The sequence below is a fragment of the Pseudorca crassidens genome, chromosome 10 (assembly GCF_039906515.1).
Source record: "Pseudorca crassidens isolate mPseCra1 chromosome 10, mPseCra1.hap1, whole genome shotgun sequence".
Lineage (NCBI taxonomy): Eukaryota > Metazoa > Chordata > Mammalia > Artiodactyla > Delphinidae > Pseudorca > Pseudorca crassidens.
In genome coordinates, this window is record NC_090305.1 from 68,083,370 (window position 1) to 68,201,258 (window position 117,889).

At 52.6% G+C, this 117,889-nt stretch overlaps 6 protein-coding genes across 38 annotated transcripts; all 6 read right to left on the reverse strand.

Moving 5' to 3' along the window:
• Positions 1-486: 486 nt before the first annotated feature.
• UQCRC1 (ubiquinol-cytochrome c reductase core protein 1) lies at positions 487-9,439 on the reverse strand. 6 transcript variants are annotated; one of them, XM_067754296.1, is made up of 13 exons: positions 9,030-9,439; positions 8,618-8,781; positions 6,979-7,065; positions 5,743-5,872; positions 5,353-5,551; positions 4,692-4,771; positions 3,005-3,120; positions 2,623-2,766; positions 2,322-2,482; positions 2,114-2,199; positions 1,542-1,630; positions 1,120-1,195; positions 487-679 (listed from the first exon to the last, which is right to left on the reverse strand). In XM_067754296.1, the coding sequence occupies exons 1-13, from the start codon at positions 9,262-9,264 to the stop codon at positions 615-617; spliced, it is 1,632 nt and encodes a 543-aa protein (XP_067610397.1). In that variant the 5' UTR covers positions 9,265-9,439; the 3' UTR covers positions 487-614. The 6 variants fall into 6 exon arrangements, with proteins under 6 accessions (XP_067610397.1, XP_067610396.1, XP_067610400.1 ...); XM_067754295.1 differs by having other exon boundaries at positions 9,012-9,439; XM_067754299.1 differs by having other exon boundaries at positions 8,618-8,761; positions 9,030-9,435.
• A 4,970-nt stretch (positions 9,440-14,409) lies between these two features.
• Positions 14,410-18,784, reverse strand: TMEM89 (transmembrane protein 89). Of its 3 annotated transcripts, none has more exons than XM_067754329.1 (4): positions 16,432-18,784; positions 15,887-16,068; positions 15,163-15,302; positions 14,410-14,693 (listed from the first exon to the last, which is right to left on the reverse strand). In XM_067754329.1, the coding sequence occupies exons 1-3, from the start codon at positions 16,723-16,725 to the stop codon at positions 15,182-15,184; spliced, it is 597 nt and encodes a 198-aa protein (XP_067610430.1). In that variant the 5' UTR covers positions 16,726-18,784; the 3' UTR covers positions 14,410-14,693; positions 15,163-15,181. The 3 variants fall into 3 exon arrangements, with proteins under 3 accessions (XP_067610430.1, XP_067610429.1, XP_067610431.1); XM_067754328.1 differs by having other exon boundaries at positions 15,135-15,302; XM_067754330.1 differs by lacking the exons at positions 14,410-14,693; positions 15,163-15,302 and having other exon boundaries at positions 15,873-16,068.
• A 370-nt stretch (positions 18,785-19,154) lies between these two features.
• Positions 19,155-29,134, reverse strand: SLC26A6 (solute carrier family 26 member 6). Of its 22 annotated transcripts, none has more exons than XM_067754266.1 (23): positions 29,027-29,112; positions 28,703-28,851; positions 28,237-28,273; positions 27,038-27,196; positions 26,816-26,955; positions 26,465-26,575; positions 25,753-25,916; positions 25,391-25,555; positions 25,161-25,313; positions 24,763-24,845; positions 24,531-24,678; positions 24,145-24,258; positions 23,896-23,973; positions 23,468-23,563; positions 23,270-23,376; positions 23,032-23,101; positions 21,962-22,054; positions 21,772-21,876; positions 21,339-21,431; positions 20,349-20,525; positions 20,086-20,140; positions 19,694-19,830; positions 19,212-19,470 (listed from the first exon to the last, which is right to left on the reverse strand). In XM_067754266.1, the coding sequence occupies exons 1-23, from the start codon at positions 29,047-29,049 to the stop codon at positions 19,456-19,458; spliced, it is 2,472 nt and encodes an 823-aa protein (XP_067610367.1). In that variant the 5' UTR covers positions 29,050-29,112; the 3' UTR covers positions 19,212-19,455. The 22 variants fall into 22 exon arrangements, with proteins under 22 accessions (XP_067610358.1, XP_067610357.1, XP_067610356.1 ...); XM_067754265.1 differs by having other exon boundaries at positions 20,349-20,528; XM_067754260.1 differs by having other exon boundaries at positions 19,981-20,140; positions 20,349-20,528.
• A 986-nt stretch (positions 29,135-30,120) lies between these two features.
• On the reverse strand, positions 30,121-65,947 carry CELSR3 (cadherin EGF LAG seven-pass G-type receptor 3). 2 transcript variants are annotated; one of them, XM_067754234.1, is made up of 37 exons: positions 65,827-65,947; positions 53,117-59,252; positions 50,908-51,558; positions 50,254-50,479; positions 49,917-50,032; positions 49,488-49,576; positions 49,223-49,380; positions 48,511-48,674; positions 48,132-48,257; positions 47,872-48,041; positions 47,245-47,430; positions 46,575-46,691; positions 46,020-46,191; positions 45,725-45,866; positions 45,506-45,626; positions 45,005-45,188; positions 44,593-44,694; positions 44,359-44,373; positions 43,160-43,254; positions 42,730-42,939; positions 42,301-42,496; positions 41,878-42,033; positions 41,380-41,554; positions 40,612-40,779; positions 40,261-40,387; positions 39,967-40,173; positions 39,593-39,767; positions 39,248-39,360; positions 38,170-38,249; positions 37,509-37,632; positions 36,957-37,073; positions 36,704-36,852; positions 36,337-36,452; positions 35,875-36,033; positions 35,128-35,328; positions 33,447-34,335; positions 30,121-31,888 (listed from the first exon to the last, which is right to left on the reverse strand). In XM_067754234.1, the coding sequence occupies exons 2-37, from the start codon at positions 56,856-56,858 to the stop codon at positions 31,861-31,863; spliced, it is 9,966 nt and encodes a 3,321-aa protein (XP_067610335.1). In that variant the 5' UTR covers positions 56,859-59,252; positions 65,827-65,947; the 3' UTR covers positions 30,121-31,860. The 2 variants fall into 2 exon arrangements, with proteins under 2 accessions (XP_067610335.1, XP_067610336.1); XM_067754235.1 differs by lacking the exon at positions 44,359-44,373.
• On the reverse strand, positions 62,335-77,685 carry NCKIPSD (NCK interacting protein with SH3 domain). Its single transcript, XM_067754283.1, has 13 exons — positions 77,394-77,685; positions 74,720-74,829; positions 74,289-74,493; positions 74,026-74,116; positions 73,282-73,772; positions 71,856-72,026; positions 71,626-71,712; positions 71,399-71,537; positions 71,236-71,316; positions 70,905-71,033; positions 70,706-70,798; positions 70,406-70,578; positions 62,335-67,790 (listed from the first exon to the last, which is right to left on the reverse strand). The coding sequence occupies exons 1-13, from the start codon at positions 77,562-77,564 to the stop codon at positions 67,587-67,589; spliced, it is 2,145 nt and encodes a 714-aa protein (XP_067610384.1). The 5' UTR covers positions 77,565-77,685; the 3' UTR covers positions 62,335-67,586.
• Positions 77,686-79,590: 1,905 nt separating this feature from the next.
• IP6K2 (inositol hexakisphosphate kinase 2) lies at positions 79,591-108,841 on the reverse strand. Of its 4 annotated transcripts, XM_067754335.1 has the most exons (7): positions 108,701-108,820; positions 107,026-107,240; positions 87,967-88,294; positions 85,840-86,062; positions 84,627-84,802; positions 80,809-80,984; positions 79,591-80,362 (listed from the first exon to the last, which is right to left on the reverse strand). In XM_067754335.1, exons 3-7 carry the CDS (start codon positions 88,166-88,168, stop codon positions 79,862-79,864), a joined length of 1,278 nt encoding a protein of 425 aa, XP_067610436.1. In that variant the 5' UTR covers positions 88,169-88,294; positions 107,026-107,240; positions 108,701-108,820; the 3' UTR covers positions 79,591-79,861. The 4 variants fall into 4 exon arrangements, with proteins under 4 accessions (XP_067610436.1, XP_067610435.1, XP_067610437.1 ...); XM_067754334.1 differs by lacking the exon at positions 107,026-107,240 and having other exon boundaries at positions 108,701-108,841; XM_067754336.1 differs by lacking the exon at positions 107,026-107,240 and having other exon boundaries at positions 108,619-108,736.
• Positions 108,842-117,889: the final 9,048 nt, after the last annotated feature.

Genomic DNA, 117,889 nt, shown 5'->3' on the forward strand with positions numbered 1-117,889 from the left:
TGGGAACACTATGCCCCAGGCTATCCTCCTCCCAGAATCCAGAGTAAACATATAAAGGAGGCTCCCTCAGGGACATTCCTTGGCCTCTCCTGGTCCGTCTAGGGTACGAGGGTCCACCGGAGGGAGACCGCACAGGACCCACAGCAAGGGGCTTCCCACCTGAGCCCCCTGAGTTCCCAGGCTGGGACCTCTACCAGGGCAAAGTCTGGGCCTGCAGTTCCCATGGCCTCCCACACCTCACTCTTGGGACAGATTGGCTAAGAGCATCGCCCATGTGGCTAAGTGGAAACAGCTGGCCTCAGCTCCCTGCAGGCATCAAAGGCTTCCGGCCTCTGTGCTGCAGCCCCACGCTTGCCCCTCGCTAAGGACACATCAGCCTGTGGGAAGGCAGAAGGATCTAGGAGATGCAGAACCGGGAGGAAGTCCCTGCTCCCCAGTCCACTGCCCAGTGGACCCCATGCCAATGCCAAGAGAGGGACGCAGCAGTTCTCAACACAGGACTTTATTAGTTGCTGGTTATCTGCAGCACAGGTTTGAAGGACTGAGGTGGTATGTTTGTGGTTGGGGGGACCACAGATCCTGGCCCCGCCCTTTTGCCTGCACAGGTTTCCTGCCTAGAAGCGCAGCCAGAACATGCCGCTACGGATCCGGTTATAATCTGGAAGCTGTTCAATGGGCCCTGTGGGGATAGGGTGGGGCGTCAGGGTGAGGTACCTGGCCTGTACAGGGACACCTGGCCCTGCGCCGCACCCCATCCAAAGCTGCCCAGAGCAGCACAAGACAGGCTTGGGGTGGAAAGAGGGAAGAGAACATTCCTCCAGGGGGTGCTGAGCCTGTCCCTTCATGCTCTGGCCTTTGGAGCTCCACCCCACACATGGAGGTGTCCATTACGTGGCAGGTGTGGGGTACTGATGGAGGCACCTTGGCAGGGAGTCAGGGAGCTGCTAGGACAGGTTTTCTGAGCAGGAACTCCCTGGCAGCCAGGTTATTGGGCAGAGCCTCTCAGGGGCCTCAACATGCTACTCCCCGTGAAAGCTGGGGGATGGGGGAGCAGAGGCAGAGGGGAGGCCAAGACAACAGACTGCGAAGGACAAAGAGCAGACTTTCTAGGCCACTCACCCAATCCAGCCACTGCTGGACACTGGTCATAGAAGTACTTGGAGCAGACCTCACGCAAGATACTGGCATCCACCTCCTGCAGGATGAAGCAGAGGGCACACTGAGTGACAGGCACCTGGGGACCACCTCTGCCAGTCAACATTATCCAGACGACCAAGATCTTCCACACGTACCATGGAGCTGCCCCTCAACCAAAAGGGGAAATGCAGCAGGGCTCTCCCTGCTGTAGACTTCCTCAGGCCCCACCCATCCCTACAGCCATCAGTGCCTCTGCCCTGCCCTCCAATTACACCACCGAGGCAGGTGACGCTGCCTAGGACACCAGGGTTGCCTACAGGAGCAGTCTGCACTGCCTCAACTCTCCACCCTCTGGGAGTCTGCCAGGCCAAGACTCCAGAACCTCTCCCAGGGGCCCTTGTTACCGCAATCCGGCTTTCCCACTCAGCCAGGGGGATGCGGCGGCCATACGTCAGAAGACTACGTCCAATGTCCTCACAAACAGGAGTGGTGCCTGCAAGGGTTGGGGGAAGTTTACAGGTCCACATGGTCCAATCCACGTGGGTCCAAGCCATGCATGCGAGGGTGCCCCCAAGAAGCCACGGCTGAGAGCACTACCCCCACCCACCAAGCAGCCCACCTCGCTGCCGGTGAAGCGGCACGGAGTGAGAGTGGGCGCAGCGTCCTCGGCATATGTCCCAGAGAGGCTGCCGAAGTGCTTCACGGTACACACAGAACCTCCAGCGTTCTGGGCTGACCTGGACCTTGGTCTGACCTAGACCACAACCCTCACTTGTACAACCACCTGTCACTGTATCCATGGGCTGTTGGTCTAGCCTACCCACACCTGTACCTAAAACCCCAGGCGCCTGTGAGAGGGGTGGTGGTGGGGTATGGTGTGACCTTCGAAGTTTTCGTTTCCAATCTTGGTTAGGAACACTGGGACTGTCACTGCCAGTATGCACTCTACCCCTTGCCACAGGGCTGCAGGACTCACCGATCAGATGAGACACCAGAGCATTTCTGAGAATGTTTTTGCCCCGGACCACCTCGCTCTCTGTGGCACTGGTGCAAAGGCGCATCCTAGAGCAGGGGTGGGGTGGGATTCATCCTGAGAGACGGTGCTGTCTCTGAGCCTCCCACGGTCCTGCTCAAAGGGCCCTATTCCCTCCCCACCTCCCTGGCAGCGCTAGGCCGCCACTCACCACTGGCCCTGTAGAAAGAACATCATGTCGTCGATGCTCATGTGGTCGCAGACGAAGTGTGCGCCCAGCAACCCCGTCTCTGCATAGCAGATGTTGAAGGTCTGGAAACTCTGGCACAGCTTCTTGGTTGCAGCAACTGCAGCCAGTGGGCTGGACAAGTGCTACCAGGGATGAGGGTGGTCAGCACCCACCCCCCTGTCTGCAGTCCACACCCCAAACCCCACAGTACAAGCGCCCACAGCCCAGCTCCCTCTCTTCCCTGAAGACAAGGTCCCATCCCATGCCCACCCCTGGCACTCACCGCGCCACCACCGTAAGTGCAGTCATAGTGGCCAATGATGGCATTGGCCACCTGGAGGGCCACATTGTCCGGGTTGGCCCAGCCAGGCCCCTCCACTGCAATGGCCACATGGGCCAAAGGCAGGGCATCATCACGGTGGCGGATCTGAAACAGTACATGGCAAAGCTGAGGGACAGCCAGATTTCCCAGGCGACCAGCAAAGGTGCCAAGTGTGGGTGGAGAGTGTGCATCCAAGTGTGAACACGTGTGCCTGTGAGGCAGCAGCCACAGGACACCTGGCCAACTCGAGGCATCTCCGGAGTCATGAAGATAGCCATGCACGTGAGGGTGCCCCCAAGAGGTCCCGGCTGAGGACACTACCCCCGCCCACCAAGCAGCCCACCTCGCTGCCAGTGAAGCGGCAGGGAGTGAGAGTGGGCACAGCGTCTTCAGTGTATGTCCCAGAGAGGCTGCAGAAATGCTTCTGGGCGAGGTCTAGCAGCTGCCGGTGCTCCACCCCTGCCAAGACAGACAGCAGAGTTACTGGCCAGCCAGGGCCCAAGGCACAGGGTAGGGGAGATCACACACAAGCAGAGGACCCCATGTCCTGCCTTGGTGGGAAACACCAAAAGGAAGACATGACATCAGGACAAGGTGAGGAAAGAGGACCCTTCACAGACACACCCTATCTCATGGGCAGGGCAGGCACCTCAGGGTCAAACAGCTTCCATCACCTCAGCCACAGGGAAGCAGCAGCATGCTGAGCTTAAAAATGGGTTCCTATGTAACACATTCCCACCAGCACCAAGGACAAGACTGGTACTCCCTGGGCATAAGGCCACCTGCCCTGCCTTCTCCCTCTGGCCCTTCCTCAAGCAGATCCTATGGGGGCTGGCAGGTGAGAGGGCACAAAGAGGTGCTATGCAGGGCTGTGACTAGCTCCGGGGTCCCCTGAGAGCTGGGGACGTTTACCAGTAACGTTACAAACTCACGCCTCAGGACCCCTCCTGGACCTCACCTCTACAAGAGGAGGCCTTTGCTGCCATAGCGCCTTGACCAGTGGGCGCTGTGGTAGTAAGCAGCCTCCCCCAGGTACAGCCTTCTAGGTGCCTCTGCCTTTTATTCTTTCCTTCCCTGAGCTCAGATCCTGTTGGACTCAACAAAGTCTGATGTGTCAGTAGCTCAGACTGCTCTTGGTCCCGAGGCTCACTGGCCCCAAGGCCACCAATCATGTTCTTCCTATCAATTTTTCTTGCCCAGTCAGCTGTCACGACCTAAGCTGGGAAAGCACCCTGGCCCTGCTCCCGTCCCCTCCCCGCCACATCCCCTCCTCTGTCAGGTGTCTACCTAAAAAGCCACCCTGAGTCCCCGCACTTCTCTCCCAGCTCCTACCGTCCCCCACCAGGCACCTGCAGCAAGCACTCCCTGCGCCTGCCCACTTCCGCTCTGGCCCCTACATGGCAGCAGAGCAAGCCTCAAAACACACCAGCCCGTGACACTGCTCTTCCCCTCTGCACAGACCTCCCACTCCCCACTGAATTAAATCCCACCTCTCTTTAAGCCTCTGTTCAAATGACACATGCTTCAAAAGCACCTCCCAATTCAAACAAACAAACAAACCACCTCCCTACCCTCTAACTGAGTCCCCCATTAAAGTCCCCCAACCACTGTATGCTTTCCTTTCAAGGCACTTCCCACCTGTCATGCAATGTCTGGTTTGCCCACTGACAAGGCCAAGAGAAACAGGCCTGAGGGCTTGAATCTCCCACCAGCCTACAACCTGGATCTCCTACGACCAGGTGGGACTGAGAAAACCCTGAGGCCTGGAGAGGCCAACAGCCCAACTGAGGCCTGTACTGAAGAGCGGAGTAGCATCCCTGGGCGGCCAGTTTCAGTGGTGGTGGCAGAGAAGAATCCCACCCCACCTCTGAAAGCATGGAAGAGAAGTCACTCCCCTCAAGGACAGGGTGGGAACAGTGTCCCCAGGAGTGGAAGATCCCTATGGTCAGAACCAGGAGACTTGGCCCTGGTAACCAAGGCCACAGCCCACCCCCCTATTACCACAGGGCTTCAACGAGCCCATCGCTCACCTCCAGCTGCTGCTAAAACCATTCGAGAGGCCTTGTAATGCCGGCTGAGGTACTCAGTCAGGTCTGCCCGAGACAGCTTCCTGCAAGACATACAGCCAATTGGTCAACACCGCTCCCAAACCAGAATGATCTGGGTCACACAAAACGGGGCTGAGGAGACAGACCAGGAGACATGGCTTCTCTGGAAAGCAGGACCCCACACATCAATTGGTCCTTGCCCCATTTCTGCCACCCACCACTCTGGGGCCCAGAGGGCAGCCCTCATTGGGCCCCCCTCACATCCCACCTCAGGACAGGCTTGTAGTCCCCTCTGAGGAGGGTGAGAACTGACGGTGGGGGCTCTTGAGGGGCAACAGCAGCGCTCATCCCACCAGAGGACAAGAAGCCATGTGGAGGGATACCCAGAGCACCCTCCCTCAGGCTGGCAGGACACGCATGGAAACGTACCCTAAAGCAAAGCCCGAAATTCAAGTGAAAACCACACAGGTGTTAAAAAAGACTCACAGGGACCATGTGGCAACATAAAAAATGTCTCCAGTTGTGTGAATTAGGAAAATAAACAGCACAGACAGCAGATCAACTAAAAACAAACTCATGTGGACATGGCCTGGCCATGCCAGAATGAGGGGACGAATTCCACCCCAGACCAGCCAACACTCACCTGACGTTCTCATTGGACCCCTCCACGGCCTGGGCTAGAGGTGTGCCCTGGAATGCCGTGGCATGCAGGTAGTCAAAGACCACGTCCCGCATAGATGCATCATTCTCCTGCAGCTCCTGCAGGATCACATCACGCTCCTTCTCAACCTGGGAGTCTTCTAGGCTGCAGTTCTGCACAATGTCGGCCAGGAGCTCCACAGCTGGATGCAAGAAGGACAGGTTTGGTGACCAGTAACAGGACAAAACCCCAAGCCTGACACCACTGGTTGCTTTGTTGCAAGGCCATACTCTAAGGGTAACCCCATTCTTCAGCCAGGCCAGGGGCTCCTGAGTGCCTGTCCTCTGCACTCCTGGAGTCCTACTGGTGTCCCGGTCCCATCCTCCAGCGTACCTTTTGGCAGGTCCTTAGACAGTGCCTTGATGTAGTAAGCCGTATGTTCCCGGGTGCTGTAGGCATTAAGATGGGCCCCCATGCTCTCTACCTCCTTCTCCAAGGCAATGCCAGGTCGATTCTTTGTTCCCTGGAACCACACATCAACAGGACAAATCAGGAGCCACATGGGAGCCCAGGACCCCATCCTCACAGGCTAAAGTCCCAGCAGGACCACTGGTCCACAGATATCTCCCTCAGCAAAGACTCTGGGGTTATACAGCCCAGAGGCTGTGCTCACCAAGTGCTTAGCAGGCCTTAAGCCAATCAACGCCACAGCATCGAGGACCAAGAGAATGAAGGCATCCAGGGGCCAGGAAAGAAGGGCATGGACAAAGCAAGTGTTACCTGAAATCCAGAGCTCCCATACCAAGAGGGGGTATAGCATTTGACTGAGAGCTCCCATACCAGCCTGATCTTACCAGCACTCCCTCTCCTCTTACTAACAGTCATGGTCAGGTAAGCTCACACCTGTGCTCAGGTGATGCTACCACTACCCACTCTCCCTCATACCATTTATACGACTCTGTGTGTGTGCTATGGCCTCTGTAGGACTCAACCTTAGTCCAGTGTGTGTGTACGTATGTGTGCATGTGTATGGCAGTGCTGCTGTCCAATGACACACACACGTATCAATGTGTTGAGACTGACACACATAACTGTGATGCTGGACCTGGCTAGCTGCCCATTCCTGCTCCACAACACCACCTATCCCGTATCTTCTCCATTTTTTTCATTCATTTAAGAACTCAGTCTCCACTCCATGTGAACACGAGGTGGCTTAGGAGCTGTTCCCATCCTCAAGAAAGCTCCTACTCACTTCTATAAACAAGAGATGCACAGCGTTTTACAAAAACTAAATCTGTGGGTTTGTTACAATGCACGTGTACATCCACAATTCTATATCCGTGCATGCACACAACACAGGCCTGGCCTCTGGTGAAGAGCAGGGCTCCTATGGCTCCCTGGGGTTTTTCTGGCTCTGGGGGCCTTGTGCAGGGGTTCATCAGATAGGCGCTCACTCAGAAGAGGCCAAGTCCATGTGACTCCTCCCAGAAAAGCCATCCAGAGATCTCTTTCCTCCGCTACCCTGCTAAAACCCATAATTGAGGAGGCTGGCTTTTCTGACCTGCATCCTCAGGAGGGACAGCAGGAAGCCCTAAGCCCAGGGGAGATGCAGGACTTTAGGAGCCTCACCTTGAAAGCCAGATGCTCCACAAAGTAGCCTGCCCCGTTGTTCTTCTCAGTCTCATAACGGCTGCCAGCATCAATCCACACCCCCACCTGGACAAGAAACCACCAACAAAGGTAACAAACAAACCACCTCAGCCCCCCTTACACCCCACCCTGCATGACTCAGCACAAGCCCCAGACAGGGGCTCACAGTCCCACGCTGGGGAAAAGCTTCTCAGCAGGACCCCTGTGCTTAGAGGCACAGGGCACCAGCTGAATGACTGCAGTCACACTGCATCACCTCTCCTCCCTGCTCTATTTCCTGACTGGTTATCGAGACTCGCAGGGAAGCTTCAAACCAGGCATGTTCACCTGTCCCATCACCACAGGAAATTCTTAAATTCAACCTCACTTTTCAGTTGATTCTTTGTTTCTTCTAGGCAAGCAACTAATCATTTGAAAACAAGTTCTTTTCTCCTTCCTAAAAATTATACCCTGCCTTTGTTCTGGTGATTGTGTCCTTTCGCCATTAAAGGAGAGGCTATTGGCTTAAACACTGAACATTTTATCATAAGTAGCCTTCGTTCACACTTTAAAAAAAGTTTTAAACAGAACTCGACACCTAACACTGCCAAGTGTCTCCTTGGCACCCAACGAGAGAATCTTATAATTTTCTTAATAGCCTCCTGGTGTGCTGTGAAACACAAACCACACTACTCACCCCCATGGTGACATAGACCTAATCTTTTAATTTACTATTTGTTTCATAGCTGACTTAAAATGTTCACATTTACTTTCCTAAGAGATGTTGATACACGTACCATACTTCATAAATTCTTTACATGAACATCTATTACACATCTAACATCTTCGAAAGATACATTTTACAATCCATGGTATCCTTTGATTATAACTGGCAGCATTCTTTTCCTGCCCCTAGAGCACAGTGATGCTCCTTACAATCTAGAGCATCTTAGGGTCCACGAAATACAGCATTCTCCACCAAGGTTTCTTAACAGGCTGTGGGTAGGCTTATACAGGTGCCATGTAATAAGGAAGCTGCCCATCACCTTTTGTTGTGTTCAGTAACAACTTATATCACAGGACATTATTTGTTCCTGGAAAACTGAAAGAATTTACCAATAAAAGCACTTGAAGTTTGGGGTGGGGAGGAGACGGTTCGCTTCTTGAGAATCTTCTCTGTTTATCTAGCCAAGATTTCTATCTTTGAGTGAATTTTGAGGAAAATTATCCATTTAACGGGAATTTTCTAGTTGATTTCTTCTGCAGTACATTTCCAGTCTAGGCAAGGGATTATGACTTTGGGCCGTGAGGCTGGCAGTCACCTAATGTCTCTGAACCCCATTTTCCTCATTGAAGGATCACTTCTCTCATATGGGCTGCTGAAGAAAAAGCTGAAAAAAGACTTGGCCTCCTGATTGGCAAGCATCACACGCTAAGTAAGTGTTGGGTTCGGTGAGGATTGCCCCCAAGAAGTCAAGGCGTGGCTAGGGTAGGGATTGGGGTAGGAGGGTCAATCCTGAGGTGGCTGGGAGGAGTCTGATCCAAACCACAGAGCACTTGAGCCCAAGGTCACACCCCGACTTGGGAAAGGAGACCATGCCCAATATTGAGGTGCACTCCCGACACCGGACCCACTCACCGTGCAGGTAGGCTGGGAGGACTGCTCCGAGGCCACTCGCAGCCCGTTGTCCAGCTGGCTGACCTGCGTCTCCGGCACACTCTGCAGGGCCTGGGCGTAGGTGGCGATGCCCCACAAGACAGGCGACCTCAGCAGGGCCGGCTGCTGGAAAGGGGCGACCAGGACTGAGAATTAGATTGGAGGATCGCTCCTTAGCTCTCAGGCCTGCGGTGGGATCCCCATCCCCGCCCCCAGGCCAGCCGCGAGACTCCCATGCGTGCCCTCGGCCGTGACCTTCCCATGGCCCTGACCCCGTGACCTCCCCATTCTCGACCTGCCACCGCTAACAGCCCGCTCCCTGTCTGCGTTCCAAAGACCCGCTCCCCATAGCTCTGCGCTCTCGCTGACACCTCACCGAGCGGCGGCTGCGCACCAGCACTCGCGTCCCGGCGCTGGCCGCCCGGCAAACCGCGGAAGCCGCCATCTTCTGGCTCCAGTGGACGCTGGGCCGCGCCACGCATGCGTAGAGTGGACGCAGCGGCGCGCGAGGCGCAGGCGCAGTACCGCAGACTTGGCGCTCGGCTGCTCCCTGGCGGACGCCGCCGCGGATATTCATTCTCTGCTGGTCGTTGGTTCTTGTCTTCGCGTCCCTGGGTAACAGTGCGCATTAATCTATCTGGCTAGTCATCGTCTTGCGCGGGTCTGTTCTGGATCCAGTCCATCTTCCCTCTTCACCCGTGGTGGTGGCGTGGGGGGCAGAGTGCGCGATGTTTCTCGCGAACAGTGGGCGCCTCGACTGCACTGAGTGCTCAGAGCGGCCGGGCGGGCGGGGAGCGCAGCCACAGCATGTTTGCCAATCGCAACCCCAGGGCTAAACCACCAGGGTGGAACCTGGGACTACGAGGCTGCTGCTGAAAGTCACGGTTTTCTCTTTAAAGGAATGGAGAAAGTTCAGACGGTTGATGTGGAAAGAATTTAGCAATATATTGCTAAGAAAAAAGGAACAGTTTTAGAGACTAATTTGTGAAAAGGATTCCTTGTTTGGAAAACAAAACACACACAAAACAAAACGAAGTGCTTTTTCTAATAGGCTACATAGAAAAAAATCCAGAGGAACTCACTCTAAACTCTCATTCAGGTGACTTACAGAAAATGAATTCAGGGGAAGGGAAAAGAGGCTACCATTTTTACACTTCTGTATTATTTTAATACATAATTGAAAATTTTTAGGGAATTCCTTGGCGGTCCAGTGGTTAGGACTCTGCGCTTTCACTGCAGTGGCCCGGTTTCAATTCCTAGTTGGGGAACTAAGATCCTGCAAGCCGCGGGTCTCAGCCAAAAATAAAAAAGTAAAATAAAAATAAATTTTTTACAAAAAATGTTTGTTGCTTTTGAAATAATAGCATATTTCTGAACTGTACTTCCTTTTACAGGTATATGAGGTTTTCTGTGATCTTACAAAATATCACTCAAAACTTTCTTTTATAAAAATCAGACAGAAGATGCTTAAGTGTGCACTGATAAATATTTTGTGAACTAAAATTATGTTATGATCTTGACATGAAAAAATAAAGTGAAATAGAATCTCCTAATTAGTTTTTTAAAAACTAGTTTTTAGAACCGTCTTATATTTACAGAAGAGTTGAGCAGATGGTACAGAATTTCCCATATATCCCTGCCCACGTACAGGCATGCACAGTTATTCCTATTAATAGCTTACCTTATTGTGATACATTTGTTACAATTAATGAACCAATATTGACATGTTATTATTAACTGAAGTCCATAGTTTATTCAGATTCCCTTAGTTTTAGTTTTTACCTAATATCCTTTTTCGTTCTAGGATCCTATCCAGGATACCACATTCCATTTTGTTGTCATGTCTCCTTAGACTCCTCTTGCCTGTGACACAACCTCTTCCAGTGACCAGCGCATTGTGCACCTTCCTTCTAGCAGAGCTCCCCCAAAGAGCTCACTGCCTCCAATTCCTCTCCTCCCACTCTTTCCCAAACCCACTCCAATACCATCCCCAATTCATTCCTCCAAAACCACACCTGTAAAGGTAACCAATGAGCTCCATGTTGCTAAATCTAATGGCCAGTGCTCGGTCTTGTTTAAAGTGATTGGTCACTTTTTCCTCCTTAGAGCCTCATCCCTTCTCCACCTTTAGTTTCCCATGCTCTCCTGTTCTTGTCCTACCTCCCTGTACATCTCAATTAAACATGCTAAAGCTGGGACTTCCCTGGCGGTCCAGTGGTTTGCACTCCGCACTTCAACTGCAGGGGGCGCGGGTTCGATCCCTGGTTGGGGAACTAAGATACTGCATGCTGTGCAGCACGGCCGGGGTGGGGGGAAAAAATATGCTAAACTTGAACTCTTTACTTTTCCTCCCAAACCTGTTCCTCCCATAATTGTCTTCATCTCAGTAAATGACACTTCCGTTAACCAAATTGCTCAGGCTAGAAATCTAGGCGTCATCCTTGACTCTTCTCTCTCAAAATCCACACCCAATCTTTTAGCAAATCCAATAATTTCTAATCCAGTTACCTAACCCCCCCTTTCCCCACCCCACTGCTACCCTGGGGTGAGAAGGGAAGGACAATGAGACAACCAGGAAGTGTGATGTGGTAGATGCCCAGGGACGGATATGTTTCAAGAGATTGGTCAAAAAGGAAATGCTGCTAAAAGGTCAAGTACAAGCAGTGGTCATTGCAATGATTTGGCAAGAGTCTTTGATGACTCATTGATCTTCTGGAATTTACTTGGCCTATGGGGTGAGGTGAGACCAAAATACCCTTTTTCCCCCTAAATTGCAAACTGAATTTTGTAACAATTCTTGACCAGGCCTCATTTCTCTATCCATCTCTGAGACTCCCTTTATTCCCCCCAGAGAGTCTCAAAACTGTAAAAGCAGGTCCATGTGGGCTGCCTGAGAGGGCTCTGGCACTCACCTTACTCTCCTCACTCAATATTTGATATACACTTCAGCTTATTCTTCTAGATATTTTTTCTTTTCTTTTAATTTTAGTTTTTAAATTGTGCTAACATATACATGACATTTAGCACCTTAACCATTATTACATCTTAACATTATACAGTTCGGTGGTATTAATTACATTCAAAATGTCGTGCAGGGAATTCCCTGGCAGTCCAGTGGTTAGGACTCAGCACTTTCACTGCTGGAGCCCGGGTTCAATCCCTGGCCAGGGAACTAAGATCCCGCAAGCCTCATAGTGCAGCCAAAAAAAAAAAAAAAGTTGTGCAACCATTATCACTATCTAGTCTACTTTCAAAACTTTTTCCTCATCTCAAACAGAAATTCTATATCCATTAAGCAATAACTCGCCATTTCCCCCTTCCTCAAATCTCTGACAACCTCTATTCTACTTTCTGTCTCTATGAACTTGACTGTTCTAGGTACCTCATATAACTGGGATCATAGAGTTTTGTTGTTAAAAAAATAAAAGGCCCAAAATAGAGTTGCTTATGCTAAGCCCCATGCCACCAAACCAAGTCTTAATTTTAGTTGGGCTCTCCCAGAAATGGAATCTTAAACCAGTCTATCAGGAGTCTCCTGATCAACACTATTTGATCAGGTCATCTGCCTGTTATACTGTGACATCCCCTAAAGGAAAGTAACTTTGCAATAACCAACCTGCTTTTTTTTGCCTACTATAGTATCCTTGTTCCCACTCCCTTTTGCCTATCAAAATCTTTCTTTCTTTTTTTTTTTTTTTTTTGCGGTACGCGGGCCTCTCACTGCTGTGGCCTCTCCCGTTGTGGAGCACGGGCTCTGGACATGCAGGCTCAGCGGCCATGGCTCACGGGCCTAGCCGCTCCGCGGCATGTGGGATCTTCCCGGACCGGGGCACGAACCTGTGTCCTCTGCATCGGCAGGCGGACTCTCAACCACTGAGCCACCAGGGAAGCCCAAAATCTTTCATTTTTGTTCAGCACCTTGGAGTTCTTTTCTACCTGCTAGATTGGATGTGCCTGATTTGAATCAATTTTTGCTCAAATAACTTAAAATTTTTAAACATGCCTCAGTTTATCTTTCAACATTGTCCTTTTATCGTTGGTTTATTTCACTTAGCATGATGTTTATCTATTTATCTGTTGGTGGACATGGGCTGTTTCTACCTTTTGGCTATTGTGAATAATGCTACAATGAACACTCACTGGCATACAAGCATCTGTTTGAGATGCTGCTTTCAATTATTTTGGTATTTACCTAGGAGGGGAATTGCTGGATCATATGGTAATTATATTTTTAGCTTTTTGAGGAACCACCAAGCAGTTTTCTGTAGTGGCTGTACCATTTTACATTCCTGCCAGCAATGCAAAAGTGTTCTAATTTCTCTACATTCCCACCAATATTTGTTATTCTCCAATAGCCATCCTAATGGGGGTGACATGATATCTCGTGGTTTTGATTTGTATTTCCATAATGACTAGTGATGTTAAGCATATTTTCATGTGGTTATTGGCCATTTGTATATCTTCTTTAGACAATGTCTATTCAAGTCCTTTGCCCATTTTTGAATTTGTTTGTTTTTTTGTTGTTGAGTTGTAGGAATTCTTTAGGTATTCTGGATATTAGTCCCTCCTTAGATATATGATTTGCAAATATTTTCTTCCATTTTGTGAGCTGTCTTTTTACTCTCTTAATAGTGTTCTATGATGCACAAATTTTTTATTTTGATGAAGTACAATTTATCTATTTTTTCTTTTGTTACCTGTTCTTTTAATGTCATACTTAAGAAATCATTGCCTTCTCCAAGATTATGAAGATTTCCATCTATGTTTTCTTCTAAAAGTTTTATAGTTTTAACTTTCAAATTTAAATCTTTGATCCATTTTACTTAATTTTGTATATGATGTAAGGTAAGGGTCCAACTTCATTCTTTTGCATGTGGATATTCAGTTTTCTCAGCACCATTTTTTGAAAAGACTATCTTTTCCCCATTAAATGGTCTTTGCACTCTTATTGAAAATCAACTGAATATATATGGGAAGGTTTATTTCTGGGCTTTCTGTTCTATTTCATTGGTCTATATGTCTATTCCTATGCCAGCACCACACTGTTTTGATTACAGTGCCTTTGTAGTACATTTTGGAAATCAGAAAGTTTGAGTCCTCCAACTTTGTTCTTCTTTTGCAAGATCGTTTTGGCTATTCAGGGTCCCTTGAGATTCCAGATAAATTTTAGGATGGGTTTTTCTATTTCTCTTATAAAACACTATTGGGATTTTCACTGGGATTACACTGAATCTGTAGACCACTTTGGGTAGTATTGCCATTTTAACAGTATTAAGTCCTCCAATCAAAGAACATGGAATGTCTTTCTATTTATTTAGGTCTTTTAAAATTTCTTTCAGCAATGTTTTTCAGCAAGAAGAAATCAGGTGGCACCTTCAGCACTTCACTTGGAAATTTTTTCTGCTAAATATTAAAATTCATCATTTACAAGTTCTGCTTTCCATCCAAATACGGGTTATGATTCCACTAAGCTTCCTACAACTATTTAACAAAGATTCCTTTTACTCCTGGTTTCCAATAACATGTTCCTAATTTTCTTCTGAGCCCTCAATGGCAGCATTCTTAATGTCCAAATTTCTGCTAACAGTTGTTTGAAGGTAGTTTTGGCTTTTTCTGTTATGCTCCCTGACATTCTTCCAGACTTTGCTCACTGCCCAATTCCAAAGCCATTTCCACATTTTTAGGATTTGTTAACAGCAGTACCTCTCACTCTTGATACCAATACTTAGTAGTTTTCTATTGCTGCCATAACAAATCACCACAGACTTAATGGCTTAGAACAAAACAAATTTATTATCTCACAGTTCTGTAGGCCCAAAATCCAACATGGATGTCATTGGGCTAAAATCAAGACATTAGCAGGGCTGTGTTCCTTTCTGGAGGTTCTAGGGGAGAATGTGTCCTTGGTCATTCAGTTTATTGGCAGAAGTTAGATCATAGTGGTTGAAGGACTGAGGTTTCTGTTTTCTTGCTGGCTATCACCCAAGGGTCATTCCCAGCTTCTAGAGGCCATCTGAATTCCTTGGATCTTTGGGTGGTGGAAGATCTCTTCTACCACCTTCAAAGCCAGCAGCAGAGGATTATTAGTACCTCTCACACTTTGAATCCGACCAACTCTCCTGCCCTCCTCTTCCACTTTTAAGGGCTCATGAAATTACACTGGGCCCACCAAAATAATCCAGAATAATCTTCCCATTTTAATGTCTTTCACTTAATTCCATCTGCAAAATCCTCTTTGCCATGTACTGTAAAATATTCACAGACTCCAAGGACATCTTGAGGGCCATTATCCTGCCTACCACAGCCTCCCTAGGAGACACCAACTCCTGTCTCTTCCCAGCCTGCCCTCTCCTGTGTTCCAGAATTCCTTCTTTTCCCTGAAATCCTGACCATCTTATAGTTCATGGAACAGGTCAAGGTCTCTTTCCCCACCTGGCCCTTGTATGTGCATATCCTTCTGACTGGAGCACTCTCCCCCTCCTCTCATCACCCCACTCACCCTTCAGGTCCCAGCAGTCAGCCCACACCTGCCCTACTCCAACTGGCTCAGCACAACTCTCTGCAGAGGAATTGAGTTTTTGAGTCTGCTTCATCACCACCTCTACCCTCCCCTATTTGTGAGTGGGTGAGGGAGGAGCCTGTTCTGTTCATCAGCAGATCCTGATGCCTATGGTAGAAGGAAGGGAGGAAGCAGATGAGGGCCCCTTTGGGGAGGTTCAGCCCTCATCCCACTTCCAGGGGCTTTAGAGCAAGGGCCACTTAGGTGCCAAAGCATGTTTGAGATGTCACAAAGATGAAGGCAGCCAGGGCCCTCCCTCTACCCCCCAGCCCCAGCTCAGGCCCCGCAGGCTCAACCAGGAGCCCTAGCTCCTGACTCAGCCAGGTGGTCACCTCTGGGCTGCCCTCTCTGGACCACCCACATCTGCCCTGATGGCCAAGTCTTCTCCCACCACACTGGGGGCCCCTGAGGAGCCCCAGAGGAGCAGTTGTATTTATGAGTGGGATCCCTAGAGAGGAGGGGTCAGTTGGTGTGGGCAATGGAGCAGGGTGAGCCAGCGTGGGCCCCACCTGCCCAGCCATTGATGGGCACCGAGGCCTCGATGGGTGTGCTGGCTCTAAAAGTAGAAAAGGGGCACAGGGTCCAGACAGGCCTGGAGAGAATAAGACACACAGACCTGAGCCTGGCCCAGAGCCTCAGGCCATCCCCGCCCCAACAAGCCACCAGGCAAAGAGAGGAGTATGTTGGGTCACCCGCTCTGGGCAGGAGTCCCCTTTATTTGGGTTCGCTGCTGGGTGGCTAGACGCTGCAGATGGCCCTCAATATGGACCAGGAGGGCATCCAGCATATGCAGGACCCCACGGAGTAGGGCACGGTCTGAGATCGGGGCCCGTCGTTTCCAGGGTGCACAGGGGCTAGCCGTCACCTGCGGATGCTGAGGATAGGACAAAAAGGCAGGAGTGAGAACAGAGGAACAGGACAGAGGTGTGGTGGGAAAGGGGACTTAGGGTGATGGAGGATCGTGGAGGGTCTGTTGTGGCCTAGTATGGTCATGGGGCCCATGGAGGCTGGATGAGGAATAGGGATATTAAAGAGGGAGGATGGGGCAGGGTACTACCCATGGGAAATGCAGGGACTGTTGGGTGTGGACAGTTGTAGGGACCCTGGGGTGTGAGTGATGGGGGAGGGGCAGCAGGAGGCCCAGAAGACATGAGTGGGAGGATGGGTAGAGAATTATGAGCTCATTGGGTATGAACAGAAGTAGGAGGCTGTGGGGACAGAGCAGTGCCATGCTCACCTCACTCTTAGTGGCCTGTGAGCGCCGCCGTTGCATCACCGCACGGCTGAGCATCAGCATCATGGTAGTGGCGACGGTGACCCCAGCCACTGGGTAGATGCGGTTCACCCCCAGGCCCATCCAATGGCCAGGACACCCCAGGCTGCCCTTGCAACCCTCCAGGCTGTTTGGCTGGCACCCCCAGGGCTGTAAGTCCAGCCCCACCTGGTACCACACGGGCCGTGACCAGGTGTGGGTGCGGACAGGCATCGCTAGCAGAAGCAGCCATGGCAGGAAGGACTGTGCGTGCAGCATGGCTGCTGCCAGTACTAGGGGCCGGAACCTGGGCGCCTGGCAACGGGCAAACACTCCTCCCCCAGGGGCAGGTGAGGCAGTAGGTTCCAGCTGGGCCCATGGCTTTCAGGAGGGGTGGCCTGGCCAGAAAATATGGGGCGGGGTGGGTGGGGTGGGATTCCAGGGCAGGGAGGAGGGCAGGCTTGGGGCCCAGGAATGAAGGAATGCTTCCTTCCCCCTCTCCCTCCTCCTCATCTAATATACATCTAACATGCTCTCCACCAGTGGCAGCACCAACGCCAGGCCAACCAAGCTAAGCACACAGAGCTGCTCCCTGCTCCCCTATGCCCAGACTCAGCCCCGTGGTCCACATCGCAGCACAGGGAGCACTCAAAAATGTGGGTGCGCACTCTGAATAAAGCCTGAAGGCTCACCCTAGCCTGTGAGGTGCTCTGTGCTCTGGTCTCCCCTCCTGCCTCTTGTAGGCCTCCCTGGTGTTCCTTGAACACACCTGCTGTTCCCTACACTAGGAGCACTGTCCTAGAAAGAGAACTCTCACAGCTGCATTTCAGCTCAAGTGTCACCTGCTCCCTGAGTCTCCCTCCCATGACCATCCTGGGTAACACAGTCCCTTCTCTTTCACGTGACCCTGTTTTATTTATTTATTTGGCCGCATTGTGGCATGTGGGATCTTAGTTCCCCGGCCAGGGATTGAATCCGTGCGCCCTGCAATGGAAGTGCAGTCTTAACCACTGGACTGCCAGGGAATTCCTGACCCTGTTTCATTTTCTTCAAAGCATTTCCAAGTACAGGTATACCTTGGAGATACTGTGCTTCGGTTCTAGACCACCACAATAAAGCGAGTTGCACAAATTTTTCAGTTTCCCGGTGCATATAAAAGTTATGTTTACACTACACTGTAGTCTATTAAGCGTGCAGTAGCATTATGTCTAAAAAAAAGTACATACCTTAATTTAAAAAAACACTTTATTGCTAAAAATTGCTAACCATCATCTGAGCCTTCAGCGAGTCACAGTAGTAACATCAAAGATCACTGATCATAGATCCTAACAAATATAATAATAATGAAGTTTGAAATACTTTGAGAATTACCACAATGTGACAGTGACATGCAGTGAGCAAATGATGTTGGAAAAATGGCACCAAGACTTGATTGACTCAGGGTGGCCATAAACTTTCAATTTGTAAAAAACACAGTATCGGTGAAGTGCAATAAAACAAGGTCTGCCTGTATCTGCAAGTTCACGTTTGAGGTTTACCTTCCACTCCAGTACATAGGATCACTTAACCAGTATTTACCAAGCACTTCCTTGTGCCCGGCGCTGTTCCTGGTGTCTGGAGGCAGTGTGACAAAGGGCCCTGACTTCCTGGGCAAGGTTTTGGGGGTGGGGAAAGGACAGATGATTTGCGAACACAGAGCAGGGCAGTGACACAGGCCAGGACAGAAACAGCCAGGCAAGGGGTGCCTCTGTGACTTGCAGGGCAGGACAGCCTCTGTCCACTGGTCCAGCACAGAGCCCAGGACCTGGTCGGGACCTGCGAATGGCAGGCTCACTTGTTTTGGCAGGTGACACGAGCCCAGCACTGTTGCAAGCTGTTTGTGGCATTTATTCATTTAATATTCATTGAGGAACCCATGAAGTGGGTACTATTACCATTTCTGCTCTCCTGATGAGGATACGGAGGCCCAGAAAGGTTCGACCCCCCCACCCTGGCCTCCAGTCACTCAGTATTAGCTGGCCTGAAGGCCCATTGCTGCCCACTGGGCCACATGCCCAGATGTTGGTGTTTTATGGTAGAAATCAACACGTGGTTCTTGGCTGACGGTGACCTGCAAAGCCCAGGTGATCTAATTATACAAATAAGCATTTTCCCCAAGTAAATCAATCATGCACATTCTTTCCTTTCTTTTCTTTTCTTTTTTCTTCTGGCTGCACCGTGCTGCTTGTGGGATCTTAGTTCCCCAACCAGGGATCGATCGAACCCTCACCCTTGACAGTGAAAGCGTTGAGTCCTAACCACTAGACTGCCAGGGAATTCCCGTATTCTTACTTCTCAGTGCAGACCGGCAACACCTGTGAATACCCTGTGCTTCCTCAGCTGGTTGCTCAGGTGTTCACACCACACCCTCCAGGGGCTGCCCAGTAGCGCCAGGCCTGCCTGCACCTCATCAGGGGTCCCTGAGAACAGGTCATTCCTGAGAAACAGCTCTGATTCCAACCATTTTACAGCCGAGGACACAGGTGCCGAGGGCTGTGCCTGGCTGGGGAGGAACTTGGACCTGGGACGCCCCCCTCCCTGGGCCTAGCCCCGAAGCTCTCCCTCCTGCTCCACACTCCCCCTGCCTGACCCTGCCCTCCCCGAACTTTCCCCCCAGCTTCCAACCCCAGTTCCCACCTTGGGGCACAAGAAGGGTCAGGAGCCAGGGCTATGGACTATACCCTTGCCCCTGCCAAGGCCCCACCAAGCCACAGCAGAGCCTGGCATTGGGCAAACAAATCTTTATTCCTGAGACTAAAAACATGCATGCTCCTCCAACTTGGCCAGTGCCTTATCCCAGGCCTAGAGCACTGAACTTGGAGTCCCAGAACCTCCATCCCTGAGTTATGTGCGTGCGTACGGAGGGGACTCCTGGGTGACATCTGGAGGCAGCCCAGGGGTAGGGGGTCCTCACGGGTAACCAGTCGCAACCTCCAGAGGTGGGCAGTCTCAGGCAGGGTGGCAGCACGGTCAGAGTTTGGTAACCTGGGCAGGGAGAGGAGGAGAGGCTCCTGTCAGTTTCTGAAGGACACGTACTACCCCCTCCCCCAGGAGCAGCTTCCTCTAAAGGCAGGAGGGGAAGGCAGTGGATCTACTGGGGGCAGAGCTAATCAGAGCCATCCAGGAAGGGTGGACTTCCTGGAAATGGGGTCAGGATGGGACAAGCAGTAGATAAACAAACAGAGCTCAGCAACAGAGGTCAGCTCACCAAAACAGGGTTGACGGGGCTGGACCTTTGGTGTTGGAGTGCAAAGATGACAGCATCGTGGACAGAGGCAAAGAGATGCTGCTTGGTGATAGATGCATCGAAGAAGTGCCCCGCCTCAAGCTGCGTGACCACGGGAGCTGTAGACAAGGAGTTGGTCTCCCCTGACCCGCAGAACCCCCAGGAACACCCAGGCACTGGCGGAATGTCACCCTGACCACCACCCCTGAGGCTTATGGCTAAACCCCAACTCTTGACCCTTGACCCCTCCCTCCCAGGACACCTCTGACCTCCAGTTTCAGAGAAAGACTTTTTCCTTGTGCTGCCTGGCAGATTCCTTGGACAGAATCCCCACCCCCTCCCCGGACTGCTCTTGCTGTGTCCACCCCACGCACAGTGGCAGGCGGCCATGTACACCTCCACCTCGATCTCCCGGAAGTCACGGAAAATCTGCAGCAGAAAAGGGGGCCAGACTCAGAGGGAGGCTCAGGGGCTCCGAAGGGGCACTTGGGCAGGCTGGGGGGGAAGGGAGTTCAGAGGGGGAGCTCAGAGGGTTGGGGGTTAGGCTCAGAGGGCTCTTGGAGCTAGTTATGGGGTCAGGGCTGAAGGGCCTTGTCCTCCCCCAAGGCCCTTCTTAGGGGTGCCCCCAGCCCCTTACATTCTTCAAGCTCTTGAGACACACAGTGTCCACGAAGGAAAGGGAACTCAGGTCCAGGATGAGGCTGTGGAAATCTGGCTGAGGCAGGCCCAGGGTCTTCAGTGAGGACATGTCTGGGGCCTTGGCATCTTCTTGACCCCTGGCTGCTGTATCCTCTAGCTCAGTCCCTGCGCTCACCTGCTGGGAAACCAGACACACTGCAAGGGCCGCCCACGGTGGGTGAAGGCAGGGAACATACACAGACGTGCAGAGACACACAGGATCAGACGTGTAAACGGCCACGTATATGGGGCATGCAGTGGACACATGAGGATATGGAGACAGGGAGCCTGTATGTAAAGACAGGAGGGACACATGGGGACACACAGGGGAGGGTGCCCAGACTCCGGGAGCACACACAGACATGCATCTACTGCTCTGTTACTTCCTGGGCCCATACTTAAATAGGGACACTTAAGAAGGAAGGGCATCAGAGACCACACCCCATCCTCAGTCAGCCAGAGTGACTGACTGAGGATGGGGACAAACCAAAAGAGACACACGGACACACGCGCACACACAGATATCCTGGCACCCTGCCTGAGTCTTTTTTGTGGGGAGGGGGGCGCCGCACGGCATGTGAAACTTCCCTGACCAGGGATGGAACCCATGGCCCCTGCACTGGGAGCGTAGAGTCTTAACCACTGGCCTGCCAGGGAAGTCCTGCCTGAGACTCTAATTGAGATTCATGTCCCCTTTGATCCCAGATTTTTCCCACATGCCCAATCCCTTCCCTCTGCCCATGAATACAGACTGCAGGGTCTTGTAGAATTCACAAATTCAAGGTCTTTGGCTAGGCCTCAGATTACAGACCAGAGAGCCACAAGCAGAATTCTATGGCATATCACTAGAGATCTCCCTGTAGAGCACCTGATCCATCACTCCACTCCACACAGGGGCACTCTCATCCCTGCAGCTCATGGTTGGCCCCTCTCCCACCTCCAGCCTCACCTTGGCCTTGGAGCCCTCCACATCGTTGCTCTCAATGTCTGTGACACTGGTGTTGACATTGATGGAAATGGAAGTGCCCTTGGAGGCGGCAGCCTAGGCCAGGAAAGAGGTGTCCCAGCTGTCATATGACAACCAGGTCACGCAGGTCTGGTGTCGTCCCCTGGCTTTGGGCAGGCAGGTGGACTAGGAGCTGAAGCTTGGGACCCAGGGCAGCCAGGCTGAAGGCTGTGGGGTTCTGACCTACTTTGGAAAGAGGACTGTGATGGTTAACGCCACCATTGGCTTAGGAGGCAGGAGAAAAACAAGACTGCCCGCAGAATCCTGACCTGCAGGGTCACTGGGGGCATCAGGGAGAGAGGAGGAGGGATGAAGAATGAGGGTGAGAAGCCAGGAGGCTGGGAGAAAGGCCGGGTGGGGTCAGAAGGGCCCCTGCCTGTTTCGGGAGCTTATTCTCTTTCTGAAGTCGCTTCAGCTTTAGCTCCTGCTTCCTGAGCAGTTTCTTCTTCTGGGAGATGAGATGGTCCACGTTCACACCGCACTAGAGCAAAGGGCAGGGCAGGGGATGTGGACACTGGGGAGGTGAGAGACCCTCTGCCCCTCCCCCTGTGGACCCCAGGCCTCACCCTCTGCTTCAGCGTGTCACTGTAGAGCTCAGCGTTGGCAAAGTACATGGTGGCCGAGGAGCGGAAGACCTTCACGCCCGGGACCTCCCTGGCCTGGGGATAGGTCAGGTTGGGGGTGGCTGAGCCCTCGTCTCTCCTAGCTGCATCTTGCTCTCTTTCTTTCCTCCCCTGTGTACCCCGGTACCTGCCATCATCAACCCTCTGCTTCCCAGCCAACAGAGGCCCGGCCTGTAGGCCATGCCCTCCCAGGAGCTGGTGGGGTCATCCTGACCCCTCAGCTGGGCCTGTCAGAGCTGCTGCTTCTTCCTCCAGGGCATCCTGAACCTCTCCCACCCCATCTCCCCTGTCCTTCTGCCAATACCCAGGCCAGGTTTCAATGGCTCTTAGCTTCCCCTTGGGTCTCCAACCCCAGCACTGGGGTCTGTTTTCTGTATGTGGACAGAGAGACCGTCCTCAACTGCCAGCCCAGCCAAGCCTTCCCCGGCTCCCACCCCGCTCAGGACACTCCAGGTCTCTGCTCGGCCTTTGGGCCTGAACAATGTCCCTGCGCCACCCCCCACCTCCCCTTCCATCCAGCTGAGCTTCTCCACTCATGTCCTTCCCTCACTCTGCCTCATCATACTATGCTCAGCCTTCAAGGCTCCATCAGGGAAAATGAGCTCGTTTTATTCCAGAGCCCCCACTTTTGTTCCCAGGGCTTGACGTGAGACTTCTCAGGAGGTAAAGGACGGAGATTCAGTAACCCCACTGATCAGGTCAGCAAACAGCCTCCCCTACATCCTCGTGCCCCAGATCCTGCCCCTCTACATTCCTGACCCAGGGCTACTCTGCGGGATGGGGCTTGTACTGCTGCCTCTAAGACAGACTCCTCCCCCAGGCCCTAAGGCCCATACTCTGAGTATGGGGGTCAGAGACCCAAATTCCTCCCTTGAAATTCCAAGGACCAAAGCACCCTTAGCGCTCCACCCCCGTGTCCTTGCCCAGTACGCAAGGACCTGATAAGGGATGGCCCTGTCTGCCTCTGTCCTACCCCATCCACGCCATCCTCTGGCTTAGCCCCTGCCACTCACTTCTGAGTACTCTGCCACATCTCTGTAAATATCTGTGTCTGGCACCTGCCCCAGGACAGCGTAGTGGGGCCTGTGAAAGAGAGAGTGTGAGAAGAGGGGGGCATTAAGAGAGGGGGCAATAAGGGGGTTCTAAGGAGCCTTGGGTCACCCCCCAAGATGTGGGAAAGCTGGGGGAAACCAATGTGGACCTCACTCTCTCACCAGCTGGAATGAGGGGGGAACCAGAGGGGTGACTCACAGCTGTGTGCGGACCACCACGAGCAGCAGGGAGAAGACTACCGCAACTGCCAGGCCAAGGTCCAGGTTCAGCAGGATGGTGGCCACAAAGGTCACCAGCCAGATAAGCTAAAAACAGAAGGGTAGTAGTCAACAGGGTCTAGAAGGGTCACTGGGGCTGAAGGCCCTGACCCCACCCCTGGGCTCCCAGGCCTCTCACCAGATCCACTCGATTTGCCTTCCAGAGGGAGCATATGTCGGTGAACTGCATCAACATGCCCTTCAGGTTCACAATGATGACAGCAGCCAGGACTGCCTGGGGGAGGGGGAGGGTCACCAGGAGCGACTGAGAGGTGCAGGATGCTGACAGCCCTGACCACCTGGCATGAGCCAGACTGTCCTCAAGTACCTGGATATGACCCCGAGGGACACTAACCACCTCCTGCCCCCGAACCTAACAACTTGGGTCTGACTCTCAAAGGTTCTTACCCCTGACTGTCGACTCCAAATCTCAACCAGAGATCTCAAGCTTGAAAAACAGGGCATGACCCTGTATCCCTCCCCCTCACCCAGGCCCTGACTGACTGATCTGAGTCCCTGGCCTGGCCAAGGCCCTCAAGCCTGGCTGGGTACAGGATGGCAGCTCACCTTGGGCAGGTCTTGGAAGAGTTCTCCAAGTTTGACGATGATAATGAGGATGAAAAGGGAGGAGATGGCTCCAGCCACCTGTACAGTGGGAGTGAGCGGGCAGATGAGTGGGCTGGAGTGTAGGGGAGAAGAAGGCGAGAGCAGGGGGGAAGGGGGAGTAGGGGGGAGGGGGGAAAGCAGGGTGTAGGACCACCCAGGCAAAGCAGCGTGTGTGTAGATGCACACCTGCAGCCCACACATGCAGCCCACCTGTGTGTTGCCCCCGGTGCTCTCCTGTACCAGGCTCCGAGACATAGAGCAGCTCACAGGGAAGCACTGAAAGATGCCCCCGATGAGGTTACTGAGGCCAAGTGCCACCAGCTCCTGAGGGGGGTAGTGCAGGTGTCAGGACACATCACTAGCAGTGCGTGGTCACTGTGTCCAGGCCTATGCATCCCCAACCTCCATCCGCACTCAGTAGCCCCCAAAGACTTGGCCACTGTCCCGTGTGTCCTGCTCTCCCACCCTCAGTCCCCCATGTGGCCCCAGCACATCTGTTTGCTGTTTCCCTGTCTCCCACCTGATACTCCATCCCCCCAAGCCCTGGGGTCTCTGTACACCTGCCCGCTCCGTGTCCCACATCCCATTCCCCAGACCTGGTTGCTGTCCACCCGGTAGCCATGCCTCAGGGCGAAGATCTTCCCCAGCGAGATGGCAATGGCGAAACCAACAACAGCGATGGCGAAGGCATTTCCCACAAGCCTTGCGAACAGCTGGGGGCTGGGGGCCACTGGGGGCACCAGCCTGTGAGGGGCATCTGTGAGGCCAAAGGAATGTTGTGGCCCTGGCCACCCAACCCTCCCTGACCTGACAGGGGCCGGAGCTCACCCTGCAGGGATTTTGCCCACGACATCCACCCCAAATCTGTGCTGCAGTCCCACGCCGTAGGAGATGCCTGTGGCCCCGATGAGCTGCAGGGAGAGGACAGAGTCAGGGGAGGTAGGTGCTGGCACCACCATTAAGGGGGATGGAGAAATCACTTTGGGCGTAAAGAGAGAGGCCTGAAGCGAAACCTTCAGAGGGGTGGGCAGAAGTCAGCGATAGGGTAAAAGATGGACACCACCATTTTGGGGAAAGGGAGATGCTGTCAGGGGCTGTCAGCTGTGGTCCCCCCAGTCCTCAGTGCCCACACCAACTAGTCTTTAACTATCTGGGGGACGCCCACACGGCAGGGACTCCTCACTTGCCCTTCCCCCTGCCCCCCTCCCCCCCACCAGAATTCAAACCGTGAGCAGCTCCCCGGGGAGCGGCATGGGCAGTTGTCGCCGCAGCTTGTCATTGAACAGCTTCACCAGCACGAGAACCACCCCTGCCACAACTGCGGTGACCATGGTGCCGACCACAGTCTGGGGCAGCTTCCAGCAGACCTCCAGTACTGTCTGAGGGGAGGGGGGGTCACAGCCAGCACTCAAGGTCCTGGGCCCACCCACCCTTCCCTCCTCCCACCCTCACTCACATAGATGAGGGACAGTGGCCCAGAGCGGCTGCTCAGATGGAGGCCAAACACATACTTGAGCTGCGAGACGAAGACCTGCACAGACGCGGCTGTGGTATAGGCTCGGACCAGAGGCTCTGACAGATAGGTGACCACGAAGCCGAAATGGACCAGGCCCAGCCCCACCTGTGGGGTGCACAGGGCAGTCAGGGGAGGAGAGGGTCCTAGGGGTGGCCGGAGCAGAGCCCAGGGCAGGTGGGAGCAGAGGGGGATGAGTGATGATGATGAGGAAGATGGTGATGGCCAGACACTCAGGGGACCTGGCAAATGGGGTGAGGGGTGGGTCTGACAGTCAGGGGCCTGTACTCCTGACTGCTCCGCACCTGGAAGAGGCCAACAAGGACACTGAGTGTGGAGGCCACCTGCACCCGAGCAGCATCTCTGGCCGCCACATCAACAGTGGAGTTCGAGGCCTGCAGGAAGGCTTCATCTGGAGCCAGTGATTCTGTCACACTGCCCACCATCACGGACATGACAGCAAAGGTGCCTGCAGGGGCAGATCAGGGTGGTCTGAAGGGGAGGGGGCACTGCCCTGCCCTGGAGTCCTGGTCTTAAGGGAGAGGCCAGGAGACACCTAGTTCTAGACCAATATCCTTAGACTTGCTGTGCAAATAGAGGCAGCGCTGGCAGTCAGGTATGAACTCTAAGTTCAAAGTCTCTTGAGCGTGGCTAGAAATGTTGGCCCTGCATCATCTACCTTGTCCCACCTGTATCCACTGGCTCAGGACCACTCCCCCTGTGAAAAGTGGAATGGGGAAGGGGGCATGGCCTGTCTCAGGCTCTCAGGTCTGTGCCAAGTCTGGGCCCCTTGAGATGCTTCACCCACCCATATCCTCCTGGGTCAGGGCCTCTAGGTAACCTGAATCTGTCTCCACGGTCAGAGGCCCAGTCCTGCTTGGAATGACCCTTGGGCCAGTCTCCCACTGGCCCGGCATTGATGCCTCCCTCCCTGTTCCCTGCGTTTCCTTGCCCTGCTCAGCCCTCCCTCACCCTGTCCTCCGTGGGGAATGTGGGCATCCTCCTGGCTCCACTCACCCACGGAGATGTGCCGGGAAGTGCCGAACAGGAAATAGATAAAGACAGGATAGAAGGAGCTGTAGAGGCCAAACACGGGGGGCAGTCCAGCCAGGAGGGCATAGGCCAGGCCTGGAGGTGGAATGGTAGCAATGTAGACTTGGAGGCCAGGGTCTTGAAAGGATGAGGAAATCCCAGCCCTGGGTCATGGGCCATAGTTCCAGGGGCAGGGATCTTGTTTCTGGCTTTTGGCGGAGGGGTGGGGGGAGGCGGGGGCAGGCAGTGGTTCACAGATTACAGGCCAGGGCCTTGAAGGGTCGGGGTCATCATCCAAGGGTTGAGGGTACAGTCTCCAGGTCAAGGGTGGCTCACCCTGTGGTAGCTGCATAATGGCCACACTCAGGCCAGACAACAAGTCACCCAGAAGCCAGTCACGCACAGGATACTGGGGTAGCCAGGCCAAAACTGGGAAGTACTGGAGCAGAAGGGCTCGGGCCCGAGCATGGGAGCACCTGGGGACACAAGGGTAGGTATCACAGACAGGGGCTACCTGAGTCCTGCCAGTGCCCCCAGTCCCCCCGACCTCAGCCTTACCGAAACCAGGTTCGCCATTGGAGGGTCCCAGTTGCTGAGCTCCGGCTCCCCAGCTCCTCCAGCTGTTCTTGGTTCAGCAGTGGCCGCTCCACATGGTAATCTCGCCTCCTCAGCTCCATTGCCTGCGTTGTGGACAGCAGTGCCTGTGTGTCCCGCTGTCTGGGTGGTGAGGCCAGAGACACAGTGAGGGCACTCCTGGCCCAACCTCCCCTAGACCTCCACCTGGGACCACAGAGTCACCCAACTGACTTTTCTAGGTCCCAAGGTCTAGGTAGGTCCAACCCTCCAGCTGGCTCCTGCAGGCCCTATGCCCAGGCCCAGGCAGGGGCAGTACCTGAACTTTGGCTGGTGGAAGACTCTTGCTGGGCCAAAGTCTCCCACAAAGAGGCAGCAGGATGAACACAAGCCACACTTCAGTCCAGCCCTGAGTGTTCACCAATCTAGGTTCCAGGCTGACTGTCCCTCCCAGCCCCCTCCCCCCAGCCCCAACTCTTCTCCAGCCAATCCCAGTCCAGTCCGAGTCCTTATCCAGCTGCCCCACGAGCCCAGCGCATGCTGTCTGAGAGCACACGCAAGGAAGGAATCCAGCAAATCAGGCAAGTCTCTCTTCACATGAGAAGGCTCTATGAGAAGGAAAGTGTTGGGGCTAAGATTGCCCCCGGGCCTCCAGCCACAGGGTCCAGGTTGTAGACCTGGACAAGCTCAGGCCTAATCTGGGAAAGCCAGGGGATGGCTCTCACCGGGAGGGAGAGTTTTCCCCCTGCAAAGAGAAGCCCCCAATTCAAGGGGGGTCAATCTCACCTGGGAATAGATCTCCGGGAGGATCTCGCCTAAGGAGAAGCTCTCACCTGACAGGAAAGTTTTCACCAGCTAGGTAAGTTCTGTCCTGGGGAGAAACTCTGATCTGCCCAGTGGCTACCACCTGATTAAGGGAAAAGATCTCACTTGGGAATAGGAGATCTGGAGGGGAAGGGGGGAAGCTGTCCCAAAAATAGTTCTCACTTGGGCATAGGAGCTCTTGGAGGGGGAGCGCTTACCTGGGGGAAAGCTTTCACTAGCAGGGAAAGTTTTCACCTGCCAAGAAGGTTCTCTTCTCGAGAGTATTCTCACCTAAGGGAAGCTCTGACCTGGGGGAGGCTCCCACCCGTAATGGGAGAAAACTCTCACCTGGGAATGGATCGCAGAGGGGGGAATCTTACCTGGAGGGAAGCTCTCCCCTGCCGGGAAAGGCTTCACCTGTCAGGAAAGTTCTGATCTGTGAGAAGCTCTGACCTACGGTGAGGTTCCCACCCGAGGGGCAGGAGCTCACCTGGAAAGGGCCCCTAACCTGGATGTCCCCGTTGGAGGATGGAGTGGAGTGGGTGCAAGGACGATCCTCAGAGACTCTTGGCATTGCCAGCTCACAGAGATCTTTGAGCCCCGTGGCCCCTCCTCTGTGAGTCACTCGAGGTCTTTAAGGGCTCCCACTCCCGCCACCCCTCCCCCTCCCCCCCCGTGCTTGGAGGGAGGGGCTTAGATCCTTGACCCCTCCCTCTAGTAGGGCCTGCGGCCAGAAGGGCCGGAGCGCACTTTCCCGCACCAGTTGCATCCCTGGGTGGACCCAGGCCCTGGCTATGGACACTCTAGCAGCCACGTCCCGGGCCCCAACGCGCCGCACCGGCGCACCTCCTGGGCCGGGGCTCCTCTGCACACAGCCGCCGGGAGGCGGCCCCCGGCTAGCCCTCGGACGGCGCTCGAGCGGCTTTCCGCACAGCCCGCAGGGGCTGGAGTCGCGCCGGCTCCCGCCCCATCCCTCGCTACGGTTGGGCAGCCGCCTGCAGAAAATCGACAAAGCGGTAAACCGAGGCGCGGCAGGCGGGAAACGCCTGCTCGGGACTCGGCGGTACCCCTTCCGAGCTAACCCAAGCCGGTCGCCTGCTCGGGGGCCAAGGGGTGGCACGCGCCTCGCGGACTCGAACACTGGGAACCGGGGCCGCGCCCTGCACTCACCCCGGTGCTTCCCACAGCCCCATGGCGGGTGGGCAAACAGAGAGGCGATAGTCCTCACAGCTGGAGCGAGAGGCCGCGGCGGCCCGAAAGGCGGGGCCGGGACGGGGGCGAGGCCTGAGGCGCGCTCCCAGGGGCCAATCCCCGGGCAGGACGGGGAAGGCTTGGGCCAGTCAGCGTGCCGGGGCGGAGCCTAAGGGGCGGTCTCCCGGCGCTGAGAACCCTGAGGAGGGAGATTTAACCCCTTCCTCCCCCTGCGGCTTGGCTTGTGCTCCCCCTCGTGGCCCGCCTAGCTCTCCTGCCTGAGCCGGTTGTTATCGCAGAAGTGGGACTAAGGACCCGAGCTGGCCTGGCCGTAGCCACGGCCCCAGGTCCCTGAGTAGGGTGGGGCCGATACCACCAGGTCCCGGCTTCTTGCGGAGGGTCCCCGCGGGACGCGGAGCAGGATGTCTAGGGTTGTGGCTGGTGACCAGAGCCTTATCTCTCTGTGGGGTATCCGGGTCCATGGGGCCTCTCAAGCCTCCAATTGAGGGCGCCACCCTCACTCAGGCTTTCCCCCTGAGACCTGGCATGTCTCTGAGACCGAAGGGGCTCAAAGGCCTCCCTTCAACGCTAGGCACGCAGACCTTAAAGGCTGCGAGGTTCCCCTCCCCCGCACATAACACTGGCCCGGCAACAGGCCCGTTCTGCCTGAGTTCTTGAGGAAGCAGCTCCAAGTCTGAGAGGCTGGCGGGGGGTCAGTGCTGTCAACCGGCTGAGGGCAGTTCCTAGGGTCGGTTTGAAGGCCCTGGCAAATGCCAGGTCAGGGCTGCAGGCCTTGCGGACTGAGGAAGCCATCATGTTGCTGCCTTGACCAGACCTTACTCTCAGCACCTGTTCTCATACTTCAGGCCCAACCTCAAGGCGAAGGGACAGAATTCAGGATGAAAGAGATAGAAACCTGGTCCAAATCTCCAATGAAATGAGCTAAAAATAGCCGAATATTCTTGGGGAGGGGGGAAGGGGCAGTGCTCAGATTTCTCCCAAAGGTCAGCCCAGCCTGAATCATTCATAGCCACCCTCCTACCCCCCACCCCCAAACAGAATGAGGCAATAACCATTTTCTATAGAAGTTTATTCCCAAAACAGAGCGCGGCTTCACGGAACAATTTACACAGACAGGAAAAGGAGCCACTGGGCTGGAGTAGGGGGACGACCCCCAGAGAGGGGCATCTACAGAACCTAGGACATAGCAAGGACAGCCCCCTCTCCCCACAGCAGGCCCCTCAACCCTTCAAGGGCTGGGGTCTCTCTGGGTAAGGAGAGCTGGGGTCCTGGCTGGCGGGATTTGGCACCAGTCAGTAAAGTAGAACTTTTAATCTCCTTGGAAACTGCCCCCCAAGAGTATGCATGAAGGAGGTGGGTGTCTGCAGGGACCCTCCACAACCCTGCATGGCCACTGTTCCTAGTGGGAAGAGGATGCCTACTCTCCAGGCCTTCTAGGCCTGCTGCTCAGCAGGAGACTCAGGGCTGACCTTTGGCCTGGGGCTAGGGCTAGGGGTTAGAAACCCCTCAAGATGGCCAGGCTCAGGGTCCTCACAAGTGGGTCCTCCAAGCCCCTCTCCCACTTTCTCTACCTTCACTTGTAAACGAAGGGAAAAAAACATTCTCAACTGTAAACAAAGTGTAAAAGTTCAAAGTTTTAAATTGTAAACAAAGTTGAATGTTTTAAGTCTTGACCTGTAAACAAAGTAACAAAATTTAAAAGTCCCCAGTTCTGGACATCAGACAAAGTAATAATAGTGAGTTTGTGAACAGGGTCCTAACAGTCATTTTTCCTTTTACAAGGGAATAAAGGAGGGATGGAAGAGTCACTTCCTGCAGCCCGGGTGCCTAGGGCCAGGGAGGCTCCTGTAAACATGGGAGGCAGTGGCACCTACATTCTGAGTCTTTAATTCCCTTGTTTTTGCTCCCCTTGCTCCCCCTCCTACCCCACCCTTCAGAATAAATTCTAGCAGGGGGCAGTGTCAGGGAATTAAATGGCACCACACACAACGTTTGTTCACAGCAGGGGCAGGGGCTGTGACCCCTCCATCCACCCTCTGCAGGAATGTCTGAATAGAGGCCTGAGCCCCTCCCCACGGGAGAAAGGGAAGCCTTGATCTGTAAACATGACATCTGCTGCTCCACCAGCGATCCACAGCATCAGTCCTGGGTCATAAGGCAGTAAGTGGCAGGGACTCCACATAATAAACACACACATCCACGGGGAGGGGCGGCATGAGCGAGCCCCTGTGAGGAGGTCAGAGGACCCCTGTTTCCAAGACCAACCCCCAGTCCCAAAAGTTTGGCCAGTGGGACATCCAAGAAAAAGCAAAGACTAATTCTGCACTTTGGGCCCTGACAATATTCAGATCAACTGGGGAATGGGGTGGGGGGAGCATTTACCCCTCCTGTCTGAATCCACTCTAGTAAGATGAAAGAACAATTAAATTGCCAGGGACCCAAATGGGGCGAAACTCTGCACCTCTGCACCTCTGTCCCCCTCCCCCTCCCAGCCCAGCCTCAGAACCCCGGGAGACAGAAAAGCTGAAAAATAACATAAGCATATCTCTCTGGTTACAAAGGTACAAAACGTATAAAAGTCCTCCCTACAGCTCCCTCATTCCGTGCACCTGTTACACACTTGCTCACATGCTCACAGACGGGCATGGACAGTCAGCACTGCAGCAACAGAGAGAGCTGGGGGGCGGGGGTATAGGAGGGTGCCATGGGGTCAGCCCCCAACTCCTGGAGTCTCTTCTGTTAGCCCAAATCCTCCACCGCCCTCGGCTGGTCCTCATCTGCACGTCTGCCCCTCAGGAGTGACCCTCACTTCTGGGAACTCTGCAGAGATGAATGTGGAGATCGAAGGTGGTTGCTGAGAGTCAGGTGCCTCTGGACTCCCCCACCAAACCAGACCTGGGCCACCTCCCCCATCACCTTCGCCTCTCAGTCCCTAGCGTGCTTATGCCCATTCTGGGGTTCTCAGAGCCCTTCACCCATTGTGGACCCCCAGACTCACCAGCAAGGCCCCTTGGCTGGCCACCAATGTCTTTTCTCTAAGCACTTAGTGAGCACCTACTATGTAAAGACTCTGTTAAGCACCTAACAGATTTTGTCTCAAAAATCTCCACACCTCAAAGAGTTTGCTACCACAGACATACTTTGCAGATGAGGAAACTGAAGCTCAGAGAGGTCAAGTGTGAGTCCAGAGCCTGAACCCCTGCTCAGTTACCCCAGCCCTCCCCCAACAGTCGGACCCTAAGGCTGGGCTGCAGGAGGATCCAGGTGGTGCTCACAGCTCCCTCTCATCCCCACTTCAGCATCCTTCCAGAGCCCTGGGCACCAGGACCCCAAATCTGCCCCTCTCTCCTTCCTGTCTTCTCCCCCATCACTGCTCAGGTTTTTTGTTGGTCTCCTGCCCCAAACCCAGGGTCTCCTTCCCTCCACCTACAGAAAGTCTTCTCTCACCCTACAGACCTCCACAGAGCCTGACCTAGCTGTTCCTCCTTCTTAAAACTCAACTCTGGGGGCTTCCCTGGTGGCGCAGTGGTTGGGAGTCTGCCTGCCGATGCAGGGGACGCAGGTTCGTGCCCTGGTCCGGGAAGATCCCACATGCCGTGGAGCGGCTGGGCCCATGAGCCATGGCCGCTGAGCCTGCGCGTCCGGAGCCTGTGCTCCGCAACAGGAGAGGCCACAACAGTGAGAGGCCCCGTACCGCAAAAAAAAAAACAAACAAAAAAAACTCAACTCTGCTTTTGGCGTCCAAGACCCGGTAATTCCTGGTTCCTCCCCACTCCGTCTCTGACTCCTGTACCCAGCTGCTTCCCAGGTATGTCTGCCATCCCCTACTCTGAGATGCACCGGGTCCCAACTCAGTTCCTGTGTGTCCTACCCCACAGAGCCCATAGGCAGAAGGAACTTAACATTGACTGAAGGCGTAGGTGAATGAATGATTTCCTCTCAAAGTAAGTTCTTCAGCCTGGCATGTAAGGCACCTACATCCTGGCACTACTTCTGGCCCCTCCTTATCCCATACTACACCCTAAGCAAAGCCTCCTCGCCTCCCTGCCCCTTCCACATACCAGGCTACCTCCCGCTTCTAGGCCTTGGCTCCTGCCTTCCCCCCTCCACTAGCTCAAGCCCTTTGGAAGGCACCTCACTCTCCACCTTAGTCCAGGAGGTACAGGCCCCAGTCATACAGCCAGCAAGTTCTTGCTAATCACCCCATTCACTGCCAGATTTCTGCCCTCAGGCTGTGGCGCCCTGGCTGCGCAGCGCCTAGGGTAGCCCATGCTCTCTGCCAAACCCCACCCCATTCTGTGGCAGAATACAGGGCAGGGTGCGTGGGAGGTTGCCCTAAACTGATGGGGGTCTGAGCAGGTGGCCGGACCCTGCTTACTCTGAGTCGGGTGACAGCTCCGAGATGCTGTGGGATGTGGCAGAGCATGGCGTGGAGGGCCCAAGCGCAGAGGCTGTGGCAGAAGGTGTGGCAGTGGTGTGAGGGCCCGAGGGTGTGCTTGAGGACTGCACGGCAGAGGAGAGGGCTGAGGAGTTGAAGGAGGCGAGGATGGAGGAGAGAATGTCCAGCTGTTCTGTGGAGGGGCCGTGGCTAGGGCCACTGGCTGGGTCTCCCCTAACTCTGAGCAGCTGCGGGGGTGGCCCAAGGCCTTCTCGCGAGGGGTGCCGGCTAGGCACGTGGTCCAGCCGCTCCCCTGAGTTCGAGCTCTTGGACAGAGAGTCCAGGGGCCGGGACGGCAAGAGGGGGTCCCTTGAGAGTTGCCGCTGGGGAGACAGGGGCAGAGGTGGGGGCTGTGGGTCAAGGTCCCGGGCACCATGGGGCGGGGGCAATGTGCTCAACCACTCGCAGGGCGCCCCTAGATCCAGCGCATCCCGTGACCCAAAGCGGCCAGCCATGGCACCAGGGTAGTCCCTGGGTGGCTGCCTCCGTGGTAGGGTGCTGCCCCGATCCCTGGGCTCCAGACGGCCTGGCACAGCATCCAGGCGTTCCTGGGAACCTGGCCGACTCAGGGGACGCAAAACAGGGGCAGGGGCCTCCTCCAGTCGTTCACGGCTCAGCTGCCGCCTGAGGAGCAAGTCCAGTTGTTCTCGGGAGGAGTAGCGGCTGGCTGGCTGCGAAAGGCTGCCAGTGCCCCCTCCGGCATAGATGCGACCATAGGAGGCAGCTGGCACAGCACGGTGGCCCAAGGTGGCTGCACGGCACCAGGACAATTCAGGGGCGCCCCGGGTCTGTGGCACCAGCGGGTACTGCAATCGGTTCTTCAGGATGCCTGTGGGAGGAACAAACGGGGGACAGTGTGTGTATGGGGGCCAGGAACTTCCTAGGTCTAGGGATGCAGCAGCCTCTGGAATCCCTGTGACACAGGGTTGGGGGCAGAAACCCTTTGGGGAGCGGGTACAGAGGCCGTTCCTGGGAATCCCAGAGAGGCTGCAGGATAGGGGTAAGAGTGAGGCAGTAATCCCCGGGGTCAGGACAGAGGCAGTCCCCGTGGTGCAGGGGTAGGGGCAAACCTCTCCCCAAGGTCAGAGGAGGGGCAGCCCACAGGTCTGGTAATGCAGGCCAGGGTCAAAGAGGCAGGAATCCCCAGGGTTGGGGCAAGAGCAGTCCCTGGGGTCCCTGTGATGCAGGGGTGAAGGGAGAAACCCCTTGAGTTGGGACAGGGACAACCCCTTGGGGCCCCTGTAAAGCAGGATAAGGTGGCAGAAACCTTCCAGGTTAGAGCAAAAGTTCTGAGATCTGGGGCAGAGCAGCCCCTATGGTCCCTGCAAAGCAGACTGGGGTTGGGGGAGGGGGAGGAATCCCCCAGGTCGAGGCAGGAGTGGCCTCTGGGGTCTCTGTGGTGCAGGCCAGGGTATGCAGGGCAGTCAATTCCCAGGTCAGGATGAGGCAGTCCCCTGGGACTGTGAAGCAGCTCAGAGGAACAGAAACGCCCATATCAGAGCGAGAGAAGCTCTCAGGATCCCTGTGAGGCTATTTGGATTAGGAGGATGAAATCCCCTGGCTCAGGGCATGGGCAGTCCCCAGGGTCCTTGAGGCACAGGCCAAAATCAGGGATCCATACCTTTTCTCTGGCGCTGGGCCCGACCCAAGGAGGTTTCATCTCCACTGGTCAGGGCCAGGTCCGGCTGGTTGTTGTTGGCTGCGTCCTTGCTGGTGTCCAGTCCCAGGCGCCTTTCAGAGCCCCAGGTCTGCAGAACACAGGGAGCAGCCTCACATCCCCCCAGGGCTGGCCAGTAGGACAAGAGATCATTGCCATCCACATCTGTGGAGCCAGGGCAGATAATAGGAGTCACCCCAGTGACTCACAACCCCTGTGATCCAGACTCAGTGGCCCCCTAACCCTAATGACTCCTGAAATCTGGGTCTTTCTCATGAAGCAGAGGTAGGAATAGCAGAGTGTGTCTCAGAGATCAATGGAATCATCCAGCGCGGGGGATACTGATAAGCTCCCCCTACTCTTGACTGGAGGTGGATAGAGCCTGGAGGTGGGGGAGCCTGACAGCTGAGGGGTCAGGAAGACCAGGCTGAACCCCAGCCCTCAGGGAAGAGGAGGGGCTGGAGAGATGACATGTCACCCTATAACATCCCTGACCTTGTTCTTCTGTTGCCTGGGCCACTCCTGGGTCTCTAGCCAGCAGAACTCTGCTGGGAAGCTGGATGGGGAGAGGTATGTGGGGGACCAGTGATGACCCCAGGTTCCCAATAAGTCGGTCCCAGGAATCTTCAGGGGATAGCAGGCTTTCTGAGTCACACCAAATGGAATATGGGGTATCTCTTGGTCGCCCATGGGGTAAGAGGGCCCCATCACCTTTGGGGTGTGTAAGGAGCCTCTCACTCTGGGCTGCCCGGCGGAGTGGACGCTGGAAACGCCCCCGCGTCCGGCCATTGTCCTCACTTTCTGAGGATGGGATGGACAGACTTCTCTCCTCCTCCAAGGACAGGTCACTGTCAGAGTCAGAGTCTGCACCTGGAGTTGGGAGATCAGGAGGAAGACACAGTGGTGGCCAGGGGAGGTGAGGGACTTGGGGGTCTCGAGGAAGGCTATGGCAAGGGGGCTGGGGCCTTGGGGAGAGAGCTTGGAGTGGGGGTAGGGACAGAAGGGCTGGGACTTGCCAGGAGAACCAGGCCTGGGTGGGTAGATGCTTCCTGGGGCCGTGACCTCAGGGGAGCTCACCCCAGCATAGTCAGCTGCTGCTCCCAATTTGGGGCAGAAGAATGAGGAATGGGGGAGAGACCCTCTACCTCCCTCCTCCTTGGGCCAGGCTCCCACCTCCACCAGCATCTCGATGGAACATGGCCACATCCAGGTCAGTGGGGCCAGCGTGAGCCTGGAGGCCGTGGTCAGTGTGGTCGGCAGCCGAGCCATGTCGAACCAGGACGTTGTCCCTGGAAATGCAGGAGCCCCCCCATCAAAGAGGGATGGGATGGGGTTCTTTGGACACAGGTGTGTCCGTGAGTAAACAGGTGCATGTGGAATGGCTCTGAAGGCACCCCTGGGTGTGTGGCAGGAGGTATCTGGGGCAGAGGTAGCAGCAGAGGCCCAGATGGCTGAGATGGCTGGAGCCACCCCGAGGACCTGGTAAAGTGGGGCTGGTCTGAGATGTGTGCCCCCCTCACGAGGAGGCCCCTCCCCTCACCTGAGGTAGCTGCGGCCCCGCTGGCTGTCTTGGTCCTGGGTCCGGCCAGAGCGGGCACTGCTCACTGAGGAGATGGTGGAGGCGCCCAGAGTGATGCGGATGAGGCCGCTCTCCTCGAAGAGGGCCGTGTTGTTGTAGGCCCCGGGGCCCTGGGGAGGTGGTGAGGCCAGGAGTGTGAGCCAGCCTGGAGAAGCCTCAAACCCTGGCCTCCCAGGGCCCCCACCCTGACTCCCTGGCCTTGAGAGCCCCTCACCGTCCCAGGCGTTGGCCTGGCCTCCTCGGGCGCTGCCTTCCTGCCCAGACAGGCTGGTGTCCAGGCAGCCCGAGCATCTGCGTTCAGGACACAGAAGAGCAGCAGCACCGCCAGGCCCTGCGGGTCAGCAAGGATCATTGAGGGGATAGTAAAGGTCAGTGAGAGGTCAGAAACAAGGCAGAGGTCAGAGTAGGGCCACAAGGGGGTCAGCTAGGGCTGGTGTAAATCACTGTGGGTCAGCAAGTGGGATCGGTCATTGCAGATTAGAGTGAGGCAGTGAGAAGCCCAAGGGGGGACCCAGTAAGGGAATCAGGGAAAGTCAGCAGACGCAGTGAGAGGTCAGAGTGGCATGAGTGACCGGGGTCAGTGAAGGTCAATGTGGACTAGCAAGCGGCCAGGAGCCTCAGCACTGGTGAAGGTCAATCCAGGATCAGCAGTAGTCTGGTGTCAGTCATCAGGTGGGAGTCAGCTCTAGGCCTGGGGTCAAGGCCCTGGGCCCCACCCTACTGAAGCCCCATCTGGTCCAGGGTGAGGGAGGGGTGCCAGAGTTACCTGGAGCCCACAGAGTCCAGCGTGGAGGTAGTGGAAGGCCAGGATGCTGTGGTTGACCGCCAGGAGGCCAAAGAGCCAGGAGGCACTGACCAGTAGAAGGAGCAGAAATGAGCTGCGAAGGGTCCTGCCGCGGGAACGTGAAAGGACACAGGACATGTGAGGGTCACGCAGGGCTCACACGGGAGACATGGGAGGACACGCAGGGTCACAAAGAGGACACCCAGGGGACATGGAGGGAAAGAAACTCACACAGAAACATGGAGGTCTCAGGAGGGCACTAGGGGAGTCTGGAAGTCACAGAAAGAACCAGGAGAGTACTCAGGGAACCATGAGGGAACACGGGGAAAGCAGACTGAAAGCAGTGGGTGGGGCATAAGAGAAAGCATGGAAAGTAGGTGGAAATGCACGGGGCAAAGGGCAAAGTGAGCCACCCAGGCCTTGGGAGATACTGGAGAGACAGCAGGGCACAGACAGACCTGTGGGGCCAGAGTAAGGCAAGGGTGCCAGAGAGGGACTGCAGGCCAGGGCAGATGTGACTTCATCCCCCTACCCAGAATCTGGAGCCCAGCCTGCACCAGGGATGCTCTGGGAACCCCCAAACCCCACCCAGGAGAGGGCTGCCATTCTAAGATCCCCCACTTCCTCCAGCCAGCCAACTCACAACGCAGAGGTCTTCTTGGCCTCCCTCTGTCCAGAGGAGCAGGATGTTCGGGCAGCGAGGAGAAACATCGTCCCATTCATCTGGACCCGTGGCCAGACATGTGGAACAGGGGCAGGGCAGAGAGAGACAGAGATAGTGAGAGAGACAGGGACAGAGAGACACTAAGACTCAGAGAGAGAGGCAGAACCAGTGAGAAACATACGCAGACACACACACACACACACACACACACACACACACACAATACATAGATCAAAAACAAAGAGAAACAGAAGAGGGGGACTCCCTGGTGGCGCAGTTGTTAAGACTCCGTGCTCCCAATGCAGAGGGTCTGGGTTCGATTCTTTTTTTTTTTTTTTTTTTTTGCGGTACGCGGGCCTCTCACTGTTGTGGCCTCTCCTGTTGTGGAGCACAGTCTCCGGACGCGCAGGCTCAGCAGCCATGGCTCACGGGCCCAGCTGCTCCGCGGCACGTGGGATCTTCCCGGACCGGGACACGAACCCATGTCCCCTGCATCGGCAGGCGGACTCTCAACCACTGCGCCACCAGGGAAGCCCTGGGTTCGATTCTTGATCAGGGAACTAGATCCCACACGCATGCCGCAACTAAGAGTTAGCATGCCACAACTAAGGAGTCGGAGAGCCACAACGAAGGAGCCTGCAAGCTGCAACTAAGGAGCCCATGTGCCACAACTAAAGGAGCCAGCGAGCTGCAACTAAGGAGCCCGCCTGCTGCAACTAAACCCAGTACAACCAAATAAACAAATATATTAGAAAAAAAGAGAGAGAGAAACAGAGGAGCTTAGAATCAGAAAAAGTCAGAGATAGGGAACCAGAGAGGGACTGAAAGATGGAGGTGGAGAGAGAGACAGATGTGGGGAGAGGAAGCCGAGTCTCTGACCCCACACCTCCCACCTCCATGCCAGTTGGGCAGGAACAGAAATGGAGGCTAAGCCCAGGAAGCCTGCAGACTGCCACCTGGCACCCTTCAGCTGATACCACCACACCTGCTGCAGGGCCGCCTCCCGCGACCCCCCACCAAGGGGAGTGCAAGGTGGCACTGAGTGGAGGGCACTCACCATGATGACAAGGATGACAGGGCCTGCAAAACTCCAGATGAGGGGCTCGTGGATCGAGATCCAGCAGAAGTCAGGGTTCCCGTAGCCCTCAGGATCCAGGCCGACAGCCAGGCCTGTTGGGGAGAAGAGATAGGACAGAGGAGGTGTATTCTAGAGCTGCTGACTCTCTCACGTATGGGGAGAAGCTGGGGTGGGGGCAGAGCAGCCTCCTCCCTGAGCAAATGGCAAGGGAGATTGAGGTTGGGGTCATGATCAGGATTGGGGGCAGGGGCAGGGGTCAGGCCATGTGATGGATGGAGGTCAGGGGTCACAGGCCTGGTTGAGGCCAGTGAGCAGGGCCCTCACCCAGCAGCACAGCAGGGACGCCCCAGCCCAGGGCGTGGTAGAAGCGCATGGCGCCGCGGTCCACATTGCGCGCCTCGACCTGCATGCGGTAGAGGTGCAGCCCCTGCACGAGGAGCCACGCGAAGGTGCTGAGGAAGAAGTAGTGCAGGAGGATGGCAACCGCGGTGCACAGCAGCTGAAGGCAGGGTTGGGGGGCGTCAGGACCTTTCCTGCCACGCCCCACCTCTGACCCCTAAACCACTGCACATTACCCCAGGATCCTGCCCCAAACCCTGGCCCCAACCTGAGCACCTCTGACCCTGAACTCTGGCCCCAGGCCTTCCTGGGCCAGGTGAGGTCATCAGGACACAGGTCCCCTGGCCCTGACCCTGCACCTGGTTTTGGGTCCTGTGGATCCCCAGCAGGAAGAGAAGCTCTGCCACTCCCAGGGCAGCAGCCACATTGGCATGGATCCCACGCATGTTGGACTTGAGGCTGCGCAGGCTCAGCAAGATGGCTGCGGTCAGCAGCAGCGCGGCCACGGACACTGCTATGACCACATGCGTGAACACAGCCAGCAGCTCCAAGTCACCTTCCAGCCGCTGTGGGGACAGGGATGGTCACTGGGGTATTGGGCACTCCTGCCCTTTGACCCTCCCACTTCCTCAGGACTCTGAACACAGCCCCACCTCACGGGGAGAGGCATCCATGAGGACCCCGAAGGTGCCCGTCCGGCTGCAGCGACACCGTGCGTGGGACCCGTTCCTGTGCACCAGCTCACAATCCCGTGCTGTCCACATGCCATGCTGGTCCGCCCTGTGGCCACAGGGCAGTCAGACCTACCATCCCCTCTGGGGAGTGCCCCATCGCCAGGCAGGGGTTTGTGAGAGGCAGTGGGAGGGGCCGAGGGTGCCTGGAGTTGGGGAGCAGCATTCCTCATGGGTCTGGGTGCACAGGGGCATTGGTGGGGGCCCCAGGGGCAGGCTTGGCCTCCCAGGGGCTACCGGGGGACCAAGGGTTTCCAGAGTGGAGGTCCTCACGGGCCAGGCGGGTCCCACTGCACACAGATGGCCTTGCTGCGATTCGCTGTCTGTAGCAGGCGGAACTCCAGGCTGATCGGGGACTCTAGGACACCCCTTAGGAAGTTGCGTCCATGGAACACAGCCACACTGACCACCGGGGAGTTCATAACAGGGTTCTGGGGAAGCCTGAGGAGACAGCCCACCTGGTCTTGGGCACTGCTGATCTCCCCAGGCTCTGGCTGCCCACCTCACTGTCTTCATGTCACTTGCCATGGCCCACCCAGAGTCTGAGATGCCCTAGAGTGGATGCTGTTTCTGAGAACCCTTTTAGCCTCTGTTGGGCTGCTTCAAGACCAGGAGTCCATGGCCTGGTTCTGCAGAAATGCAGCTGAGAGGCTTCAGACCCACTGCCCACACTGGAGTCTGAAGCCCAAGCAGCTACAGACTTTGCCTCTCAGTGCCCTCCCTTCCACCCCCGGCTGACCTCCTTCAGTCAGCCAGTCTTTGCCTATCTCCATCAGCCAGTTTGCCTGTCTGTCTGGCTCCTGTATCCTTTATGTGCCTGGCCCCAGCTGTGGCTCTGTGTCTGTCTCTTCATTTGCACAACTGCCCAGGACATGATTCACATGGAGCCCAGCATGGACAAGGCTCCCAGAGTCATGGGCAGGAGCCTCTCTGTATGATTGTGAACCTGCTCATTTGTCCACCAAAAAAGGGGGTGCTAGGCTGGGGAGAAGCTTGCGGGAAGCCCAAGGGTGAGGAGCCTGGGAGTAACTCTACTCATACCTGGCACCCCGGCGCTCGGCCTGGAACTGGGCAGGGAGCAGCCCCCCTAAAGTGCGGTAAACCAGGAGGATGACGATGGAGATCCCAGGCTCAGGCTCGGGCTCTGGGGGTGCCGGCGGGGGGGCCACACTCGAGGTGGTGGAGTTCTCCATGCTGCTGCCACTTGTGGACAGAGCTGCCAGAGGAGGGGGAGGAGTCACTGTCAGTGACCCCTGACCCCAAGCACCCACAAACGCAGCTCTGAACCCAACCCAGCATCAAGCATGGGAACCTCTTCCCTTTGCAGGTCCAGAACCAGGGTGGGTGCAGAGAGCAGAAGCCCATGAAGGACACATGGGTCCCCCCAGCACTGGATCCTGACTATCAAGGCCTGGGCGAGGTCACCTGCGGTGAGGGGGAGGGTCTGGCAAGGGGAGAATTGACAGTAGGGCGACATGGCATCTGGCTTAGAGGGCAAGGAACCAGGATCTGGCCCGTGGGTCACCCCAGGGCTCTTACCTTCAGGTGGGGACAGCCGTGGTGCCTGGGAAGGGAGCAGCACGTGTGTGTGAGGATCCCAGGCATACTGGCCCCGGAAAAGGTTGCTGTGGTAACGAGGGTAGCGACGGGTCCCCCGGCTGGGACTGGGGTGCTCCATGCGGTCAATGCTGAGCACTGCCCGGGAGGAAGAGGGGTGAGACCCATGAAGGATCTCCTCCCTGTGCTGAGAGTCCCACTCCCTCCTCCTCCCATCCTGTACCCAAGTTCCACAACCCATAGCCTCCTTGCTACCAGCGCAGAGCCTGTCCCTGCAAAGCGCTGAAGGTGGCAGCACAGGCTCCTGCCACTAAATGTTGACATCAATAGCCCCCAGCCCCTCAGACCTCCAGGTCCTTGCCCTTTCACGGCCCCCTGCCCCGCCCCACCCTACCCTCCACATACTGATGTTGGGTGTCACCAGCCCCACGGGATTCAGGTACGTGAGTTCCATATTCTTCGCGAGCGTGGCCGCGTACTCCTCCAGGTGCTGCACCAGCCCGGCGCTGCCTGGGGAACCCCCAGGGGCCCGCTGCCCCAGCGCTGCCCACAAGTCCCCAGTCTCTGGAGCAAGCAGTGCAGAGCCGGCCCACAGCAGATTCTGGGAGGAGGGAGGTGAAAGTGGGCCCAGCCAGGTGAGGATGTGTGAGGGGACAGGGCATGCCTGAGGGGTCTGGCCAGGTGCTCAGAGAGGTCCCAGTAGGGTGTGGCTCTGGAGGGGACAAGGGGAGAGAGAGAGAATCCAGGGCCTTCACTTCCCCGGGGTCGGGAGGGGCCTGAGCAGAGGGGCGGGGGTCAGGGCCAGGGGATCGGGAGCCCAAGGTGTAACCCCACCTCATTGAAGTGGGCGTCTTGTGTGGCTGTCAGCCCGAAGCCCTGCTGGTGACTCTCAAAGGCCAACAGGTGGGCCAGCAGGCGGGCAGTGACTCGGACATCTTGGCTGAAGTAGTGGTCAGTGTGGCCAGTCACCTCCCGTAGCCTCTGAGCCAGCTTCTTAGCCTCCACTGTATCCAGGACTGTCTTGTTCAGCTCTAGGCCATCCAGCTGCCAGGACAAAGATGGGGATGGTCGCTCTGTGGTCACTTAGGCCTTTCTCAAAAGCCTCACAAGAAGAAGAGTTTGGATTAAAGGGCAACTGGGAAAAGCCCAGGAGGTCAAGGGCTGGGGCATGATGTCTGGGGCCCAGCACAGGCCTAGGGAGACTGAGGCCAGGGCCAGAGCCAGGGCTGGTCTTGAGTGCAGGGCAAAGTCTGGGCAGTCTCACCAGCAGATTGAGTTCTCGAAAGGCAGGGGAGGTACAGTTGAAGAGGTCAGGCTCCAGCCAACCCTGGTCCTCGTCGCATAGCCGCACGGCAGCTCCTGAAGGCAGTTGACCCCTTGTCAGGCCTGGGGCCTGGACACCTTCATTGAGGAGGTGACCACAGCACCCTCCCCTACCCCAGGGGGAGCTCTGAAGCAGAGACCAGGTAGTAGGCATCCACGGCTGGACCCCTGGATAGAAAAGCCCCAGCCCCCAGCCCAGATGGGCCCCAGGCGCTTGTCAGTCAATTCCTGAGGGGTCTGTGGACCATTTCGAACCACCATGACATAAAGAAGAACACAAGGGCAGGACTGTGTGTGTGCATGTGCACCCAGACACACACACACAGGCCAGGACAGCTTCACAGACATGTGGCCCAGGGCAAGAACACAAAAACCAATGCTCACACTTGCACACGAGTAGATGTGTGGCCCAGGACAAACACACAGATACACAGTGCACCCCCAGGAGAATTTTGTGACCAAAATGAGGTGGGGGTGAAAGTTCTCACACAAATTTTAACTGCCCCAGTGGTGACTTTGCTGCCATCTCTCCCTTATCTGTGAGATTGGAATTAGAGTTGAATGAGAATTGACCTGGGCCTTAAGAGAGCTTGTAGCCACCAGCAAGAGGTCCCCTGACTTAAACACAGAACCCCCTCCCCAAAAGACAGACACAGACGCGTGCACAGGCACAGAATGACGCACAAGAGCATGCACACGCAGACAGTCTCTGTCCAGCCACTGCAGAGACCTCAAGCAGCGGGAAGGGTTCTGTGAGGACCTCAGGTAACAGAGAGGAGTCTGTGGGGTCCTCAAACAGAGGGCAGGGGTCTTTCAGGACCTCAGGTAGTAGGGAGAGGCCTGCAGGAACCTCAGGAACTGAGAAGGGGTCTACAAGGACCTTAGGAAGTGTGTGTGGGGGGAGGGGGTGTCCTCAGGCAGTGGGGAGTGGTCTCTGAGGACTTTAGGCATCAGAGAAGGGCCCCCAGGGTCCTCAGACAGTCGGAAGGGGCCTCCAGGGGCTTCAAGAAGCTGGGAGCAGCTTTTAGAGACCTCAGGCAGTGGGGAGGGGTCTGCAGGGACTTCAGACAGCAAGAGGGATCTGCAAAAGCTCTGGCAGTGGGAGGGGGCGGCGCACCTGAGCAAACACGTACCCCTTACCTGCACCCCGCAATCCTGCCCAGAAGCCAAGAGAAACAGATGGAGGCTCAATGAGGATGTGGGGAGGAACCCAGAGCCCCTAAGAGGTAGGGAGGGGCCCACATCGACTCCTACCCCACTCCCACCTCTTTGTAGGAACAAGGCCAACCAACTCAGGAAAAGAGGTGGCTCCGGCAAGCCAGAGGTCAGGCCTTCCCCGACCCTCAGCTATTTGCCTGTCCCCCAGGTACTCACCCAGAGCCCCCCGAGGACAGGGCACTGAGGCCAAGACACCAAACTTGGTCTGAGGCCACCACACACCAGATCTCAGGGACTTGGGGCAGGCGTCATAGAGCACTAGGGAGGAAGGAGGCACTGAGCCAGGCAACCAGGGGCTGGAGCAAGGGACAGCTACATCCACTGCCCCCCACCTACCCCAGGCCCACTGCCTACCACTCTGCTGCTGGCCTCATGGGAGCTGGCCCATCAGATTCTGTGACAGGTCCTCAAAATACTTGGGGCAAATGTGGGAGTGCCTGGGTGTAAGTGGTCTCCCTCAGAGAAGCCTCCCGGAGCCCCTACCCAAGAAGCCAAGCATGCCATGGGACTTGGTGACAGCGTGCCAGAGCCAGCCCTCTGTATGTGGAGCTGGGTGGAGCCTGCTCACCCCGGCAGCCGCTGGCTGTCACCTCTGCAAAAGGACTGTCACAGCTGTTGCACTGGCGGCCAAGGGCTCCTGGGCGACAGGGGCACTGCCCGCTGTGGGGGGCGCATGAACGTGAGGTGGAGCCCACAGGGTAGCAGTCACATGGGAGGCATGAGTCGCTGCCCCGCGGTCGGTAATGGAATTCCTGTTTGAGAATGGGTCAGGGGCCTGAGGTCAGAGGTCAGGGCTTAAGGTAGGGGTCTCAGGTCAGGGCTTGGGGAATGAGTGGAATCAAGGGCAAAGGGTCAGGAGAACAGTGCTCACAGGCCAGAAGGAAGACTGGCCTCAAATGAAACATAAGAGAGGGGTTAGATGTCAAGGACAAGAGATGGCAGTTAGGTCACGGCATAGGGGTAAGAGGTCAGGGGCTGAATCAGGTGGCAGAGGTCAGCAAGCTGGATAAGAATCACAAAACATGTCTACAGAAGAGTTAAAAGGTCAGGGGACAGGGGACAGGCGCACCTTGCAGTGACACTGCCCATTTGTCTTGTTGCAGTTGGGGTCAAAGCCCTTATGAACGTCGCAGTTGCAGGGGCCACACGTTGGGCTCCCCCACCAGCCCCGTGGGCACTGTTGGTCCATCCTGGGGTGGACAGCCACGTGAGACGCCTCCACCACATCTCAGTGACCCTCCCTAACTCCCACCAGCTCTTTCCATCATCTCAGCCCCCAGCCCCTTACCTGTGCTCACAGTGGTGCCCAAAATAGCCACCTACACAGTCGCAGGTATAGCCATGGGGGGCCCCAGGGAGGTGCCGGCATGACCCCTGATTCTGACAGGGGTTCAAGAGGCAGGCGTCCACACAGCCCGGGCCATAGTAACCTGCAGGTTGGGTCAGGGAGCTCAGGACACTGGCCACAGAGCATGGGAGGAAGCAGGCACCTGTCCTTCTCAGTCCCTGCCTCCTCCAGGCTCTCCAGGTCCCCCCATCTTCACCACGAGCCCCAAATCACCCTGCCCCCACCCAGGCCCCACCTGGCCAGCAGGTACAGGAAAAGGTCTGCCAGAGGTCTCGGCAGTCAGCATGGGGTGGGCAGGGCCCAGATGCACAGGCGTTGGTCACGACACAGCCAGGTTCCACGTTCACTCGGTGGCTCGGGGGAAGCAGGGCTGGGGAGCCCGAAGGCGTGGAACCAAGCCATACTCCCTATGGACACAGCCAGCAAGGGGTGAGACCCATGCCAAAGCACCTTAGCCCCAAGCCCAGCAGAGCCAGCCACCTGCTCTGATGACCCCTGACATGCAATCTCCCTACAAACCCTAGACCCTGACCCAATGGTCCCAGCTCTGTGGCCCCATGGGACCCCTAATCATGTGTCCCTGACACAGGCCTCTAATGACCCTTGATAATCTAAGCTAGACTCTCACCTCCAACAGCACAGAGAGGCTGGATCTGTCTCTGATGGCTCTGGGTCACCACTACCCCTATGCCAACCCCCATGTGAATGCAGCATTTCAGGTCCCAAGGCACCTCTGATCTCTGACCACTCACCCTACTGCCCCATATCATGTTCGCATGCTGACGCTCACCTGAATACAGCCAACCAGACCCTTAGAAGCCTCCTCTTCACTGCTGGGAGGCAGGCCTCCCACATGGAGTCGCTTTACCTTCAGGCCCTGCAGCTCACTCCCCACCGCCAAGGTGTCCTGGAGGAAGAGGACAGTCAGCACTAGGGGTGTGGGGGGGACCTGATGGGCCCCTGCCCTACCCCAGTGTCAGTTTTGGCTTTTCTAGGCCTTATCCTGCACCACCATGCTCTGTCCCTCTGGCCCAGAGGACTGGTCTGGAAATGAAATGCTCCCGAGTATGGAGGACCTGCTGGAGCATGGGGGACGGGTGACAGGAAGTTTTCAGTCCAGAGCTGGGCTCAGACTGGCCCTTCTCTCCTGGACCCAGAACAGACCCTAAAATTCCATGACTTTGAGCTGGGAAGATCAGGAGACCAGAAAAGGTTTCCAGAAGTTTGGCAAAGTGCTAGCTGCAGAGGTACCCCAAGAGTAGGCCAGAAATCTGCGTAGCCTCCCTGACATGAGGAGGGTGTAGCAGAGTGGGCTCAGAGCGAGGACATGAGGAGGGGGACTCGGGGGAGAATATCAGACTATGTGCAGTGGAGGGAAGTGAGAGGACTAGAGGTGGGGTCAAATGAGGTGGGTCTAGTCGGAGGCTGAGAATGGACCACCCCAGGGTTAGAGGTCAGACCTGGAAGAGGCTAAAGTCCAATGAGACCATGAGGACATGGTGGCCCCGCCGGCCACCTGGCTCCTCCTGCAACTCCAGCCGCAGATCATGCCATCGGCCATCACTGACAGTCACCTGGTCCAGGAGGATGTGGGCAGCGCGGCCCGAGCCCCTGGTCACTGTCACAGACAGCAACCCCCGATCCAGCTGTGGGTAGAGAGGCACAGCCCTGGGGTCAGAGCCCCAAGTTTGGCTGGGGCTAGGAGTATCAGGAGGTGAGATCTGAGGGCTCAGAGGTCAAGAATACCAGAGGTCAGTACAGCAGGGACAAGGCTATATTTGGCACATAGGGCACTGTGCCCAGGGACACTATGCAGCAGAGAGTGAAGTTAGGGGGCAGAGGTCAGGATGAGGGGTCATGGATTAGTGCAGGTGGCACAAGAGAGCTATGCTGGTATGCTGCACCTGCAGAGAATATGATAGTGGGGAAGAGGGTCAAGGGCCTGGGTCCAGAGCAGGGTCAAGTATAGTCAGTACATCTGGCAGAGAAGTATGCTGTGTGACCAGGCCTGAAACCACAGGAATGTTGCTGGTGCATTAGAGATTGAGAGCTGAGGGTCTAGGGAGGGGTCAGGAGGACAGACACACCTGACAGAGGAGTGTGCTATGTGGCCCAGCCTGGACTTGCATCAGGACCCCCTGCTTCGCCCGTGTCCGAAATGCCAGCCCCAGGTACCACGGCACAGATACAGCCATGTCATTTCCAAAGTCCCAGCTCAGTGTGCCGTTGCCACGGAAATGGTGGGGATGGGCCATAGCTGGTGGGATAAAAGGAGAAGGGTCACAGGCCTCACCTCAAGAACAGAATTTACCCTGCAGGCTCCTCCTGCCCCAGGCTGCCCACTCACTGAGCCGACAGTCTTTGCCTCCGAAGCCCACAGGGCAGTCACAGCTGAAGCCACCCCAGCGCTCTGAGCAGAAGCCGCTGTTCTTGCAGGGGCCTGAGTCACAAAAGTGCAGCTTGGCCTGGCAGCCTGGGAGAGGAAGGTACATAGAGGAGGTAAGAACACAAGGTGGTGGGGGGCGCAAAACACAGAGGTCCGGGGGGCTGAAAGTGGCCATGATCTTAGCCCCATGTTCTCTCGGGGGGTAGAATTGGTAGGACTCAGGTCCTAAAGGCTAGGCTACAGCGTTCTGCTTGCCAGGAAAGGAGACAAGGAGGAGGTCAGATTTTGAGTTAATCCACATAGCTTTCCACCCTTTCCCTATGATGAGGACATGGCCTACCTGCCATGGTGCCGTTGTTTGCAACAAAGGATGCCATGTCCACTCGACGGCCATCAATATGCAGGTCCCGCATGCAGCCAACAAAGTCCTTGTGGGACACGGGGAAGTTCTCGGGAAGGTTGGGGACACCCCCCAGGAGCAGAGGGCCTGTCAGGTCCAGGGACCTGGGGGTCAGAGGTCCAGGTCATTGGTGGGACTGGGGCCAGGGTAGGTTTGCTCCTGGTGGGGGGCATAGGAAATGGAGGGGGTAGGACTCAGAGGGTATGGTGATTGAGCAGGGAGGGTAAGATCAGGCTGAGGAAGGAACTGGAGACTTACTTCAGTTGCGGGGGTGCAAAGGAGAGTTTATGATGGGCAGATGGTCTGGGGAAAGGTGGAAGAGGCTGGGGTTGAGGATGAGGATGAAAAAGGGAGGCATTTGGGTGGCTGGGGGAGGGGATGGGGTCAGGTGGGCTGTGGGGCATTAGAGAGAGTGGAACCTTTGGGGGAGTGGAACCTTTGGGGGAGTGGGTGCCTGGGACTGTGTGGGAGTGGGCAGTCTGGGCAGAACACAGAGAGGGAGGTTAAGGTGAGATGGGGTTTCAGCATCCTAGTGGGGAGAGGGAAATACGGTGGTTTGGGGAAGGATGGGGAGTTTGGTAGGCAGTATTGGAAGGCTTGGAGTGGGCTTTGGCAGGCAGAAGGCTTGAGGATCGGGGGCTGGGGGCCTCACTTCTTGGAGCTTGTTTGTGTGCCAGCAGCCGCGCATGAGTAGTTGCCAATCTCAGCACCAAACTGCAGAGCCACAGCCATGTCGCAGTCATCCACGCTCAGCACAGCCACCTTGTCCTTGGAGGGGCCCTGAGCACCCCCCAGGGCATCTGTCCGGGGCTAGAGACCCAGGCACACCACTCAACAGGACCCCCAGGGTGACCCCTGAGGGGCAGAACCTGGCATCCCAGCTCCCCCCATACTCCCATGCCAAGGGTGGTGCCCACCTTGTTGTAGTATCTCAGATGCACTGTGTGCCACTGCCCGTCATTCAGGCCCCCTGGAACTGTGGGGCTGACCACTGTGTTGGACTCACCTGTGGGGTGGATGTGTGTGGAGGCTTGTCTGGAGCTGCTAAGTCCCCCTCCTCCTCCCACCCAGTCATGCAGGCACAGCTACTCCCAGGGTGACCCTGGATGCATCAGATAACTCTCCCCACTGGTGGCCACACTGGCTGGACCACAGTGCATTTGGACAGGTAGGAGAAGCACACACTTCGTGGAGAGATGGGCTTTCCCATAGGGAAAGTGGTCCTCACTGTTGTCTGTTGGGCGTGGAGGTGTGTGTTCGGGTGTGCCCGTGGGGCTTGCACCCCTCAGCCATCTCACCCATACATGCACCCACTCGCGCCCATACTAGTCCGCGGGGGCACCCACCGGTGGAATATGTGAGTCTCACTTGCCCAGCCACGAGCTCCAGGGCCAGGAAGTCATGCTTCTCGTTCAGGCGCCCGTTGTAGAAGAGCAGCCCACTGGGCTGCACTGTGGCGAACCTGGGGGGGTGGGGCGCGTCACAAGCCGGACCCCTCCTCACACCCACCATCCCTGTGACAAGAAGGTTTGAGGGAGCTCACCCAGGCTAGGGTGAGAGAGGAAGTAAGAGGGAGGGGAGGGGGCGGTGTCCTATGGGACGCCAGGGTGGGGCCGTCAGGAATCTGGGTCTTGAAGGTAATGGGGACCGCGTGCAGGCGCGCAGATGCGGGCGGGCACCTACGAGAGGGACAGCGTGAGGTGGAAGCGCTGCCGCAGGCCGCGGAACATGACGAAAGAACTGGGCGGGAAGGAGCGAGCCGCCACTTCGCAGCGCGGACCCTCGAAGGCGCCGCCCGCCGGGCACTGGCAGCGAAAGCCGCCGTCGGGCCCGTTGGCGCAGGTGCCCCCGTTGCGGCAGACGCCGGGCACGCAGCGTCCGGCCTCCGTGTCTAGCTCGCAGTCTTCGCCTAGGGGTAAAGCCGCAGTCAGAGGCGGTCAAGACCGCGCCCGCCAAAGCGCCAGCGGGCCCCGCCCCTCCGAAGGCCACGCGCTCCAGGCGAGCGCCAAGACCTCTGAAAAGTCCAGCTCCCTCAAGTGGGCAGCCCCTAGTTATACCTGACCCCACCCTCCCTCCCCGCCTGGCTGCGACCACGCCCCTCCCATGGTCCCGCCCTGTCCACTACCGCGGACCTCAGGGCCCCGCCTCTGCCCAGGGCCACGCCTCCTTCGCTACCTCGGCCCCACCGAAGCCTATTTCTTCGCGGCCTTAGGCTCCCTCTGGGCCAGGTTCTACCGCTTCTGGACTAACGGCGCCCAAATCGACCCCGGTTGGCTCAAGACTGATGCCCAATCCTCACTTGCACTGCAGGTTCACCCAGCCCCGCGCCCTGCTCACCTGTGAAGCGCGGGCGGCAGACGCAGGTGTAGCCGCCCTCGCGCCGCGCGCAGGCGCCGCCATTGCGGCAAGGGTTGGAGTAGCAGAGATCGAGCTCCGTCTCGCAGAAGTCTCCCGTGAAGCCTGGGGGGCAGCGGCAGCGCAGGCCTGCGATGGGCTGGATGGGTCTGAAGAGCGTGGAGGCGGAGGCCAGGAAGGGCGCAGAGGAGTCAAAGCGCAGCACGGACACACATTTCATGTAGTTCTCACAGGGCTCGCGCAGGCATACGTTGTCGTCGAAGGGCAACACGTCCAGGAGAGAGCGGGCGGCAAGTGCGGCTCGGCGCACGTACAGCTGCTCCTGCAGCTCCTCGGAGCTGAACCAGGGACCTGCAGATCCAGCCCCGGCCCCGCGTGGCGCCAGCGCTGAGAAGCTCACGTTGAGCACGGTGCCCCCCACGTCTGTGTCGTTCTGGATGTTGAAGATGAAGACGTCCTCGGCGGGTGTGGCAAGTACTGCGGCCACGCCTTCCAGGAAGTGGCCTAGCAGTGGCGAAAGGAAGCGTTCCTGCCACATGTTCTCAAGGCGCACGGTCAGGCTGTTGGCCAGCAACTCCTCCGTGATGATGATCACGCGCAGCACACACTGTGCCGTCACACTATGTAGCCCATCTGCAGGCGGAAGTGGGGGAAGTGGTCAGTCTGGGGTCAGCGGCTGCTCCTCCCTGGGACATAAGAGGGCTGGGGCCAGTGACTGCTCAGTCCCCCAGCACCTCTGTGTTAGCAGGCTGACCATGCCAGGACACAAGGAGGTCTGAAGCTTGTGATCACCAACTCTCTCAGCATCAAGGTGTCAACAAGTTGCTGCTTCCTCTTGCCTCCCTCCAACACAGGGAAGGGCCTGAGCCAGGGATCAACCAACCCCCCCCCTCTGCCCCAACAGTGCCCATGGGTCAGCAAGTCATTCCTCCAAAAGCACACAAGAAGGTCCCTAAGTGATCAGTAACCCACCCTTCCCCAAGTTATCATGGTCAGCAGGCCAATCAGGACAGAAAGAGGAACCAAGGCCACTGACCACCGACTTTCCTTCCCCTCATCCCCCAGCATTGCAGAACCAGCAAAACATGCCCTCCAAAAATATCCCTCTAGGTCAGGGATCACCCATCCCCTATCTCTGGTCAGTCAACTGCTTTCCCAAGGCACTAGAAGGGTCCCTAACCCTGTGACCACTCAACCTCATCCCCCAGAACCCTGGGTCAGCAAGCTCCCTCTCTCCAGGAGGGCCTTGGACTCTGGCCTCCTCCTCAGCATCCTTGAATCAGCAAGCTGCCCATCATCTCAGACCTGGGTCCTGCGATTTCAGTGCCCACCCCCAGAAATGAGCATGAGGTGCTTATATGCCTTGTCTCCAGACCCTAGTACACACTGGGTGGCCAACAGCGATGGTTGTCCAGTGAACTGAGGGATGAATGTGCCTTCATTGGCAGTGCCAGGAGTCCATGCTCCAGAATTGGGGAATAAGCACTGGTAAAGTCTCTCCCAACCCCTTCAGCCTCCAGTATTCAGGACTGCAAGAGCTTCTCCTGCCTGCGCTCTCCTATGAGGGAACAGCTTGTGAAGGCCTGGGGACATGGCTGCAGAAAAGAGGCAGGTGGACCTCTGGACATTTCCCCAAAGGGCAGGGCCTTAGTCAGCCCCTTCAATAGCAGCCAGGTCTGCTCTCTGCCTGAGGCTGCCAGAGTAAACTGCTGTTCCCAATCACTAGACTACTGGCCTCCCTCTCCTCCACAGATGGGCTGAGGGTCATACCAGACCCAAAGTAACCCTTCATCTGAACAGGGATGTGGTGTGGGCTGACTGGTCTATGCTGGCTTTTCCTGGGACCTCCAGAGCATTACCCCAGGACTTCTAGTCTTTCAGAGGGAGGGGAGCTATCCCTAGATTAACAAGCAGACAGTTCTTTACAGTCAGCAGACAGTTCTTTACAGTCTTTATGGGGTCTGCTAATGCCCTAGAATCTTTGGGGTTCTGTGGAGACTGCCCAAGACCCTAAACAGAGACTATATGACCCTAACCTGTGAGGCAGATCCTGTGGGGTGCAGGAACCCAGAGCTTAAGGGATTCTTGGAAGGCTTGAAAAATCCCTCGTTGGTTTGAAGTGCCTTGTGGGGCCCCTGAGGACCTGACAGGCTGAGGTCACTGGCTCACTTGATTAACCCCCGCCCCTCACCTGTGACAGTCACCAACATGGAGGCCACCAGTGGGCGGTTGTTGTCTAGCTTGCGGCTGAGTCGAAGCTCCCCGCTGGTCTGATTGACCACCAGCAGCTGCAGCTCATTGCCCCGCTCAAAGGAGTAGAAGAGGTGGTCAGAGACATCAGGATCGTAAGCAGGGATGCGCCCAATGATGCCTGAGGGGAAAGTGTCTGAGCGGTTGGATACATAGTTGTTGAAGAGGATCTGGAAGTTGTTGAGCACAGGGCTGTTGTCATTCTGATCAACCAGGCGGACGTGCACAGTGGCCCGACTGACCAGAGGGGCTGATGTGGCCTGCACAACAATCACATATTCCTGGCGAGCTTCATAGTCCAGGTCAATGAGTGCTGTCAACTCTCCAGAGAAGATATCCATTTGGAACAGCTCAGGGATGTTCCCCTCCACAATCTGGTACATTATATGAGCATTGGGGCCTTCATCAGGGTCCACTGCAGTGATCTGGGCTACCACCGAGCCCACAATGCTGTTCTCCTTCACTCGCACCTCAAACTCCTCAGCTGGGAAGACCGGTGCATTGTCATTAACATCCTGCACCGTCACCTGGATGCTGACTGGAGTCCGAAGAGGGGGCACACCTCGGTCCACTGCGTAAGCAGTCAGTTCATACACTGGTACCGCCTCCCGATCTAGCCGCCTCACTGTGCGGACAATGCCAGAGGTGGGCTCAATGGTAAAATCTCCATCCCCATCTTCCCCATTCTGGAAAGTGTACTGGACCCGGCCATTGGCATGAGCATCCCGGTCAGTGGCTGAGATCTGCAGGATACTGGTGAAAGGTGGGGCATCCTCAGAAACCAGCCCTCTGTAGTGGGAGGCCACAAACTGTGGAGGGTTATCATTCACATCATTGACCATCACCTCCACATAAGTAGTGTCTGCCTTCTGTGGGATGCCATTGTCCCGAGCTGTAATAGCCAGTGTGTAGGTCATCTGGTCCTCATAGTCCAGTGAGGCCTGCAGTGTAATGGCCCCTGAGTCTGCATCAATGCGGAACTGGGGCAGGTTGTCCTCCAGGAGATAAGTGATACGAGCATTCTCACCCACGTCATCGTCAGAGGCACTGATGACCACCACGGTGCTACCCACTGGCCGATCCTCATTCACACTCACTGAGTAGTGGGCACTTTGAAAGACAGGCCGGTGAGTGTTGGCATCTGTAATGTTGATGTGCACATAGCAGTGATCATGAAGGGCACGGTCAGATGCAGTTAGCACCAACTTGAAGTAGCGTTCCTGCTTGTAGTCCAGTGGCAGAGCCAGTGTCACCAGACCTACACCCCCCTGGGAGCTGATGGCAAAGCGATTCCGAGTGTTGCCTCCTGTGATCTGGTAGCTGATGGCACTGTTGGCATCACGATCTACAGCAGTCACACTCACCACACTGGTGCCCACGGTCGCATCCTCATTCAGTCGTAGGTGGTACTCCTTCATAGTGAACTCAGGGCGATTGTCATTAACATCCAGCACAGTCACTGTGACGCTGGCTGAAGCTGAGAGTGGGGGTGAGCCATGGTCTCGGGCCTCCACACCAAAGAAGTAATGCTCCACAGACTCACGGTCCAGGGGACCACTCACAGAGACCCAGCCAGTGGCACTGTTTATCACAAAGGGTGTATCAGATGCCACACCAGTTAGGGAATACTCCAATCTGGCATTCTCTCCATGGTCTGCATCCACTGCCTGAATGTGGATGACTGAGTGGCCCAGGGGCGCGTTTTCCAGGACAGAGACCTGGAAGGGCGTGCTGACAAAGATAGGAGTATGGTCATTGACGTCGACCACCTGGATGCTGGCCAGGCCTGTGTTGTTGGACAGTGGTGGGCGGCCTGCATCCTGAGCCCGGATGCGCAAGGCATACTCTCGCTCTGCCTCAAAGTCCAGAGGTGCCACCACCTGGATCTCGCCCGTGAGGCTGTCGATGGCAAAGTGGCCGCGGCTGTTGCCACTGATGATGTTGTAGTGCACCAGTCCGTTGGCGTCCTTGTCCCTGTCGGTAGCCGAGACGCGTAGCACCACCGTATGGGGGCGCACATCCTCGCGCACCTGCGCCACGTAGCGTTTCTCGCTAAACTGGGGCGCATTGTCGTTCTCGTCCAGCACGGTTATGTGCACACGTACAGTGGCAGAGCGCGGCCCGGGCTCTTGTCCCTGGTCGCTGGCCTCCACCACCAGCTCGTAACTTTCCATGTGCTCGCGGTCCACGCGACCGCTGGTGCTGATGAGCCCTGAGCGCGGATCGATTTCGAAAGCGGCAGAGGCGGCGGCGCGCTCAGCTGGCGGCCCCACAAAGCGGTAACGCAGGTTGGCGTTGGGGGGCGCGTCACCGTCTGTGGCACGCAACTGCAGGATGGGGTAGCCCTCCTCCACGTTCTCGCGAAGCGTCTCCCGGTATTGCGCCTGCTCAAATACCGGCGCGTGGTCGTTGCGGTCGGCCACTGTCACGGCCACCATGGTGGTGGCCGAGAGGCGCGGCGAGCCATGATCCTGCGCCGTCACGCGCAGGTAGTGGCGATCCATGCTCTCGCGGTCCAGAGCAGCCTCTGTGCGAATAAGGCCGCTCTGCGGGTCGATGCTGAACAGTTCCAGAGAGCGGCTGTTCATGAGCGCAGCCAGCGAGTAGACTAGGCGTCCGGCCTCGCCGATGTCCGGATCCTGCGCCACTACACGTAGCACCGCGGTCCCCGCCGCCTCATTCTCGGGCACCAGTGCCTGGTAGTTGTACTGCGGAAACTGTGGGTGGCGGTTCGCGGCGCGACGGGGGCGGGCCCGGCTCGCTGGGGGTATTCTCCTGGCTCCATGCTCGGTCGGGCCCCCAGCGGGGCGCGGCCTCGGGCGCTGAGGGAGGAAGCGGCGGCGGAAGAGGACGCGGGAGCGCATGCGCTCGGGCGTTGGCTCGGGAGCTGTCCGGGACTCTCGCAGTGCTGAAACAGATGCGGAAGCTGTCCTCTCCTTGCGAGGTGCTGAATCCAGCCCGGGGCCGGATCTCACGGCCCCAGGAGGGCGGTCCGGCCGGGGCCCTGTCCTCCTCGCTTGGGATGTCCCGGTTCTCTCGCTCTGACCCCTGCGCCCCGGCGCCCACAACTCCCCGCAGCAGTGCGTGGTTCCCACTTTTTGGGGGGCGCCTGTCCCAGTATTCCTCTGGGAGAACACCGGCTGGGAACCACGGGGCCGAATCCGAAGGTCCGAAGGGAAGGGAGAGCTGTTCTCTGGGCCCGGGACCCCTGGGGAAAGGCGTTCTGGCGACAGACTATCTCTTTGCAACGGCCCTGTCCGCCCGCAAGAGGAGACCTCTGGACGCCAGCATAACAGAGACCCTGGTCCTTGTCCTGTCTCCTGCCCGCGGCTGCCAAATGTCTTGACTCCATATTCCGCTCCCAACCCCGGCTGCTCAGGGGGCCCTCGACCGCTTTGGTCGCTTTGCCTTCCCTCTCGGAGCCCCACGAAGACAGGTTCCCTGACTCCCAGGTCAGGCTTTCCATCCTCTCGGACCCTGGGCGACTCGGGACAAAGAGCTAAGGCTCCGCCGCCGATCCGCGCCCCTGGCCCCGTAGCAGCAGCTACCCCCGGGTCCCAACCTTGGCCCCCGCCGACCCCCAGCTCCTCCCGGCTAGGAGGGAACAAAGAGAGGAGGAGAAGGAGCAGGAGTAGCGGGGTGGTCGGCCCCCTGAGATCCCACCACGGCTGCCGCCTCGCCATCACCCCCTACTTCCCCACACGGCCTCCACTGTCCTCCGCCTGGGTCCAGGCCTTGGGCCCGCCTCGCTGCTCGGGCCCCCACCCGGGGCCCTGCCGCCGCCCTGGTCCCCCGCCTCTAGGCCTGTCGCTCCGCGCCGTCGCCACCCTCTGGGCACCATCTACTCCGCGGCCAGAGTCCCTTTGGGGAGCGGCCCCGGCTTTTGCCGCCCCCACCACAGCATCCCCGACGCTGCTGCCGCCTCCCGCCGCTCCAACATGGCTCCCGGCCGCTGCGATGGTTCGTTCCACCTCCGCCCCGAAGCCCCAAATCCGATGGTACAGGCTGTCGCGCATGGCAGCTCTGGATAGCGAAGTTACTGCCGCCATCTTTATTGAGGGCGGAGCATAAGTGCTAACCGCGGTCCTGAACCGGGCTTGGTGCTTCACTGCCCCTGGTTCCACCCTCCTCGTGGCCACCGCCCTCACCAGCATCCCTCTCCCTAGGGCGCTGTCTCAGCTCCGTCTTCCAGATTTCTGCTTGCGGATCTCCCTTCCTGAGCACTAGTTTCGAACCCTGTCCCGGATTTTGGTCTGAAAATTTGGTGCCCATGATGTGCAGAGAAAGCGTTCTCATGACTCTTGGGTGGGGATACCATGTGGAATCCTGGGGTCGGAGGGGACGATGGCTGGACGGGGCCTGGGGTGCCAGCAGGCCAAACAACAGCCTTAACTGTTCGATCAAAACTTCGCTTTGTTTTTTGTTTTTGCTTTTTCGGCTGCGCTGGCTGCGGGATCTTAGTTCCTCGACCAGGGATCGAACTCGTGCCCCCTGCAGTGGAAGCGCGGAGTACTAACCACTGGACCACCAGGGAGGTCTCAATCAGTGAGTTTTAACTCATGAAACATGTCGCGACCATCTGTTTGTTTGGAGGGCCCCAACGGAGCAAACTTCCCTGCCTTGCTGGCCGCCAGCAGTCTTCCGGGTTGGGGGCTCTTCCACTGGAAGCTACACTCCCGCCTCCAGGCCGTGGGTCTCTGGAGTGCTCTGGAATGCCACGTGGAACCCGGCATTGCTGCACGGCTGCGGCCCGGCCTCCTAGGGTCCCCGCCCCTCGCCCGCTAAGACTGCGTCCCTTAACCCCTTGTAGGCACTAACGGAATCTCAGTTTTGCCCGCGCTATGCTACTCGGCGCAAGTCGACCCAGGCTAGCCAATGGGCAGACGCCGCGGAACAGACGTCACAGAGGACGGGCGGGGGCGGGGGAGTGGTGAACGAGGAGCGTTCCAATCAGAAAGCCACTGTTTCTATTGGCACAATGGATGGCTCCGCCCCCATGGCAGACTCATTGTCTGGGGGAGGAGGCTCCTCCGGTTCCAGAATAGCCCGGAGAGACAATCCAGGAGGTGCTCTACGGGCCAGCCTGCAAAGGCAGCAGCGACAGTGGGCTGCAGCGTCATGAGCAGAGGACGCAGGCGTCCCTGGACCGAGGAGGGGTTTAGGGCCGGGACACGGAACGCTCCAAGGGGTGCGGTTCCTGCTTGGAACCAGCGGAGATCCCCCGGCTAAGGCCCCTGGCCCACCCCAAACGGTACCTATGACATCACCACCAACCAATCAAATGGCGCATTCCTAGCCGCCTCCCCCCCGACTTCTTCGCTTCCAGGAGGCGGGGTTCCCGTGGGTTCCTCCTTCAAGCGCCTCAAGTGACTATGGAGCGCGGGTGGGTGGGCTCCAGTGGTGCCCTCTGGTTTCTCCGAATCTGAGGACCACCTAAGGTCAGATCCGGATGTACGGTCTGGGTTCCTATGGGCGTGAGAATGAAGCATCTGCAGAGGCGCCGAAGGCGGAACTCGGTTGGATGGGGGCTCAGTCGGCGTAGGGCCTGGAGGAGGGAAGCCAAAGACATGGTTCTGATCGCACACCCACCCTCCGGGTCCACAGTCTAGCGAATGGAGGGCAGAAAACTTTAACGAAGGAGGGAGACAGGTGGAACGCTAGGGAGAGGGATGCTGGGGTCCCAGAAGAGGCACCTGAGCCAATGTAACGATCTGGGAAAGCTATCTGCAGAAGATGCCCGTGCAGAGCTCTGAATAACCAAGAGATGGAGGAGCCACCCTAGGTCATGGAGGCTGTGTGGACAAATGTGCTGACGCTTAAAGGGACCATGGCCAAAGGAAGTTACGCCCTGCTCTCTCCACTAGGGTTAGCACTGCCCTCAACTGATGCTCCTTGTGGAGAGCAAGACTTAGAGCTCTCCTTGACACCTCTGTTGACTGCAGATGACTCTCCGTGTCACTCCCTGCTGTTCTGCCTCCACCGTAGTCCTCTTTGTGGCTGCTGTTCCAAGGAAGCCTCTCCCTCTCCATCTGCACTCACCTCTGTGCCCCAGCCCAAGTGGCAGCTTCTAATGCTCCCTGTAAAGACAAACCAAGGTAGTTCCTTTTTCCAAGTCCTCTTTCCACTGCCCTCTAGGACATCTCAACCCCTCTCCTCGTGCCTTTTCCTCCCTACCTTGTGTTTGTCCCCTCCTTCCTCCAATTCAGGGGTACCCTGCTGGGAGAGCAGACCAGAAAACCTGGCCAACCCATCCAGCTCAATTATCCAACAGTTCTTTCATCTCACTAAGACCTCCAATCTGTCACTTCTCACTTCCTCTCAGCTCCTTACCTTAACCATTAGCCAGTCTTATAACAACTCTCCTGCCCTGCTCTTCTTAGACAAACTCACTGGGCTAAAATCTAACTCCCTAAAATAGATTACTTGGGGCGGGGGGGAGGGTCTTGCTCTTGCGCGCCTGGCGCTTGCCTAGGTTATTGGCGTAAGCGCAAGATCGGTGGGCTCCTAAGGTTTCTGCTTGAAAACTGGATGATCTTCTAGCCTGAGACTATTCCTTATCAGAGCCTAGGGCCGCTGGGCCCCTTCACTCAGTACTTGCTGGAGCATCATCACACCCTCGTGCACAGTTGGTATTGGCTTGCCTGGCTGATTCACGTGGGAGAGTCCTTGTATGCCATTGGATTGTTCAAGTCTAAAGGCATCACGCATAGTTGGATTCAACTACTCTGGTTCCTGCAAACATTCCTTTTTGGGATGGCATCTATTACTTGATTGCTTACAGATCAAGATGCCAAAAACAAACTTAAAAAAAGATATCCAAAAAAACTGAATCCCTATTTTGTACACCTGAAACTAATATAATATTGTAAACCAACTATACTTCGATTTTTTTTTTTTTTTTTTTTTTTTTGCGGTACGCGGGCCTCTCACTGTTGTGGCCTCTCCCGTTGCGGAGCACAGCCTCCGGACGCGCAGGCTCAGCGTCCATAGCTCACGGGCCCAGCCGCTCCGCAGCATGTGGGATCTTCCCAGACCAGGGCACGAACCCATGTCCCCTGCATCGTCAGGTGGACTCTCAACCACTGCGCCACCAGGGAAGCCCTATACTTCGATTTTAAAAAGAGAGAAAATACAGCTAAGTTCCTAGGAGAAAAAAAAAATTTTTTTTTCAAAAGCTTCCTCTACACTTTGACATTCAGCCTCACCTTTTTTGGGGGGTGCTGTGTTTACTTGATCTTTCTAGAAAGTTACGACCCTCTAGTTATTCATTATTTCTTCATCTGCTCTGGTTAAACTTGAGTAGATAGTAGGAAAAGATTTTAGCTTTACAGTTCTGCAGACTAACCTATTCGGCAGAGGGCTTCCAGCTACCTTCTTGCGGTCCTTGGCTGTGTTGGCGTTCTATCACCTGGTTTAAGCCACGTACTAAGTTTGCTTGTTGGGATATCATTGCTCCTGCCTTCTGATTATAACACCTTACCCTTACCACCACCATCTTATTAGCTCTCCTTTCCCCAAATTTTTTTCCACCCACCTGGACCAAAACTGAGTGACACTTCCGTAACACATCAATTCCACCCACATTTGTTAGACACCTGTGAGGCGGGATCTTCTCCTCCCAGGCTTCCATTTCACATTATGGAGAAAGATAAGGAAGACAAGCAAGTGCCTGGAATGGGGCAGGCCAAGTGGTGACACAGAGGCACAGAGGACATCCTGGGAACCAAGAAGGAACGACTGGGGAATGCTTTCTCTGCTGCTGCCAGCCAGAAGTGATGCTTCCCTCCACTCAGACCCTCCAACATAGTGCTCTGTATGTGCGGGGTCTGATGGCCACCTTCAAGTCAGGACCACATCTTAAGACAGCTTCATTTTTTTCCTCTAGCACCTGTCCCATCGCTTCACACACAGCTGTTCTATCAGTGTCTACCGAACAAAGGAGGGAAACTCTGATTTCACTTTGACTTGTTCAGCGTCATTCCAATTTTTATCTGAAAATTGCAGAACCCATTCAGTGTAACCTTGTGTCAGAGAAAAGCACAGGACTGCCTTTGACTGGTACCACCATCTTTCTGTGGGTACCCTGGTGGGAAACCTGTATCTTTTTCACACTTTCCTATTCTTGGTCACTTTTTCCAGACACTGTAGATGTCTCCCTCCAGTTCTGACTCACTCAGCCATTCCTGTTCTAGAGAGTCTAGACCATGGGTTCTCCAGCTAGTTACTACCTCTCTCATTCACCTGGTTATAACTTACTACTGACTGGTTGGGGCAGAAGGGTTACTGTCACTTCAAGGAGCCTTTAGGGCTCCTTTCCTGGAGGATCCCCTGCTTGTTCACTAGGGACTAGACCTTATTTTCCTTCCACGTAGGTCATGTTATTTGTTTTAAGCAAACACTTATGAGAAACAGCCCCCTCGCCCCAAAAATGAGGCCTCAAGTAAAAGCACAATCATGAAAGATGATGGACTATGAATTAGTTTTGGTGGAGATCAACTTCTACACATAAATCTCAGTCTTTCCCTCTGTTTCTCTTGTGATTAAGGGGTTATTAATGGTGCCAAGGATAATATGGCTGATTACTGAATGAAATGTATTAACTTGAATAAAATGTTGTGAATTGTGAAAAAAAAAATAGACTACTTGTGAATTCCTCACCTCTGGAGCAGCAGAGCATTGCTAGAGGAAAACATTTCACATTCTTGACAACAAGCCTTAATATTATATTGGAGGGCTTTGCCAGCACAGTAAGGCAAGAAAAAGGTACAAGGATTGGAAAGGAAAAAAGAAAACTTATTCACAGGCAACAGGAATGTGTATGTAAAAAATCCAAAAGAACTTATAGATAAGTTGTTAGAGTTTAGCATTCATTGGATGCAAGGTCAATATATAAAAATCAGTTGTAATTTCTATATATCAACAAGTGAGAAAAATTTTTTTCATGATGTGATTTACAGTAGCATCATGTAAGGTAAATTGCTAGAATAAATATAATGAAATATGTGCAATGACTCTTCACACACACATACACACACACAATAAAACATTATTGACACTAAACACTGCGATAATCATTTCATGATGTATGTAAGTCAAATCATTAGGCTGTATACCTTAAACCTATATAGTGCTATATGTCAATTATATCTCAAGAAACACTGGAAGAAAAAAACATTATTGAGAGAAATAAAGACATAAATGGAGTGGAAAACTATGTTCAAAGACTGAAAGATTAAATACAGGCATACCTCGGAGATACTGTGGGTTCAGTTTCAGACCACCGCAATAAAGCAAATATCACAATGAAGTGAGTTACACAAATTTTCTGGTTTCCCAGGGCATATAAAAGTTATGTTTAGACTAGAGTCTATTAAGTTTGCAATAACAGCATTATGCCTAAAAAAATGCACATACCTTAATTAAAAATACCTTATTGCTGGGACTTCCCTGGTGGCGCAGTGGTTAAGACTCTGCGTTCCCAATGCAAGGGGGCTGGGGTCGATCCCTGGCCAGGGAACTAGATCCCACATGCGTGCGGCAACTAAGAGTTTGCATGCCACACTAAGGAGGTTGCCTGCCGCAATTAAGGATCCCATGAGCCACAACTAAGGAGCCCACCTGCTGCAACTAAGACCCAGTGCAACCAAATAAATAAATAAATATTTTTTTAAAAAGAGAAAATCAAAACCTAAAAAGGTGGGGGGACCACAAAATTTAAAAAAAAATACCTTATTGCTAAAAAATACTAACCATTGCCTGAGCCTTCAGTGAGTTGTAATCTTTTTGAAAAGTAACACCAGGGAATTCCCTGGTGGTCCAGTGGTTAGGACTCAGCACTTCCACTGCAGGGGGTACGGGTTTGATCCCTGGTGGGGGAACTAAGATCCCGCATGCTGCATGGCGTGGCCAAAAATAAAAGAAAAACAACATTAAAGATCACTGATCACAGATCATCATAACAAATATAATAATGATAAAGTCTGAAGTATTATGAGAATTACCAAAATGTGACACAGAGACATGAAGTGAGCAAATGCTGTTGGAAAATTGGCAACAATTAGACTTGCTTGACACAGGGTTTGCCACAAACCTTCAACACCTTTCAATTTGTAACAGATGCAGTTTATCTGTGAAGTGCAACAAAATGAGGTATGCCTGTATTGCACACATGCTAATTCTTCCCAAAGAATGGATTCAATGCAACTCCGATAGAAATCCCAGTAGATACTGTGTAGTGTGTGTGTGTGTGTAAACTGACAAACTGGATTCTAAAACGTACGAGGGCCAGGAATACCCAAGACAGTCTGAAGAAAACCCAAGTAGGAGAACAGCTTCGTCTATAGGAGATCAAGAAAGCTACAGCTACAGAAACCAAGACTGTATGGTGCTGGTGCAGGAATAGACAGATGAATGGAACAAAATCCAGAGAGGGGTCTAAAGATGTGTGGAGACTTGAATTTTGACAAGGGTGGCTCTTAAGAGCCAACACAAAGGATGGGCTTTCCAATAAATGGTGCTGGGTCAACTGGACATCCATGTAGAAAAAAATTACATGAGACCCCTACTTCATACTACCTTCATAATCAATTCCAGGTTTGACATGTGAATATGAAAGAAAAGACACTGCAGCTTTTAGAAGAGAACACAGAAGTTCTTCATGACTTTAAGCAAATATATATATATATATGTATATATATATATTTTTTTTGGGGTGGGGGGGTTCACAGGCCTCTCACTGTTGTGGTCTCTCCCGTTGCAGAGCACAGGCTCTGGACGCGCAGGCTCAGTGGCCATGGCTCATGGGCCCAGCCGCTCCGCGGCATGTGGGATCTTCCCAGACCGGGGCACGAACCCGTGTCCCCTGCGTCGGCAGGCGGACTCTCAACCACTGCGCCACCAGGGAAGTCCGCAAATATATATTTTTTAAATAGGATACAAAATGTACTAACCATAAAGGAAAATACTGAAAAATTGGATTACATTACAATTAAGAACTTCCTTTCATCAAAAGATGTTAAGAATGGGAGAAGATACTGTAAGATATACAACCCAAGGACTCATATCCTGAATACATACTACAAACCAACAAAAGATAGACAACCCAGTCGATGAATGTGCAAGAGATGTGAACAGGTGCTTCACAAGAGAAGATCCAAATAGCCAGTAAACTAATGAAAAGGTGCTCAACCTCTTTAGTCGTCAGGGAAACGCAAGTGTAAAAGCAAATACTACTATACTGCACCAGAATGACTAAAATGAAAATGACTGACAACACCAGGTTTTGGGAAAGATATAGAGCAGCTGGAACTCAGGCACCAGTGGAGGAGAGTACACTGGTACAACTACTTTGGGAAACTATTTGGCAGTTTCTGCCTGTGACCCTGCAATTCCACTCTTGAGGATATACCTCCTGGTGCAAGGCATATGAGCAACAAGAAGACATGTACAACAGTGCTCCTGACAGCACAATTCGTAATAGACAAAAATTGGAAACTGAAATTTATCCACAGTCGTTAACTGTGGATAAATAAATGAGGGTGTAACCCACACGACACTGGGAATGAACAAACTGCAACCACATACTATGACATAGACAAACCTCAAAAACTTGGTGAGTGAAGAAGCCAGTGTCTATATGATTCTATTTATATAAAGTTCAAAAACAGGCAAAACTTATCAGTAATTACCTCTAGGGAAGAGGTCTGGGGAGAAGGAAGGAGTTGGTGATTGAGAGGGGTGCACAGTGGGCTTTGGGAACTAGTGACACTGGGTGGTGACTACATTAGCATCTTCTGTCATAATTCATTAGCTGTACTCTTTGCATACTGTAGCTTTCATAGTATGTTATTCTTCCATTAAATAAGAGAGAAAAAGAAAAGGTTATCCTCACATACTTGGAGCCTCAGTCTGTATCTTTTGGGGACTGAGCAGGCAGGTGGTCTTCACCCAACCCCTTACCCTGGAGCTGCCTTATGCACATGTAGCATGTTGTACTCAGACATGTCCCACGGACATGGTACCACACCTGTAGGGACCCACTTCTAGTCCAGAGGTTGGCCCAAACGCCCAGCCCTCACTGCCCCTCAAAATTTGAGTTTTCCTCAGCCCCACCCTGTCACTCCCTTCTTTGAGTGCCTTAGTTTTCTCTCTCTTTGCCCTTTCCCCTGCCTAACCACATCCACGTCTACCATCCTTCCAAGCAGTCAGAGGTATTCTCTCAGACAGTTCCTTCCCTGAGGAATTCTCTGGCTAGTCATTGTCCTTGGTAGCTTTAATTCTGTGCGGTGAGACACCATCAAGGTGTTTATTGACGGTCCTGGAGTCCTGGCCCTTCTGAGTGTCTCCTTACAAACACATGCAAGGGTCCCCTGGACAATCACACAGAAGTGGGCAGGGGCTCTGATCTTCCAGCCACGGGGCTGCACTTCGTTTCTCACGGGGGCCAGCACTAGGACAGATGGCACAGCACTGCCCTGCTTTTCCCACGAGGTCAGTGTGTGCAGCCTAACAGCAAACAGAGCAAGGCACAGAGGCTATCAAATGTTCCTGCCTCAGCTTCCTGAGGACCTGTGCTTATCACTGAGTTACTCGCTCTCAGGAGGAGAACCATGGTTCTCCGCCTTCAGCACTCCAATGAGAAAGGAGCTGTACCTGGAAGTCAGCATTGTTGATTCCGTCTGTGGAAGGGAGGCAGAGGCCTCCAGGATGAAGTGACCAGGTTGTACCACACAGAGCTTTCTTGCAGACAACTGTGTCAGCTCCTCCTCAGGTCCAGGTGAGCCTGTGCACTTAAACTTCTGGAAGAGTCAACAGGTCAGGAAGGACATCTCCCTGCTGGCCTCCTGTGCTTTGCTCCCATGGACCTGTTTCCCTGGGACCCCACCCCTGGACTGGCCTTGCTGGGCTTCTTGCCGTATTCCGTTCTGCTGAGAGAGTAAAAGCCCTCTGCCTTCAGCACCCCATTAAGAAAGGAAAAGTCGTGGCAAGAAGTCACAGCATCAGTGATTCTGGATGTGTGGAATCTGATGAGAATCATCTTGGGTAACAAACTGAAGGGAACTGATGGAAACCACTGCTGCCTGGTGTCTGCCTACAGGTTCTGACTCTCTTCCCCAACTTATGGTGACAGCCTTAGTTAACTGGGGAGCCCACGAGGAAAAAGTTTTTTGCCCAACATTGGGCTGATTCCCCTCAAACAGTGCACAACCAACCCCACACTTGTTGAGATATTCTTTTTGTCCTACTGTAATTACCAAATCTCCGCTAAGGCTGCAAAATGAGGGAACCTCGCTGGATCCAGAGGAAGACAAATAAGGAAGGGAAACAGTTGGGCAGCCCTAAGAGTTCAGGGAGGCCAGGGCTTGGATAGGAGCCGCTTCATTTGAGAACAGGTATAAAGGATATAGGGTTTCAACAGGGGAGACAGACACGGCATTCAAGGCAAAGAAAGATGTAAGTGAAGCCTGGAGGGGCAGTCACCTGCAAATGGACCATGGGGCTCTCAGTGGCTGTGGCTATGGCCCAGGAGAAGTGGGAACCCAGGGAAGAGAGGCTGGAACAGGGCTCAAGGGACCTCGATGGAGAGGCCTGTTAGGGACCATCACCTCCTCAGGCTGGAGAGGACAGGGCAAGCTAGTGACGAGGTCCTGAGGCCCCAGTGCCCCTGACCATCCTCTCCCACCACCACTCAGGATCATACAGGGAAGCCTGTTTCCAGATGCCTGTGATTTATTTCCAAGCTGAGCTGCAGCACATAGGAAAATACACATGGCTTTTCGGTCTACATTTTTACAGAGAAAATAGATTCTGTCATTGGCTTTATCAGTGCCATCACCTCATTCTGTGAGGCTCCAGGGTGGATGGCCCGTCTCTAAGACTCTGCTTTCAAAGAAGCAGCTTGGCCAAGACCTCTGGGGGCTGGAGTGGGGGCAGAGACCCCCACGGGGTGGCGGCTGGGGGGACAGAGCACATGAGCAGCACTCACTGTGAAGCTAAGGCAAAGAACAGAGCTGGCGGAAGGTGCCTCCTCTCACCCCAGGGACACGGCTTGCTGAAGCCCAGGACACAGACCAGGTGGGCGCGGGGGATGAGGGCTCTGGCCCAGCCTGGAGCAGCAGCAGGACTCTGAGTGTGCATGTGTATGGGGTGGGGGGGCATGCTGAAGAGGCAGCCCAGCGGGAGATGGAGGGGCTTCAGTTCACACTCCCCCTGCCCCAGCATAGCTCCCAGCGCGTGGTCCCTAATCCTGCGCTTGGCCCCTCTCATTAGCTCTATTTCAGGTGGGGGCCCCTGCTTAGGTCCCTTCCACCATCACCGCCCCTCACACTGTCAGTGCAAAACATTCTTAGGGCCAAGCCTCCGAGTCCCCTGCACCCTACCCAGGGCTGCAGGGAAGGGAGGAAAAGAAGGTGCTAGCTGGGGGCCTCGCCCAGCACCGGGAATTCCTTGCACATCTCTTGGACAATCATGCGGTCCATCTGACACTGGGGCGAGGCTTCCTCCTCGGTTAGGATGCGTCGCAGTGTGGCCTGCAGGTCGGGGAGCCGGTGGCGGTGCTGTAGGTAGGGTGTGGAGCGGATCACAGCGTGCATCAGGGAGAGGTACTCCATGCGAAGCTGTGGGGAGACCAGGCAAGCTCAGGGACCCCAGGGAGGCACTGAGACTGCCACCAGACAGGGACAGGCCACTACTGCCTCCTGGCAGCCACATCACTGAAGACCAGGGTTGCATCCCCAGCACCCAGAGTGGACCTGGCACAGAACTGGCCTTTGATAGTCGTTGAATAAGTAAGTGAATAAATAAATCATCTGAGACACACACAGTCCCAGAACGCGGCCGGCCCAGGGAAGTCCTGCCTCAGAGAGGTGGCGAGGGGAAGCAGCGAGCCCCCATCCCTCCTGTAATGCTGGGCCCCTGTGGGGCTGCTGTCTGTCTGTTGGAGGCCCTCTGCTTTTCACTCTATCCTCTCACCCTGGAAGATCTCATTCACACCCACAGCTTCAAATAGTGACCCCCCACTCAAACCTCTTGCAGAGACTCTCCGGTGAGCTGCAGATGAGAAAATCCAACTGCCCACTTGTCACCTCCTGCTTATCTCAGAGAGAACTCAAACTCACATAACAACCATCAAACTCGTGATCTTCCCCATCTTCCCAAAGCTGAAGGCTTTCTCGTGTTCTTTATTTTAATAAAGAGCACTGCTGTCCATTCAAGTGCTCAAGCCAAAACTGCACGTGTCCCCTCCAGTTCCTTTCTCCCCACACCCCGAATCCAATCCGTCCCAGTAAGACCCGGACATCTTGCCTTCTACGTGTGCCCTGAATCCATCTCCAACACTCCCCGCCAACCCACCCTTCCAGCACCTCTGGCTTTAACGGCTCCAAGAACCACTCCAATCTGACACCCCAGCTGCTCCTTATCCTCACTGAGACCCTGATCCATTGACCTGGCGCCAGCACTTTTTCCTCCATTTGCTCCCCTCACCATCCCTCATTTCTCTCTTTACCTCTGATTAGAGGAGTCAATACTCAAACCTTCTTTAGGCAGCATCACCCTGCTAACTCCCAACCCTGGTCAGACCAAAAAGCACCTGCCAATCAAATCCTAGAAGCTAAGCAGCAGACAATTAGAGTCTTGTGCAGGCTTGAATGGCATTCCCCACCACAAACCTCACTGCCTGGCACCCCTGCCACTTTCCTCTGCCACGTTCACTGTTCCTGAAAGGACCACTGCCCACCTTCTCTCCATTTTCCAAACCTAAACTGCCCGATCAGTTGGCTTTGTGCTTCATGCAGAAAACAAGCAGACTTTCAGAAACGCCTGGTCTTCCCCCGGCACCCACACCTCACCTGTCCCCAGTGAATGAACTGTCCTGGCTCCTGCCAGAGGCCATCCCTCCAGGGGGGCCTGGACCCTCCCCTGCTGCCTGACCTACTTGACACCCGCAGCGGCTGACTCTCCCGACACATCAGCCGTTTCTCCATGATTGGCGTGCTGGATCATTCCCTCTGACTCAGACATGCACCAGCATCTCCCACCTTTAAAAGACTTTCCCTGACCCCATGTCTCCCTCCAGTGATCCCCCACCTTTTTCTGCTCCCCTTCACTTAAAAACACACGAAGGTTGTCTCCATTCACTGCTCCCATCTTCCCCCTTTCTACTCCCCTCCAACTTCAAATCCTCTCTTCAACTTCCCACTCGGACTCTCTTCCCTGGGCGAAGGGTGTGCCCAGGTGCTCTGGGAGAGGGGCACGTGGAAGTCTGCAGCCCGCCCCCCGTCACACACCGCCACACCGCCCAGCCTCCCTGGGTTTCTGTGAGCCCTGGAGCGTCCCTGGACGCTGCTTGTGAATCACGCCTCATCTCCATGTGGCGAATCCCGTGGCTCATTCTCAGGCCTCATCTCACTCGGGCTCCTAACTGTGGAGACGGCTCATCCCCCTCCTCCTCCATACACGTGGCTTTGGGCTCCTGCTCTCTTGGTTTTCCTCCTGGGTGTCTCCCTATGTGCCCCGACTGTGCCCTGGGCTGAGGCCTGAGCTTCCCTCTGTCCCATCCATCCCACACCCTAGGTGACCACATTGTCACAGGCTTCCCAGCACATCTATGCACAGCCAACTCCAAAGTGTCTCTTTCCAGTCCCAACTCACACCCCAGGTCCTCTGTACCTGGATGTCCAACAGGTATCTTCTCAGTCTTGACACATCAAAACACAACTCTATTCAAAGGTTCTTCCCCACCTGAGCAATCGGCACTTCATCCACCCGGTTGCTCCAGACCAATCCAGCAGCAAGCCCTGCCAACCCACCTCCAACACACCCCGGCCTGACCTCCTCTCCCAGCCTATTCGTGCCACGTGGACAGCTGCAGCCGCCTCCTCACCAGCCTCCCGCTTCTGCTGTGCTTTCAGTCTCCGTTTCATTCAGGATGGTAATCAGATCACTTCCCCTGCCCCTGAGAGGGGTGACAACCTCCCGCCGCAGCCTCCAAGGCTTTGTGTAAACTCTACTTCCTCCTCCTCACCTCCCACCACTCCCTCCACTCCTGCTTTCTTCAGACAGCCCACCCCCGACCACCTCATGGCGGGCTCCCTTGGGTCTTGGCACACCTGTCATGGTTGAGCGGCCTCCCACACTTACCCAGCTCCAGCAGTGCCCCTCGCCCTAGTCTCCATTCAGTGTCAGGTGCCCCCCTTTTGTTAGTTTCTACACAGCTGCCATCCCCAGGCACCTTATCTCCAGGCGACAGGTCCGCAATGTGCCGCACGGTGATGTCGATGAGCGCCATCATATCCGTGTGGTAGAAGATGGCAGCTGTGGCGGGGCTGGCGAACACGTCCTGTAGGAACTTGAGGACGGAGTGTGGCGGCTGAGGTTCATGCTTAAAGATGCGCACGGGGTCATCTAGAAGGCAGGGGGAAGAGGGGGTCAGGGCAGTCCTCGAGGGGGCCCAGAGTCACCCCAGCGAGTTACAGAGGTCATGGAGTCACAGGACATCGAAGGGGCCCCACACAGATTCCTGGGCCCTCACCCCCTCTGTTCAGGAGCAACAGTAGCTTCTCGGAGAAGATCTTGACATTGGCGTGTTTGCTCAGAGCGGCCATGATGAAGTTCTGGTCAGGGGCTGAGGAAGGACACGGGGGTAGACAACAGCACAGGTGCTAAGCCTGGAGAGCCCCCCTCCTCCCCCCTACGGCGAGTCAGCCACCCCCGTCAGGCCCTGCCCCCACCTGGCAGGTGCAAATTGAGAGCCAGAAGTAGATTCATGCAGAGATCTGGCAGTTGCTCGGTGGTGTCCAAGGGCAGCCCGTCCTCAACGATGCTCAGCAGGAACTGGGCGAAGGGTGTGCCCAGGTGCTCTGGGAGAGGGGCACGTGGAAGTCTGCAGCCCGCCCCCCGTCACACACCGCCACACCGCCCAGCCTCCCTGGGTTTCTGTGAGCCCTGGAGACATTCAGTCAGACTATAGTCAGTGGGTGCCCAGCCCCTTGGGCCATGGGCCCCACCTCCAGCGGGCTGTGGGCTCCCTGTGGTCCGCTGGTCAGTGACCTGCCTTCTTACCATAGTGTGCATAGGGCACTGCCTCCCCCATGGAGAAGACCATGGCCAGAATGAGGGCGGAGTAACAGAGTTTCTGATGGTCTGCGGGGGAGCAAAGCAGGCGGTCAGAGCCCCCCACATGGCGGGAACCTCCCCAGCTGGCAGGAAGCTGCCCCTCACTCACCCTGCGTGTCTGTCTGCATGTCCCGCGCCAGCTCCACAGGCAGCACAGATGACACTAGTGTGGAGATGATGGCTGCGTCCAGGCTGCACATGGCGCCGAAGCATTTGAGGAGCAGCAGCCGCAGCGACACCCGGTGCTCCTGGCAGGGGACCCTGTGTGCTCAATGGCCGGAACCCCCACCTCTACCCAGGTCCCTCTGTGCCCCCTCCCCTCTGTTTCCCACACACCATTTGGTAATAGGCCACCAAGGCCAGGACAGACTCGAACTCATTCCTCTTGCACATTTTCTTGCAAACTTCAGGGTCTGCATCCGTCTGTGGGGAGGACGAAGTGTGATGGAGTCACTCAGTGTAAGGTGGCCACATGTGAGTGAGCTGAGGATGAGTAGGGGAGACTCCCGAGCACTGGGGAGGGATGGGGCAGGGGTGGGGGGCATCTGGGGGCACCCAGCCCGCACCAGAATGTGCAGCAGCTCCTCCAGGTAGCAGCGGATGACACCCTCGTCCTCATACAGGGCCCAGCTGCGCTGCTGGGCGTCATCCTTCCGCCGGGCCAGGTCTGCAAAGATCACCTCCAGCCGCTGCTGGTCGTGGCAGACCTGCCCTGAGGGCAGGGCAGTGCTCAGGTCCTGGAGGAAGAGGTCTGGCTCAGCACACTTGCCCCACACCATCTCCAGGAGGCCCACAAGGCCTGGAGTTCAGCCTAGACCCTAAGGTCATGGCATGAGCTCCAGGCCAGTGTCAGGCAGGGGGCCCCAGCCTCACCTGCCAGAGCTGCCTGGAGCCAGCGTCGTCGCAGGAAGGGTGAGGGGACCAGCCCCCAGGTCTCTTCCCTCCTCCCCGCTGCTCCCATCAAGCTCCCACAAAAGACCTGCTCCCACAGCCCATTCCCCAACATCGAGGCCGCCAAGGGCACTGACCCAGTTCTATACCCCCTCCCCAAGTAATTCCACTGCCCCCAAGTCTTAACAACCGTCTGGGACAGGATTCTGCATGAGACACATCCGTGGGGTGTTCTCCAAAAACTTGCCTCCTGTCCCAGACCTGGATAAACATCCTCCATGAGGAAGGCCACCAACTCCTCACCACCTGAATGTGACTGAGACTCCACCCCCTGATTCTACACAAAGTGGGACAGGCCTGTCATCTACCCACCTGCCGTGTTCCTCTTGATCCAGTGTCCCAGCACAGGCAAGCCCACTGACTCACTGCTCCCCACACCCCAAACCAGAGCTGCAGGAGCCATGGAGCCCTAAGGAGAGACCTCTGGCCCATCTGGCCCCCACCGTGTAGACTTGACTCATGCCCCCCAATCCTGCTCCCTGACCAGTGCCCCAACCTTGGCAAAGGATCCCACCCGCCCATGATCCACACATACCTCATTCACATCTCAGTCAGCACTCAGGCCTCCATCATAGCTCTCGAAGCACCCACTGCTCTCCACTGCTAAGGCCAGCATGACACTGCCCTCTCTCATGCCTTATGTCCATTCCTTCCCTGCAGCCTGAGAGAACTCCTGGCCACCCACGGCTGTCTCATCTGTCACCTGCCCCAGGTCTCACCTCCAACCACACCACTTGCTCCCTCCCTCACCCCCTGTGTTCCAGCCATGCTGGCCTTGTTCCACTTCTTCCTGTGAGCCAAGCTCGGTCCTGCCTCATGGCCCTCGTCCAGCCTGAGCCTCTGCCTGGAATACTCTTCCTCCCTTTCTCCTTCAGGGATCAGCCCAAATGTCCCCAGTACCCAGCACAAGGAAGCCAAGAGCTAGAGCTCAACAAAGACCTGTCAGGTAAAGGCTGGACACAGTGTGAGGGTGGGGAAGGGGCAGGGGCTGTAGGGCAGCCCCAGGATGGGGAGGCCCCTGGCCCTGTTGCCCACCCTCACCTTGCCTTCTACCAGTGAGAGGAGGACCTGCTCCATGATAGGTGAGCTGGCCGGCACTGAGGCCTGGATGTGACCCACCACGACGCCAATGGCCACTCGGCACAGCTCGTGGCTCAGGCCGGTGTTCCTCCGCACGAGCTCCATCAGCTCTGCCCCAATGGTCCTGGGCACAGCAGTCTCAGCCAGCGCCTTCTCTTCTGTGGTCCCCAGGCTCAGTGCACCCAGGGCTTCCAGCTCATCAGGGGCTGGGGCTGTATCAACTGCTACCTCCTCTGTAGGGGGCTCCGAGTTTAGCACCTTGGAGGGAGGGGGCTGAGCTTGGGACACAGTGGTATGCGTGCCTCGGCGGGGCACAGGTGGGGGCGTGGGTGAGCAGCTGGGGCCTGGCTCCGATGAGCTGGAGCCGGTATAGAGTGTGTCAAGGGAGGTGCTGCTGACAGAGGAGCCGCTGGACACAGAACTGCCCCCAGAGGGTGTGGTGTTGCGGCCGCCTGTGGGCAGAGAGGGGATGCTGTGCTAGGGCAGCCCCCTGGGGGCCCCAACCCCTCCAAGCCCAGAGCCCCCGCCCCCCAGTACAGGGCCTTGTTCCTATGCCAGACCCTCCCACCAAGCCCAGAACCCCCAATTGCCCTGACACGTGCCCTGTCTTCCCCCCAAGCCTGGAGCCCCCAGTTCCCTGACATAGGCAGAGTAACCATTCCAAGTACAGGGTGCCCCCCGAGTCCCCCAACCCCGCCTTCTCACCACTCCCCGAGGCCAGTAGGGCCTCGCGGTCTCGGCGCTTCACAGGTGGGGGTGGCGTGGCGGGTGCTGCTCGGCGAGGCTGTGGTGGGATCTGGGAGGACAGAAGTGGGATCTGAGGGTACAACCTGGCTAGCGCCCTGAGCTTGGCATGGGCAGGACTATGGTTCCAGGCGGCATCGCTGACCCCAGTGGACCCCTGGCGCCTCTGGACAAAGCCTTAAGCTCCACCCACCTCCCTTTCCTAGGATGTTCTCACCATGTACCTGGTAGAGGCCTCCATCTGCCCCAAGATACTCAGAACTGGGCAGGCTGTGCTGCCGCTCGAATCCAGCTCTACACACCCCATTGGGCTGCCTGGCAGCAGCAGCATCCAGGTGGTGGTCACTGGTGGACGGGGTCATAGCTGCAGGGTTGGGGGCTGAGGGGCCTCTGCGGGACAGGGTCTCTTTCCGGTGGTGGATCAGCTTCCTGAGGGAGGGACAGGGAGGTTATTGGGGGAGTTACCTTACAACTCCCGAAGTCCTCACATGCTCCTCGTGGGATGCGGCCCACCCTAGCCCAGGCTCCCCAACCTCCCACTGCCCTCATGCTCCACCCCACTCTGCGCTACCAACACTGCTCTCTGGCGTCCCCAGTACTCACTGAAGGACCCCACCCCACGGTGCTTACTGGGCGGTTCTCCCGCCCCACTCACTGGAGGATCCCGCGCTGCTCCAGGCTGTACTTGCCACCATCCCGCATGGCTGCATTGTGCACAGCCTCAATGGCCCTGTCAATGGCTTGGAGGACATCCTGCTCCAGGCCCTGTGGGGGCAGGGGTGGGCAGTTAGGCCTGGGGGCCAAGTGAGGTACTGAGCCCAGAGCCAGCCCAGGATGGAGCCCGGGGCAGACAAAGGACCACTACAGCTAAAGCCTGTAATGCCAGATGTGAACACAGCAAGCTGAACTAGAATATGAAATGGGCTTCTCAAACTGCGTCACTCAGGGAGCTGGGCCACGGGGAAGGCCCATGCTGCTGCTTTATATATTGGGGCCCCGAGCAGGATTTTACCTCACAGTGAGGCTCTCAGCTAAGATGTCGCCGAAAACCTGGGGTCTAGAGCAATACCACAGCCCACGGACCCTCAGTTTGAGGCCAGGAGTACACACTTAGTCTATCCCCAGGCTTGGCTCAGATCCCAGGCTGAGATGCCAAGCAGGGAGCCTCTAGTGTCTGGAAGTCTTAACAAATCACTCTGGATCTTGCTGATCCTTCACAAAACCAAGGTCACACTCCAGGACGGCCCTGTCCTCAGAGAGCCTTCTGCAGGCCCTAGTAGCTGAGGACAGGCCAAAGGGATCGCCTCTCTCCACCCCTGCTGCCAGCCCCCATCCCCTCAAGCTATTCCAGGAATCCTCCAGACCTGCACTGGGAAGCAGCAGTTCTGTGTCTGTGGCAAAAGACAGACATGAGCACAGGACCTGGCCCCTGCCCCAGATTCTGTGTTGCCATCCGCAGCAACTCAGGGGTCCAATCTACCCAGCCTGGCTGGCATGGGGTACAGAGTAGGGGGTGGCAGCTGTGGGACCAGCCACTCCCACCCTTCGCTGCCCCTGGCACACATGGTCCATCAGACATAGGAGCCTCAGAACTAAGGTGACATCACACCAGAGTAGGTTTGAGAAGCTTCTCTGATGGGGACAGACAGATGGACTCAGAGGTCAACAAAGCCCTCCAGGTAGCACGGGGCGTGTCAGAGTGCAGGAGACAGCAGACAGAAAGGGGGACAGAGAAAGACAGATGATACACAGAAAGCAAGAAAGATGGAGAGAGAGAGAGAAGGAGGGAGGGAGAGAGAGAGGGAGAGAGAGAGAGAAGCAGAGGGAGACACGCAGAAAGAAACTGAGATTTGGAGACAGAGAAGGGAAGAGAGTCGGAGGAAGAAACACACACAAGCGGAGAGTCAGAATGACACCGAGATACAGAGAGAGCCACGGAGACGAAGGCAGAGGGAGACATGCAGCAAGAAACCAACAGATAGACAAGATGGTAGCCTCTCTGCCCTCCCCAAACACCCAGCCCCAGTGGCCCAGGCAGGGGAGGGGCCTCTTGGGCCCTTGGGGAAGAGGCAGGACTTTCCTCAGAGGCTCCAACAAGCTCCCAGCTCCAAAGAGGCTGGGTCTGACATGCTCACCCTGGACCCAGCAGCCCTGGTGTCCAGGGCTCTCACTCTTACCCAGACACTCCTAGATGCCATGAGGCCAAGGGTTTAGGGACCAGGGCCCATCCTCTCTGGTAAGACCAGATGACATCTCCAAATTTATCCTGTTATTTCTGTCCTGAACTGGGCTGGGACAGGATGTTTCCTAAAGGCTATGGACTAGGATGGGGCGGGGGTGTCTGGCACAGGGCAGACCTGGAGGCTCCAGGCCCTCCTTCCCCCTGTGATCAGAATAGACCAGCTGGAGACAACACATCCCAGCCCCCATACCAGGACTATTCTTGGGGAAACAGGAACTGGGGCTGCAGACTCCACTGGAAGGAAATGGGGCCAAAGCCAGACCGGGGACGCCATGGGGAGGTCTCACTTCCTTGCAATGGGAGCAGCCCCCACCCCAGGCTGGGGGCCAAGGAGGGATGGAGCTCCCTCATCTTCAGAGAAAGGAAGTCTGAAAAGTCAGGGCCTGAGGCTTGTGAAAGAGAGTAGTGCCAGGGAATGTCAGCAGGGCCTGGGATCCCTGGTTCAAAGTGAACTGACGAAGGTGTCTTAGGAAAGGCTTAGGGGGTGACTGAGTACAGGAGAGTAAAAGATACTGAGGTCTCAGGGCTTGGGGGGTCATTTAGGGGAGGGGGGTGTCCATGGCTCTCAGGTCCAAATGAGAGAGGGGGTGTAAAGACATGGAAGATGGTGGGGAAACAGGCAGTGTCCAGGGTTGCCCGGGTCTCAGTGGTGGAAGCTGAGGAAAAGGAGGCAAAAGTGTGGGATCCTGGTGATCCAGGGAAGGGGCCAATTAATTCTGGGGTCTCAATGATCTGGGGAACTGCTCAGAATTTGGTGTGCTGTAATCTCAGGACTGACTCTTGAATTCTATTCGGATGGAGGTTCAGATGTTGGGGCCCAATGGCTCTGGGATCCCGAGGAGTCTCAGTCCCAGAGCTGGGCTTTTGGTAGATCTGAGTCCTCAGAGTTGGCTGTCAAGGCCCTGGTCTTGGGTTGGGGCGCGGGCTCTTAGGGTCCCAGTCCTCCTGGGGTTTCACGGTCAGGTTCTCAAACTCCTTATCTGCTGGAGGTCCCGGCGGGCCTGGGGTGCCGGGGTCTGTCCTGCGAGCCTATGTTGGAGCTCAGTCTAGGGGCGGCTGAGGCCGGGCCGGGGAGGGGCACACTCACCTGCAGGCGGCGCAGGTAGGCGGGCGGCACGTAGCCCGTCTCGCCACTGCGCGCCCGCGCCGCCAGCCACCAGTGCGCGCTGCTGCGCTCCAGAACCAGGAAGGTCTCGCCCGCGGCGAACGCCAGCGCGTTGGGCTCCGCCGAGCGGAACGCGTACAGCGCGCGGTACATGAGGGTGAGTCGGGCCGGGGCAGGAGAGACGGCAGGGTCTGCGAAACCAGGACGCCAGGCCGGGAGCGCCTCACCGCGCTCGCCCTGCCCCGTGACATACGGCGCGTGCGCGCGCGCGCGCCCGCCCGCCGCAGCCCCGCCCCAGGATGTGTCGGCTCCTGCGCAGAAGCGCGGCGCCCCCTAGTGTCCACAGGCTGCGCGGCCCGGCGCGGCCTCCGAGAACCCGCTGCCCTTTCCGCCCCTTCCGTGGACTTCTGCGTCTCCAAGCTCCCGACTCCCTGCCCCAGCACCCTACCTAGAGCCCCAGACCCAGCTTTCCCGCCCGGCCCTCCACTCCCTTTACCCGCCCAAGCCCTAGTGCTGCGGCCCATCCGACTTCCCGAAGGAGCGCTCCGCCCGCAGCCCAAAGACAGAGCCTCTGTCCGATGCTGACAGTCCCATGCGTCCTTGCCACCCCAGGGGAGTGGGACCTGACCTACTAACATAAGGACAGCGACCCCGTTAGGGTAGTCCCGTTGTTGTATCTTGAGACACTTGGAGGCGCCCGCGGGGCCCGGGTCTGCTCCGTGTCTCTAGGCCTCCTGAGCCCGCTTACCGCCCCAGTGGTGGGCAACGCGGAGCAAGAGTGAGGGGGGGGCGGTAAAAACAAAACCCACGGGGGGCCATTTCTCTGTCCAAAGTCCTCCCATCCTTGCTCCCCACCCCACCCCCTCTTTTCGGCTACTAGCTTCTCTCGTCCTCTGTAATGTGGGTCTTTGCATAGTTTCCTCTGCCTGGGACACACTTCCCTTCCTCACAGTATAAAGTCCGCAGGCTCCCACCCCTATCAATCGCTATCACATCACTCTGTTCTGTTGTCTTTGGGGACTTACAACTCCAGGTTATCTTATTTCTCATGCTTCCTTCTGAGAGCAGACAGAAGGGCTGGTGGAGGATCGGGAGTGGGGCACCATGTGGCCTTAAGAGCTTGTTTGGCCCACCTTCCGGTCAGCCCTGACTTGGTGAGGTCTTTGAAGTCCTAGGAGGGAAGGGGGAAACTCCGGGGAGAGATCCTAAGGGTCCTGGGGACCTCCCATTTCTGTCCAGGGGCTGCTCCAGCCACATTCCCCTCTGGAAGCCTGGGCCCAGGGAGAAGGGGCTGTAGGCACAACCAGGCCAGTGTATGCAGTTGGCCTGTTTTTGGACGTAGTGGATACAGGCATAATGGACCTTGGAGAGGAGGTGCTAGGAGGTTCAGGCAAGGCAAGGGGTGGGGCTGCTAAAACTGGACATCCAGACCCTACCTTCTTAGCACTGGTTCTGTGTCCTTCTCCCTGGTGTCTGGGTCTGCAGTTCAAGACCTCTTGCCACACCTCTCCCTGAAACTGTCCTAGCACAGAGCACAAGTAGCTCTCTTAGGGGCTGCCCTGGCTGGAGCCACATGAAGGATGACACTAGCGTGGTTGCAGTGGGGTCCAGGGCTGCGTAGGAGTGGTGACAGGTGGTGTGGCCAAGAGGACCACACTGCTCAGAACCCCTCCCATCAAGCCACCCACCTTCTGGGACCTCCTAAGACCTTGACCACAGAGCCAATGGCTGCCAACAGACCAAAGCCTGGTGGCTACCTGAGGCCCCAGTATTGACTCCAGGATGTCTGACATCACAATGTCCAGCCAATTAGCTGCTACCAGTGGCACAGGAGCTGGACCCAAGGTTTGGCACACCTGCTGCCCAACTTTGGCTTAAGCTACATGAGGGCAGGGAAAGACCTGTATCAACAGTCAAGTGTAGTTCTCTGCGTAAGGGGTGCTGGGACAGACCAGCACAGATCCCAGAGGGACCCATTTACGGTTATGTGTGTGGGTGCTCGGTTAAGGGACTGAGGACTAAGCCAAGAGGCTATGGTGACTTTAGGGTCCATGGGATGGGGTCACTGGAAGGAATATATTGCTGGGCCAGGGTGAAGGTCATGGCATATGTGATGTTTCTGAGGTTTGGGAGGGGGGCTGGCTGCCTATCCTTGGGCAAGAACGACAGCAGCACTGTGTACAATTAACAAAAAGATTTGTATTAGAACATTTACACTCAGGGAAGAAAGAGGTATCTGCATCATCAAATGTGGAATGTTGAAGAGAGTTAAAATAAATAAAGACTCCGAGAGCGGTTGGGGCTGGCTCAGGCTGGGACTCATAGAGGCCTCTGCGCATCAGCTCCAGGCTGCAGGGGCCACCGCCTGGCCATACTGGCCTCCTCCCCGACGCAGCACAGCTGTGCCTGGGACACAGAGAGTCTCTCAGGTACTGCTGCAGCCAGCAAGCTCACTCCCCACTTTCCTCACTTATCTCTGTAACAATGTCTATCAGGCTCTGGAGCCCAAAGATATAGCCAGCATCCTGGCCCTCGTGTACCACACTGTCCTCACCATACAGCCTGCAAGTGGTGTGTGCGAAATCGATCATGCGCACGTCCACCGAGCTGGTGCCGATGGGCTTGTAGGCATAGGCACCAGCCGACTCGTCGGCTGACTCCTCTGACAGGTCCTCCAAGTCCTCAGCATCTGAGTCCAGGGCCACTTCAGGCCGCTCCTTGCCATCATAAATGACCAGCAGGGAGCTTGAGTAGAAGCGGTAGGATTCTTGTCGCTCCAACACGGACTTGAGTTCAGTCAGCTTCCTAAGCACAGGGCCCAGGAGCTCGCGGCGCAGGTACCGCCCGTTGTGGAAAAACTGGAAAAGTGCCTCCTTGAAGCCCTGCACGGACAGCTTCCGGCCGTGGTACTTGTTCATGAACATGAGCTGCCCACTGCCTGCCTGGTATACCTGTGGGAGGGAGACCAGCAGGTGAGGTGCTGACAGCCATCTCAGGGCCTAGACCCTGGGGAGTGGCAGCGATATGATAGTCCTGGATCAGATCCTTTAATTTGTTAAGTATCACAAGAGACACTGTCCTTGCCAATCAACACCCACTCAGGATACAGCCCTCTGACCTGGGTTCCATCACCAGCCCCCTGCTCAGTGTATGTGTTGGTGGAGAGGGCCTAGCTTTTTTGCCTTTCTCCCCCTCCTGTCCACAGCCTCTGGACTCAGCCAACCAGGCCAGCCCCAGAGACGATTACCCATGCATGCATGCTTCCTTTTCTAACCAGAAAGTGACAGGTTCATTCAAATCTGGAATCTTTTGAGAAAACGGGACTATGCCACGATGGGAGAATGGCAGCTCCTGGATGCCCCAGCCAGCCCACACCACGCACCTGCACTCTTCTCACCTGCATGCCACACACGCGCACACCAATGACTGCAGACGTGCTCTGCTGGCATTTGCGGATCTGGTTGGCTGCCTTCTCCTCTGAAGCATCGTCACCATGCTGGCGCGTACCCATCTTGAGGTCCAGAACACAAGGCACCTCATAACGGGAAGTCAGGTTCTCCAGTAAGATAAATTCTGAGTGGTTAAGGACAATGCCCCTCTAATGAAAAGGTGCTGCTCCACGGGGCCCTGGCAGTCCCAGGGTACAAGGCCTGCACACAGTACCCCAGAGATCCTGCTACATCTCCCATGCAGGCAGCCCAGACTAGAAGGCTGAAAGACACCTTCAATTCTTGTCAGGGAACTGGCCTGAGAACAGCCTGGGAGACACACACATCATTCCCTGAACTCAGCAAGATGTGGGACCACGGTCCAAAACATACTGTCCCGGTGGTCCAGTGGCTAAGACGCTGCACTCCCAATGCAGGGGGCCCGGGTTCAATCCCCGGTCAGGGAACTAGATCCCACATGCGGCAACTAAGGGTTCGCACGCCACAACTAAAAAGATCCCACATGCTGCAACTAAAAGATCCCTCATGCCGCAATGAAGATCCCATGTGCTGCAACTAAGACCCAAAGCATCCATAAATAAATAAATAAATAAATTTTTAAAAAAGTGACACAAATAGCAAAACAAAACAAAAATAGAAATGTCCTAAATTACAAACAGAACATCAAATAAATTCAGTAAATCCTAGTCTTAAATATGAACTAGAAATATCAGTATGAACTCATATGAAAAGTTTTCTCTTTAAAATAAATATGTATTTCCCAGACGTGGGCACTGAAAAGATCTAGAAACAATGACCGGATGTATGAGCTCCCCTAGTGCCCAGACCAGTGCTCCTAGAGCAGGGCCAGTGAATCATGACCCCCTGCTCACTCACTGTTGTATAACCTATAAGCTAGGAATGAATGGTTCTTACTTTTTTTTTTTTGGCTGTGTTGGGTCTTTGCTGCTGCGTGCAGGCTTTCTCTAGTTGTGGCGAGTGGGGGCTACTCTTTGTTGCGGCGCGTGGGCTTCTCATTGCAGTGGCTTCTCTTGTTGCAGAGCACAGGCTCTTAGGCGCATGGGCTTTAGTCGTTGTGGCACGAGGGCTCAGTAGTTGTGCCTCACAGGCTCTAGACCACAGGCTCAGTAGTTGTGGTGCACGGGCTTAGTTGCTCTGTGCTATGTGGCATCTTCCCGGACCAGGACTCAAACCCGTGCCCCCTGCATTGGCAGGCAGATTTTTAACCACTGTGCCACCAGGGAGGTCCATTGATTCTTACATATATATATATATATATATGCGGAGCACAGGCTCCGGACGCGCAGGCTCAGCGGCCATGGCTCACGCGCCTAGCTGCTCCACGGCATGTGGGATCTTCCCGGACCGGGGCACGAACCCGTGTCCCCTGCATCGGCAGGTGGACTCTCAACCACTGCGCCACCAGGGAAGCCCTTATATATTTTTTTATTCATTCATTCATTCACTTATTTATTTATGGCTGTGTTGGTCTTTGTTGCTGTGCGCAGGCTTTCTCTAGTTGTGGCTAGTGGGGGCTACTTTTCGTTGTGGTGCACCAGCTTCTCACTGCAGTAGCTTCTCTTGTTGCGGAGCACGGGCTCTAGGTGCGTGGGCTTTGGTAGTTGCGGCTCATGGGCTCTAGAGCGCAGGCTCAGTAGTTGTAGCGCACGGGCTTTTAGTTGCTCCGTGGCATGCGGGACCTTCCTGGAACAGGGCTTGAACCCATGTCCCCTGCATTGTCAGGCGGATTCTTAACCACTGCACCACCAGGGAAGCCCTATTCTTATATTTCTAAGAGGTCAAAAACTGTATGGGGTGGGACAGGGAGAGTGGGAGGGAGATGCAAGAGAGAGGAGATATGGGGATATATGTATAGCTGATTCACTGTTATAAAGCAGAAACTAACACACCATTGTAAAGCAATTATACTCCAATAAAGATGTTAAAAAAATCATAGTAAAAATAAGAATTAAAAAAAAACCTGTATGTAATACTTCATGACACATGAAAATTGAATGAAATTCAAATCTCAGTGACCATAAATAGAGTTTTATTGGAATACAGCCACATTCATTCATTTACATTATCATCTATGGCTGCTTTCAGGGTACAAATGGCAGAGTTGTGATGCAGTCAGTGTATGGCCTGCAAAGCCTAAAATATTCACTGGCCATTTACTGAAAAAGATTGCAACCCCTGGTGTAGAAGAATGACTGAATTCACATCTGGAATATGAAATATACACGAGTCTGTACCAGTTCTTCATATGGGAAAGACAGCCATCAGAGACTACTGTGATTGTGTCAAAATGACTCAGGAGCCTATTTTGAAAGGCTCCCACTTGCCAAGCATGGGACAATTTGAGCATCAGTAAAGATAACTGCAATGGACTAAAACACGTCAAATATGTTTAAATTCATGGGTTCATAACAATGCTGAAAACCTCACTGGTCACCTTTGGAGGGTGTTAAGAAACCATCTCTTTATTCCAAATCTAGTAAACAAAGGAAAATAAACTCTTAACCTGCCTTTCCTATATGAACTATACCTCAGGATAAGCATATAGTTGATGAGGAAGAGTTTCTCTTTACAGAAGGATTCCAGCTAATGAGAAAAAGGAATGACAAAATTAGAAAATCACCTAATGAAAAAATGGCTCTAAGGCAACTGCAATACAAAAGAGAAAGACAACAAAACACCGTGCTTCCCGATGGACAGCTACAATACCATCTCTGAGGGATTCTTGCCCCCACCCCCCCAAAACTGAACCTGAATCTCATCAAGCTTGTAGATAAAATTATCAACTCAATGGAAACAGAGGGGAAAGAGTAACATGTAAAAGACACCACAGGATGTAATCAGTAAAATCCAGATGGTGGGAAACTCTAGAAGACTCAGTTTCTTTGACAAGAAATTTCCAAGAAGAAAAACCAGAAAGGGTATTTTAGAAGACTTAAACATTTCAACCAAATGCAATGTGTGAACCTCATTTGGATCCCCATTCAAGCAAATAATCAACAAAAATATTCATGAGACAATTAGGAAAATGGGGTCACAAATTAGATACTTGATAGTAAGGAATTACTGTCCATTTTTCAAGGAGTAATAATGGTATTAATGTTTTAAAATACCTTTATCTTTCAGAGATACATGCTGAGGTGTATATAGATGAAATGAAATATCTGACACTTGCTTCAGAGAGTGTTCAGCTGGGGGCTGCTGGGTGTATAGAGACAGTCATGACAGGAGACTGACATGACTGGGTTAACCAACTGCTGAACCTTGGTGACTGGTACTTCGAGGTTCAATGCATTATTCTATCTGGTACATCCAGGTTCCCCGACTCCAAAAAAAAGAAAGGACCCTGTGTTTTCTTCATGTGCTAACCTGGTGAACCAGACTGAAAGGTCAGTCCTACCCCACTGCAGACCCTGGCAGTTAAGCACTATTTGGGGACTTCTGTAGGAGTCTGAAAACATGAACCAGGTCCTTGCACTCCAAGCTAAAGCCCCCCAGGTGCAGGTTGGTCCCTCCATGAGGTGCCCCTGACCCCCAGGAACCCATCAGACTCCCTCCCCAGCACCTGCACTCCCAGACCAGCCTTTGGCCCCGAGGGAAGTAATATATGCCCACAGTTACCACGTAGGGTGTCCTAGCACAACCATGACTAAAAAAAAATTCAATTTCTCTCTCCAAGCTCGTAGGGTCTCCTCTCACTTGCCCTCCCTTCTCCCCAAGGCAGAGATGCCCTATGAACAAAGGATACTGTACTGGTTCCGATGTTTTGCATTCTCCTTCATTCTCTGTAACTGTTGCTGGTGACACTTCATGCTCCAAGGGTTGTAGTGTTTAAGCTGGGAACTGACATTCCCCTTTTTCTCTACACTGTAGTACAAGACTTCAGATTTCTTCAGCCACTCAAATTCTTCTTCTAACTTATGGCTATAAAGAGACAAGGAGCCAATAAATCATAATGTCTTATCAAAACTCAGGGGCAAAAAGGCATGAAGGAACTTTCTGGAGTGATAGGAAGTTTCATACCTTGATGTGGTGGTTGTTTTAGTGCACACAGTAAACACTTCATTTACCATAGTATATTATACCTCGACAGTTGATTGATTTAGAAACTTTAATCTTTATTTATTTATTTTCTTTTCAAAAAATGTTTTAGGCTGCGCAGCATGCAGAATCTTAGTTCCCCAACCAGGGATCGAACCCGTGCCCTGTGCATTGGGAGTGCGGAGTCTTAACCACTGAACCTCCAGAGAAGTTCCAAGACAGCTGATTTAAAAAAAAAAAGGGGGGTGTGTGTCAGCTCGCTGTTTTTCTACAGTTGTTTTTCTACAGTAAGGAAAACCTTCGATGAAAGAACAACCTCTGCCTCCAGCCCGCACCCTGCAAGGCAGCCTCCACTGCCCTCTTCTTCTAGGTAGTACACCCCCTGGCTTCTGGAACATCCAGGTTCCCTGACTCAGAATGCTGGAGACTGAAATTCCATGAGAATAAGTCAACCTCTTAGCTACGTTTTTAATATATATATAATTTATCTTTTCACAAGCTCTGCCAAGGTGTGGCACTTGGAGCACTCTGCCTACGGGGATCCCCAAGATTTGGGGATGCCCAACTGACCATTCTGTCTCCCACTATCAGTGAACAACCTGAGGTGATGGGATGGCTTCTGTCTGGGTCACTGCTACATCCCCAGGATGCCACATAGGGCCTGGCACAGGGCAGATGCAGGAGGAGTGAGTGACTGAAACTTTTTTACAGCTGCCACTACAGTTGTTTTACCCGAAATGGCATGATATAACTCAGAGTCAATTAAAGAGAAGCTGGGCACACCATGTGGGAACTGACCACTGAGTGACGAGGTACCTACTAATAAGTCCATAGTGTGAGTCCTTAGCCCTAGGGGACTGGGCTGTAACTGAGATCCCTCCTCTCCCACGGAGCTCAGTCTCCTCTCAGTCTATACCCACCTCTTCATCTTCTCCTCCTTCCGGTGCTGGCGCACCCAGTCCTTAGGGATCTTTTCTGTTTCTAGGACGTGATGTTTTTTGTTTGTCCACCTTAGCAGCTTACTTTTTGGTTCACAGTCTGAGTTATCTACACTGTCCATAGTTCCGTGGTCCCCTTTTAATGGATATGCTATTAAACACAAGTTCCTGTCTTCATCTTCTTCAAAGCGCACAGATACCACACCTGGAAGAAGGGTGAGGAACAGAGAGGACTTTTAATTCCACAGGAAGATGTGTTACAAATAACATGATTGTAACGTTTAGTTTTTTCTTACCCTGTTCCTTAGTCTCTATGTTGCCAGAGGCCCCAAACTCATCTGCAAACCTAACAAATATCAAAACATCTAGAAAAGATGACACCATACAAGACAAGCAATTAAGGAGCAAACATGGCCGAGAGTCTTCCTCTCTGATGCACTCAACAAGGCAAGAGCCAAAGAATTACAAGACACATTTTTCCATCATTGAAAATGTTTATTAATTTTTATGTAATTCTTCTAATCCTAAGAGAGACGTAAAAACATTTGCTCTTTATATCTTGTGGGAATTTTTAAGGCCCTAAACAGAAACTCCAACAGCCTTGAGGCTTGCTTTAAAGCAGAGCCTGAACAGAGATTTGCCTGAGGGGTAAGAAGCATCCAACTGTAAGGGAAGACTGGGCAAGCAAAACAAAATAAAGGAGCAAACGAAACAAACCACACAGCACAAAAGACACCCTAACAAAGGCTTCTTGCAGTGCCCCCGCACTGGGCACCCCAAGCCTTTTGCCCTTCTTGAATATATTGCTTTATTGGTCTTTGCAGTCTCATGTCACAAAAGAACAAAATGAACACAAGGCAAATAGGGTTGGGCTGGGAGCACAGACGCGTAGTGGCCTTGAAAGCAGCTTTCCCCGAGTCTCTAGAACCTGCCATGTGTAATTAGACAGTCTTTGAGGAGGGGGCTGTCAGGTGAGAGTGTTTCAGCAGGTGCCGACGAGTGCCTTACAGCCGACTGGCTGAACACCTTTCCTCCCAGGCCTCTGTGGCCTGGGATCACTCAATTTGCTCAGTCCTTGCTGCAGGGGAATGCGTGCTCAGAGAGACGACACTTCTGAGGTGGTACCTGGCTCTGGGCGCAGAGGAGCCGGGGTGGGGAATTCAGGGGACCACATTTTCCTGTGGCCATGGGAAAAGAACCGGGGAAAAAAATGGGGGCGGGGCAGCCAGCTAACAAGGGGCCTTTGGCTTTGTCCTGGAAAAAACAACAGAGAAGGACCAAGTGAGGGCCCCCAACTCCCCCACCCCGACCGCAACACACATGCATATTCAGAGTACAAAGAGAGACGCCCAGTACATTCTGTCTTCAAAGAGCATGTTTCAACAGTTCCAGAAGAACCCAAGTTGTTCAAGAGTCTTTTGCATAACCAGGTAATGCAACTTTAAAATTATTTTCCTTAATGGATTCTTCCTGATTTACAAAGGATCTCCGCCCTCCCCAGGAAAGACCACACCATGCTGTTGGCTGCTGATTCCCCCCCACCCCCACCAAAATGCATTATAAAAAGGAAGAAAGAGTCACCACATGTGAATCAAAGGGTTGCCGTAATATAGCCATTTCGGGGACATTCCGTAATAGCAAAGGGCTTCAGCTAATCAGCACAAGCCTCCCAATCCTGCATTCCATCTGACTCAACTCTGCTCCCAGCCTACCTAATCAACAGGGCTTCTGGTTTCCTGGAGGACAAAAAGCAGGCGGCAAGTATTCTGGGTAAAATCCTCCCAAAGTCTTCCCCGGATGTCTCCTCATGGGGGACTATGGGTTACCGAGATAAAGAGACACCTGAACATAAAACACAACTACACTTCCACCAAAAATAAACTCAAAACAAACCCACAAAACAAAACAGAATTGAGCAATCTTACCGCAACTTGAAAACTGAGGGTGTGAGGTGCTGGGCGGAGGGCCAAGAGGAGAAGGAGGAGGGAAAACACAGAGCGAGTGGGAGGGGTGAGGGCTCCGGGGATGGCTGCCTGGGCTTTCCTTGGCCGCGACGCCTTGCATGTCCTTGCCAGGCGCTGGCGACCCCTACAGCAGCTGGGGGCTCACCTTTGTACTGGGGAGTGAATTTGCGCATCTCCGCAGGGAGGGTCTCGTAGAACTGGTGCTCCCTCGGGACCAGAGGCTTGCACAGGGTCGTCTCGTTGAAGCGGAGCACGCACGAGTGCCCCCCGACCTGGTGGACAAAGGGCTCCAGCAGGATGCCCTTGGCGCGGGGCTCCATGTCCATAGCCCTGAAGGCTGGGCTCATCCTCCAGGTGCAGGCAGCAGGGAGAAGGGGGAGGCAGCGGGGTGCAGCGGCCAGCGCGTCCTCTGTCGTCTGTCCGTGCGTCCGTCTGTCTGGCCTCAGCTCCTCGGCTGTGTGGGCCAGGACGCTCTGCCGGAAGCAAAGAGTGACAACGGAGTTGGAAAGGGCCAGGAACCGCCTTAGAGGCGCTAGCCCTCCTCTTCCAGCAGAAAAACAAAACAGCCTGAGCTCCCGCAGGGTCCCGCCCACGCCGCCCACTTCGTCCCCGCCTCCTCCCACAGAAACAAGCAGCCAGAGCTCTCCCCCGCGGGCCGAAGCCGACTGGCAGGGACTGGTTGCGGGACCCCGAAACAGCCCCAATCACCCCACCAGGCGTTAGAAAGCCACTACCGCGAAGCCACGACGACGAAATTGTGATTTTAGGTAAAATCACAATTTCAAACCTAATATCCTGATTAAATCTTACCATTTTCTAATAAAATTGTTAAACTTACAGTAATTTATATCCAAGCCCCTCCATTAATTATATAAATATATTTTAATAGACTTTATTTTTTTAGAGCAGTTTTAGGTTCACGGCAAAATTGAGAAAATACAGAAATTTCCCATATGCCCCGCATATGCATGGACAGCCTCCTCCATTATCAATATCCCCCATCAGAGTGGTACACCTGTTACATATGATGATTAATCTACACTGATACAGCACCATAGTTTACATTAGGCTTCACTCTTGGTCGTTAATTTTTTTTTTTTTTTTGGCGGTACGCGGGCCCCACTGTTGTGGCCTCTCCCGTTGCGGAGCACAGGCTCCGGACGCGCAGGCTCAGCGGCCATGGCTCACGGGCCTAGCCACTCCGCGGCATGTGGGATCTTCCCGGACCGGGGCACGAACCCGTGTCCCCTGCATCGGCAGGCGGACTCTCAACCACTGCGCCACCAAGGAAGCCCCTTTAATTATGTTTTTATAAAATGCATTTAAAGGGAAAACCTACTTAGGCACCAACTAGTAAGATTTACTCCCCCAGGGTGCACACACTTCCCTGCTCAAGGCCAAAGACAAGCCCCATTAACCTTATTAGCAGTGGAGCTTGGGCCTAGCTTTAATGATTAACGTCTGTATCGAAAAACAACTGATCAAGGCTGGCTAACTCCTTTTAAAAAGATACACAGTGTTCTAGGTCACCAACTATTTTTATCCGTTCTATCCAGATCTCCAAAAGCTGGGGCACACCTTTAAACCAAAGCTGCATTCTTGGGGCACTAAGGGGTCTCATTCACTGAGATCCAGGAACTTAGACCTGACTTCAGATCCCCAAGCACACTGGATCTCAGCAAAGCACACCTCTATGCGCCTGTGGACCGTTTCAGGGTCTGTCAACCTCCTCCTGTTTTCTGTCTATAATTTACAGACTACACAGTTGCCACTAGCACTACTAACGGGGCTTGGGCTACATTTCAGTATCTGTACAGGTTTCTTACTGGGAACTCCTCCAACTCCCATGACTCCAACTGAGATGGTGGTGGTGAGAATGGGTTGGCTGGAGGTTTGCCCACTGTCCTCTAAGGTGGGTAAAGCACCCCAGTCTATGCTAGGCTCACTATAGGAACTTACTTCATATGGTCCTCGGGATACTTTCTATGAGGTAGACACCTCTCTCCCTGTTGGAAACAATGAAGCTGATTCTGGGAGCTGAGGAAACTCATCCAGGGCTAGGGACAAGAAGCCACAGTTTCCAAATGAACCTCAATCTGTTGGATGCCCCCACACAGCTGCCTCTGGGGCCCAAGGTCTCTGGCACATCTGCCTTGGTATAGCACTTAAAAGTATATGGGACAGGGCTTCCCTGGTGGCGCAGTGGTTGAGAGTCTGCCTGCCGATGCAGGGGACACGGGTTCGTGCCCTGGTCCGGGAAGATCCCACATGCCGCGGAGCGGCTGGGCCCGTGAGCCATGGCCGCTGAGCCTGCGCGTCCAGAGCCTGTGCTCCGCAACGGGAGAGGCCACAACACTGAGACGCCCGCGTACCAAAAAAAAAAAAAAAAAAGAAAGTATATGGGACATTTATCTTGTCCTGTGACAGTGCTTTCACTATGTATTTATATTTTCTGTTTACAAAGCAGCCTCTTCAGGGACTTCACTGGTGGCGCAGTGGTACAGAATCTACCTGCCAATGCAGGGGACAGGGGTTCAAGCCCTGGTCCAGGAAGATCCCACATGCCGCAGAGCAACTAAGCCCGTGCTCCACAACTACTGAGCCTGCGAGCCACATCTACTGAGCCCATGCACCGCAACTACTGAAGCCCGCGCACTCTAGAGCCTGTGCTCCACCACAAGAGAAGCCACTGCAATGAGAAGCCCATGCACTACAACGAAGAGTAGCCCCCGCTTGCAGCAACTAGAGAAAGCCCACGCGTAGCAACAAAGACCCAACACAGCCAAAAAATAAACTAATTTTGAAAATAAATAAATAAAGAGTTTAGCTGGTGTTAATCTCTTCCTTTCAGAGAGAACGCCCATTGGACTCAAGGATTAGGAATCAATAAGCTTTCCTATATGCAAAGAGCAGAATACCAAAGCTTCTGATTTCTCACCTGGCACTACCTTCTCATTACAGAAGCCCTCAGGAGGGCATGTGCTGTGAGGAGTCCCAAGACACAACACAGGCAATCAGCTCGAAGGATGAGTACCTTCCAGCTATTCCAGACTCTCTCCGGAAGGTGGAGCTCTGAGATGCTTGGCCACGCAAGCCCTTTAGGTTTATAGAGACCAGTTCACACCAGTTTTTCAGTAGTGAAAAAGACATCTTGAGTAAGAGCAACACCAAAGGAAAGCTACTGACTCATGATCGGTCTGCCAGTACCCAAGCAAGAACCAGGTACCATAATTATTAAACTGTGAAAGCACAAGATGCTCCCCATGGGCCAGACTTTAGAAACACAATTCAAACCTTTCATAAACGTGTAAAACTCCTTTTGTTACTACAGCAATGCTGACACCAATGCAATCCCTTTCCAACTCTGTTCAAGATTCCTTAAATGTATTCAATTAAGTAGAAAAAAAAATCGCTCTCCAGGAATCTCTCTTACCCATTCCCCACCTCCAGCGAAAAATCCAAAACAAAAACTGGTCCTTCATGGCAGCTCTCTGGAGTATGGTTCGTGGGTGTGGCTGGAGGCTGAAAAGCCCAGTGAGGGTCTATACCTCCTTCTCCCAGGTCTCCGGTGTGTTCATTAGCTGCTGGAACCTTGACACGGAACCTTGTCAACCCTCCCACCAGCACCCAACTCTGGCAGTCCACAGGACATTGCTCCCCGGAGAAGAATCATCATCTTAGGTAGAGAGACAAGGAAAATAAGGCCCTTTCTCGCCTGTGCCAAGCCTGATGACAGAGGAAACTCCTAAATGGTAGAATTAGGGAGAAAACTGATCCTGTAGTGAGGTGGAGCCAGATTCTAGTCCCAGTTCTGCCATTCAATTGCTTGGAGGAAGATTCCAAGTCCCTGCTCCCTTTGGGTTCCAGTTTTCTGGTAACCAGCAGTTTGTTTTAATCAAATAGGAAAAAACAGTAAAAATCATTGCATTGCACATAATAAGGTTAAGTCCTGTTTTGTGATTCTTTGATTTCAATTATGTTCAATCTCTCAATATGAAGATAACTATGGCTTCTCTATACAACATACTTCTTACATTTGGGGCTTCAGACAAAGAAATGCAGCTTTTGTTCTAGGGTCCCTTACAGACCCTATCCCTGTGGGAAAATGAAGGATCAACTTCCCAAGGATTACACCCCAGATCAGCTTCTTCTCTAGTGGCTTCAGCCTGGTCAGAAGAAAGAAAAATGCCCAAAGCATCTGCTCTGTTTCACTGCTACTCTTTTTCTGTTCCACATGTGGTTTGAGCAGTTGGATCTCTTAAAGGTTTTTAAACATCTGAGGTCTAAGGCCCAGTTTCCCAGGAATCCTAGAATATTAATGGTTACTGAGAAGTCCATGTGATGTATGGACCCTGAATCTAGTGAGACAGGGAATAACCATAAAACACTGGCTTCAGATTTAGCATCTATTTTAGCTTTCCAAATTGCCTCACGTTTGTCCACGAAACTATTGATAGGTAAGAAACACAGAACATGATTCATCCTAGGACAAGACACAGATTTCCCCCATATCAGATTTCCCCCATATCAAAACCAATTTGATAGCCCATCGCCCTAAACCTATCAAATTGGTTTAAGGATCTGCTGGAAACAATGCCTTAATAGTCTTAACTTATAAAATACTGCAAATAAAACAACTATGACTCATGAAAAGCCCTGGGCCCTTAGCTCACACATCTAGAATGTGGTTCATGAGGCTACAAATGGGCTCTGCTGGGGCTACTTACTCTGCCTCAAGAAAAGCCCCAGGGTTGGGCAGTCACAGTAGATGGTGTGAAGCACACTAGCCCAATGGTGGACGAATAACCTTGACCATCTGCACCTCCGCTCCATGAGCCCAGAGCCACTGACCGCATCTGCACACATCCATACACAACCCATGACTATACCACCAGGGTCAGTCACTGGAATTCTCAAACGTTGCTGGTAGGAATAAAAGAAGTACAGCCACCTTGGAAAACAGTTTGGCAGTTTCTTATTAAGTTAGACATATACTTATTATATGACCCACTAATCCTACTCACAGGTATTTACCTAAAAGAAATGAAAACAAATGTCCACATAAAGACTTGTACACAGATGTTCACAGCAGCACTATTCACCATAGCCAAAAGGTGGGAACCCAAATGTCCATCAAATGGGTGAATGAATAAACAAACTGTGGTGTATCCATATAATGGAATATTATTCAGCAATAAAAGGAATGTATTGATATAGCAACAACAAAGATTAATCACAAAAGCATTATGTTGGGCTTCCCTGGTGGCGCAGTGGTTGAGAGTCCGCCTGCCGATGCAGGGGACGCGGGTTCGTGCCCTGGTCCGGGAAGATCCCACATGCTGCGGAGCGGCTGGGCCCGTGAGCCATGGCCGCTGAGCCTGCGCGTCTGGAGCCTGTGCTCCGCAACGGGAGAGGTCGCAGCGGTGAGAGGCCCGCGTACCGCAAAAAAAAAAAAAAAAAAGCATTATGTTAACTGAAAAAAGCCATCACAAAAGACTATATACTGTGTGATTACATTTATACGACATTCAAGAAAAAGCAAAACTGTAATAGCAGAAAGTAGAAAAGCAGTTGCCAGGGGGCAGAGGTAGGGGAATAGGACTGACTGCAAAGAGGTCCAAGAGAACTTTTAGGGGTAATGAAAATGTTCTATGCTGTGACTGGAACAGTGATTACATGGCTGCATAAATTTGTCAAAACTCATCAAATTATAGACTTAAAATCAATGAATCTTGGGGCTTCCCTGGTAGCGCAGTGGTTAAGAAGCCACCTGCCAATGCAAGGGACATGGGTTTGAGCCCTGGCCTGGGAAGATCCCACATGTCGCAGAGCAACTAAGCCCATGTGCCACAACTACTGAGCCTGTGCTCTAGAGCCCGCAAGCCACAACTACTGAGGCCGCAAGCCACACTACTGAGCCCATGTGCCACAACTACCAAAGCCCGCACGCCTGGAGCCCATACTCCGCAACAAGAGAAGCCACGACAATAAGCCTGTGCACCGCAAAGAAGAGTAACCCCCGCTCACAACTAGAGAAAGCCCGCGCACAGCAATGACGACGCAACACAGCCAAAAATAAAAAACAAATAAATTAATTAATTAAAACAAATAAAATCAATGAATCTTATTGTATACAAATTATATTTCAATAAACAGCTTGAATTTTTTAATTTACAAAAGTTTCATAAGTACAAATTATTTTAATAATCAGAAAAGACTGTAATTAAAAGATATTAGCTGTTAAATAGGGTTTTTTAAAATAAATTTATTTTATTTATTTATTTTTGGCTGTGTTGGGTCTTCATTCCTGCACGCGGGCTTTCTCTAGTTGCGGCAAGCAGGGGCTACTCTGTATTGTGGTGTGCGGGCTTCTCATTGTGGTGGCTTCTATTGTTGCAGAGCACGGGCTCTAGGCACGCAGGCTTCAGTAGTTGTGGCACGCGGGCTCAGCAGTTGTGGCTTGAGGGCTTATTTGCTCCGCGGCATGTGGGATCTTCCCGGACCAGGGCTCGAACCCGTGTCCCCTGCATTGGCAGGCAGATTCTTAACCACTGCTCCACCAGGGAAGTTCCAGTTATCTTTTTAAATTCTTGTAAAGCCAAAGCAAAAGCATACTTTACACACAAAGGAGAAAAACAGAAGCATAATGGCCCAATAAGCCTTGCAGTAAAACACCCATCACAAAAGAAAAATCAACAGCAAATCTGCTCCAATTACACTAGCTTTCTTGTTATTTCTCAAACATGCTTGATACATACCTACCTTAGGGTCTCTGTCCTTGCCATTCCCTCTGCTTGGTGCACTTTTCCCCAGATATCTCCCTGGCTCACTCTTGTACCTCCTTCAGCTCTGTATGCAAATATCACCTTTAATGAAGTCTTCTTTAGCCACCCCATCTAAAAGTGCCATATCTCCCCATCCACATTCCTTACACAACCATGCTTTATTTTCTCCTCAGCACTTATCACCACCTAACATACTATATGTTTTATTTGTCCTGTTTATTTTCTGTCTCCTCCACCCTGCCCCACCAGAAAAAAAAGTCCATAAGGTCAGACATTTTTTGTTGTTGTTGTTTGTTTGCGGTACACGGGCCTCTCACCGCTGCAGCCCCTCCCGCTGCGGAGCACAGGCTCTGGACACACAGGCTCAGCGGCCATGGCTCACGGGCCCAGCCACTCCGCGGCACGTGGGATCTTCCCGGACCAGGGCACGAACCCATGTCCCCTGCATCGGCAGGTGGACTCTCAACCACTGTGCCACCAGGGAAGCCCCCGGTCAGACATTTTTGACTGCTCTGTTTACTGCTGAATCTCCAGAGCCCAGAAGAGCACCAGCACCGAGTAAGCACTCCATAGGATGTGCCTCAAATCACTACTGCATCATGAATACCTGCTGCACACAGATCAACAGAGAACTCAAAAGGCACCCACTGCAATTATCCAAACCCACACCAACTGCACAGGGAGTACAATCGTTAAAAAGCGGCACGCCACACACTTTACAAAATGCATTCTGAGCATCAGCTGGGTATTAATTTTGCATTTATAATCTCCCACCTTATTAACTCTGCACTAACTGGGGAGTATAAACGAAGGACCCTGCACCTGAATACTCATCTGGGTCCTGCTGGTGTGGAAACATTTCATGTAAACAAAGCCTAAACTCTTAATCTAATGACAACCAACCTCTTGGAAAATTCTCTCTTGTAGAAAATCAGGCAGAAGAATGGTCACTGAAGAATAAACTTTTAAAATGTGGATACGAGAAGATTAAAATCCTATCATAGTTTGAAACAAATATACTAGTTAGGATTCAGAAATTCTGTGTTAGTATTGAGTTGACATCCCAAACACCCAAGGCTTTCAGGTTGCTAAGTTATCACTGAAAGATAATTATCCCCATCTTTTGCAGGCAAAGCAAAGAAAGGCCATGGGGTTGGTGCTGAGTATTTGCTGAAGGCCTTTTCAGCAATGCTGGTGGGTCTGCCATCCAGCTTCAAACAAGGTGTCTCTGCAAGACAGCGCAGGAGAAAAATTATCCCCTCCATGATCTGGACTTCTAGAAAAGCTGGGCAGCAGATAAGGCACAATCCCTGGTGACAAAATGAATAAACCAAAAGGAGATTTAGCAAAATAAAGCCAGGAAGGAAGAGAAGAAAGCTGTTAATGTTTGCCTTGTGGGAGGCACCAAGGAAGGTGGCTGACCAGACTGACCCATTTGGGTCATGGGTATATGGCATCAAACTACCACCAACCCCAGGAAAACTCCCCCCACTGCTCCATAAAAATCAGGTCCTGGCAGGACATCTCTTTTACCCCAACGTGAACGCACTCACCTCCACATCCAGCAATACGAAAGTGTATGATGGACTATTAGGATACTATAAAACATTGTTTATCACTTTTATATTTTTAAAACAATCTGATATGCTCTTCAATTAAAAGGAGCAAGACACAGGGAATTCCCTAGTGGTCCAGTGGTTAGGACTCCATGCTTTTACTGCCGGGGCCCAGGTTGGATCCCTGGTCAGGGAACTAAGATCCCACAAGCCATGTGGGGCAGCCAAAAAAAAAAAAAGGAAGATACAAAATTGTATAATCTATGATATTAGCTGAACTATGTCATAAGACTTACAGAGGAAAAGACTGGCAAGAAGTTCCAGCTTTGCCACTAAATTGTACACTCAGAAGTGGTTAAAATGGTAAATTTTATGTCATGTTCATTTTACTATGCACCAAAAAATCCTAAAAACAAAAATACCAGCTACTCACAGGGGTCATGGCTGCCCACCCCCTCCCAAGGCCCTGGAGTCACTGTATAAAAAAATGTTGAATGTCTTGAAGTCTCACAGCTGATATATGAAAAAAATTTGACACAAGTTTCCCAAATTTGATGACAATCCTAAAAATTTACATGACATATGATGAATTGTGAGGCTGAAAGAAACTGTTCTAAGTTGTCAATAACAGAAAGCAGATGGGACTTCCCTGGTGGTCCAGTGATTTAAGAATCCGCCTTCCAAGACTTCCCTGGTGGTGCAGTGGTTAAGAATCCACCTGTCAGTGCAGGGGATATAGGTTTGAGCCCTGGTCCGGGAAGATCCCACATGCCGCAGAGCAACGAAACCCGTGCGCCACAACTACTGAGCCTGCACTCTAGAGCCCAGGAGCCACAACTACTGAGCCCGTGTGCCTAGAGCCTGTGCTCCACAACAAGAGAATGAGAAGCCCACGCACCACAATGAAGAGTAGCCCCTGCTCGCCACAACGAGAAAGCCCATGCAGCAATGAAGACCCAACGCAGCCAAATTAATTAATTAATTAAAAAAAAAAAAAAAAAGAATCTGCCTTCCAATGCAGGGTATAGGGGTTCAATCCTTGGTTGGGTAACTAAGATCCCGCATGCCGCAACTAAGACCTGATACAGACAAATAAATAAATAAATATTTTTAAAAAAATAAATTTAAAAAACTGTAACAGGTGTTATCCTACAATAAATTTAAATGACAGCTAACAAATGAAATAAATTTTTGGAAAGCAGATGACAATTAACCACCCTAGAGTAGTGACTATGTGATCTTTTTATTATTTACTTTATTTAAAAAATTTTTGGCTGCGATGTGTGGCATGCGGGATATTAGTTCCCTGACCAGGGATCGAACCTGTGTCCCTTGCAATGGAAGCGCAGAGTCCTAACCATTGGACCGCCAGGGAAGTCCCTATGTGACTTTTTTATAGAAAAATTATGACACTGCTGTCATAGAATGAGGCAGTCAATATGCTGCTCAGAAATGTAGGGAAAAAATACTGTACCATTGATTTTTGAAATGTGTAACTTTTTGTGTTTTCTTTTTTCAATCCAAACATTTACTTTCTTACATTATTGGGGGTTTTTTTAATTTTTTTTTTTGCGGTACGCGGGCCTCTCACTGTTGTGGCCTCTCACGTTGCGGAGCACAGGCTCTGGACGCACAGGCTCAGCGGCCACGGCTCACGGGCCCAGCCGCTCCGCGGCATGTGCGATCTTCCCAGACCAGGGCACAAACCCGTGTCCCCTGCATCAGCAGGCAGACTCTCAACCACTGCGCCACCAGGGAAGCCCTTTTTTTAAAAAAATTTTTATTGGAGTATAGTTGATTTACAATGTTGTGTTAGATTCAGGTGTACAGCAAAGTGAATCAGTTATACATATACATATATCCACTCTTTTTTTAGATTCTTTTCCCATATAGACCATTACAGAGTATTGAGTACAGTTCCCTGTGCTATACAGTAGGTCTTTATTATTTATCTATTTTATATATAGAAGTATATATATGTCAATCCCAATCTCCCAGTTTATCGCTCCCCTCCCCTTACCCCTGGTAACCATAAGTTTGTTTTCTACATCTGTAACTCTATTTCTGTTTTGTAGATAAGTTCACTTTCTTACCTTATTGTTTTCATAATTGTAAATTCTTTTGTTTAAAGATGGTTTTATAATTATATATCTATATAAATCAATTATATATATTTGTTACACTATATAAACTTTAGCCACCACAAAAGCTGGATCTGCCCAGTACTAAGTGGTAAGATTGTTATTCCCATCTCTTCAGTTTTCTGAATGTTCCAAACTTCTTGAAATTTTCTCGAACTCAGAGCATGTGTTTGTTACCTTTATAATTGGGAGTGAAAATATTAGGGGGAAAAATAATTCACTACGACTGAAATAAGAAACCCAGATGCCTGCTCAGCTCTTGAAGGTTTTAAACTCATCTGCCAAAAAACCCTGATGCAACCCACACTGCATGCTCAGAGTTCCACTCCATGATGGAGACCCTGGGAGACTGACCACATGTAAACAAGGGAGGATAATCACCTCAACACATCCTGTCCCTGAAATGTGTACAAGGTGCTGAAAGGTCAGAGGAGGAAGTGACCAACTCAATCTTCAGTGACAATGGGATACAACCATGTCAGAGAAAAGAGCTACCGTTTACCAAGCTGTTAGTCTGTTCTGTAACTCCCTCCCTCCTAACACAGCCTTCTGGAGTAGATACTAGGATCACTCCCACTACAGATGGGTGCACTGAGGCACCAGATCACCTAGGCCTCATCATGGAAAATGACAGGTACTTTGAGATGAAAGAGTCACTGCTAAGAAGGCTGGAAAGGTCACCCCCATGTCATAGCAGGCACTGGCTCCACCAAAGCATGCAGCAGGGCCAGAGAGACAAGACACAGAAGCCTTCTATTAACTTGACACAAATGCCTGGGGTCCAACACCAGGTGTTCATTTCCCCCCCATCAGCATTTTATTCTTGTTTGTTTGTTTGTTTTTAATTTATTTGGCTGCACCAGATCTTAGTTGCAGCACGCAGGATAGGATCTTCATTGCTGCGTGCAGGTTCTTCCTTGCGGCACGCGGTATCTTTTTTAGTTGCAGCATGCAAACTCTTAGTTGAGGTGTGTGGGATCTAGCTCCCTGACCAGGGATGGAACCCGGGCCCCCTGCATTGGGAGCATGGAGTGTTAGCCACAGGACCACAGGGAAGTCCCTTTATTCTAGTTTTAATAAAGGAGAAACTACAAGTTGTAAGTGGAAGTATTTCAAGAAAAGTCACAACAATGCAGATCCTTCCACCAATTCTGAGGGACAAATGAAACAGCAGATTCTGTTCCAAAAATCCGGACAAGCTTTTCCATAAGGGAAACAGCAGCCTCTCAGAGGCTTCTCTGTCGAACCAGCAGCATGATCACACTGCCACATCTCTTTGCCTCATCAGACCAGATTTCTGGAATGAAAGACTAGAGCATCCCAATATGGAGGGGGACAGGGAGGAGCTTTCAGCCTACCTAGAAATATATTCCTCAGTTACAATGCTTGAATTACAGAGTTTTAGCAATTTAAAAAGTTTTTCTAGCTAAAAGTAGAGCACTACTCCTTCAAGAAAATCTAAATTATTGATTCTAAGGTGTCACATGTCCCCTTTATCAGAATATCAAATTTACTTATAAATACCTAAATGTATTCCATACACACACCAAGAATTATCAGTCCTCCTTAAAAAGCCTGTTCCCCCCCCAAAAAAGCCTGTTTCCCCTCTTCAAGGGCAATTTTCCATCTCCAGTCTCCTCCTCCTGATGCAGACTACAAATCCCACCATCATGTGGGAAACATACACAACAGGAACATGCAGAAGTGACCCTTGAAGACTATGGCCAAAATTGTTCTGAGCTCTCGATCTATGGGCGACTCTCCTACCTTAGTCATGGTTCTCTCATGTGCCAGTTAAGTAACAGTCCATTAGCTTCAGGCAAGATTATATGCTCCCTGCCTGTGGTCAACGTTTACCCCTGCTCATTTCTCAGCCAGTTCCCAAACCAGATGACACATGAACTCATCCTCTGAAACTAGTGGTGCCAAAAATGATTCAGTCCTCATGGCCAGCCACAGAACCCAGGCAGCCCCAACCCGCCCAGGCCAGCACAATGAGGGCTGTACCTGCTGGTAGAGGGACACGTGTGCCCTGCGCTACACCAGATCCTGTGCCCAGAGGGCACAACTTCCTCTGGGTCCTCACAACACCTCACTCAGGTAAATACTCCCCTCAGGGGTCTGCTAAGCATCCCAGGCTAACAGCATCAACATGGCAGCTTTGATCACCCAACTACTCTAACTACAGTCAGTGCTCCTCCATGACCAGCCGGGAAAAGAACGAGATATGGGAGTGAGAAAATTCCTGACACCACATAGGTCACGGCACTATTTTTTTTTTTTTTTTTTTGCGATACGCAGGCCTCTCACCGCTGTGGCCTCCCCCGTTGCGGAGCACAGGCTCCGGACGCGCAGGCTCGGCGGCCATGGCTCACGGACCCAGCCACTCCGCAGCATGTGGGATCTTCCCGGACCGGGGCACGAACCTGCGTCCCCTGCATCGGCAGGCGAACTCTCAACCACTGCGCCACCAGGGAAGCCCCACAGCACTATACCTTAACACATGACCATTCGTCAATCATCCTCTATGAGTCCTGGGACTTCTTTCCAAAATAAGGCACAGCAAAATATTAGAAACTTCTTTAGGGAAATCAAGTTCAACTGCACCCATAGTTCTGAAGCAAACTACACACTGACTCCTTTGGAATCTCGCAGCTTGCGAGAAGGGCAATGACTTCAGTCAGTCAACAGACGTGAGGATTGGGAGGGAAGGCCAATGGGGCACTTCCACTTTTGATATTTTACCACTATTCCCTTTCTTTGGCTCTATACAAAGAGCCTAAGGTATTTTCAAAGTAAAAACACTCTTTGAGAGTGAGATAAATCATTCCTGGGAGAGAGGTAGCCTGTTCCTTCCTTTCCCAGCCCTCATCTGCCCCAGATGTGTTGGCCATATCCATCAGTTTTTCACTGCCCAGAGTCTGTCAGGTGGCAGCTGGCACCTCTGCAAGGTCCAATGTTCCAAATGCGCCAGGAGCCTGCATCCTGGGCTTACCGTCCTCCTCTGGCCTCCCGATGTAGGTGCAGCATCCCAAGCCACCCATAAAACCCAGCACAGGTTCTACAAAGGGCAGGGGCAACTCAAAGAACCTAAGGGAGAGATATGTGTGTTCTCATGCTCCGATAAGGACACAGAGCAAGAAAAACCCACACCTTCAGCAGGGGGTTGGCAAGTACCTCAGCTGTCTCTCTAGAGGCACTCACCTTGGAGAACAGACACTGTTCGTGAAAGGACATCTTTCACTGCCTTATATGTAAAACCTCTATTCATAACAGAAGAAAAACTGAAAATGTTCAACAAGAACCAACTAACTGGGCTTCCCTGATGGTGCAGTGGTTAAGAATCCGCCTGCCAGTGCAGGGGACATGGGTTCGAGCCCTGGTCCGGGAAGATCCCACATGCCGTGGAGCAACTAAGACTGTGCGCCACAACTAGTGAGCCTGCGCTCTAGAGCCCATGAGTCACAACTACTGAGCCCATGAGCCACAGCTACTGAAGTCCGCGCGCCTAGAGCCCATGCTCCGCAGCAAGAGAAGCCACTGCAATGAGAAGCCAGCGCACAAGGAAGAGTAGCCCCTGCTCACTGCAACTAGAGAAAGCCTGTGCGCAGCAACAAAGACCCAATGCAGCCAAAAATAAAAATAAATTAAATAAATTAAAAAAAAAAAACCTAACTTAGGTAGACAGTAATCTCAGCAACGTGCAAGTAAGTGCTTTAACAGTTACTGGTGTATGTTTTTCCTGTCAGGTTGCTCAAGTTCATAAAAACATACATTCTTTGGCCTGGTATACTTCATCCATCTCTCTTCTTCCTTTGTTGCTTACTCGGGCAATCTCTCAAGGAAACAGTATGATTATGTTTAGCACTAGAGCCAACAGATATAGGGTCCACACACCTCCACAGGCACCCTGTAGAAGAAGCTGAACTGTGAACGCTCGCTCATGAGAGGGGAAGGAGGAGTAAGGCACAGTCCACATATACCAAGTTTAAAGCACATTAAGCAAATGCGTACCAAAGTGAAAGCCGGCAGGCTTGGACTTAGGTTAATCCCAAGACAAATGTTGCTGCAGCCTCAGCAAAAACACTGAATTTGTTTAGACATGACCTGGGATCTCAATCAGAGAATGGGACAGATGAGAAGGAGGGAAGGTTATAGTAAAAATGCATATCCAATGTTAGTTTTATACTTGTAAAACAAAAATGGTCTATTATTCCTATAAAACAAACATTGCAGGGCAATGCAAGATTTCTGCATTCCCCAAGAGAGTATGACAAGCACACCCAGCCCATGGGGCCACCTCATTTCTGAGTGTGCAGCCGTGGATAGGAAAGCCCTGTGGCCCTGGAGCAGCTCATCTTAAAGATGAACAAGGCTCAAGGCAAGGGGCTGTGGTGGGGTTAAGACAGACTGATGTGGCTCGGGGGGTTTGCCTTTGGGATCCAGCTCAGGTATCGAGCAGGCACATTCTTGAAAATTAAGTGCAGAAATAACAACACTAGAGCCAAGTGTTATGCCTCCTGGTCTCTAACACATCTTATTCCATTAAAAGAAAAGTTCTACTCTTCCTTAGGCTTGGGATTGGACACTCAATTTCTACAAGTATATGTCTCAAGTAAGGTAAACAGATGGATACACAGAGAATGCAGGTAATACTAAATGATCTCCCATTTGATCAATCATGAGTTTCAGTTAAATACATTCACAAGACGAGTTAAAAAAAAATGCAGCAGTGCAAAGAAAGTTTTGTGAATTTGCCATGACAGAGAGCAAGCAGAAGAGGCCCAGGCTGACTCCAGTTGCTCAAAGGGGCTTGTGAAAGCAGGTACTGGAGGCCTGTCTCCAAGTCAGAAAGGTTTCAAAAAAACCCAAAGCCTGAAATCCTTCAGTCCAGAGTGGGATGAGACTTCTGACCACCTTGCAGAGTGGCCAGGAATGAAAAGAACACAGGTAAAAGACGTAGCGCAGTGAGGGTGTTAGGCAAGGCAGCCGTAGCTCCTATCATTTTTATTTTTTGTGGGTGGGTGCTGTAGGTGTTGACCACATCACTTCTACAATGGCTACATTTCACTAGCACAAAATCAAATCAAGGCATGACTTTTCTGTTGTTACCAGGTGCTTATTTTGCTACCTGTTCTGACCTGGATACCACATTTAGAAGTTATCATCCTCCCAACGATTTCAGTCTTAACCAAGGGGCATTTTGTTGGCATAAAGAACAAAAACTCTTGGATTTCCCTGGTGGTCCAGTGGTTAAGACTGTGTGCTTCCAATGCAGGGGGCATGGGTTCGATTCCTGGTCAGGAAACTAAGACCCCACATGCTGTGGGGCAACTAAGCCCACGCACCACAACTACTAAGCTCACGTACCACAACTACTGAGCTCGCACGCCTCAGCTAGAGCCTGCGTGCTGTAAACTACAGAGCCCACGTGCTCTGGAACCTACGCACCACAACTACAGAGCCTACACACCCTGGAGCTTGCGTGCCACAACTAGAGAAGCCCGTGCGCCGCAAGGAAAAGATCCCACGTGCCGCAACTAAGACCTGACACAGCTAAAAATAAGTAAAATAAATAATAAATTATAAAATAAAATAAAATCTCCCTGACAAATTGAGGCCTGCCTTATACTTGGGTATAAATGGTGTTTTACCTATTCTTGGTGCCTGCCTTCATCTGTAAACTAGTCATGGTAGTTTTATGTAGGTGCCATAAGGTGGGAACAAGATTTAAAAATCTAGCCTACTGCCTGGCTTACATGCAACGCACTCCTCAAACGTGAGCTGTCCTCTGTCCACCATTCCAGTTCCTACAAAAAGTCCAATGGAAGATGGAGGCCAGAGGGTGGACTTGACAGTATAAGTGGATGAGGGCATGTTAAGCCTGCACTTTTCTGAGGCGGATGAAGAAACGGGGCTTCCGCAACAGGCAGAAGAATGGAGTACCAAGGGACATCCTGCTTAGCTCTTAAAAGAAGACATTTTTAAACTGGTTACAAGTGTGATAAAATGACCACCATTATTAGTTTGGGGTCTCTTTATCCTGTAGATTTTCTTCAGTGCATTTTTCTATTCTTTCCACAAATAGGATCAGGCTATATGTGTTGTTTTGCCTTTTTTTTCCCAAGTAAAATCAGCTTTAGTTTTCTCACCTAACTTTTAAAAAATAGTGATAAAATACTCACAATATAAAATTTACCATTTTAACTATTTTGGGGTATACAGTTCTGTGGCATGAAGTACATTCACACTGTTGTGCAATAATCACCACTATCCCCAGAACTTTTTTATCATCTCAAACTGCAACTATACACATTAAATAATAAATCCCACTCTCCCTACTCCCCAGCCCCTGGTAACCACCATTCAACTTGCTGTCTCTAATTTGAGTACTCCAGTTTCCCATATAAGTAGAATCATTCAATAGCTGTCCTCTGTTTTGCCATTTCCCCCCCAACTAAACTATATGACTTAGATATCTTGCTACATTTGTCTATATATGAGTCTTTTTAAAGGCTGTATAATAGTCACACAAAATCATAATGTATATATCGACTTCCCTACTGACACTATTTCCAACTTTTTTCTTACCACAATAATGCAGTGAGCATCCTTGTATCTGTCTTTGCACACCTGTGAAGTATTTCTGTACGAAAAAGTCCTAGAAGTAGAATCGCTGGGAGCATAGATTTTAAAAGATCTCACCCATTGTTTCACTCTGACCCAACCTATAAAGTATGTGAGCCACTGGATTCTGGAGTATGGTGGCGACATTTTATGTTAGGAAAATTAACCGGGCAGAGACAAGGAAAAACCTGGCTTCAGAAAGGCTCTGACTTCAACTGCTGGGCAGGGGGTGGTGGGAAATTGTCCTGACAGCCCTCAGGTTCTAGGGTCACCAAGACAACAGGACTGCTATCTCCAGACACCTGTCTCGGACCTCTTTAATGTTACCTCCCCTACTCAGTGGCATACATGGCAGGGCACACAGTCTCCTGTCTTCTCCACTGCACCCACAGAGCCAGCTGCCCTGCCCAGCCTACACAGAAGAACCAAGGAAGGAGGGGGAGAAGGTAAAGAAGCAGGACTTGATAGATGGCGAAGTGTAGCACACTGTCCTTAACCCTTGAGGGAGCAACAGACCCCCTAGAGAATCTGAGACAACTGTGGGACTCTCCTGAAAATTCACAGCCTCACTGAACTCTGCATACAATTTGTGGAGTGGGCAACTATGGACCCTATCTTCAGAATCCCTGATTCAGGGAATCAAATTAGAGGGATGAGTCAGATACTGAGTCTTCACAAGTCAGAACAAGGATGTTTTGTTCATGAAGTCAGAAACAGCTGAGAAGATAGTGAGTTGAGCTGCAGACACTTAAATATAAGGGATAATCAAGCAATCAAGAAGAAATGTACAGCAGACAGCTGGAAGCAGTGGGAGCGAAGCTTGAGTGAACTTAACTTGAAAACAGATTTGGGAATTACCTACAAAGGGAAGGCAGAAGGCACCCCAAGAGTAATGTGCAAAGAAAGAAGAGCACTGGGTCGAGGCCCCCATGATTGTGAACAGCCTGTGAGCAGAGGGTGCAAGGTCAGTGTGAGAGAAGGAGGTCTGTAAGGAGACAAGGAGCAAAACATCTTCATCCTCCTGGAGGCCAAGGGTAAGAATCTCCTCTCTGTTCCACATGGAAAATCTGGACCACATGACACAGAGGGAGGAGGAGGGTCTTGCACTGTGTGGCCCTATAGGTCCCTGACAGCCCCCAGAGTTCAAGGTTTGGGGCTCACTTTTGAATGAGCCTTGGCAGTTCCAACACAACTTCTTCACTGAAAAGATATACAGGTGTGACTCCTTCAAAGCCAGCCACCAGAGTCAAAAGGTCTCAAGCACACAGTGTGATGAGCAAAAGCCAGCATATGGGAACCCCTACAGGATAAATGACAGTGTGAACAGATAAATTACAAAACAGAGTAAGCATATATAAATTTAAGAGACAAAAGAGACACTTCAATCAAATGCCATATGCAGACTTTATCTGGATCCCAGTTTGAACAAACAACTATAAAAAAATAATGAGACAATCAGGGACATTTGACCATGACTGAATATTTGAAAAAAAAATTAAGGAATTATCATTGTATTTTAGGCATAATAATGGTGTAAAAACCATGGGTAGCTCCTTGTCTTAGAGATACACTAATAATGTATAATGAAATACTTTTGGATAATATACACTTTGGGGATAGGTTTCCTAAAAAAATTCAGCTTTTTTTTTTTTTTTTAAGGGGAGGGGAGGAAGGCAGAGTGTAAATGAAACAACATTGGCTAGGAGTTGGTAACTGCAGAAGCTGGTGATGGATGGATGGTTGACAAACCCAAACCAAGTATCCATCATTTTAGGAGACTCTTTTCGTTCAAATTCTGAGGTAAACGCTAAATTCAATTTTGGGGGAAAAGGCCCCTTCCTTGCTACCAGAATATATTACAAAACACTAGTATTACTTGTTACTTTTATTACTTGGTATGCAAATAGGCAAAAATATAATTTAAAAAACAAAAACATGCTTTAAAATGTAATCACATGAAAGCAATCATCTACTACACAAAAATGTGTTCAATTTGTCTAAGGTGATTACCCCATTAGGTAAAACAACGTCACTTAAAGGAAAAATTCTTCCCCAGTGCATCCTCTTTATGAACCAAACAATGGAAATTTTTCACCTCAGCAAGCTGGCCTCAGGGAGGCTCATCCCTGTTGCCTAGATACCGGTGATATCTCCCTACGGTGTTACGGAAGGCTCTGGCACCCCTTGCACCCCTCTGCAAAGAAGACTGGTTAAGGTTCATCAGTCAGAAGTTGTGCCTTCCTCACACATTCCACTGCTCAGACAGCTATGGGGCTGGTATACCATGTACTTGTCTGTCACCTGCGAAGCCTTGAAACAAAAAGAAGTCTATTACATTTGCTAAACTGGTTTTTACAATTGTATCAACTCCAGTCCTAGCTCTCATCCACCTGATTTCTAACAATTCCTGAGAATTTTATTCTAAAGTCACAAAGCAGGTCAACCAGCTGGAGTAACAGTTAACCGTTCAACTGATGTTTGCCTCCAGAAAAAGTTACTAAGTGATCCACTCACTGGCCTATTACATCAATATGATAAAGTATTCATTTTGCTCAGTTTCTAATTCTGGTAGTGGTTAAAGTTAAAACAATAACAATACTGCCCTGAAACTTCTCGTTAAATACTTAACACCAGATTACAGGATGCAATTACACAAACTCCACAGCAGCAATCTATGTAAATAAGCATTTTAGTTCACTTAAAGTGTTACCCTGCTAAAAATGCTAATACAGCAACTAATTAAATACTAGAATTCATCAAAACTACTGTAATTATGGCGCTTTATACAAAGTATCATAAAACTTGTGATCTGCAACATTTCTGTTACCACTTTTTAGAAGTTTTAGTACTTAAAACTATTTTTTCAGATGATTTTATCTTATTCTTGTTCTATGTACATTTTGTTACCAAAATGCTTCATTCCAATCAGTGATTAGTTTTATTTCCCCGGTATTTAAGAGCACTAGATTTTACTGGTTTTTACATTTTCTTTTCACAATATTTGGACTCATTTTTCTGCAATTCGGCTTTAATATATGAAACTGAATAAAAGCCAAAAATGAAACAAATCATTAGGACGCAAAAGACAAAAAACAGTCTGTAATCCAACGTGAACGAAATGAAAGCTCCATCCATGGTGAAGCTTATCACTATTAAGAAGACGTCCCCGGATCCATTTTAGGACTTTTTGGGATAAGAAGGTTAGGTGTGCAGACTCCCCCACCAGACACCAGCTGACAAGCCCAACTGACATTCAACACTCAAAATGGCTGCACATCTGCCGGCCGCAGGTAACCGTACCTGAGGCGTTGGGCTGATTTCTCCAGCCAAAGACTCAAGGAGACCCCCGTCAATAACCCGGAAGATCGTGGCCACCAATGTCCTGGGGAGACCCCCTCAATGACCCAGGAGATCTCACCCTCTCCAATGACTGGAGACTTCAATGACAGAGGGAGATCCCGCACCACCAAAATATCCGGGAGACAGCCCCCCCGCAATGACCAGGTAAGATTCTGCCCGTCAAAACCAGGGGAAATCGTCTCTCCCCAATAACCTGAAGAAATAATGCCTCTCTCAAATGACCCGGGGAAATCTGGCCCCACAAGGACCCTGAGAGATCTCTCCTACTCCCATCATCGCGGGAGAGCCCCTCCCAAAAAACCCGGGAACACCGCTAATGACCAGAGACCTCGCTCCCCGACGACCCGGAGAAACCCTCCTCCAAAGTCCCTGGGGCGGCAGAGCGGTAGGCCGAGCAGACCGGGCGTTACCTGCTACCTCAGCCGGTCCCGCGGAGCTTCCGTCCTATTGTTTCTCTCCCACCAAGATGGCGGCCGCTGCGGCGAGCCCCGCCCCCCGCGCCTCACTCCCGGAGCCCCTCACTATTGGCTCGCACCGGGAGCCCAGCTCGCGGACTGGGCGGCCCAAAAAGCGCTGTTGCTAGGGCGCCCGGATTCGTTGTAGTGGCTTCCGGAAGGGGCGGTGCATGGGGCGGGGTTAGCGAGAGAGGTGGAGTCTTGTCTGCCTCGATGGGAGAGAGTGGCCAAGGAAGTCAGGTTGGGTGGACAGGTGGGCTTCGAGCCCAGGGGTGCAATACGGGATGCCAGGGGTACAGATGGGTCAGCCAACTGTACCATTTTTCCTGGGTCCCAGCGGTTTCCTGGAGTGCAGGACTTTCAATATTAACATTGAGACAGTCTGCAGCAATCTGGGAAGTTGGTCACCCTAGCAGATGGATGGACAGAGGACCGGATGTGGCTGGACGGAAAGATGGACAAAAGAGTGGCTGTAGACGGTGGATAAAGGGCGGTTGTATGCACAGGTGGACAGATGACTGGATGTAGATGGATGGACAAATGACTCGATATAGAGAGGTGAACAGAGGAGTGGCTGTATAGTCCTTTGTGGACTGGTGGGTGACCCAGTGTCCAACCCAGGTTCCACCAAGCTCCACACTACAGAGCTTGTCTGAAGCTCGTTTGTTCTGGGCCCTGTGTTAGCCAGAAGGTCTCCCACCTGAGTTAATATCATTGTGGCTGGCAAAAGCAAGGGAGGATGGGGATGCTACTGAGAGTGGGTAGAGCCTCCTACCTGTTCTCTGCTCTTTTAAAAAATCCCTGTGTGCTGGCTGTTTGCAGAGGTGTGGATTCATGCATATACTCATTCATTCAACAACTATTTATGGAGCATCTACGCTCTGTGCTGGAAATACAGCAGTGAACAAAAACAGTAGGAAAAAAAAAAAAGCCTGCCCTTACGAGGATAGGCAGGAAAGATTTCCTGTGACCAGCTGATCTCTCCTCTCTTGGAAGCACAATCCCTGTGTGGCTTCCAGGGCCCCATGCCCTCCTGGCTTCCTCTGACCTCACTGGTTCCTCCTCTTCACCTTTTCTCTGTCTACACTATTGCTCTCATAATCTTACCCAGGGTCATGGCTTCAAATTCCACTTACATGTCTATCACTCCCAAAAGTGTATGTCCAGTCAGACCTTTTCTGAGTGCCAGACTCAATGTCCAGCTATGGACTAGGCACCCGCACTCTGACTTCCTCTTGGCACCTCAAACTCAACTTGTGCCACCCTAGCTCCAGCTCATCCCCCAAACCTACTCCACCCCAACTCCCCCAGGTCAAGTGATGGCAGCTCAGTCCTTCCTACTGTTCAGGCCAAACACCTCAGACTTTGTCTTGACTACTTTCTTTCCCACTTACATTCAATGCATCAGGAAGTCCCGTTGCTTCCATTGCATCATCTACCCAGAATGAGACCACTTCTTGCCAGGTCCATGGCTTCCACCTAGTCCAAGCCACCACCATCTCTCCCCAGGACAATGTCACAGCCACATCCCAGTCTTTTGCTGCTGCCCTTGCCACCTTCAGTCAGTTCTCCACACATCAGCCTATGAATACATGAGTCAGAACCTCTCATACCCAGCTCGGAACCCTGCAGTAGCAACTCCCCCAAAGAAAAGCCAGAGCTGGCAAGGGCTCCATTATTCCCCATTACCTCTCTGCCTGCATCTCCTTTGTTCACCTCTAGAAGCACTGCTCATCTCCTAAAGTTTCTCATGTGTCACAGTCTGTGCACTCTCATGTCTAAAGTGGAAATCTCTTTTGCTCATGAATGTATCCTGACCACCTCAAACACCAAGTAAGCTCCAGAAATACCTGTTGACTGGACTAAATAAAAAGAATGCCATGTGGTATTAAGTGATAAAAAATAAAATGGGGCAGTGGGATGTTGTGGCAGGATGAGAGTGCCCCAGACCAAGGCTAGCCCTGGGTCAGGCCAAGAAGGCCCTCCACACCCAGTGGAATTACACCCGGCCCAGCTCCTGCTCCTGTTCCCTGTCTGTGGCTTCAGGACCTGCAGTAGCTGCTGTAGCTACAGAATAAAAGCCCAACAGGCACCAGTCATTCAGGCCTTCACAAATAGGCATGGCCCCTTCCTCTGCCCACCCAATCTCCCATTCCAGTGCTCCCATGGGTGGGGAGGAAACTGGACAGGGCAAGGTCTCCCTGGGGGCAGTCCCAGTCTTAATTCACTCTTCCATTCCTTCCATAAGTGCCTAGCCAGGGCTTACTGGGGCTAGATACTGGGTACATGGCAAGAATGGACACAGCAAGAATTCAAATGATTTACAGAGTCCTTACCATCCAGCAGGGAGTGGATGGGGGAGCATGTGAAGGATGAATACAGCAAATAACTAATTATGGGCAGAGTGAATACAGTGGAGGAAAGGAACCAAGCTGATGTACAGAGTATTGTGTTTATGTCTAAGGCAGCAGGAAAGGTGAATCTGAGAAGTGGACATCAGAGCTAAGATCAACCAAAGGCATGACTGATCAGGGAAAGATCTAAGAGAAATCATTCCTGGCAGAAAGCATAGCAAGTGCAAAGACCCCAAGGAAAGCACAATTTTGGCATGGTGGAAGATTATGAAGATTGTGATTGGGTCTAATGGAAGAAATAGCTCAGAGCTCAATGAAAAGATGCACAGAGCACAAAGGCATGAGGGAACAGACCAGAGATTTGGGGGCCAAATCCAGGAATCCTGATGTGCAAACAATAGGAGTTCCCGACATAAAGAAAATGCTGTGTTTGCGTATGGGCGGTATTGAGCACATTCCCAGGCAGTATGGAAGGGAAAGACTATAGTAAAATTCTTAAACTTCAAGGAGAAAGAGGACATTGTACAAGCTCCCAGATGGATAATACAAGTTATCTACCAAGGAAGAAGAGCCAGCTGTTCTCGAACTCTCCCCCTTAACACAGGCACATTATCTGCTACCTATGCCCAGCCAAGGGACAGTCCTCATACCTGGAGAGGGAAGGTAGCCACTAATGGAATGGAAAAGTACTAGAATTTCCAAATTACCAAAGAAAAATTAAATGAATGGCATCTTCTTAAAAGAGAGAGGGAATTCCCTGATGGTCCACTGGTTAGGACATGGAGCTGTCACTGCTGGGGACCCAGGTTCAATCCCTGGTCAGGGAACTAAGATCCTGAAAGCTTCGAGGTGTGGCCAAAAAAAAAAAAAAAAAAAAAAAAAAAAGAGCGAGAGAGAAAAGGAAAGTTATAAGTTAGCTGTATGAAATTGCTAGTATTCAACTGTTTTGACCTATAAAAATGGTAGTTTCGAATAGCTCAACTGAATAAAAAGATGAAACCACAAAGTAAAAAAATAAAGTAATTATGGAATGAGCAAAGTCAAGCATATTTATCATACTAAATAGGGACACCCTGAACCCCCTTTAAAGATCTAGAGACTGGGTTAGAAAAACAAAACCCTGCCACGTACTATTTATAAGAAAGACACTTGAAACCACAAGAAAAGAAAAGGCTGAAAATAAAGGAGTTGGCAAAGAGTGAGGTCAGGCCAGCACAAACTAGAAGAGAGCAGGAGTAGCCAGTGACATTAAAGAAGGTAGGATTTAAGGTGACAGGCATTGAGCAAAATAAAGAGGACCACTACCTAACAAAGGCACAATTTATGAAAAAGATATGAAATATAAAATAATCATAAGTCAACATACACCAGGTACTAAAACTTTTTTCTTCTTAATGAGGAACTAGACAACATTGGCATTAACTCTATTATTATTACACATTGGCTTAGAGTTCTAGCAAATGTAATAGGGCAAGAAAATGAAATGTTATAAATATTGGAAAGAAAGAGATTACACACTATCTCTTTAGTTAATGCCATGATTGTAAATCTAGAAAATCCAAAGGACTTTCTTGAAAACTACTACAATTAATAAGAGAAAATTTAAGGTGATAAATACAAGAAAAATATATTTAAAATAATAGCATTTACTAAAAATAAGCCTCTAGAAATAAAAACAAGAAAAACATTCAATTGATAATAACTATAAAATATTTAGGAATAAATTATTAAGAAAAGTATAGGAACTGTATAGGTGGGAGACCTATAAAATCTTATTAAAGGGGACTTCCCTGGTGGTCCAGTGGTAAAGAATCTGCCTTCCAATGTAGGGGACCCGGGTTCGATCCCTGGTCAGGGGACTAAGATCCCACATGCCCTGGGGCTTGTGCCACAACTACTGAGCTCCTGACCCTCAACTAGAGAGCCTGTGTGCCACAAACTACAGAGCTCACCCACCCTGGAGCCCATGCACCACAGCTACAGAAGAGAAAACTGCCCGCCACAACTAGAGAGAAGCCTGTGGACCGCAAGGAAAGATGCCGCATGCCTCAACAAAAATCCCGCGTGCTGCCACTAAGATCCCATGCAGCCAAAAATAAATAAAAAATGTCTTAAAAAAATCTTACTAAAGGACATGAAACCTATAGAATATTACTAAAGGATAAGATATGAACAAGTGGAAAGACATACTAAATTCATGATGTGGTGTGTGGTCCAGATCTCAGCCCTCAGCTGTCTCCCTCTGAAAATGGTCCTTGGCAGAAGGCAGCCACCTCACCCAAGGTTAACCACCCCACTCTGAAGGTAACCTTCTGCCCTCCTAGCTACTACTTCTCCTGCAGAGGTAACCACTATTCTGACTTCCGTTACCATGGATAAATTTTGCACATTTAAAATTTCATATATATTGAATTATACAATATGTACTTTTTTGGTGTCTGGCTTTTTTATTCAATGTTGTGTCTATGAGTTTCATCCATATTACTGTGTATTGCTATAGTCTTATCTCTTTCGTATCTATATAGTATTCCATTACATGACTATACCACAAATTATCCATCTGTTCTACTGTTGATAGCCATCTAGATTAATTCCAGATTTTGGCTAGCATGAATATAGTTTCCATAGATGTTTCTTCACGTGTCTTTTCGTGGACACAAACCATTCATTTCTGCGGCATATAACCCAGGCTGTTTTTGACCCTTCCACCATCATCCTTATCATGCTGCCTTTTGTCTTCATGCTTGTGGGCCCAGCTTTGCTAGGTAGTTACTGTCTCTCCAGACATCACATTAGTATTCAAAGCAGGAGGAAATCCTGCTGTTGGCACCAGCCACATCTTTCCCCTTTATCAGGTAAGCAAACACCTTCCCAGAACTCCCTGCAGATTTATATTTGTTATTTTTTTAATTTATTTATTTATTTATTTATTTTTGGCTGTGTTGGGTCTTTGTTGCTGCCCGTGGGCTTTCTCTAGTTGCTACAAGCGGGGGCTACTCTTTGTTGCGGTGCGTGGGCTTCTCATTGCACTGGCTTCTCCTGTTGCGGAGCATGGGCTTCAGTAGTTGTGGCACATGGGCTTAGTTGCTCTGTGGCATGTGGGATCTTCCCGGACCGGGGCTCGAACCCGTGTTCCCTGCATTGGCAGGCAGATTCCTAACCACTGTGCCACCAGGGAAATCCCTAGCAGACTTATATTTATTTCTCAATGACTAAAACTGGGTCATTTGTGGCCACCCGTAGGTGCAAGGAGGCTGAGAGTTCAGGGAATGGAGTCAGGGAATCACTTGAGACTGGACACTTGCCACCCTGGAAAAAATCCAGATTTGTTAGCAAAGATGAAGGAGAAAAAGCTATTGGGAGGCAGCCAACAAAATCTCACAAACTGAAAAGATGTTCAAACTCATCAGGAAGCAAGGAAGGCAAATCAAAGTGAAAAATGTAACAATGGCAAAACTATGGAGACAGTAAAAAGAACAGTGGTTGCCAGGCATTTGAGGGAGAGGGAGAGATAAATAGGTGGAGCACAGGAGATTTTTTTAGGGCAGTGAAACTATACTGTATAATATTATAATGGTAGATACAGGTTATTAGAATTTGTCAAAACCCATGGAATGTACAACACAAAGAATGAACTCTATGTAAACTATGGACTTTGGTTGATGATGTGTTAACATTGGTTCATTGATTGGAACAAACATACCACACTAGTGCCGATGTTGATGGTGAGGGAAGCTGTGTGTTGTGGGGGAAGGAGCTATATGGGAACTCAATTTTGCTATGAACCTATAACGGCTCTAAAAAAAAGTCTATTTTTAAAAATTAATTAATTTGGTCCCACCGGGTCTTATTTGCAGCAGGGGGGCTCCTTAGTTGTGGCTCGCTTACTCCTTAGTTGTGGCATGAAAGTCTTTTTTATTTTTTTAAAGAGTAGCAATGAGAATAAGTCACTTTATATTTAGTAGACTAGCAAAAGTTAAAAAGAGCTACACCAACTCTGGCTTTCAGGGATGTGAGGAAAAGGATTTGTCCAAACACTGTTGACAAAGGTAAGATCAGTTATAGCCTTTTTGGAAAGCAATCTGACAAACTCCACTAAAATAAAAATACATATGCGGAACTTCCCTGGTGGTCCAGTGGTTAAGACTGCCTTCCAATGCAGGGGGTGTGGGTTCCATCCCTGGTTGGGTTGCTGATATCCCTCATGCCTCAGGGCCAAAAAAACAAAACATAAAACAGAAGCAATATTGTAACAAATTCAATAAAGACTTTCCACATCAAAAAAAAAAAGCATATGCTTTTGGGCCCTATAATCCCAATCTTGGGATTCTCACTTATAGAAATAGGTGTAGTGGAAAATATTTGCAAAGTGATGGCCCATTCACAAAAGCACAGTTGGTGACATTTTGGTACCTCCATATTGTTCTGGTTACTATACTGTGTAAAAAATTACCCAAATTTAGTGGCTTAAAATAGCAACATTTATTTTGCTCACAAATCTGCCCTTTGTGAAGAATTCAGTGGAGACTGCTCTTCTCTGCTGCATCAGTCTGGACCGCTGAAAAGCTAGGGCTGGAATCATCGGAAGGCTCCTCACTTGAATTCTGGTGTTTGATTTTGGCTGTCAGCTAAGACTTTTCTTTTTTCTTTTTTTTTTTTCTGGCCGCGCAGCCCTCAGCAGTGAGAGCGCCGAGTCCTAAGCACTGGACTGCCCAGGAACACCCACACGTGGCCTCTCCATGTGCCCTGGGCTTCCTCACAACATGGTGGTTATTAGTTTCCAAGGGTGATTGTCCCAAGAGAGAGCAAAACAGGTGGAAGCTGTATCATCTTTCTAACCTAGACTCAGAAGTCACAGAGTCATTTCTGCCTGATTCTATTCATTAGAAGCAAAGTCATTAAGGCCAGGCTATATCCAAGGAGAGGGAAATTAGCCTTCACATTTTGTAAGAGAAGTATTGGAAAGTGTGTGGACCCATTTTAAGTTACCATCAAAAAGAAGGAATTGGAATAAATAATACCACTTGAATTGGAGGGCCTGCCACAAAATTAAGATGAGAAAGGTAAGATGCAGAAAGGTGTATACAAAATGATCTAAATATGTAAACCAAAGACAAACCACTCTGTGTAAATGTGTGTATATATGTATAGTGTGCATATATATATATATATATATATATATATATATAATTATATAAACAAGGAGAAATGTAGGCAACATATTCTTGCAACAAAGGGTTCCAGAGAGTGATGGTGATAGAAGGGAGAGGCAGAGGTAAGCACAAGAGAAAAAGATAAAAGACTGCATTAAAAACTAGAAGTTAGGGTGGGTTCACCCTTATGCATTTAATTATAGGTATATATTTCACCATACGAGGAAAGTGATTTTTTTTTGGGGGGGGTCATGCTGAATGGCTTGCGAATCTTAGTTTCCCGACCAGGGATTGAACCAAGGGCCATAGCAGTGAAAGTACTGAGTCCTAACCACTAGACCTCCAGGGAAGTCCTGGAAAGTGATTCTTTAGAGAGGTATGTTTAGGTGATAAAAACAATCAAGAAAGACCTTACCTTAAAACTCAGGATAGAGCAGGGAGGAATGGCTGGTGTGCCCCAAGAGGGGCTGCAGGGACCTGACAGTGTTCTTCATCTGGGTTGTACTTTGTGAGTGTTTGGCCTATGAGAAACCAGTGAGCAGAATGTTCTTGTTTTATGCACCCTTGGTATATTCCACACTTAAAATTTTTTTTAATTTAAAAACGAAAGGAAAGAAAAGCAAACGTTGCAGAAAGTTCCCAGTGGGTAGAGTGAAGAGACAGGAGAGGGACCCTGGCCTGGGACTACTGGACACTCGGCTCAGTGGAGTGTCCCAGATGGAGGTATAAATCGGGAGTGAGCAGCATGGAGATAACACCCCAAGCCAGGCTGTCCCTGACAAAACCTCCCAGGGAGGGAGAGAGGAAAACCCAGAGTGGAGCCCTGGGTTGCTTCAACATTTAACTCTAGCCTCGGTAAAACCTGGCAATGGAGGTTGGAAGAAAACCAGGAGAACTGGATGCTCCTGAGAAGGTGGTGTGTTTTTTTGTTTGTTTTTGGCAGTGCTGCTTGGCTTGTGGGATCTTAGTTCCCCGACCAGGGATCGAACCCGTGCCCCCTGCTGTGGAAGCGTGGAGTCCTAACCACTGGACTGCCAGGGAATTCTGAGAAGGTGGTTCTTGAAGCAGGAGGAAGTTCGCCATGGTGAATTCGGCTGAGACTCCAGAGAGCCGGCTCTGCCCTCATCTGTGCATCAGCTATGTCTGCCCGTGTTAGCCACTCGGGAGGGCAGGGTTGCGCTGTGACAAATGGGAGGTGAGAAGGCAACTGCAGGCATATCTCAAGGCTTTTGCTGTGAAGGGAGAACAGTGGGGCAGGAGCTAGAGGAGGACATGGGGGACAGAGGAGGAGCCCTGAGCTTCTGACCCATCGCTTCTGTTTTTTCCGTAAAATCAAGGTGAGGCCATTGCTGGGGGAGGGTGAGCAGGGATGCAAGAGGTTAGAGGACAGGGCCAGGCAGCAAGCAGTGCAAGGGGCCTGGAGGTGAAGGATGGCAGGGAGGTGCTGATCAGAGAACTCATCTCAGGGATGTAACCAGGCCCCAGGCAGGAATGGGCCAGGGTGAAAGAGGTCGTCCAAAGGTGGAGGGGATGAGAGTTGGACCAGGAGGTTGAGGAGACTGCAGTTGGGGAGCCTGATTTATGTGTGTGAACAACTGTGGCTCCCCTGTGGCACCTTGTCCCTTCCACGCAGCCCT

What these genes read in the sequence shown, in the direction of transcription:
- UQCRC1 (XM_067754295.1), bottom strand. Translation starts at nt 9,264, where the DNA reads ATGCGCACTGTTACCCAGGGACGCGAAGACAAGAACCAACGACCAGCA. An exon ending in TGGAGCATCTGGCTTTCAAG is followed by an intron (nt 5,873 to 6,978) that starts GTGAGGCTCCTA and finishes GTGTGGTTCCAG; the next exon opens with GGAACAAAGAATCGACCTGG. An exon ending in GTCTAAGGACCTGCCAAAAG is followed by an intron (nt 5,552 to 5,742) that starts GTACGCTGGAGG and finishes TCTTGCATCCAG; the next exon opens with CTGTGGAGCTCCTGGCCGAC.
- TMEM89 (XM_067754329.1), bottom strand. Translation starts at nt 16,725, where the DNA reads ATGCTGCACGCACAGTCCTTCCTGCCATGGCTGCTTCTGCTAGCGATG. An exon ending in CACAGGCCACTAAGAGTGAG is followed by an intron (nt 16,069 to 16,431) that starts GTGAGCATGGCA and finishes TCCTATCCTCAG; the next exon opens with CATCCGCAGGTGACGGCTAG. An exon ending in GGGACTCCTGCCCAGAGCGG is followed by an intron (nt 15,303 to 15,886) that starts GTGACCCAACAT and finishes CTTCTACCATAG; the next exon opens with GCATCAGGATCTGCTGATGA.
- SLC26A6 (XM_067754255.1), bottom strand. Translation starts at nt 29,049, where the DNA reads ATGGGGCTGTGGGAAGCACCGGG. An exon ending in ACCGGGTGGACAGCAACCAG is followed by an intron (nt 24,259 to 24,530) that starts GTCTGGGGAATG and finishes TACCCCCCTCAG; the next exon opens with GAGCTGGTGGCACTTGGCCT. An exon ending in AGGCAAATCGAGTGGATCTG is followed by an intron (nt 23,377 to 23,467) that starts GTGAGAGGCCTG and finishes TTCTGTTTTTAG; the next exon opens with CTTATCTGGCTGGTGACCTT.
- CELSR3 (XM_067754234.1), bottom strand. Translation starts at nt 56,858, where the DNA reads ATGGCGAGGCGGCAGCCGTGGTGGGATCTCAGGGGGCCGACCACCCCG. An exon ending in GCCAAGAAGACCTCTGCGTT is followed by an intron (nt 37,633 to 38,169) that starts GTGAGTTGGCTG and finishes TTCCCGCGGCAG; the next exon opens with GACCCTTCGCAGCTCATTTC. An exon ending in GAGCTGTCACCCGACTCAGA is followed by an intron (nt 31,889 to 33,446) that starts GTAAGCAGGGTC and finishes TCATCTCTGCAG; the next exon opens with AGTTCCCAGAAGTGAGGGTC.
- NCKIPSD (XM_067754283.1), bottom strand. Translation starts at nt 77,564, where the DNA reads ATGTACCGCGCGCTGTACGCGTTCCGCTCGGCGGAGCCCAACGCGCTG. An exon ending in TGGTGGCCTATTACCAAATG is followed by an intron (nt 71,538 to 71,625) that starts GTGTGTGGGAAA and finishes GTCCCCTGCCAG; the next exon opens with GAGCACCGGGTGTCGCTGCG. An exon ending in AGTGCCCTATGCACACTATG is followed by an intron (nt 71,034 to 71,235) that starts GTAAGAAGGCAG and finishes CCCCTCTCCCAG; the next exon opens with AGCACCTGGGCACACCCTTC.
- IP6K2 (XM_067754334.1), bottom strand. Translation starts at nt 88,168, where the DNA reads ATGAGCCCAGCCTTCAGGGCTATGGACATGGAGCCCCGCGCCAAGGGC. An exon ending in ATTCACTCCCCAGTACAAAG is followed by an intron (nt 86,063 to 87,966) that starts GTGAGCCCCCAG and finishes CCCTTCTTCCAG; the next exon opens with GTGTGGTATCTGTGCGCTTT. An exon ending in AAAACATCGGAACCAGTACA is followed by an intron (nt 80,985 to 84,626) that starts GTATCCTTTGTT and finishes TTAACCACTCAG; the next exon opens with AATTTATCTTACTGGAGAAC.